The following is a 140,567-nucleotide window of genomic DNA, read 5'->3' as shown; positions in this document are numbered from 1 at the left end:
AATAAAGCCTGCAGAGGAAACTCGGGTTCCTGAGTCTACTTCCAGAAACGGCCAAGTGAGTCGTCTTGCCACAAGGAATTAACTTCTTATCCAATTTCTTTATATAGCTAGACCATTGATTTTCAGTTAAAAGAGTTTTTAATTCATTTTTAGCTTTATCCATACTAGTGGGGAGGAAATTGAATATATGGCACAGCACTCATCTCAGTGACAGCATAACAGGATGATGTTACCTCTGTCAGCAACAGCATTAGTTTAAGTCACAGGACGGACTGCCTGATCACAAATAGCTAAGAGGTATAATTTTAGGACTACTTTTGAATTGAAAAAAAACCATGAAAAATCTCTAAGTGCGCTGTTATTGAATAGGCTGCTGGTTACTAGCAGGTGACTATTTCTATGGTGAGGCCATATTGACATTACTTAGTTGTGTAGCTTGTGTTGAAGAGCTTGACAGGAGTTAGATACAGTCCTAGGAGAACTTCGAATGCTACAAAACGTCTTTTCAGGGCTATTGGATGCCTTGCAGTATTGCAATTTGCGTTAAAACAATTTTCTTTAGAAAAATTTGTCGAATTAGGCAAATTTAAATTTTAAAATGTTCAGTCATCTCTAATAGCAGCCTTTTGGAAACCTAGAATCCCACCATGGGGGGGAAGAGCTATAGGTGACAGAAGAAGTTCACCTACTCTGTTAAACCATCTAGATGCCACAGTCACTGTTGACTGTGCCAAACTAAAGCATTAAAGCGAGGGTCATACCATGATCATACAGGCAGAGCTACTGTGCCTATGTGATCACAATGATTTACATGTATGTGTTTTTGTATGCATACTATTTTGCCTAAGGTTTTACACCCCTTATCTCCATGGATTACTCACACAGTTTGACTTCTAAGCAACTAATTATGGGACATGTTGAAATCCAGCTCTGTGAGATTCGATTCCTATGAGATTAGGACATGCTCTGAATTTCACAAACTGGAAACAAAGATCCGGGTTTAAGACGGATGTGTGCATGGATTAATGAATTTTTTGTGACTGTGTACTGTCTGTTTTAAAAACGGACAGCACACAGAAATATGTGATCCTCTTGACACGCTAACAAATCAATGTGGGACAGCTGGTAAAGCTGAAGTATTCTGCGGGGGATGGACACAACGGATAAAATATATGTAACACCTGTTGTGCACCAAAAATGGAATTGTTGGTATTACACAGACATTCACAGCAACAGGCACTGATAAATCTTATGCTGCACTGTCTTAGACTACAACTCCCAGTGGACATTGCTCCTCTCTGCATCATAAGGAAAGAAGTGCAGCAGAGGAAGAGACTGATTGGCTGAACAGGTTGGAGAAGAAGGGTGGAGCTAAGAGCAGTGAGAAAGAAGGCTGCAATCTACAATGTCAGCCATGTGAGAGTCTGATCCTGGAGAGCAGGGGACAGAGGCACAGAGTGAGTGCTAAACGTCCAGCCCCTCTGTGTGTGAGGGGAAAAGATGATCTTGCAGCTAAACCACTTCTACAGGCCATTCTGATTACTAGGAGATGTCCGTCATCACCTGGCCTAACCAAGGGACCAATTCTGCAATCCACCCCCAGTGTCCAAGGCATCTGGACCCTGAAGCCCTAAGCTGGATCCCTGTGTGACCCCAAACCAGCTACATCGAGAAGTGAGTAGCTATTATGGGACTCGTCGTTACACTGTTGATTTAATAGAACTGTTGCTGAGCTATTATGAGACTTATGGTTCCACACACTTGAAGCTATAAAAGGACCTCCCTCTACAATAAACCTGTTTAAGTTTTCAACATCATCTTCTTGTGAGTGTATATGGAGTGTACAAGGTTTTCCCGAGTCAACCTCTAGCAGAAGAGGAAGACCCTCCTGCATCCCACCACTAGTGATGAGTGAGCACTAAAATGCTCAGGTACTCGTTGCTCAGGTCGAGCAAATTGAAATACTCAGGTGCTCGATCCGAGCAACAAGCCCAATGTAAGTCTATGGGAAACTCAAGCATTTTTCAGGCAGCTCCCCCTGGCGGTCTGCAGAGGGCCTAAAAATTGCCTAAATCAACAGGAACGGTGCTCAAATGACATGGGAACAGCATGGGGAAGACCCCTGGAAGGATTTCTGACTCCCAGGTCACTTCTGTCAACAACGTTGTTAGAGTATTACGCCACTTTTATGGACTCACAATAAAACAGACAAATACGAAACCAAAAAGGATTTCCTGGGAAATATGTTAAGGAACATCCTTTCCAGGGTAATGACTGGTATATAAGGCAAAATAACTAACCAAAACCAAAAATAATCCTCCATACCTTGGGCTATGTTCACACATAGCGTTTTTGCACTTTTACATTGCTTTCAACCAAGAAAAATGCATTCACTGGAAAATACATACAGCGCTGAAAAGACATGGGAACAGCATGGGAAAGACCTCTGGAAGCATCTTTGACTCCCAGGTCACTGCCTAAAAGTGTGCCCATCATAAGTGATCCTTGGCGCATTCGAAGATGCCTCCTGCCATGCACCTGTCAATACAGACTTGCAACAATCACCGTCCACGTCCTTGTCCCAGTGCAGCGTTCAGTTGTCCCTACCCCATTACTTGGAATGCAAGTGCAAGTATGCAGCCAGCCACCCACCCACCCACCCACAAGCTGCAATACTATACTTCCAAATGTGGCCTTTTAGGCTCGTGGAGGCGGAAGCTGTCCACAATCTTATGGTGGTGGCCACCGGGTAACGATACTTTCCACTATTTCACTCGGTATCGTCTCCGCCTTCCACAAGCACGAGTCCCACAAAATTACCCGTGCCCTCCCCAGTGCATTTCCTGGGAAGGACCGCCTAACCACAAACACGTGGACAGGTGAATGTGGCCAGGGACAGTACAGAGCCAGTTCACAGCTTTTTTGCTGTGTTGTATTTCACCACAGCCATATTCTTTAGCTTGGTAAAAGGACTTGGGAAACCATATCTACCCAGCTGTCATTTCTCCCAGGAAGTCCTCTAAAGCTGCTTTCACTGGAAATGTGGCCTTCTAGGCTCGTGGAGGTGGAAGCTTTTCATAACCTCATGCTGGTGGCGGACGGGTGTCCATACTCGGTCCCCAGCCGCCACTATTTCTCCCTGTATCATCTTTGCCTTTCACAGCACGGGTCCCACAATATTACCCATGCCCTTCCCAGTGCACTTACTGGGAAGAACCACCTAACCACTAACACGTGGACAGGTGAATGTGGCCAGGGACGGTACGGAGCCAGTCCACAACTTTTTTTGCTCAGTTGTGTTTCACCACAGCCATATTCTTTAGCTTTGTGAAAGGACTTGGGAAACCATATTTACCCAGCTGTCATTTCTCCCAGGAAGCCCTCTAAAGCTGCTTTCACTTGAAATGTGGTCTTTTAGGCTCATTGACGTGGAAGCTTTTCATAACCTCATGCCGGCGGCGGACGGGTGTCCATACTTGGTCCCCAGCCGCCACTGTTTCTCCCGGTATCGTCTCTGCCTTCCACAATCACGGGTCCCACAACATTACTCGTGCCCTCCCCAGTGCACTTACTGGGAAGGACCGCCTAACCACAAATACGTGGACAGGTGAATGTGGCCAGGGACAGTACGGAGCCAGTGCACAGCTTTTTTTTGCTGAGTTGTATTTCACCACAGCCATATTCTTTAGATTGGTGAAAGGACTTGGGAAACCCTATCTACCCAGCTGTCATTTCTCCCAGGAAGACCTCTAAAGCTGCTTTCACTTGAAATGTGGCCTTTTAGGCTCGTAGAGGTGGATGCTTTGCATAACCTCATGCCGGCGGCGGCTGGGTATCCATACTCGGTCCCCAGCCGCCACTATTTCTCCCGGTATCGTCTCCGCCTTCCACAAGCACCGGTCTCACAACATTACCCGTGTCCTCCCCAGTGCACTTTCTGGGAAGGACCGCCTAACCACAGACACGTGGACAGGTGAATGTGGCCAGGGACGGTACAGAGCCAGTCCACAGCTTTTTTTGCTGAGAGTTGTATTTAGCTCGGTGAAAGGACTGGCATAGAGGGAAACCGTATCTACTCTGGGTGTCATTTCTCCCAGGAAGTCCTCTAATGCAGTTTGTTGTAGAAGCAATGGCAGCCCACCCAGCATCAACTCACACTTGTCAGTGGTGCTTTGACACACAAACATCTTTCTTTGTGCATTTAATTTCATGAATACAGAGTAGTGCCATGGCCTGATCTGCAATGGGGTTTGAGAAATAACATGCATAAGCACGTCCGATCCACATTAAAAAAGCAGCCATAGAGTGTCCGGGAACCTTTCCCCACACTTTTCTTAGCCAGGGCTGCTTCTCGGCAGGGATGGACAGACCCACAAGAAAAACGGAGACTCCTCTGGTGGGCCTTGGCTACTCCTTCAGGAGAGTTCATAGTGCTGAGATGAGTCCATGATGATGATAGAGACCACCATCTGCTTAGTTTTCTGTTACTTGGAATGCAAGCGCAAGTATGCAGCCACCCACCCACAGGCCGCAATACTGAACTGCCAGATTTCTGGGCAGCTGCTTGCACTTGAAATGTGGCCTTTTAGGCTCGTGGAGGCGGAAGCTTTTCACAACCTCATGCCTCATGCCTCGTGTCCATACTCGGTCCCCAGCCGTCACTATTTCTCCCAGTGTTGTCTCCACCTTCTACAAACACGGGTCCCTGAACATTAGTGCTGGTACTTTTCTGTGGGAATTTGCTTGCCTCATACCAGCCTGAAATATTTTCAGTAATCTATGGTACGATGCCATGGTATTAGCACTGCCCCCAGTAGCAGTAGCAAAGCCACCCCCAATTTCCTTCTCAGGAATTTATTTGGAAGACTGAGTGGCTATCCAAATACATTAGTTTCTCACAAAGGAGCTGAAGATAGAGTGGCAGTGGGTGCAAGTTTCTCCAGCCTGTTAGATATTAGAGGGTGAACTGCAGCACATTGATCAGTGGTTAGCACTGAAGCCTTGCAGCTCCGGGATCCTGGGTTCAAATCCCAGCAAGGACAACATCTGCAGGGACTTTGTATGTTCTCCCCGTGTCTGCGTCTATTTCCTCCTCAGTAAAAAAGCAGCCATAGAGTGTCCGGGAACCTTCCCACACACTTTTCTTAGCCAGGACTGCTTTTCTGCAGGGTTGGACGGTCCCACCAGAGAATCCTCTGGTGTGCACTGGCTTCTACCTCAGGAGAGTTCATGATAGTGCTAACTTTGCAGCTGCAATGGGGCTCTTGAGCGGGGGAGAAAGGGGAGCCCTCAGAATCAATCCTCTGGTGGGCACAATGTTTTTCAATCTGAAACAGCTTCTCAGTGGGAGTTGAATTTCACCACAGCCATATTCTTTAGCTTGGTGAAAGGACTGGCATAGAGGGAAACCATATCTACTCCGGCTGTCATTTCTCCGTCACCAGGTTTCGCCCATTGTCACACACGACCATGCCTGGCTGTATGTTCAACGGTGAGAGCCACAGATCAGGCTGCTGTGTTACAGCTTTCAGCAACTCTGCAGCGCTGGGCAGTTTGTCACCTAAGCATTAAGCATGTTATCTTCAGCACAGCTTGTTGCCGCTTGGCCAAGGCAGTGCTGCAGTGCTGTAAGCTTGTGACTGATGTGGTCATTTCGGAGATGGAGGAGGAGGTGCAGGAGCTGAACAATGTGATTACATTGAGGTTAAATTGGCGACGCTGTTTTTTATATTAAAGAAAGATCCTATTGTTTTGTTGTTTTTTTTTACATTATTTTTTAAGACAAATGCATTTACCGGGAAATGTCATTTTAACATTTTATAACCTTATCTGGCAATGTGGTGTGTGACACATCATCAGACACATCCTGTTTCATTTATGATGGAGGGACTCTGAAAGTCATTAAGCCTATTTTTATAGGACCATCAGACGGTCCTTACTATTCCTAAAAGGCCAGCAGTCATTTTCAGCTGACAGGCAGATGCGCTTATCAGTTATAATTCCACCAGCAGCACTGAAAACCGGCTCTGATAAAACGCTAGCGGCAGGGCAGCCAAGGACCTCTAAGGCATAGAGAGCCAGTTCATTCCACGGATCCAGCTTGGATGCTCAATAACTAAAAGGCTTAGAGGAATCACGGAGGACATTGGTACGGTCGGCAATGTACTCTCTCAGCATATTCCCAAACTTTGCACTCCTTGTGAGAGTACCCCGCACCTCAGGGCCTGTGCGATGGGAGGGTCTGAGAAAACTGTCCCAGAACTTTGACAGTGTTCCCCTGCCTCAGCTGGATTGCATTTGTGTCTCTCTCGCCTGTACTCCTTGGTTGTCCAATGAACTGTGACGTATGCCGCCAGCATTTTCAGATGGGAATTTTTTTAATAGTTCCGCAACAAGGGCCTTCTGTTACTGCCCCATTTTTGTAGACCTGTCCGCCACAGGAATAAGAAATATAACGTTCTCCTTGTAGCGTGGGTCTAGAAGTGTCTCCAACCAGTAATGACTGTCACCCAAAATTTTGAGAGCGTGAGGGTGATGGGAAAGGCAGTGTAACATAAATTCAGCCATGCGTGCCAGACTGCTAACAGGCAAGACTCCGTGTCCTCACCAAGAGGAATACTGACCATGCTCTCCTCCTCCTCCTGTCTGTCCTCTAGCCATCAACACTGAACAGACGGTATGACAGTTGTGCAGGTAGTACCATCTATAGCGCATGAAACTAGCTCCTGTTCTTCTTCCTCCTCTTCCTCATTGTCACCCAATCCACGTTGGGATGAGATGAGGCTGGGCTGTGTGTAATCACCCTGTATGATTCCTTGCTCCATCTCATCGTGCTCTGCCTGCAATGCATCCTCTTTGACTGTGAGCAGAGAGCGTTTCAGAAGACAGAGAAGTGGGATGCTGATGCTAATTATGACGTCATCGCCGCTCACCTTCTTGGTGGAGTCCTCAAAGTTTTGTAGGATGGTACATATGTCTGAGATCCATGTCCACTCCTGAGGTCTTATGTGTGGAGTCTGACCTGAATACTGATGGCCTTGTTGATGCTGGTACTCAACAACTGCCCTCTTCTGCTCACAAAACCTTCCCAACATCTGCAGTGTAGAGTTCCAACGCATAGGGACATCACATACCAATCTGTGAGCCGGAAGTTGCAAACGCTGCTAAAACACTGCAAGAGCAGATCTGACTGCTCTGGGTAGGATTTGAGAAACCGCTGAACCACGAGGTTAAGCACATGGGCCAGGCATGGTATGTGTGTGAGCTCGCCTTGCCTTAGAGCCGCCACCAGGTTCCGGCCATTGTCACACATGACCATGCCTGGGTGTAGGTTCAGCGGTGTGAGCCACAGATCAGCCTGCTGTTTCAGAGCTGTCCACAACTCTTCAGCATTGTGCGGTTTGTCACCTAAGCATATTTACTTCAGCATTGCCTGTTGCCACTTGGCCGAGGCAGTGCTGCAGTGCTTCCAGCTTGTTACTGATGTAGTCGTTTCGGAGATGGAAGCTGAAGAGGAAGAGGAGGCTGAGGAGCAGGAGCTGTAGGCTGTTGGGGCAACCCTGATTTGACCTAGGGCCCGAAATGCTTGGCGTCGGGAGGACGTGTTCCATCCCAAGGTCCAACTGGGTCCCGGCTTCCACTATCTTAGCCCAGTTTGCCATCAGCGAGATGTATCATCCCTGCCCACAAGCACTTGTCCACGTGTCTGTGGTTAGGTGGACTTTCCCGGTGACTGCATTGTTGAGGGCACAGCTAATGTTTTGGGACACGTGCTTGTGTAATGCGGGGACGGCACACCGGGAGAAATAGTGGCGGCTGGGGACCAAGTACTGAGGGACGGCTGCCGCCATCAGGTTGTGGAATGCTTCTGTCTCCACGAGCTTAAAAGGAAACATTTTGAGCGCAAGCAGTCATGAAATGTGGGAATTTAGTACTGTGGCCTGTGTGGCGTTGGCTGCGTATTTGCACTTGCGTTCCAAGGACTGGGGTATGGACAACTGAACGCTGTGCTGGGACAAGGACGTTGACGTGCTTCCTGATGCTGCTACTTGAGAGTGTGCAACGACAGGTGCAGGGCAGGAGGCATCTTCACATGCACCATGGAGAGGGGATTAGCTTGCATGCACAACAGCGCAAGAAGCAATGGTGCCACCCGCAGACACTGTTCCTGCACCTGCCAGGTTAGATCAGCTAATATGTCAACCACCATCTCTTCTTCCACTTCTGCACCCTGGTCCTCCTCCTGACTTTCTGGCAATTGTGTCTCATCATCGTCCACCTCTTGTGACCCTTTCCCACCGTCGCCTTCATGTGACCGTGGCTGCTCAAATATTTGGGCATTGATACATTCGATCTCCTCTTGCCCCGCTTCAAGTGGACCAGGTGAGAGGCCCGAATCTATAAATGGAAAAGTGAACAGCTCTTTGGAGTGTCCAAGTGTGGGATCAGTTGTCTCTGGGCACTCGGCATGGTGGGAGGAAGGAGGTTCAGGGTGAGGAATATGCAGTCCAGACTCACAGCTACTGAGACTTGACCATGTGGAAGACAAGGTGGTGGTGGTGATGGTAGCTAAGTGACTGGAAGCATTATCTGATATCCAACCAATAACCTTTCCACACTTCTCTGTGTTCAGTAGTGGTGTTCGGCGGTCCCCTATTAATTGGGACAGGAAGGTCGAGCGAGAAGATGTGGGTGTTTGCTGTGGCACACTTTCAGCTTGCCCACGGACTCGACCTCTGCATGCACCATCATCACCATCACGTCCAGTTCCCCGTCCCTTGCCACGTGCCTTGTCCATTTTAAATGGAGGACAATATCTTCCACGCTCACAACAAATGACTGAATTTGGAGTGAACTTATATGTGATCTGTGTGACGGAAAAACCACAGTTTTAAATAACTTGCCTGTAGTTAACTATTTTGAACAACAAACCAGTGTCAATTGCTTCACTGACAAACTGCAACAAATTTTTAATGGAGGTCAGAAATGGCAGTATTTTCTGAAAACGTATATGTGACCCGTGTGACAGAGAAAACACAGTTTATATACCTGGCGTATAGGTAACTATTTTGAACAGCAATCTGGTGTCAATTGCTTCACTGACACACTGAAACTAATTTTTAATGGAGGTCAGAAATGGCAGTATTTTCAGTGCAATTATATGTAATCCATGGGATGGACAAACCACAGTTTTAAATAGCTGGATTTTTAGCGCTGTAATATGGAAAGGACCTGGCTGTATTCTGCAGTGCCAACAGGCAAATGGCGCAGAAAAACTGTATTCTCTTGATTGCTTTTTAAGCAAATAATGAGGATTAAGATCCAAAAAAAAATTATTCCTGGCCCCTGAGACCTGGGCCTATTTCTAGTAATATCTAACAGCAACAGCAGCAGCAGACAAAACTGGAATTGAGCCTATTGTCCTACTGTATGTGCACTGCAGTCTTCTATATTCCCTGCCTGCCTATATACACTGCCTGCCTGATATCTTTGCAGATGGATTAGTCCTCAGAAGGACTGGTTGTTGAGATGGATATGTGTCTCTAATATAGTTATAATATAGTACACCTAAACTAACTAGAAACAAGAATATCTCCCTAGCTCAGCAGCACCTCTCCCTACACTGTCTGATTCAGGGGGAGACTGTGACGAGCATGGCAGCGCCAGGTCTGATATAGACCTTATGATGCTGTGCGGCCAGCCAATCACTGTAATGCCACAACCAACATGTCTACGGCATTACAGTGAGTGGCAGGCAATCCCTGCATGTTCATTGGCGCTCTAAAGAGCGCCAAACATGCAGGGAGGAAACCCGAGCTCCCGCTGAGCTACCCCGGAAATACTCGGCGAGCGCCGAGCATGTCGAGCAGTGAGATGCTCAGGCGAGCACCGAGCAGTAGCGAACATGCTTGCTCATCACTACCCACTGCTACTCCCAGCGAGATTCAGGTGGAGGCATTGCGGTATATTGAGGTGAGAACTACCAAACACCCTGCCCACGGAGGCGGCTTAAAAGTGTGTTACAGTGGAGGCACTGCTGAGATCGAACAAAACAGGTACCATTATGGAAACGTTAACTGAAGCACGAGTGTTCATGTGGTGTGGGGAGATGAGCGTGGCAACTGAATTCAGTTTTGCAGTATGTGGTGAACTCACTGGTGCGTTAGATAAAGAAGTACTACGGGTTGTGAACCGACTTCAACAAGTTGTTCAGCCCAGAGTGGTTGACAGGCAGAGTAATGAAGGGAGTCAATTACCAACAGCCTTGATCACTACAGAAAAGACCCTGGAGTAGAAGTACAGTACTTCCCAATAGTCATGGCTGTGCTATTAAAACATGGGCAAAAGTGGAAGATCGCCTTGCCTGAAAGGCCTGCAGCAGAGGAGTTGTCCCCAGAATCAACCATACAGCCTGGGAGGCATAGTGAATGTCCGCCTCCCACCCCTGATTGCAACAGACCTGAAGGAACTGCCACTACTGTTTGGCGAAGCCAGCCACAAACATCCTATCAAGACTATATAGTTGCCCTAGAAGATGCTTTCGGGTCCCCACATGATGCCACGATCTACTTTATAAACTTCTCACTACTTACCAAGACCATGGTAAGAGGATGTCAGATTACCTCTATCGACTGGATAAGCTACTAGAATACTATCAAAGGGCAGAATTAGGCCCAAACAAGTTGACCAGTACTGTTTGGATCAAGTGCTATGAGGAGCTCTGACCCAGCATCCCATTCTCAACAACTGAAGTGCTGTGATAAAGAACAGATACCCTGTTCCTTCCATCAATTGCTTAATTAAAGAAGTGCGACAGGAGGAAGCTCTTATAGCAGCTAGAGAGCAGACAAAGCAAAGTGAGCAAATTGCCCAACTTCTAAATGCCCAGGCCATGGAAGTAGAGTGGCTAAAACTAATTGTTGAATTAGCCAATGAAAGACAAAAGTCCGCAAGATGGATGAGTGACGGTCAGTGTTGGATCGGAGATGTGGAAGAGGAGGGATGCTTTGTCTGTGGGAATCCCAATTATATGGCTCGTCAGTGCTCAAAATGGTGGGGTTTAAAGAAGTCCCAGTCTTTCCCCTACCATGAGAAATGGTTGTCTGGAGATGAGGAGTCCTATACTGAGCCCCCTTCCAAACCAGAGGTACCTAGCCTTGGGATTGAAGTCATGTGTCACCGGATCAGATGCAAGATTGTTCCATCATGGGATAGTGCTCAACTTTCCGGAGTTTCAGAGGAACCCTCGACACATTTGTCCCACCAGTAGGCTAAGGTGAATAGTTTCTCTTTGACACCACTGATGCGGAGCCAGGTTGAGAAGTCTCAGCAGGAAGATCCTTCTATTGGAGTAGTTCGATGGTTCATGAAAAAGAAGCGGAGGCCTGAGAGGAATGCCCTGAAGACAGCAGAATCTGTTTAACTTACTTGCCTATTGGAGTCCCTAGTTGTGAGAAATGTACTGCTATAGCGGGGGGTCAAGCGTCAAAATGGATTAGTTCGTAGATAATTGATGCTTCTTACTCTGTTTCGGAAGATGGTCACAAGAGTGCTGCATGATGACCATGGGCACCCGGGTGCTAAGAAGACCATTGGTTGTATAGCCGATCATTTCTACTGCCCAGGAATGAGAGCTCACATTAATGACTATTGTAAATCCTGCCCTCAGTGTGTTCCCGAGAAAACTTGCCAAGGCAGAGGATTTCATGAACACATGGGGAAGTCCCAGGATGAAAGAGGGACCGCGAAAACCCATCCTAATCGACTTCTACTGCCTGTGAGGCTGAACATCCATTTACGTCAACCACAAATCTATTGCCGTCCCCAGTCGGGGGAGAGTTCAGGGGACGCGGAATTACCAAGACAAGAGGTGACTGTTATGCGTACAAGAGACCGGACGCAGCGGAGAAAACACCGGGGGCCATCAGAAGGTAAGTATAATGTTCTTTTTATATTTTTTACCATTTTAAATCTTTTTTTCAACTATTAACTTGGTCACACTATATAAATCCATGCCGGTTGCATGGATTCATATAGTGTGCCCAAGTTGTCAAGCACTTTCCAAGTGATGCTAAAATCGCTTGGAAAGCGCTTGACAACCCGCATGCGGAAATGCACGCAAAAACTCTTCACTTACGCTTGTCCCTGGTAGGAGAAATGCATGTAAAATCCGCATGCATTTTTTCTACCAGGGAGATGCAGAAACGCTCAGGAAAAGTCCAGAGCATTTCTGCATTGTGGGCACTTAGCCTTACACAGACATTCACAGCAGCAGACATTGGTGAATCTTATTCTGCACTGTCTTGGACTACAACTCCCAGTGGACATTGCTCCTCTCTGCATCGTAAGGAAGGAAGTGCAGCAGAGGAAGAGACTGATTGGCTGAAGAGGTTGGAGAAGAAGGGTGGAGCTTAAAGCAGTGAGGGAGGAGGCTGCAATCCACCATGTCAGCCATGTGAGAGTGATCCTGGAGATCAGGGAACAGAGGCACAGAGTGAGTGCTACAGTGGTGGCCAAAAGTATTGGCACCCCTGCAATTCTGTCAGATAATACTCAGTTTCTTCCTGAAAATGAATGCAATCACAAATTCTTTGGTATTATTTTCTTCATTTAATTTGTCTTCAATGAAAAAACACAAAAAGAACTGTGCACCTATAGTCTTCAAGAGCTCCACCATCCACGGCAACCAGGCCCCAACAAGTGAACTGTGTTGCTATTTTAGGGTGCAGCCATTTATAGTTAAGCAGTTTTAGTTAGGAGAGTGTTTGTGGCTATTTAAAGGGAAAGTGTCATACTTATCTTTCAAGTTAATTGTAAAGTCTCAACTAATTCTTTATATATGTAAATTGTGAATACTGTTTGTTTTATTGCTACTTGCTATCCCACTTACCATATTTACCAATTACCTCCCTTGACAATAAACCTGTTTAAGTTTTCAACTTCATCTTCTTGTGAGTGTATATGGAGTGTACAGGGGTTTCCCGAGTCGACCCCTGGCAGAAGAGGAAGACCCTCCTGTATCCCACTACTACTCCCAGCAAGATTTGGGTGGAGGCACTGCGCTTTATTGAGGTGAGAACTACCAAACACCATGCCCACGGAGGCGGCTTAAAAGGGGTGTTACATATACACTATCCAAAATGTTTACAGTATATTTGTAAGCATAGCTGCTAGGTTAAGGGTTTAGCCAAATCATCACTCATTGAACAGCCATCAGTACAAAAAAGGAGTTAAGCAAACTTTACCTAGCCGTCTTGTATTTCATTGTTTGTTACTATAGTGATATCTGTGAATTGCAATTGCCTAACTAAATAAATTTAAAAAATTAATTTTTAAGAGGCTAAAACTAAGTAGTAAACAGACAGCGCAAGCATGCATAGTCATATAAGCAAAAGTATTTACCCCCCTGGCTTTTTACCTATGTTACATTACAACCTGTGTTTTAAATATTTTTGTAATTCGATTTGTGTGTGATGCATCAGCACTAAATAGTCTAAGTTGGTGAAATGAAATGAGAAAAATATTGGCATAAATTAAATTTATGGGATCAAATAGCTAAAAATTGGCATGTGCATGTGTATTCACCTCTGTTGCGATGAAGCCCCTAAAAATTTATGGTGCAAGAAATTACTTTCATAGGTCATATGCTTAGTGAGATGAAGTCCACCTGTGTGCAATCTAAATGTCACATGGTCTGTCAATATATGCACACCTTTTCTGAAAGGCTGCAACACCATTAAGCAAGATGCACCACTAACCAAACAACACCATGAAGACCAAGGAGATCTCCAAACAAGTAAGGGACAAAGTTGTGGAAAAGTACCAGTCAGGGTCGGGTTATTAAAAAAAAAAAAAATCTCAATCCCTGATGATCCTCCCGGAGCACCATCAAATCCATTATCGTCAAATGGAAAGAACATGGTACCACAACAAACCTGCCAAGAGAGGTCCGCCCACCAAAACTCTCAGCCCCGAGCAAGGAGGGCATTGATCAGAGAGGCAGCACAGAGACCAAAGGTAACCCGAAAGGGACTGCACAGTTCCCAAAGCAGAGACTGGAGTATGTGTCCATACGACCACAATAAGCCATACACTCCATAGAGGTGGTCTTTATGGAAGAGTGGGCAGAATAAAGGCTTCACTTATACACAAAAATTGTAAGACTCATTTTGAGTTTGCCAAAAAGACTTGTGGGAGACTCCCCAAATGTATTGAGGAAGGTACAGTAGTCGGATGAGACTAAAATTGAACATTTTGGCCACCAAGGTCTGTCGCCAAACCAACACAGCTCATCACCCAAGAACAGCATGCTGTGGGGATGTTTTCGGCAGCAGAAACAAGGAAAAATGTCTGAGTCAAGGGAATGGGTGGTGCAAAATACAGGAATTTTTCTGAGCAAAACCTGTTTCAGTCTGTCAATGATTTGTGACTCGTAGGGAGGTTTACCTTCCAACAAAACAATGACCCAAATCATAACTGCTAAAGCAACACTCGAGTGGGATAAGGGGAAACGTGTACATGTTTTGGAGTGGCCTAATCAAAGCCCAGACCTTAATCCAATTGAGAGTCTCTGGTCAGACTTGAAAATTGCTGTTCACCAGAGGAAACCATCTAACTTTAAGGACCTGGTGCAGTTTTGCCTTGAGGAATTTGCAAAAATCCCAGTGGCCAGATGTGGAAAGCTCATAGAGACTTATCCAAATCGACTTGCAGCTGTAATAGCCGCAAAAGGAGGCTCTACAAACTACTGACTTAAGGGGGAGTGAATAGATATGCATACTGAAATTTTCAGTTATTTTGTCCTATTGTTTGTGTCACAATAAGAAGAAAACCAAATGTTCACAGTTGAAGGCATGTTCTTTATATGAACTGATGCACATGCTCAAAAATCAACATTGAAATTCCAGGTTGTGAGGTAGTAAAACACTAAAAATGCCACATGTGTGTGTGAATACCTTCGCAGGCCAATGTATATGAGCAGATATAAAGTATTCTACAGTATATACAATATATAGGGAAAAGTATTGGGACACATAACTTAATCAGTGAATTCAGATTTTTCATTCATTCCCATTGCCCCCAGTGTATAACACCCGGCCCCCCGCTATGTCGTATGCCTTTACTAACATGTGACAGAATGCCTGGTGGTAAAGAGCTCACTGATACCAGCGCGGTCCTGAAATAGGGGCCACAGGTGTAACTAGTCAGGTCATGATATTTCTTCCCTCTTAAATCTTCCCCCATTACCTTTGACTGATATTATTTAGAAGTGGAAAGAACCGCAGCCACTCAGCTGCAAAGTAGAGACCAGGTAACGTTACATAGCAAGGTCACCGAGTGCTGAGGAGCAGAGGGCAAGAAAGTCACCAACGCTCTGCTGACTCCATAACTGCAGAGTCCAAACCTCTGATATTGACATCAACCCAAAAACTGTGCCCCACTGGGAGCTTCTTGACACGGTTTTCCATGGCTGAGCAGCTGCATGCAGCCTTACATCACCAAGCACAATGCCAAGCGTTGGATGAAGTGGTGTAAAGCTGCCACCACAGGACTCTGGAGCAGTGGGAACGTGTTCTGTGGAGTGACAGATCATGTTTCTTTACCTGGCATCTGATGGATGAGTCTGGATTTGGAGAATGCCAGGAGAATGTTACCAGCCTGACTGCATTGTGAAAATTATAAAGCTTGTTGGAGTAGGAATAAGACTTATGTTTTTTTTTCAGAGGTCAGCTTTGGCCCCTGAGTTCCAATGAATGGAAATATTAATACTTCAGCATAACAAGACATTTTTCACAATTTTTGTTTTCAACTTTGCGGTAACAGTTTGGGGAAGGCCCTTCTCTGTTTCCCACAACTGTGCCCAGTGCACAAAACAAGATCACTAAAGGCATGAGTTTAGTGTCAAAGATGATTGGCTGCACAGAGCTCTGACCTTATCCTCATCCAAAAAACTTTTAGGGTGAACTAAAATAGGAATTGTAAGCCAGGCTCTCTGAGCAAATGCTTTTCTGGATGAATGGGCAAAAATTCCAACAGAAATACTTCAAAAACTTGTTGAAAGTAGAAGAAAAGCTGTTATAACTGTAAATGGGGAACCAACTCCATATTAATACCTTTTGGATTTAGAATGGGATGTCATAAAAGTTCTTATAGGTGTAATATGTAGATGTGCAATACATTTCTCCAAATAGTGAACATAGATAGATAGTCTTTATTCACCCATAATTCAACATTAAATTGAAAAAGACTTTATTGCGCAAGATGAAATGTTGCAGTCTGGAGTGCTGCCTCTAGCCTTCATACATTGTATTTTTAGTGTTCCTATAGTTAAAACACTGCAATGTGTAAGGTGGTTGCCGGACAGGTCATGGACGAGAGGTATGCGTCCCCGAAGTGCCAGGCTTCGGTGATGTAGGACCTGGAGAAGAAGGCTCAAGCACACATAGTGCTGAGAGGAATTTAATGGGCCCAGATTACAGGGCCGGGTTTTACGAACAGCTGAAAGAGCTGGGGGGGAACAGCTGCTCACTTACCTCCTGTCCAAGTCTTGAAAGGCTGATTTAAGACAGTTGCGCCTGTCTCAGTCTGTCTGTGTGTGTTGGGCAAGGTGAGCAGACCTTGCATGTGCTGCTCAGACTCTGCCGGAGGCAGAGGAAGGCACTTTGTTTAAACTGCTGAGGCGGTGCTGCATGGACAAGTGATTTTGAACTTTGTTCTGTTATTCCTATTTGTGCCAGGAAAAGGCTGTTGCTTTTGTTTCCTCACTGGTGTATGGACACTATATAAACCACCAGTTTGTTTGAACCCGCAGACTGCATCACTGTGTGAACCTGTGCCTACCTCCAACGTGGCCCAGTGAGTACAAATCCCTACAATTGGTGCTAGAAGCATGGGCACAGATTCCAAGCGGCAGTGTGACTGCTACAAGAAGACATATATGTCCTGGGTGAAGTCAGTCATAAGCCAGCAAGTGTCGCCGCACAAAATTGAGGACCTGCTTAAACATTTGTTGCAGGCGCAACAAGCGCAGCACCAGCAGCAACAACGCTTGGGAGTGACTCTCAGGGCGCAACGGGTGCACCACTGGGCCTATTGCAGTGCCAAACCTCCCCAGTCCCAGATGTTTGACCTCCTACACCTGGTCCAAAAGTGGTTTCAACCTGAATGTTCCTCCCCAGCACAGATGGTGGAGAAGGTAGTTATAGACAGGTTTATACAATCTCTTCCGAAGTCGGTGCAATCCTGGGTTGCCCAGAGAGATCCCCATAATGCCGATGACTTGGTGGGGTTGGTGGAAAGATACCAGGGGGTTGAGAGTTCATTGGGAAATCAAGGGGTCGTAGCCTCTCACTACTGAGGTTCCCAAAAAGCGGCGGACACCCAAAAGAAGGGAGCTAGAGCCACACCTGGGGGGCGTTCTAGAGTTCAGGAGGGGTCTGAGTTGCTGACCAAGGTCCCACCACATAATATAGTGTGTTGGAGATGTCATACCCCTGGCCATATTGCCGCCCAGTGTCCTATAAACTCTGAGCCAATGGACTGCAACATAGGCCGGCGTTGCTCCTATTTTGCCTACCCTGCCTGCAGCGCGGTTCCTCAACATGGCGAAGGCCCTCATTCATGCTCAGTGTCAGTAAACGGGGTATAGGTCTCTGGACTATTGGACTCAGAAAGTTTGGTGACCTTGACAAGGGCCACACTCCCTCATCAACTGGTTCCTGGGAAGGTGGTGGGTGTCTGGTGTATCCATGCAGTGACTGCAAGGGCTGACAAAAATTTTGATTGCACCCCAATACCCCTTTGAAGAGACATAGAGGAGGGCCTCAGTAAAAAAAAAATGTTCCCATTATAAAGGAATGGGTCTCCTGTAGTAGTAATGCCCATACAGTGATTGCAAGGGCTGCCAAAATTTGGGAAAAACCCCAATACCAATTTAAAGACAGAGGTGGGCCTCAGTAACAACATGTTCCCAGAAAGGAGGGTTCTGCTATACAGTTATAGGGTATGCAGTGAGTACAATGGCTGTCAAAATTTTGAAAAAAAAAACAATAACAATTTAAATACACATAGAGATGGGCCTCAGTAACGACAAGTTTCCATTAGAAAGGAGCGATTCTACTATACAGTTATTGGGTATGATGTGAGTACAATATCTGCCAAAATTTAGGAAAAACCCCAATAACAATTTAAAGACACATAGAGGTGGGCCTCAGTAATGAGTACGACATGTTCCCATTAGAAAGGAGCAGGTCTGCTATAGAGTTATAGGGTATGCAGTGAGTACAATGGCTGCCAAAATTTAGGAAAAACCCCAATAACAATTTAAAGACATGATAGAGGTGGGCCACAGTAACGACATGTTCCCATTAGAAAGGAGCTGGTATACAGTGAGTACAACAGCTGCAAAAATGTAGGAAAAACCCCAATAACAATTTAAAGACACAGAGGTGGGCCACAGTAACGACATGTTCCCATTAGAAAGGAGCTGGTATACAGTGAGTACAACGGCTGCCAGATTTTGAGAAAAACCCCAATAACAATTTAAAGACACAGAGGTGGGCCACAGTAACAACATGTTCCCATTAGAAAGGAGAGGGTCTGCTATACAATTATAGGGTATGCAGTGAGTACAATGGCTTCCAAAATTTGGGAAAAATCCCAATAACAATTTAAAGACACATAGAGGTGGACCTCAGTAATGGCATGTTCCCATTAGAAAGGAGTGAGTCTCCCATACTGTTCTTGCGTATGCAGTGACTGCAACGGATGCCAAAAATTCGGAGGCACTCCAATGCCCTATGCAAGAAACGTAGAGGAGGGCCTCCTGAAAAAATGTTCCAATTATTAGGAACTGGGTCTCCCATACTGTTTGCCTGTGCAGTGAATGCAACGGCTGCCTAAAATTTGGAGGCATTCCAATGCCCCTTGCAAGAGACGTAAATATGGTGATATGGTAGATATGGTGGTGATACGGTGGTGGAGGATGAGGAGAAGGAGGAGGAGAAGAGCAAATAGACAAAATCCGGAAATGTATACACATTTCTGGGTGTGAAGAAAGGGTGCATGGGAATAGAGTTAGACCACCCAAAAAAAAATACACTGTATCTGAGTTTGTTACGCTGTTATCATTTGGTGGTGTTGCGAAGTCTGGTCCAATCCAGCCCTTGTTAATTTTTATAAGAGTCAGCCTGTCAGCATTTTCAGTAGTTGACAGGCGAATGCACCTAGCAGTTATAATTCCACCAGCGTCACTAAAAACCCGTTCTCACAAAACACTAGCGGAAGGGCGGGTTAGCATCTTCCCAAACTTTTCCCTCCTTGTGAGAGTATCCCACGCATGAATGCCTGTGCGATAGGAGAGTCTGAGAAAACTGTCCCAGAACTTTGACAGTGTTCCCCTGCCTCTGCTGGATTGGATTTGTGTCTCTCTTGCCTGTACTCCTTGATTGTCCAACAAACTGTGATCCCTGCTACCAGCATATTCAGATGGGAATTTTTTTAATAATTCTGCAACAAGGGCCTTCTGGTACTGCCCCATTTTATTAGGCTTGTCAGGCATGGGAATAAGAGACAGAATGTTCTCCTTGTAGTGTAGGTCTAGAAGTGTCACCAACCACTAATGACTGTCACTGAAAATTTGGATAATGCGAGGGTTACGGGAAAGGCAGTGTAACATAAACTCAGCCATCTGTGCCAGACTGCTAACAGGCAAGACTTCCGTGTCCTCACAAAAAGAACAACTGACCATGCTCTCCTCCTCATCCTCCTCCCTGTCTTTAGGCCATCCACACTGAACAGATGGTATGACAGTTGTGCAGGCAGTATAGTCTATAGCGCAGGAAGCTAGCTCCTGTTCTTCCTCCTGCTTCTCCTCTTCCTCATTGTCCCCCAATCCTCGTTGTGATGAGATGAGGCTGGGCTGTGTGGAATCACCCTGTATGGTTCCTTGCTCCATCTCATTGTGCTCCGCCTGCAATGCATCCTCTTTAATTGTGAGCAGAGAGTGTTTCAGAAGACAGAGAAGTGGGATGTTGATGCTAATTATGGCGTCATGGGAAAGGCAGCGCAACATAAACTCAGTCATGCGTGGCAGACTGCTAACAGGCAAGACTTCCGTGTCCTCACCAGGAAGATGACTAACCATGCTCTCCTCCTCCTCTCTGTCCTCTGGCCATCCACGCTGAACAAACGGTATTACATTTGTGCAGGTAGTACTGTCTATAGTGCTTGAAACTAGCTCCTGTTCTTCCTCCTCCTCCTCCTCTTCCTCATTTTCACCCAATCCACATTGCGATGAGATGACGCTGGGCTGTGTGTAATCACCCTGTATGGTTCCTTGCTCCATCTCATCATGCTCCGCCTGCATTGCATCCTGTTTGATTGTGAACAGAGATCATTTCAGAAGACAGAGAAGCGGGATGGTGACGCTAATTATGGCATCATCGCCACTCACCATCTTGGTGGAGTCCTCAAAGTTTTGGAGGATGGTACAGATGTCTGACATCCATGTCCACTCCTGAGGTCTTATGTGTGGAGTCTGAACTGAATACCAATGGCCTTGTTGATGCTGGTACTCAACAACTGCAGTCTTCTGCTCACAAATCCTTCCCAACATCTGCAATGTAGAGTTCCAACGTGTGGGGACCTCACACACCAGTCAGTTAACCAGAAGCTGCAAACGCTGTTGAAACACGGCAAGGGCGGCAGAAGCTGTAGGTGACTTTCTAAAATGGGCACACAGGCAGTGTACTTGGACAAGCAGATCGAGCAGATCCATGTAGGTTTTGAGAAACCGTTGAACCACGAGGTTAAGCTCATGGGCCAGGCATGGTACGTGTGTGAGCTTGCCTCGCCTCATAGCCACCACCAGGTTCTGGCCATTGTCACACACAACCATGCCTGGCCTTAGGTTCAGCGGTGTCAGCCACAGATCTGCCTGCTCTCTGAGCTGTCCACAACTCTTCAGCATTGTGTGGTTTGTCATCTAAGCACATTAGCTTCAGCACAGCCTGTTGTCGTTTGGCTGAGGCAGTGCTGCATTGCTTCCAGCTTGTGAATGATGTGGTCATTTTGGAGATGGATGCTGAAGAGGAGGAGGAGGTTTACGAGCTGTAGAATGTGGAGGCAACCGTGATTGAACTAGGGCCCGCAATCCTTGGCGTCAGAAGGACGTGTTCCGTCCCAAGGTCCGACTGGTTTTACGGCTCCCCAGCTGGGAGAAATAGTGGCAGCTGGGGACAGAGTACCGAGGCACAGCCACCATGAGGTTGTGGAAAGATTCCGTCTCCACGAGACTAAAAGGCAACATTTCGAGTGCAAGCATTCGCGAAATGTGTGAATTTAGTAGTGCGGCCTATGGGGCGTTGGCTGCGTATTAGCGCTTGCATTCCAAGGACTGGGGTAGGGACAACTGAATGCTGCATTGGTACAAGGACGTGGATGTGCTTGGTGATGGTGCTAGTTGAGAGTGTGCAACGACAGGTGTAGGGCGGGAGGCATTTTTGCTTCTGCCATGAAAAGGGGATTGGTGTGAACGCACAACAGCAGAAGAAGCAGTGGTGTCACCCGCAGTGGTGTCACCCGCAGACACTGTTTCTGGACCCTGGGGTTCGGCCCACCTAGTCGGGTGCTTTGCTGCCATGTGCCTGATCATGCTGGTGATGGTAAGACTGCTAGTTTTGCTTGCCCTGCTGATGCTGGCCTGGCAGGTGGTGCAAATGGCCTTTTTGGGGTTATCTGCAGAGTCTTTAGAAAACCACCTCGGGAAGACCTAACAGTTGTACTGACAACTTCCGTCATGTTGGTGTTACAAAGAATGCTTTCCCGCCTTGTGTCTGCGGCCACCACACTGTTTCTTCCTGTCTCCCTCCCCCTGTGTGCTGCTCTCCTCGCTCTGCATGTCCCCCTGCCAGGTCGAGTCAGTTACTATATCATTCACCACCTCGTCTTCCACTTCCGCACCCTGTTCCTCCTCCTGACTTTCTGACAATTGTGTCTCATCATCATCCACCTCGTGCGACAGTATTTGCACTTTCCCACCATTGCCTTCATGTGACCGTGGCTGCTCAAATATTTGGGCATCGCTGCACGCATTCTCCTCTTCACCCACTTGAAGCTGGCCATGTGAGAGGCCTGAATCTTTAAATGGAAAAGCAAACAGCTCTTCAGAGTGTCCAAGTGTGGGATCAGGTGTCTCCGGGCACTCGGCATGGTAGGAGGAAGGATGATCATGGTGAGGAATATGTGGTCCAGACTCACGGCTACTGAGATTTGACCATGTGGAAGACAGGTTGGTGGTGGTGCTGGCAAAGTGACTGGTAGCATTATCTGGTATCCAACCAACTTTTGACACTGCTCTGTGTTCAGTAGTGGTGTTCTGCGGCCCCCTAGTAATTGGGACAGGAAGGTTGAGCGAAAAGATGTGGGTGTTTGTTGAGGCTCAATTTCAGTTTGCCGACGGCCTCGGTCTCTACATGCACGATTACCATTACGTCAACTCCCCCATCCCTTGTCACACACCTTGCCCATATTAAATGGAGTACAATATTTTCCACATTCACTACAAACGGCTGGATTTGAACCGCAGTTACATTTGACAGGTCTGACGGACAACCACAGTTTTAAATAGTGGGCCTGTAGGTTACTATTCTTCACAGCGACCTTGAATAGCTTCACTGACACATTGCAACCAAATGGAAATGGAAGCCAGAAATGGCTGATTTTGGAATGCAGTTATATGTGATACTTCTGACGGAGAACCACATATTTAAATAGCGGGCCTGTAGTTTACTAATACTATTCTTCACATCGACCTCTTGTGAATAGCTTCACTGACACACTGCAATAAAATGGAAATGGAATCCAGAATTGGCTGATTTTGGAACGCAGTTATATGTGACACGTCTGATGGAGAGCCACGGTTTTAAAAAGTCGGCCTGTAGTTTAATAATACTATTCTTCACGGCGACCTCATGTGAATAGCTTCACTGACACACTGCAACAAAATGAAAATGGAGGCCAATATTTTCCATGTTCTGTTCAAATTCTGGATTTTTATCGCTGTAATATGGAAAAGATCTGGCTGTATTCTGCAGTGCTAACAAGCAAATGGAGCAGAAAAATTGTATACTCTGGATTGCTTTTTAAGCAAATAATCAGGATTAAGATACAAAAAAAATAGCCCTGGCTCCTGATACCTGGGGCTATGTCTACAAATATATGTAATGGCAGGATCAGTCAGAATATTAGGGTGAACACTTTAATATGTTCACTAGTTGCCTGCTCCTGGCCTAATGGATATGATCAAGTGCATGCAAGAAAGAATAACATCAGACACACACACAGTCGGATGTAAGCTCTCCTTGATCAGCTATGGCACAGCTCCAAGTGTCTTTATTCAACCCGAACATAGACTTATATTGGACTTTATATGGGGGCTCGGTTAGCCCTACAATGGGAGTAACCAGATGTATTCATTGGTTAGTCTATGGGCAGATCCATGAGGTCATCAGGGGCATGATCCATGACATCATCAGGGGGCGTGGTCCATGAGGTCATCAGGGGGCATAGTCCATGAGGTCATCAGGGTGGGTTGGTCCATGAGGTCATCAGGGGGCGTAGTCCATGAGGTCATCAGGGGGTGTAGTCCATGCGATGTGTCGCTCTGTGGTTGGTTAGTCCTTTATAGAATGCAGCTTCCTCCCAGAACAGAGCATGGTGTGATGAAACAGGAAATGGCAGCCATCTTTTGATCTAAACAACCTTATGTAAGGTGAAATAATACACTTTGTGGGTCTTTTCTCACAATCTCCTATGTCTTGAGGTTAATTAAGTATTTGAGCCTATAGCTCTCCTCAACAAGAACATACAATGGACCATCTTGTGTTGAATATACTGCAGTCTGTCACATACCTTGCCTGCCTTGCCTTTAAGCAAATAACCAGGATTAAGATAAAAAAATTACCCCTGGCCCCTGATATATGGGGCTATGTCTACAAATATCTGTAACAACAGCAACAGCAGACAGAACATGCAATGGACCCTCTTGTGCTATGTGCAATGCAGTCTGCCAGATTCCCTGCCTGTCTGCCTAACTCCTCCTATCACCACTGAATATATGCAGCTGGATTTTTCCTCAGAAGGACTGTTAGTTCAGATGGATTTATAGATATGCTGTGGAATACTTATACTAACTATATAGAAGTAAATCTCTCCCTGACTCAGCAGCAGCTCTCCCTACTCTGCCTGTTTATGGGGTAGACTGTGACGAGCATAGTGGTACCAAGTGGTACCAGGTCTCATGACGCTATGAGGCCAGCCAATCACTGTAATATTCACAACCAACATGGAATTACAGTGTGTGGCAAGAAATCCCTGCATGTTCATTGGCTCTCTAAAGAGCGACAAACATGCAGGGCGAGGACCCGAGCTCCCGTCCGAGCAACTCGGAAATACTTGCCGAGCGCCGAGCAACATGATGCTTGGGCAAGTACCGAGTAGTTGCGAGCACGTTCGCTCATCACTAGGGATCACCAGTGGGAATGTTAAAGCCCCCATGATGAGTGTGGGGTTGTCACAGGATAGAAAGTGTGGAAGCCAGGTGGCAAAGTGATTCACAACCGACAGAGTCTGACAGCGTGGACCTCAAAATAAGGGAAGATAAGTGAGGGTACTTGGAGGGTAACATGGAAAGTACATTTTGTTGAAAGGAGTAGACCAACACCTCAACTTGGTCTGGAAATATTTTGTTGCAGTTGTATGCTAATGAGATGCAAGTGCAGTGGGTGCAGCAATGCCCTTGCAAGTCTCCAGCACCTTTCCCTAGCCCTTGCCCGTCACATGTCTCTTGTCTCCGACTGACAGGTCACTATTTTGTCCCCCACCTGTCCCCCCACTATTCGCCGGCCTCTCCCCTCTGTCAATCCCTGCACTGGTTCCCCATTACCCAGAGACTTCAGTTCAAAACCCTAACCATGGCATACAAAGCTATCGACAACCTGTCTCCTCCATACATCTGTGACCTAGTTTCCTGGTACTTACCTATGCACAACCTCAGATCCTCAGAAGATCTCTTTCTCTAGTCTCCTCTTCCCACAATCATATACAAGATTTCTCCCATATACAAGATTTCTCCCATGCATCCCCCCTACTCTGGAACTCTGTACCCCAACACATCAGACTCTCGCCTACCGTGGAAACCTTCAAAAGGAACCTCAAGACCCACCTTTTCCGAAAAGCCTAGAACCTGAAGTAACCCTCACTCCACCATACCGTTGCACGACCAGCTCTACCCTCACCTACTGAATTCTCACCCGTCCCTTGTAGACTGTGAACCCTCGCGGGCAGGGTCCTCTCTCCTCTCTTCACATGATGAATGTATGCTTTAATGACAGTTCGGACCAGTGGCATCTTACGACGCTTGCATGCATTGTATGTATGTGAAGCAACTTTTTGTCTGCAGGATCAGAGGCGCAGACAAGATGAAAAGTCACGCTCAAGGCTCAGTGCAGAACTTACAAGCTGTGTTGGAAACAGCTTGCAACCATCATTGTGAATGTTCGGCCCACGCAGGGCAAGGCATATCATGGAGAGGAGAGTAAGTCACCTCCGGCTGAAACTTCATGTTCTTGTCTCTTCCTCCACCACTGTGTTGCATGCACATCGATAGGTATATATGGGCAGTACAAAGAAACATGTATTCTTTGAAATCCTGAGGGGATGTTACTCAGGGCGACAATTACTCAGTGTTTCCACAATCATGAGACGTAGCAGCTTTCAGGCACATACAAGTATGACAGGGGTCCAGGCTTCTTGTTGATCACAGGTTTTTTTAAAGCTTAAGTCCATCACATTTAATCGTTCCTTTCCATACAATGCTTCCAGTACAATTATGATAGTCTCTTCACAAATCATTTCTCTTCACTCACACACAGTGTTTGTACACAGAGCCACACTTGATCTTCTTTGCAGCAAGGTGGAGGTGGGGGAGAACAGAAGGGTGAATCCAGTCCTTGGTCATGGTACTTACTCCTCTTCCTACTTCAAAACAGTTTTCTCCCAACTTTGCTCTCCACTTCAGGTAGTAACTGTTCACAAATAGCTGGCAGTCACAACCAGAGAGGCTCAGCACCTCCATTAGCCTGGTGTCCAAGTTTGCATCCTTCCAGCAGACTCTGCAGCTCTAACTTTTAAAAATCTTACTGGAGAAGGTCTGACCACTCCCCATAACTGCAACTCATTAACCCCTCTAGTTGCTAGATGCTTTTAAAGATGCCCCTACAGTTTCTACTGTCACAACTGTCCTGGTGTCAGGCACAGAGTCATCCATGTTCAAAGAAGATGTTATCACAGAGGAATGGGAATTAACCCTGCAAACTTTAGCATCAGCAACTTTACTGCTGGTTTATGCTCTGCCTCTTACGCCTCATTACACTCCCCTACCATATCTTCAATTAAATGAAGTCTGTTATACCCAAAATGCCAATTAAACTGCATTTATATAGGGGACTTCTAAATATAAAAACCTATAAAAATCATTCTAGGCATATATTTGCTGAAAAATCTACTATTTAATATGCAAATGAAGGTGCATTGGTGCACTCTTAGCATGGTCTGTGCCTTGGTGCCCTGTTACACCCTCCTATTTTTATAATGAAGCCAGTCCTTTATCTTGACTGACAGCGGTCTGCTGGTAATTTTATATAAAATCAGCTTCCAGTTGTCAGTGAGGGTGTGCACATAATGTGGCTGCCGGCGCGTTCTGACGCTGGGATCCTGTTGGTCCTTGGCCACAGCTTGAGCGACTTCAGTGAGAAGGAGGGGTCGTTGAAGTGAGATAAAAGCATGTGCACATCACAACATGCTCTTTTCCTCTCTGAAGCCTCTCGTTACACTTCCGGGTGCATCGAGTAGTGACTGCAACAGGCTGGGGCCAGGTGTTAACCTGTATATGCCTGGTCTGATTTTTATAGGGGCTACATCCCCTATTTAAATGTTTGTACAGTTTAATGGGCAATTTGGGGGTGACAGACTCCCATTGAGCAAGAATCCAGAGCTTCAACCTCAGATATGGAAGCAGCAATAGCAGAACTGAACATATATTAAAAGTCATATGAGAGGTGGAGGGTAACTTTAAAAGGAAGCTATCATCAGAAATTTTTTTTTTTAAATCAGATTTTTGTGTACACTGACACTATATACAGAGTACCTTTGTATAATGTCACCAGTGGTAATATTCAGTTATTAGTATTGTGGTTTTTATTCATGACTATTATTGTAATATTCGGTCACTATGTGGTGGTAAGATGTGGTCTGGTCATGGTGTGGCGATATTTGTAACTTATATGTGCTATATGTGGTGGTAATATGTGGTCTGGTCACAGTGTGGCGGTATTTGTCCCTTGTATGTACTTTTAATCGGTCACTATGTGGTGGTAATATGTGGTCTGGTCATGTTGTGGTGGTGTCAGTGTACAGGTAATACAGGAATCACCAGTGACATTATACCAGGAGCTCTGTACATAGCGTCAGTGCAAAGGTAATACAAGGATCACCAGTGGGATTATACATAGGAGCTCTGTATATAATGTCAGTGTACAGATAATACAGTGATCACTGGTGACATTATACACAGGAGCTCTGTATATAGTGTATCTGTGCAGGTAATATAGTGATCACCAGTGACATTATATACAGGAGCTCTGTATATAGTATATTGTGTACAGGTAATACAGTGATAATTAGTAACATTATACCTAGGAGCTCTGTATGTAGTGTCAGTGTACATGTAATACAGTGATCACCGGTGACATTATACACAGGAGTTCTGTATATAGTGTCAGTGTACAGGTGATACAGGTATTGCTGGTGACATTATACATAGGAGCTCTGTATGTAGTGTAGCTGTACAGGTAATACAATGATCACCAGTGAAATGTCACCAGGGATCGCCAGTGATATTATACACAGGAGCTCTGTATACAGTATATGGTGTACAAGTAATACAGATATCACCAGTGACATTTGTGTCAAAGTCACTGGCAAAGTACTGGAGGGGAGATATGTAGCACTGAGATTGTTAGCTCCACTAATTCAACATAGGAAAATAGGTACCAGCACACAAAGATGTTAATAAGCAATCTTTAGGACTAGAATGATTAAACCCTGTAGAGAGGGAGGAGGTCATAGGATAAAATTCACAGCCCTTAGAGCATTTAGTGTGGGGAGGGCATGGAGGTGAAAGCTTTGGGCTGTTTTGTCATGTGAAAGAAAGACAAACTATGGATTGTTTGACCCTGAAGTGGGCGGTTACCCGTAGCAACAAGGACTGTGCCATACCTTATGGTTATGTTTTGTTTTTCCTGTTAGGCCAGGAAGGCTGTGTTTGTTTTTGCTAACATTGCTGTAGTTTATGCACAGAAGAAGATTTAAAGAGACAGTGTTCTTACAGTGCTGGCCAAAAGTATTGGCACCCCTGCAATTCTGTCAGATAATACTCAGTTTCTTCCTGAAAATGATTGCAATCACAAATTCTTTGGTATTATTCTCTTCATTTAATTTGTCTTCAATGAAAAAACACAAAAAGAATTGTCCTAAAGCCAAATTGGATATAATTCCACACCAAACCTAAAAAAGGGGGTGGACAAAAGTATTGGCACTGTTTGAAAAATCATGTTATGCTTCTCTAATTCGTGTAATTAACAGCACCTGTAACTTACCTGTGGCACCTAACAGGTGTTGGCAATGACTAAACCACACTTGCAGCCAGTTACATAGTTACATAGGTTACATAGTTTATAAGGCCGAAAAAAGACAAGCGTCCATCCAGTTCAGCCTATTTCTTGTGCACTGCAGCTATTCCGCAGCGTTGATCCAGGGGAAGGCAAAAAAAACCCATGCGGTATAGGCCAATTTACATCACTGAGGAAAAATTCAGTTCCCGACTCCAATCTGGCAGTCAGATTAAATCCCTGGATTAATTAACTATCACTAAGCATAAGATGTAATTTTATTGTTCTCAAGCAAGGCGTCCAGGCCTCTCTTGAACTCATTAAGTGAGTTGGACATCACCACTTCCTCTCCCAGAGAGTTCCAGAGTCTCACGCCTCTGACCGGAAAGAATCCCCTTCTATGCTGGTGCAGGAACCTCCCTTAATCCTTAACATGGATTAAAGTTGACTCAACCTCTGTCCTGTGTCTTTGTGTGTACCACATTGAGCATGGAGAAAAGAAAGAAGACCAAAGAACTGTCTGAGGACTTGAGAAACCAAATTGTAAGGAAGCATGAGCAATCTCAAGTCTACAAGTCCATCTCCAAAGACCTGAATGTTCCTGTGTCTTCCGTGCGCAGTGTCATCAAGAAGTTTAAAGCCCATGGCACTGTGGTTAACCTCCCTAGATGTGGACGGAAAGGAAAAATTGACGAGAGATTTCAACGCAAGATTGTGCGGACGGTGGATAAAGAACCTCGACTAACATCCAAACAAGTTCAAGCTGCCCTGCAGTCCGAGGGTACAACAGTGTCAACCCGTACTATCCGTCTAGCACTGTATGTACCTCTATGTGCAACCGCGTGAGTTGATCTGCCACACATTATGCATACTATATATAGTATACAGGTAATGCAGGGATCACCGGTGATATTATACACAGTAGCTCCGTATATAGTGTCAGTGTTCAGGTAATACCAGAATCGCCAGTGATATTATAAACAGGAGTTCTGTATAGAGTGTATCTGTACAGGTAATACAGGGATCACCAGTGACATTATACACAGGCATGAGCTGGCTGGCAAATTTTGGCATGGAGGGCAAGCAGACATCAGTGGCTCATGAACAGCAGCCCATCCTTATTGTGTTTATGACGCGCCCCCTGGGACTGTGCTGCTGCTGCTGTGCAGGGGGAATACCCGGAGCCGGATCGCTGGGGGTTGTAGTTCTCCGTGGCGGTGACCCGGTCCGTGCCCAGGGTGGTCAAACCAGTGGCAGTCTATTTGTATTGTAATAAGTGTCCGACTACGCCACCCGTGGATTGCGGTCAGTGGGGACCGCCGCTGCGCTGCAGACCGCTGAGGCTGATGTTGTTTGCGCAGCTGAGTATGGGATGACTCCCCACGGGAGAAGTATTGCCTCAGGGCAGCTAATGTGGAAGATGGTGGTAGTGATGGTGTGAGTGTCCCAGTACTGATGGTGCTGGTGAGGCGATGAAACACAGAGACTTGTAATTGCAGTTTCCAAAGCTTTACTCACGGTTGTTATTCAGGTCAATGCTGCAGGCGATGACTGCCCAAGCCGTGCTGCGTCCACCAGGTGAGGGACTCGGTCAACTCCCAGGCAATTCCAGAGCGTGGCCCAGAGCTCCCCTCTCTTCCTTTCTACTGGCCGTCCCCACTAGTGACCCACCTTTGTCCAGCTTCCTCGGGCCTTCTTTTGGGGAAACCTCTCCCGGTTTCCCTGACCCTATACGGTATGCCTTTCTGGTGGATGTAGTGAGGGGTCGCACCAAGATGTGGTAACAACCTCCGGTCTTGGCTGAGGATTAGTCGCCTCCACCAATTTGGGTTCCGGTACCCTATTCTGCCAACCCTTCACCCAGTATCTCCTCTGGGCATATGGGGTTCCTTCTGCCTTCGTGTCTCTGGGCCTTTCTCTATGTTCCTTGCTTCCTTTCTCCTCTGTTCCAGTTCCTTTCTTACTTTCCTTTCTGTTCCTCCTCCTCTCTCTCTCTGCTGCTTCTGGCCTCCACTCCAGGCCTGCCTCTGGAGCTGGGCCCAGACTGAGCCACAGCTCCCTGTCAGCCCTCTCTGGCTGAGCTCCTCTCCTCTTCTCCTCCTGCCTGAACTGAACTCTGATCTAAGATGGTGCCCACCTTATATACCTCCCTCTATGTGTGAGCCCAGGTGACTAGCAACCAATGGGCTCCCATCTATGCCCAGAAACCCACCCCTATCTGCTCCTACACCACTGGGTGTACTTTCCCCTCCCCACTCCAGCCAGGAACAGAAGCTGTCGTGCCTGCACTCTGTCTAGTGGGAGCACCGTTGGTCTGTTCCTCGGAAATGGGGTGTGTGTGGTGCATGCAGCTTACTGAGTCCTGGTCCACACTCCATCCTTACCCGGGAGTGGAATATCACACCTCTGGTTCGAGGTGCAATACCCCTGTAGCAGCCGAGTCCTCGGGGTGCTACATTCCCCCCCTGGTAAATCACAGCACGTCCTCGGGCTGGAAAAGAGCAAAGACAATTTAAACATACAAGTTTTTAGAATGCATTCGTATATAAGACAATAACTTTTCACTCATCCCTTTATCGGAGGTATTCTTCTCTTTTTAACGTTACTGGTACTCCTTTTCATAAAACATCTGGCTAATGTCACTGGAACTCTTTTAGCATATAAAACATCGCATAAAACATTTGTATTATTATTCTAGCAGCATATAAAACTTTTCAATATAAAACATTTTCAAGTAGAACATTCTTGAGCTCTGGCCGCTGTGCAACTTGCGACCAGGAAAAGGTGCAACAGTCCATTTAATCCTGAGGTAGACGTTGCGGTTTTTGTATAAAACCAGTAGGGGGCGCTTTAAGAAGCGCAACTATTTACAAGGGATTGGCCGCTCTCAGTCCTCGGCCAGTGGGGATAAGGGAGTGGCTGCTCACAGTCCTCAGCCTGGTAAAGGATATTGGGGTAACACTCACACAGGAAACTTTTTATCAAGAAACAGTTCCACACTAGTCCCAACGGGGACCACACTTCACTCAGCAACAGTTCTTGGACCCTGACGGGTAACTATATACAGTTCTTTCTTACCGTTTACTGGTAACGGTGTCCTTCTCGCTCTTCCGGGTAATCTTCTGGTCCGTCCGGATCCTCAGTGTATTCCGTGTCTGGGCGGTACTGCAGTTCCTCCTCTGTGAGCTGGTGAACGTGGAGGGCGTACAGTCCCTTTGCGCCCTTGTGCCAGGTGTAGGTGACCACGTCGCCGGGGTACAGGTCACGTCCGTGATGTCCATCTGGCAGGTGGCTTTCAACGTCCCTTCTAGTGACGAAGACGTCGGTGTCAGCCTCCGGGTCTCTGATGAAGCCCCAGCCATGCTCCAGCTGGAACTTGACTACGGTCCCGGTGGCTCTGGGACCGCGGATGGCGTGGGTGTCTTGTTGGGCCCTCCTCTTTTGCTCCGCGCTCCTGGCCTGGAGTCGCTGCTCCCTGATGCGCCTCTGCCGCCGCTCTCTTTCATAGGTGGCTAGCTGCTGACGGCAGCACTCCAGGCGCTGGGCTTCTTCCACCCGGGTCTCCCGGGTGAAGCCCATAAGGTTCTCGCCAGTGGGGTCCCATGCAAACTGGGCATCCTCCGGCAAGGGTGGAGCGATGTTGGCGGGCTCCAGGGCCGGGATCAAAGGCTCACTCAGGGGTCGCTCTTTCCGGAGACGCGGGTTGGCGAACTCCGGCGGCCATTCAAAGGGTAGCCCGTCTGGGCTGGTATATTGGGCATACAGGTCCGCGCCCAAGGGTGGCACTGTGGGCTTCGGACGGGTGGCAGCGCCCGGGGGCACTCGGCCTTGCGACCAGGCCGGTGGTCGCTTGTTGGTCGCGCCCGGGGGTGGCACCGCCAAGGTAGGGGGCGCTGGTGAGGCAGCGGCGCCCGGGTGTGCTAGGTCTTGCGTCCTGGCCCGTGACGTCTCACGCTGTACGGCGCCAGGGTTCAGAGGGCACAGCGCGGGGCGGGGCGTGACGACGGTGCTTGCTGCCTGAGGCCTAGCTAGTGGCGGTGGAGGCGTGGTGTCAGGTACGGTCCCCGGGGCTTCGGGTCCCGCAACGGAGGGTGAGGGCAGGCTGGTGTTCCCCGGGCTTGGGGTGGTGGCGTCCCCATTACCTGCCTCGGTCTCCGTGGCCTCCTCCGCGGCGTCATCTGCAGCTGCCGGTCCCTCTTCTCCGCGCCCAGTGGTAAGCGCGCTGCCCGGTTCCGGCAGGGTCCTCTGCTGGTCACCTCCTTGCTGCCGGGCCATCTCCTCTCTCCACCCGGCAAACAGATCCCGCTGCGCCCGGACCATTCTTCTATTCAGATCTTCCAGCGCTGCGCGCGCACGATCCGGGTCTCTAGGCAGTTGGGCCAGCAGTTCTGTCAGGCTGCAGGGTGGCTCCGCTTGCAGCAGGCTGCGGGCCAGGGTGCTGGTGGAGTTTTCTGCTCCCTCCATCTCCGGGTGCAGCAGGTCCAGACTGATCCAGGCCGCACCCAGCCCCTCAGTTTTCTTTCCTATCCGCCCCCATGGGGGTTGGTCTTGGGGGCATCTGCTGACAATCACCTTCAGGGGCAGCCCCCCCACGTTGATGGACATCTCCATTGCTGCATTCATGGCTGGTGGGGGCGGGCTCCTTCTTTGGCGCCACTCTGGGACCTGGCCCACGATGGGAGGTGGCTTCCTGCTGTCCTTTGGTGCGCACATAATGGCGTCCGCTCTGCCAGGGCGGGAAAAACGAATGAAGATGGCGGGAAACGGTCCAAAATGGCGTCTGATGGCGGGAATCGGCTCCGTTTGGCGGGAAACGACTCCGGACAGCGGGAAACTTCTGGAAATGGCGGGAGACTTCTTTTTAAGGTACATGTGCAGTTTTCTTCAGGCACGCAATACCCGCTTGTGGTGGGTTGGTAATGATCCTGCCGACTACGCCAAAGTTGACGCGCCCCCAGGGCCTGTGCTGCTGCTGCTGTGCAGGGGGAATACCCAGAGCCGGATCGCTGGGGGTTGTAGTTCTCCGTGGCGGTGACCCGGTCCGTGCCCAGGGTGGTCAAACCAGTGGCAGTCTATTTGTATTGTAATAAGTGTCCGACTACTCCACCCGTGGATTGCGGTCAGTGGGGACCGCCGCTGCGCTGCAGACCGCTGAGGCTGATGTTGTTTGCGCAGCTGAGTATGGGATGACTCCCCACGGGAGAAGTATTGCCTCAGGGCAGCTAATGTGGATGATGGTGGTAGTGATGGTGTGAGTGTCCCAGTACTGATGGTGCTGGTGCGGCGATGAAACACAGAGACTTGTAATTGCAGTTTCCAAAGCTTTACTCACGGTTGTTATTCAGGTCAATGCTGCAGGCGATGACTGCCCAAGCCGTGCTGCGTCCACCAGGTGAGGGACTCGGTCAACTCCCAGGCAATTCCAGAGCGTGGCCCAGAGCTCCCCTCTCTTCCTTTCTACTGGCCGTCCCCACTAGTGACCCACCTTTGTCCAGCTTTCTCGGGCCTTCTGTTGGCGAAACCTCTCCCGGTTTCCCTGACCCTATACGGTATGCCTTTCTGGTGGATGTAGTGAGGGGTCGCACCAAGATGTGGTAACAACCTCCGGTCTTGGCTGAGGATTAGTCGCCTCCACCAATTTGGGTTCCGGTACCCTATTCTGCCAACCCTTCACCCAGTATCTCCTCTGGGCAAATGGGGTTCCTTCTGCCTTCGTGTCTCTGGGCCTTTCTCTATGTTCCTTGCTTCCTTTCTCCTCTGTTCCAGTTCCTTTCTTACTTTCCTTTCTGTTCCTCCTCCTCTCTCTCTCTGCTGCTTCTGGCCTCCACTACAGGCCTGCCTCTGGAGCTGGGCCCAGACTGAGCCACAGCTCCCTGTCAGCCCTCTCTGACTGAGCTCCTCTCCTCTTCTCCTCCTGCCTGAACTGAACTCTGATCTAAGATGGTGCCCACCTTATATACCTCCCTCTATGTGTGAGCCCAGGTGACTAGCAACCAATGGGCTCCCATCTATGCCCAGAAACCCACCCCTATCTGCTCCTACACCACTGGGTGTACTTTCCCCTCCCCACTCCAGCCAGGAACAGAAGCTGTCGTGCCTGCACTCTGTCTAGTGGGAGCACCGTTGGTCTGTTCCTCGGAAATGGGGTGTGTGTGGTGCATGCAGCTTACTGAGTCCTGGTCCACACTCCATCCTTACCCGGGAGTGGAATATCACACCTCTGGTTCGAGGTGCAATACCCCTGTAGCAGCCGAGTCCTCGGGGTGCTACATTTACATTATGAAATTCACCATTGAGTTGGTTACATAGAAGCAGTGAAAGGTCCAAACCTACTACACAGATATGGTATCAAAACCAAGCTTAGGGTAGATGCACAACATCTTTTTCAGGTGAAAAATAGAATAGAATAAGTGAAAAAAGAGCTGTAAAAATGCCACAAAGAATGAACATAATGCACAGCAATGTATAAACGACATTGCTGTGCACATGTTCAGTGTTTTGTTCCCCCTTTTAACCGCTTCTGGGTTTTGAAACCGCAAAGAGGTTTAAAGAAGTGACATGTTCATTGTTTGCTGAAGTCACTCTCCACTTTTGTGTAAAGTGAAAAGAAAAGATGCCGACAGTGGGGCCACCACAGAAAACTATGGCAAAGCCACCATAAAACTGCTTTGGGAAAAAGAGCGCTGGTGTTTTCCTGAAGCATCTTTGCCTAGAAAAACTTGACTGACCAGATGTTGTGTGCACATACCCATAAGGGTTTTTTCGGAAACTCTGCTAATGATTCATTCACTGTCACGATTCCACTCTATTCCCAGCGTGAGCTTGCGGTCAAGTGATCACATGTATGTGATTTTCATACTTTCTGTCATATATCGACTAGATTTTCATCCGCTTCTCTCAATTTTCTACTGAGTGAAGCAGCTGGACTCTAGTAGGCACGTAACCGCAACTGTGCAGATTGTACACTTGTGTTCACTACGCTGGGAATAGAGGGGAATCGTGACAGTATATGCATAGCACGCTATCGCGATTCAGCAATCTGCAGTCACAGAGGGACTACAGAAATTTGTCTATAGAACCTGGAAAACCTCTTTAACCTAAAGAGGCAGTAACAGATCCAAGTGTACTGGACAGATACAATAACAGAACCAAGTTTACTACCACTACTTGCTTTATTACTTATAGATACTGAAAAAAAAGCTAAAGTATAAGTTTGTATGCATGCATCATATAGAAGCCTGTTCACACTGGCCATTAAACAGACAAAACCTAAGATATCAACAAAATGAGCAAATGCCCTGCAGTAAGTAAAATGTAATAGTACATATAAATAACATACAGTATGTGGTAAACACTATTTTTGATTAAAAAAAAGCATAAATGTCTTCCCCACCAGCACCAAGGTGTACCCAAATCCTATACTGTCTCTAATATTGTAACGGAAGCAACAATAATGCAAAGTTACTTGAAAAGTGTTGGGAAAAAAAAGTTGGTGATATGTTGTTGTGAGAGGGCAATGAATAGACTTCTAGTATTGGACTCCGGCCATCAGAGGTCACTGTTGCCTCTGTGGTATACCTCATGTTGTTGTTCAGAAACAGGAGAGAGCACAGACAGGAAGAAGACAACAATCGACTGCCATCCTGAAGCTCAGAGTATGCTGTGTGCGAGAAACTGATCAGAGTACTGGAGAAAAGTGCACCTGTTCCTGTGACTTTTGTTAGAGTGTTAGACAGGAAGAATTACTTTGTTGGGATGACTACGGTTGGATGCAGAATTGGATTGTTCCAAAGGTACAGGTGCATCTCACAAAATTAGAATATCATCAAAAAGTTAATTTATTTCAGTTCTTCAATACAAAAAGTGAAACTCATATATTATATAGAGTCATTACCAACACAGTGATCTATTTCAAGTGTTTATTTCTGTTACTGTTGATGATTATGGATTACAGCCAATGAAAAACAAAAGTCATTATCTCAGTAAATTAGAATCTACTATATAATTGTCTTATCCCGTCTGTCTGTCTGTCTGTCCGTCCTGGAAATCCCGCGTCGCTCATTGGTCCGGCAGCGGCCAATCAGCGCCGCGGGATTTCTGAAAAAAGATGGCGGCCGTTAGCAGCTCATCTGCGGGACGGAGCTCAGCGGCGATGCAGCCTGGAGATGAGCGCCGCGATGCGCTCATCTCCCGGCCGGTAACAGCAGAAGGACCTCGACCGCCGGACCCATCTGCGGGACGGAGATGCAGCCAGGAGATGACCGGCGCGAGACGCTCATCTCCCGGCCGGTAGCAGCGTAAGGACCTCCGGCGTCGCTGACCTCCATGCAGAAGGGAGGACCGGGGAGCAGCGCTGCGGGTCGGGATACTTCTGCTGCAAGCGCCCGCTCATGTCCCGGGTTCTCGCTGCGGAAGTACCCGCACAGGCAGCGCCGCTCCCCGGTCCTCACCAAGACGATTCGATGATTGGTCGCGGTCTTCGGACCCGACCAATCACTGATCTTACCGCAAAAGTTAAACAATACTGTGCTGATTGGTTGCGGATGCTGCCCGCGACCAATCACCGATTTGGGCGACCAATCACCGATTTGGGCGCCAAATTTAAATATCGTCCGCGACCAATCACCGATCTTGGCTCCACATTTAAACACCGCTGTGCTGATTGGTCGCCGACACTGGGCGCGACCAATCACCGATTTTGGCGCCACATTTAAATAGCATCCGCGACCAATCATCAGCACAGCGGTGTTTAAATGTGGAGCCAAGATCGGTGATTGGTCGCGGCCGATATTTAAATTTGGCGCCCAAATCGGTGATTGGTCGCGGGCAGCGTCCGCGACCAATCAGCACAGTAGTGTTTAACTTTTGCGGCAAGATCAGTGATTGGTCGCGGGCCAAGACCGCGACCAATCACCGATTTGTGCGGCACATTTAAATAGCGGCCGCGACCAATTGGATGTCAGCGCCGCTCCCCGGTCCTCCCTTCACACCCTAGCCGAATGGATGTCAGCGGCGCTGCCTGTGCGGATACTTCCGCTGCGAGAACCCGGGACATGAGCGGGCGCTCGCAGCAGAAGTATCCTGACCCGCAGCGCCGCTCCCCGGTCCTCCCTTGACACACTAGCCGCTGATGTCCCCACAGTATCCGCATGGTGTTACAAAGGTCCGGACATTTGTGTTAAAAATCGCTGATTGGTCGCCGACGCTATTTAAATGTGACGCCAAAATCGGTGATTGGTCGCGCCCAGCGTCGGCGACCAATCAGCACAGCTGTGTTTAAATGTGGAGCCAAGATCGGTGATTGGTCGCGGCCGATATTTAAATTTGGCGCCCAAATCGGTGATTGGTCGCGGCCAGCGCCAGCGACCAATCAGCGATTTTTAACACAAATGTCCGGACCTTTGTAACACCATGCGGAGACTGTGGGGACATCAGCGGCTAGGGTGTCAAGGGAGGACCGGGGAGCGGCGCTGCGGGTCGGGATACTTCTGCTGCGAGCAGTCGCTCATCTCCCGGCTTCTCGCAGCGGAAGTAGCCGCACAGGCAGCGGCGCTCCCCGGTCCTCACTAATACGATTCTGCTCCCCGGTCCTCACCAATACGATTCGCTGATTGGTCGCGGACGCCAGATGCGTCCAATCAGCGAGATTGGCGCCAAATTTAAACAACGCTCTGCTGATTGGTGGCGGACTCCTGCCGCGATCAATCAGCGAGATTGGCGCCAAATTTAAGCAACGCTCTGCTGATTGGTCGCGGATGCCGGCCGCGACTAATCAGCATTATTGGCGCCAAATTTAAACACCGCTCTGCTGATTGATCGCGGTCACTGGCCGAGAACAATCAGCAGTATTGGCGCAAAATTTAAACACCGCTCTGCTGATTAGTCGCGGTCTCCGTCCGCGACCAATCAGCAGTATTGGCGCCAAATTTAAACACCGCTTTGCTGATTGGTCGCAATTGCCGGCCGCGACCAATCAGTATTGGTGCCAAATTTAAACCCCACTCTGCTGATTGGTCGCGACCGCCGGCCGCCACCAATCAGCGATTTTGGCGCCAAATTTAAACCCCGCTCTGCTGATTGGTCGCGGTTGCCGGCCCTGACTAATCAGCATTGTTGGCGCCAAATTGCCGGCCGCGACTAATCAGCATTATTGCCGCCAAATTTAAACACTGCTCTGCTGAATGGTCGCGGCCGTGACCAATCACCATTATTGGCGCCAAATTTAAACACCGCTTTGCTGATTGGTTGCAACCGCCGGCCGCAACCAATCAGCATTATTGGCGCAAGATTTAAACCCCGCTCTGCTGATTAGTCGCGACCGCCGGCCGTGACCAATCAGCGATATAGTCGCCAAATTTCAACACCGCTTTGCTGATTGGTCACGGTTGCCGGCCGCGACCAATCAGCGATTTTGGCGCCAAATTTAAACACCGCTCTGCTGATTGCGGCCGGTCTGCCGCATACATATTCTAGAATACCCGATGCGTTAGAATCGGGCCACCATCTAGTACTTTATAACAGCTTGAAAAAGCTTTTTAAAATTTTGAAATGTTGGCCTACTGAAATGTATGTTCAGTAAATGCCCTCAGTACTTGATCGGGGCTCCTTTTGCATCAATTACTACATCAATGCGGCGTGGCATGGAGGCAATCAGCCTGTGGCACTGCTGAGGTGTTATGGAAGACCAGGTTGCTTTGATAGCAGCCTTCAGCTCGTCTGTATTGTTGGGTCTGGTGTCTCTCATCTTCCTCCTGACAATACCCCATAGATTCTTTAGGGGGTTAAGGTCAGACAAGTTTGCTGGTCAATCAAGCACAGTGATTCGGTTGTTTTTAAACCATGTATTGGTACTTTTCGCAGTGTGGACAGGTGTCAAGTCCTGCTCGAGAATGAAATTTCCATCTCCAAAAAGCTTGTCAGTAGAGGGAAGCATGAAGTGCTCTAAAATTTCCTGGTAGACGACTGTGCTGACTTTGGTCTTGATAAAACACAGTGGACCTACACCAGCAGATGACATGGCTCCCTAAACCATTACTGATTGTGGAAACTTCACACTAGACCTCAAGCAGCTTGGATTGTGTGCCTCTTCACTCTTTCTCCAGACTCTGGGACCTTGATATCCAAATGAAAATTGGAACTCTGGGACCTTGTGGAGTGTGTCAAGGACGGCCTTCTGGACATCTGTCAAGTCAGCAGTCTTCCCCATGATTGTGAAGCCTACTGAAACAGACTAAGTGACCTTTTTAAATGCTTAGGAAGCCTTTGCAGGTGTTTTTTGTTTAGTTTCAGTAAATTATTTTAATTTACTGAGATAATGACTTTTGTGTTTTCATTGGCTGTAAGCCATTATCATCAACATTAACAGAAATAAACACTTGAAATAGATTTGTAATGTTTGTAATGACTCTATATAATATATGAGTTCACTTTTTTATTGAAGAACTGAAATAAATTTAACTTTTTGATGATATTCTAATTTAGTGAGGTGCACCTGTATGTGCCGTGACTTGGAGGGCCCCCCTCTAGCCGATCGGGCTGAAACTACACTCAAGGTGACAAGTCCAGGATCCACTCCTCAGCCTCCCAGCTAACTTATATGATCAGGTTTTGGTCGGTAAGTCCTGAGCTCAGGCTGCACCACAGGGATCCCGGTGGGAGCACGCACGCAGACTTTAGAGAGGATTTGGCATCAAACATAGATTCTCAGTTAGAGACATTGTTTGCTAGCAGGACTGTGTGAACCAGAGATAAATACTCACCTCATTAGGGAGAACTTGTGTACAGATACCCTAACAGAATTGTAATCTCAGAGAATAAAGTTTGTAAATCTCTGCTCTGCACCACTGCAGGGGCCACCTCTTGCACCCATTTAATTACAGCCTTGCACCTTGGGTAACTCCCGGTTACCGCATTAGGTGGAACCACATGCAGGCAAATTATAGTGTATCCGTTATCGGAATATTCTGGGCTTATCGGTTGTGCAGCGTAGGTGTCCTAGCCGACCTGGGCTACATGTGTGTGAAATTTAACTGTGTTTCTTTCTTGCGTTGTCCGGGTATTCAGGTTCCGTTGTTAGTAAAAAGTAGTTCTTGACAAATTGTCTGGTTGTGTTCTTTGTCCTTGGCCCACTGTATTCTGGGAGAGACCACCCCGGTACACGGTCCACATTGTCCTCATAGAATTCATTCCTATATTCCATTTCGTTATCTATTGTAAAATAGACAAAACAGTCCACTTTAAGAAGTGTCCCATTAACTTTTTTTCCCCTAAATCTGTGTACATAGTGTAGTGCTGTGTCAGTGTATTAATATAGTCACCTACTGCTGCTTTCTCCTGTATCCAGCGCCATTCTGCTTCTCTTCTCGTGATGTCACCACTCTGCAGACTCTCCGGGTCCTGCTGCACTCTTCATGACCCGGAACTGGCTGTTACAATGTAAGTCTATGGAGCATCAGAACAAGGCCCCATATATTCATATAAAAAAAGCTTTTGGCTCACACATAGACTGCCATGTCATCTATATGGTCTGAATCGCCATAACATGACTTAAAAGAGGAGTAGAGCGGCACTGGATACCAGAGAAGATAGTGATAGGTGAGTTTAACACACTGACACTACACTACATATATATATATATATATATATATATATATATATATATATATATATATATATATATATATATATATATATACACAGGTTAGGTGAAAAAAAGGTTCTCCTTTAAAGCAGAATATAATTGGCATACACTTATAGCATTTCTGTGTAGTGGACCTAGTTACATTTAGACAAATAGTGCGAATCCAGCCTAATGGTTGGTCCCATTAGAATCACTGCAATTGGCATAGTGAGTCTATGATGGAAAAGAAAACGCACAATAGAGGAATTGAAAGCTCCTGCTCTGCAGAGCCATAGAGTACAGGGATCAGACGTAGTACATACTATGCTTCAGCAGGAATATGCTTGTAGAAGTGCAGTAAAGCAGGGTGTGCTGTACTTTTCTACATCCTTACAAAATGCATATACCTGGAGTAAAGGTTTTCACACATAATTATAGGGGGACTACATATTTACTGTTCCTCTGAATACCCTTTTTATGTTGTTTTTTTTCAAACATACTCGCTCAACCAAATCACCAATGTACACGAACTCCATAATTGAAATGCTTCATAGTATAAGATATATCAGTAATATATCGTATATATAACATCTGATATCTGTGCATAGTACAGCGCATAAATTATAAAGGATAATATATGACCGGTATATGATATACTGACTACAGCCACCCAATATCATATACAGGATAATATTTAACTGTTGTATACTATACTATGACTACAGACATCAGATATTACATCAGTCACATAGTATCCTGTATATAACATTTGATATCTGTGCACATATTATACCACATACAGTGTATAGTAGGATACATGACTAGTACATAAAGAAAGTGTGTTCATTCGCAAGACCCTGGCTAGGGGCCCAGGTTCTGTGGCCACTGGATGGGAGCCCTGCAAACTGCCTACTACCTGCTGAAATAGTTAGCTCTTCCTTTAATTTGCAGCCTGGCGTGATGTCATGTATTTGTCACCCTACAAAAGTGACATTGTGCCAGGGCTTCAAATCAAAAGAGGAGGAGAAGATGCTGGCTGGTAGGAGGAGGTCTGCAGGACTCCCATCTGGTGACCATGGAGTACTGATGTGGCTGCTGAACCAGATCTGCTCATCTATATTGGTATACGATATGTTGTGACTACAGATATCAAATACAAGATATGTGGCTGGTATATATTATGGCTTTAGTAGCCGCCCGCCTATCAAGAGGCCTGCAGGTGACGTCAGCGTGCCCGTCGCAGGTGGCGCATGACGTCACTGCCATGTGCTGTCCCTCTGCGCTGGCAAGGAGATGGAAGAGGACACTATGGGAGTGAAAAAGGGTGAGAGGAATCTTTTATTTTCTTGTGATTAAATGTGTTTGAGGAGAGTACCAGGTGGGTGTTGCAATTATTACAGGACGGGGGATGTTATTACAGGACAGAGACACCATTACAAGACAGGGATATTATTACAGGACAGGGACATTATTACAGGACAGAGACATTATTGCATTGTAGCGGTGCCTGAACAACAATGCTGAGCAGGACTCAAATAGGGTACAGTAAACGAGGAGGCAGAAACAAAACACTGGCTTTATTGAGAGACAGAGGATTATATGCCAGAAAATAAGACTAACAATTATTGTAATGATAATAGCAATAATAGATACAAGGAGAGACAGCTGGAACGTGTCACACAAGCTGCTCTCCAGCTGTGGCAATGCAAGGTTCAATACAAGCAGTATAAACTATTTCTACAAACTACTCTCTGCTAAATTACTAACTGGCTTCTGATAATTGGTCTGCGCTGCTGCAGCACCCTAGGTAAAGAAGCCTGCTCTATACCCTAACACAGTTGAACACCGGTGTCACAATCACAGTTCTGTAGCCTTAGGCCACGGCCCCTCTATCAGTATTTGGTCAGTGTTCGATCAGTATTTTTTCTCAGAAGTAGGAGACAAAACCAGGAGTGGGTGCTAAATGCAGAATTGGTGCACTTGCTTCTATTATACATGTACTCTGATTGTTCCTCACCTGGTTTTGGCTCCCACTCCTGAGAAAAAATACTGACCGAATACTGACCAAATACTGATAGTCGGGCCGTGGCCTTAGAAGAAAGTCTGGTAACTGCTGCTTGGTCCTGATGTAGTAGAGCAGAGTTTATTGTTTTGAGCTCTTCCTTCAGGTTAATGGATCCGTCCTCTTCCGGATCTGGGCAAGTCTCGCTCCCACTTTCATTGGTGAGGGATTACTGGTAAGACAGAGTTGTTTCCTCCCTCAGGTTACAGGTGCTACGAGAGACCTACCCTGGCTGTGCAATGCGCCTCTTTCCTTTTGACACAGTCCTGGAGATAGATACTGCGACAACCGGGCACTATCTTTTCCCTTGTTAGGACACAATTATTTTCCTTCCTGTCTTTCACAGGTACCAGTCTCTCACAGGGCAGCACAAGTCTCTCACAGGCAACAGTCTCTCACAGGCACAAGTCCTTCTCTTCACTTCCTGAACCGACACTTCCTGCTTCATGTTCAAACCAACACACAGCAAGCTGCAGGGGAGAAAGGACTAGTCCAAGTGTGTTATGCGCTTCACCGAGGGGCCCAGCAAGACTAGCACCCAACCTGAAAAGGCAAAGCCACGGACGCACTTGTCTCAAGCTGCCCAGCTAAGCGAGTCCCTGAGGGCCGAGAATACTCTTCACCCAGCTCCCAGTAAATGGAAGGGGGACTTTGGTAGAGCCTTTCCCAGGCTCACTGTCGCTGGACAGCTGGCATCTGGTGATGCGGCTAGTGCCTAGTCAAGAACCAGGTGAGTCCCTCTGCAAGAACCCCAGGAAGTGAAACCAGAAGAGAATGTGGCACCCCAGGGGTCTGGTTTTCCACAGTAATGTAATGTTATGTCTGAGAGCAGGTGGGAGGTCCTTTGGTCAGGGATCCTGTGCATGCCACACCTCCTGCCCAGTCTTGGGAGGGGAAGAACTTCCCCTGTATAAACCAGGGGCTGAGGCAGGGTGAGTCAGACAAGGAGAGTGGAGACAAGAAGCAGCATAGGAAACAGCAGAGTTACAAGGAGTCAGGGGCTGGCAGCTGCAGAGCTCGCCCTGACTAAGAAGATTCTTTACCGGACCCGGAGTCCGAGGCTGTGGGGACTAACTCCTACCCAGCAGCAGAATCCGTCAGGCAGGGGATTTCAGGTCCTCTGGCCCAGAAGCCCGAAGGCACGGTCACACGCGTGGGACCAGCACCGCCATCGTGGAGCGGAAGCCATTAGAAGGCCCCGAGTCACCGGCCATACGGGTGAGCACCACACGGTACACTCAGGGACGTGGGCTACTTACATCAGCTTCTAGCAAGGTAGCCAGAAGAGTACAGTCAGTTTGGGAGGCCTACAACTACGCCTGGCCAGGGGAGATCCCATCTGCTCAAAGACTGACCAGGCCCCGTTTGCTAGCAAGTACTCCGGGAGGGTCTGTCGTTGTTACCAGTAAAGACCCTGAACTACACCGTACCGTCTCTGAGTGGTTCCTGCTACCCCCATCATCCACGTCGGCTGCCCTGAGGCCATACCCCTCCCGTTGGGGGTTATACTATCACGCTGCACAATCCTACCACCGGCCTCAGCGGTCTGCCCTGCAGCAGCAGCTTCCTGGCTGCACTCAACGGGTGGCGTAGTCATCAACTATTTACTACTAATAGACTGCCGTCTAGTTTGACTCCCTGGGCACGGACCGGGTCACCGCCACGAGACTACAACCCTCCACTGATCCGGCTCCGGGTAGGCTCCCGCGTGCGCAACGCAGCGCGACACAGGCCCAGGGGCGCGTCAACTTTGGCGTAGTCGGCAGGATCCCGTGCCCGCAACCACCGGGTACTGCGTGCCTGAAAAGCAAAGACTGTTCAAACTTACCAGTGGTGAAGGTTTCCCGCCATCCGGCGCCATCTTCTACCTTCTTCCCGCCATCCGCGAAGTTTTCCCGCCATCCGGCGCCATCTTCGACCTTCTTCCCGCCATCCGTGGAGTTTTCCCGCCATTGGACGCCATCTTGAGGACGCCGCGCGGGAAGAAGAGGGGCGTGGACTCCGAAAGCGCGCGAGAACTGAAGCCCCGCCTCACGTCCGGACGTTGCGTAAGGTCCTGGAAGGAGCCCAGCAGACGCCGACGTCACAGGAGCGCGACGGAAGGTCCTCAACCCTGACGATCCACTGCGGAGCCGCGGCCTACGGAAGAGGATCATCGCAAGGTAGGCCACGGTCCACTAGGGGGGAGGAAGATGTCGGATACGGAGGAGAGCTTCACTGCCTCAACCCCCGCCAGCGCTACCGCTGCTGCAGTTATGCCCTTCACCATGCCCTATATCCCGGGAGCAGCTTGGCTACCCCAGTACTCAGGGGAGTCACATACCCTGCATGACTTTAGAGAAAAGCTGGATAGCCTCTTCCAGGTGTACCCCCTCACAGAAGAGCAAAAAGTGAGCATCCTGGTGGCCCAACTAACCGGGGCAGCCAAAAGGGAAGTAAAATCCTGGCCACCTGGGAGGAAGACTGTCGCAGGGATACTAACCCGGCTGAAGGACACCTTTGATACCCGCACCTCAGCCGAGATTAAGCTTAGATTCTACGGGTGCAAGCAGCGAGCGCATGAGAGTATAAGGGACTATGCACTAAACCTACAAGAGGCCCTGAGGGCCATAAAGCAGACCGACCCTGATGGGGTGGGAAACGAGGACAGGCTATTGACTGAACAATTTATAGAGGGTTTATATTGCAATGCCCACCGAACCCAGTTGCGGGCAATGGCCTTACAGGATCCCCATCTGGACTTTGCACAGTTCAAGGATAGAGCTATCCGGGTGCTCCGAGAACCAGCACCGGGTGGCGTTGTTACCCACAGGCGCCCAGCTATCACTTACCACCAGGAGGCGGCGCCCTTGTCGGCAGGGCCTGTGGGAGCTGATGCGCAGGCTTTGGACAATGACCCGGCTCCAGACCTACACCATCAGGTCCAAGAGCTAGCTAAGAGCGTTGCTGCGCTAACCCGAACTGTGCAGTCTTTACAGGTTTCCACCCCAGGGAAGATCCAGCTGGCATCCGGACCGGAGGACATCCCGTGGCGTCGACCAAGGAGGACCCCACCGGCCAGAGGAAGACCCAGTGACCGATACAGCGAGGACGGACGACCCATCTGCCGCCGCTGCAATCAACCCGGACATATGGAAAGGTACTGTTCTTTAAACGGGCACAACCTGGGGTAGAGGGCCAACCCCCAGGAAAAAGATCACCAGGCCCATCGAACTGGCGCGACAGATATGTGGGAGGACGTCCAGTCTTGCCTGTGGTACTGGATGGCATTCCCATGAGTGCCCTACTGGATACCGGGTCACAGGTCACCACCATCCCGTACGTGCTCTTCAAGCAGTACTGGAATGACTCGGATATTACCCGCTACCCTGACGACGACTTGAGTATCATCGCCAGCAATGGCCAGCCCGTGCCACAGATCGGATTTAAAGAGGTGACCCTCAAAATCGGTAGAGTCGAACTGGCCGCACAGGGACTGATCATTGTAGATATTGATAAACATGAGAGTCACCCAAAAATAACTCTAGGAACTAACGTAATTGAAAATTGTCTTGCAGAGGTGATTTTCCTTTTACAGCAGGTTGCCAAGAACGCCAGCTCCGGCGAGCAGCGGGTGCTCCAGAAAGAGATCCGGGCACTGATGCAACGGCAACAAGTGGAACTCTCCGGCGGTGAGATTGGTAGCGTAAGAATGTGTGACCCTTTTCCTATTGCCATGCCCCCAAAAAGTGAAATGATGATTTGGTGCCGGGCAGCTATTGGTCTGAGAGGTAGAGATTACCAGGCAATGGTAGAACCAGTTTACTCAGACAGTAGGCCCACCATTTTGACAGCACGGGGGGTGGTCAATGTACGCCATGGGAGGGTGCCCATTCGCATAATAAATATCGGGGAGAGGGAAGTGTACCTGCCCCGGTATGCCACGCTAGCCAAATTATATACCACTAATCAAAATTCTATACAATCTGTGGAACCCTTGCCTCCATCTCACCCGGAGGAAGGTAACGGCTCTAAGAAAGACATGGAGGACTGGTGTCAGCAACTACATTTGGGTACTGATTCCACTCCCTCACATCAGAAACAAGGAGTCTATCGGGTGGTTCAAGAGTATGAGAGAGTGTTTAGTAAACACCCGTTAGACTTCGGGCGAGTCAAGGGGGTAGAACACCGCATCCCCACGGGAGATCATCCTCCCATAAAAGAGAGGTATCGACCCGTACCCCCTGCACATTACCAACACGCCAAGGGGATGCTTAGAGACATGAAGGAGGCTGGGGTAATCCGGGATAGCTGTAGCCCCTGGGCAGCCCCACTAGTTTTAGTCAAAAAGAAAGACAACACCATGAGGATGTGTGTAGATTACCGGAAAATCAACCGAATCACACACAAGGATGCGTACCCCTTACCAAGGATAGAGGAGTCATTGGCTGCTTTAAGATCTGCTAACTTCTTCTCTACCTTGGATCTCACTAGCGGGTACTGGCAGGTTCCTGTAGCAGAGGCGGACCGGGAGAAGACCGCATTCACCACCCCGATGGGACTTAGCGAGTTCACCTGCATGCCGTTCGGACTCTGCAACGCCCCAGGAACCTTCCAACGATTAATGGAGTGCTGTCTGGGCCACAGAAACTTCGAGACGGTCCTGTTGTACCTGGACGATGTCATCGTATACTCCAAAACTTATGAGGACCACCTGAAACACCTGGCGGAGGTGTTCGAAGCTCTGGCGAGTTACGGCCTAAAGGTGAAACCCTCCAAGTGTCACCTCCTGAAACCAAAGGTGCAATACCTGGGACACGTGGTGAGCGCTGACGGAGTGGCTCCCGACCCCGATAAGATCACCGCAATTAAGGGATGGCCAAGCCCCTCCAGCGTAAAAGAAGTGCGGCAGTTCCTAGGGTTGGTAGGCTACTACCGAAGGTTTATTCCCGGTTTCACCAAAAAGGCAGCGCCTATGCAGGACCTCCTGATAGGCCAGTCCCGAAAGGCCAAGAATCAGAAGCCGCCCTTCAAATGGGAAGAGCTAGAAGAAGAGTCCTTCCGCCAGCTGAAGATGGCCCTCACGGGGGATGAAATCTTGGCGTACCCGGACTATAGCCAGCCCTTCATCCTCTACACCGACGCCAGTAACATCGGGCTAGGAGCCGTACTGTCCCAGATTCAGCAGGGGAGAGAACGAGTAATCTCCTATGCCAGCCGAAAACTGCGACCCACCGAAAGGAACCCCGAGAATTACAGCTCATTTAAGCTAGAGTTCCTGGCCGTGGTATGGGCAGTCACCGAGCGCTTTAGGCATTACCTCGCTTCTTCCCGGTTCACCGTATACACGGATAACAACCCGTTGACACACCTGGACACGGCAAGACTCGGTGCCCTGGAGCAGAGGTGGATGGCCCGTCTGTCCAACTACGAGTTCACAATCAAATACCGGGCAGGACGCTCCAATACTAACGCGGATGCCCTGTCCAGGATGCCCAACCTGCCGGACGAAGGAGAAGATCCGGAGGGACTGGAAGAAGTTGAACTCCCTGCATTCCACCGTCATGGGACTATCCAGTATTCCCACCGGGTAAGGGGTAAGCAGGCTGCTACGTTGAACCCCTTACCCCACTACAACTGGGCGGAAACGCAAGACAGCGATCCTGCCGTCCGACTGGTGAAGGAGATGCTGACTCGGCCGGAGGCTCGCCTTGAACCAGACGCTCCGGAGGAAGCCAAACAACTATGGGCGGAGAAGAGTCGACTATTCCTTTACAAGGGGAAGTTGTGCCGCAGAATGGTCAACTCCCGGACGCATGAACTACTCTGGCAAGTAGTGGTGCCACGAAGAGACGCAGCCATGGTGATGGAGGCATACCACGACGGAGCTGGACACTTCGGGTGGAAAAAGCTGGAGTTCCTGCTGCGCGAGCGGTTCCACTGGGTAGGCATGAGGGGAACCATCGAGAAGTGGTGCAGAGACTGTGGCCCGTGCAATCTGAGAAGGAAGGACCGGGCCAGCCAGAAGACTCCCCTGCAGTCCATCGTCACCCGGCAACCGTTGGAACTGGTAGCCTTGGATCATGTAAAACTGACCCCAAGCAGAAGTGGCTACGTCTACGCGTTAACCATCGTGGATCATTACTCCCGGTTCTTGGTTGTCGTCCCCGTCAAGGACTTAACGGCTCAAACAGCAGCTAGAGCCTTCCAGCAGCACTTCTGCCGTCCACACGGGTACCCGGACCAAGTGCTGACGGACCAGGGACCTGCCTTTGAAGCGGAGGTCTTCCAGGAATTCTGCAATCTGTATGGCTGCCGGAAGATAAGGACGACACCCTACCATCCGCAAACTAATGGACTTTGTGAAAAAATGAACCAGGTGGTAATGGATCTTCTAAAAACATTGCCCCTGGAAGAACGCAGTCTGTGGCCTGAGAAGTTGCCCGATCTGGTGGACCTATACAACCACATCCCGGTAGGTTCCACCAACTGTACCCCGGCTTACCTAATGAGGGCGAGACCTGGTAAGTTACCTGTTGACCTGGAAATTGGAGTCCTGACACCTGAGGACACTTCACCAGAAACAGACTGGGACACAGAGAGGCAGCAGCAGTACCGGAGAGTACAAGAGAGCGTGGAGCGAAGTCTCTGTCAGGCTAGGGAAAGACAAGAGAAGACTTACAACCAGTATGCTCCCGCTGTTCCCCTGGTACCCGGAGAGCAGGTCTTGAAGAGGAAAAGACGGCTCCACAAGTTGGATGACCAGTGGGAGAAGGACCCGTACACCGTACTGCCCTCAAGCCACGAGAACCCGAAGGTCTGTACCATCAGTAAAGACGGAGGGGAAACCACAGCCATTGTATCCCGGGACCACCTGAAGAAGTGTCCTGAACAACTGAGGAACCCTGAAGAGGAACAAGAAGACCATCGACCCGTGGGAGAAAGGGAAGATATGGTTAGTACCGTGCTCGGGGACTTCCCTCGGTCTTGGACTCAAGTCAATGGTGCAGTTGTGGTACCCGTACTCACCTTCCTCCAACCATCATCCCAAGAACCTACGGAGCAACGGGTAGAGCTGGAAGAACAGCCGGTCCAGGAGGCAGAAGACTCCACACGAGTAGAACAGGAGAATCAACCCTCTGCTTATAGTGAGCCTGCCGTACCCCTAGTGAGACAAAGAGCCGGTAGACAGCTGCCCAGTTTACCCTTGACAGCTCCTACACCCTGTAGTTCAGGGCCAGACAGTCAGCTCCGTAGGTCCACTAGGGCCACTAGAGGCCAGTTACCCGCACGCTGGAGAATTTGAAGTGTAAAAATAGTTTTATTTATGTTTATCTGTGTATTGTTGCTTGTGTATAATTTTGTGTTTCCAGTTGTTTTTAGGAAACCTTGGTGGATTTACCGGGAATCCTTGTATATAGTTGGAGCGTAACCCAGGATGGACTAGAGACTGTTAAGGACTCGGGGTAGGACAGACCCCTACCTGGTTACGTCTCCCTGTGTTGGTGAAATGGACACCTTTGCTTTTCTTCAAAGACTGCATCCGGTTGCGGACACGCCGTAACCATCTTATGTGTTTTTCTTATAGTATTGTTATTGTTATACTTTGTTATGTTTTTCTAAATGTGTTTAGTCCCGGAGTACTAAATTTCACTAGGGGGGAATGTGGCACCCCAGGGGTCTGGTTTTCCACAGTAATGTAATGTTATGTCTGAGAGCAGGTGGGAGGTCCTTTGGTCAGGGATCCTGTGCATGCCACACCTCCTGCCCAGTCTTGGGAGGGGAAGAACTTCCCCTGTATAAACCCGGGGCTGAGGCAGGGTGAGTCAGACAAGGAGAGTGGAGACAAGAAGCAGCATAGGAAACAGCAGAGTTACAAGGAGTCAGGGGCTGGCAGCTGCAGAGCTCGCCCTGACTAAGAAGATTCTTTACCGGACCCGGAGTCCGAGGCTGTGGGGACTAACTCCTACCCAGCAGCAGAATCCGTCAGGCAGGGGATTTCAGGTCCTCTGGCCCAGAAGCCCGAAGGCACGGTCACACGCGTGGGACCAGCACCGCCATCGTGGAGCGGAAGCCATTAGAAGGCCCCGAGTCACCGGCCATACGGGTGAGCACCACACGGTACACTCAGGGACGTGGGCTACTTACATCAGCTTCTAGCAAGGTAGCCAGAAGAGTACAGTCAGTTTGGGAGGCCTACAACTACGCCTGGCCAGGGGAGATCCCATCTGCTCAAAGACTGACCAGGCCCCGTTTGCTAGCAAGTACTCCGGGAGGGTCTGTCGTTGTTACCAGTAAAGACCCTGAACTACACCGTACCGTCTCTGAGTGGTTCCTGCTACCCCCATCATCCACGTCGGCTGCCCTGAGGCCATACCCCTTCCGTTGGGGGTTATACTATCACGCTGCACAATCCTACCACCGGCCTCAGCGGTCTGCCCTGCAGCAGCAGCTTCCTGGCTGCACTCAACGGGTGGCGTAGTCATCAACTATTTACTACTAATAGACTGCCGTCTAGTTTGACTCCCTGGGCACGGACCGGGTCACCGCCACGAGACTACAACCCTCCACTGATCCGGCTCCGGGTAGGCTCCCGCGTGCGCAACGCAGCGCGACACAGGCCCAGGGGCGCGTCAAGAAAATGAGAAAACCCTTGCCTGGCAATCGAGAAAGATGGTGTCCCATCTTCCCTGAGCAGAGAAATCAGTGAGGGACACGGCGTCCTGCATCCTCACACATTCCACAACAACTCCAGAATGCGACACTCCACAAGATTGAAACCGTTTCCCTACACGAGTGGTAACTCTGCTTCCGGGGTCAGGATAATGGCGGCACTTATGACTGGAGTAGCATAGCATCAGACCTGCTGCATTCCCAGGTGGGAGCACAGAACCACTATTTGTAACAAAGTGCACACAAATCAGAGGGGAGCATTGTCTCTTAAATTCACAGTGCAATTCATTTGTTAGCAGGGGCTGACCCCTACAGCATAACAGGTTATGTTATTACAGGAAGGGGGAGATTATTACAGGGGCCCATAGATCTGACCAACATACTGGTGGAGGCCTCGGTACAAATTTTGCATCGGGCCTGTAGGACTCTAGTTATGCTGCTGTCCATCTGATGTCTGTGCACACAGTACATCACAACAAGTATACAGATAAGCGTATGCTATACTGTGGCTACAGACTTCAGGTGACATAACAGTATTGGGTGTGTTATACTGTGCACAGATATACAGTGTTCTACAGGACCTCATATGCTATAATATACGAATATGTATACATATACTGTATATGTATATATGTCCTGTAGGCTGAGGATCAGTCAGTACAGTGTGCTGTATACTCCTGTCTGCAGTCTCTATCTGACCCTCACTGTGAATTATTGCTGCAGAGCAGACTGAACTTACACACAGAGAGGGTGACTCTGGAGCCAATGACCCTATTGACAGCAAGACCTGATCTGTGTGAGTTCAGACTGATGAAATAAATCAGCCTGAGCAACAGACAGAGAGACTGCAGATAGAAAGATGTTCACAGCACTGTCACTTCTTCATTCTTCACCTCCTGCCTCACCTTGGCCCCATATGCTGACCATCTCCATCTAGTCCCCGGCTCTTTTCTGGCCAGAAGAAGAAGCCGACGCACTGGTGACGTGAGTTTAGCAGACACACTGCACACAGTGTGGGCATGTCTGCAATTCTGGGATGCCTCTTTAAATGTACAATGCCGGCACCCTGTTGTTAAACAGCAGATGGCCAGCGGCCTGAAACTGCTGCTGGGGGACCGGCCCCAGGGGAATCTGCCTCCCAGCCCTCTCCTGTACACAGGAGCCCTTTATATAGTGTACACGTAATACAGGGATCACCAGTGACATTATACACAGGAGCTCTGTATTTAGTGTCAGTGTACAGGTAATACAGTGATCACCCGTGACATTATACACAGGAGCTCTGTGTATAGCGTATAGTATACAGGTAATACTGTGATCACCGGTGACATTATACACAGGAGCTCTGTATATAGTGTACAGGTAATACAGGGACTCACCAGTGATATTATACACAGGAGCTCTGTATATAGTGTATAGTGTACAGGTAATACATTGATCACTGGTGACATTATACACAGGAGCTCTGTATATACTATATAGTGTATAGTGTAAGTGTTCATGTAATACACTAACTCGCCAGTGAACATCTCTAGTTGAGGTCCTTCATCTTTGCTTTTCTTTATCCAGTGTAGACCGCTATCACTTCTTCCAACCAGGACTTGTCTCTGCAGAAAATACCACACAGTTATCTATAGCTGGTCACTTCTTCATCACATTCCCCACTTTTTCCCTGATTTCTACACTACGTCAGATGAAGAAAAAAAGCGACAAACACCCTCCACACTAACAGGACCTCCCATTTATCCTCCCATGTAAGACAGTATCCTCAAAAGTAAATATTACAGCAGTGATGTCCCCTAATTGGCCCCTACAGTAATTATGTCCCTACTTGCCACCATAAACTAATGTACGTACCGCATTCTTACCCCCATATAGTAATCGTCACCCATCCTGGGCCCCTTTATTTAACCCTAGAACGCATGACCATAAAAATCTACACTTTCACATACCTGGGGCCTTTTAGGCCCGTGTGCAAATAACATGGAATAACTAAAACAAAAATAATTTTCAAAGTTTATTTGAAAATTGCAAAGTAAGGATGCATTCCCACTAGCACTGGTGTCTGCCAGGAGGAGATCTGTAATGGATCTGACCTCCTGGTGACCCCAGCATTCCAGCAGCCTTAACTGGAGTTACCAAGAGATCAGATCCATTACGGATCACCTCCTGGCAGACCCCAGCGCCAGTGGGAACGCAGCCTAAGATGTGAATAATTCAAAACATTAATATGTGCAAAAAAAAAAAAAAAGTAACTGAACTGCAAGATGATTTCGGGTTTCTGTTTCCTGTTATTGGTGTCTATACTTCCATCACGGTGCATTGTACTCAGTAATATCACAGATTTTTCTTTCTTAGCTTTATAAGACACCATTGTCGCTTGATTGCAGAAACCAAATACACTATCATAAAGTTGTCGATGTTGATTGTGCTTTATGATGGGAGGAATTTCTCTGCAGTTTTGCTTCATTGTACCAACAAGTGTAAGTTGTTTCTGAAGCAAAAAATTGCCCAGTTCAAGATTGGTGAAGTAGTTGTCCATTGTTATATTTTTTCCAGAATGGAAAATTGGTTTCGCAAGTGTTTTTACTATGTCAGAACATAGGTCTTTCTGGACTGGAGCGTCAACATCTTTGCCACAGTAAATCAGACCATTCATTCCATAATAGCTTGTAGAATCAGACATCCAGAAAATTTTAATACCATATTTAGCAGGTTTGCTGGGCATATACTGAATGAAATTGCAACGTCCCCTAAATGCAAGAAGTTGCTCATCCACTGTCACATAGTCACTAGAATGGTAATGCTTAGTACAGTTCTTGATAAAAAGATGCCAGATGTAGCTAATGGGGGCTAATTTATCTGTTTCCAACCTGACAGGACGAGTTCTCTTGTCATCAAAACGAAGGCTTCTCCGAATATCCTCAAATCTATTGACTGACATTGTAGCTTTGTAATGTGGATCTGAAAAAGGGTTCATAAAGAGTTCTCTGATAGGAACATCGTATGATTTTGCACTCCCTGCCAGAAGAGTAAGGCCAATATAAGCATACAGTTCCTCTTTTGTTATATTTTTCCATGTTTTTTTTCTTCCTGAAGCGATACGTTTTCCTTCTAAGTTAGTACACAAAACTACCTCATCTACAATATCATCTGAAAAAAATTTACAGAACATATCTCTTTTGGACAAGAATTGTGGAATTCCTACAGTTCCTTGAGCAACTCTTACAATATTATGTGATGGGGTTCGTCCAAGAACCTCAGCAGTACTGTTCCAAAAAACATTAGTTTTGGATGTTCTATTTGTACGTTCTGCTGGATCCATTACTTCTTCATCATCTGAAGAATCACTGGACGATGAAGTAGAGACATTAGCTGGTGGCATGTACGCGACATCAGACAAAGAAAGTTCACTACCTTCATCACTATCAAAAAGTATTGCTTCGATTTCTTGGTCAGTCAAACCCCTGGATGTAGACTGTGCCATTGTAACCTTAGAAGTCAGTAAACTAAAATGAAAAAAAAAAAAAGATTACAATCAGGGTTGAACACTCTTTGTTAGTGTGTGTGCTAAGGGTAAAGTGCAGCCCCCCACCTCTCACCTTCAGCAGGTCACCACTTTCTTTTAGGTGCAGTAGAAGCTTTTGGATTTTTGGAACTCAGAAAGTTTATTTTTCAAGAAACAAGAAAGCTGACTCCTTCCTCCAAAATCTCTTCAGCAAGTAGCACACAATGAACAGTGTTCAGGACCTATGATGATGTCAGAGACGCATGACGTTGTGAGGGAGCCTCCTTCCCAAGATCACATGACCATGTAGTCAGGCAGAATTCACACTCTTCATAGCAACAGCAGAGTCATAAAGACTGAGTCAAAGTCTTCCCAAGCAACAGTGAAGACAAAAAGACTTAGGATCACATGTAAACCTAGTACGGGCCTAAAAGGCCCCAGGTATGTGAATATGGGGTATTCACAAAAAAGAGTTGTTATACCGAAATTCCTGTAGCATAAAAATAAATGAACAACTGGAAATGACAAACAACTATATACCTGAGGAATACCTAGAGTTTCAAAATTCTAACTAAAGTAATCTTGCAGAAAATAGAAAACAATTAACAGGGCGGGCCTGCGAGGCCCCAGGTATGCATTCTAGGGTTAATAATGTCTCCCATCCTAGGCCCCTATGTTCCCCCGTCTTGGGCCCCTATGTATCCTCTACCTGTCCTGGGCCCCTATGTATCCCTTATCCTGGGCCTCTATGCATCTCCCCCATCCTGGGCCCTTATGTATCAGCCCATCCTGGGCCTCTATGTATCCCCCCTTATTCTTGGCCTCTATATATCCCAGAAATCCTGGGCCCCTATGTATCCACCCCAACCTGGGCCCCTGTGTATATCCTCATCCTTAGCCCCTATGTATCCTCCCATCCTGGGCGCCTATGTCCACTACCCTGCCCATTCACAGAGGGAAAAAAAGTCTCCTCAGCTTCCTGGCTCCCCAGGAATTTTCTTGCGGCTTCTTATTCGGTGTAGTCGTTAACATGGCCACCGACATCAGAGCCCACGCACGGATGTCAGTGCATGGCGTGTAGCAGTGACATTTAAAGGCCGCTGGCCAGCTGCCATTTCACATCACTGCTATGCGCCGCACACTGACGTCAGCGCCCGGCACATAGCAGTGACGTTCCCGGCGGCCATCTGGACATTAGCTGTATGCGAGTGGCCTCTGATAGAACCGTGGTCATTCTAATGACCACTGTTACTGGTGCGAATCCACAATATCTGGCACAGGGGGAGGATCATTCGGTGCCAGTCCGACGCTGGACACGGGGGAAAAATGTTTAGGGGTCCAGCAACCTAGTTCAGATACCATGACATTACCATCTGCTGGCAGAGGAACTACCTCTGCAACATCTGGCACCTCCCCCATGGCTCACCACAAACTGATCTTACAAAATATAAACAGCACACAGTTACAGCAAATTGAAATATTTATCAGTGTTACTAAAACTAAAAAAGTTTCCTTTGAATTAAAGACACATTAGGATAATTGGAGGCCATTGCAGGATTTAGTCCACTAAGGTTTGGGAGCTGTGCATTGTGTGGTTCAATAACACAACTTTCACCTAAAGATATTTGATAATGAAATTTTAAACAAAGTACAAAATTAAATATATTAAAATATGATCAACAAAAACACTGATCTCTACTGTTCACCATGCACTAATAGTTTGGCTTTGCACATGTCATGTATGGTGTAGGGACTAATATGAATCCAACGCCAGGCTTGAGATTCAGATCTTCTCTGGAAACTCCTGGAGGCGGATAGAAAGTAAATGCTTGAAGAAGTCCAGTAAAAAACAGGAAAAGTTCCATCTTGGCCAAAGCCTCCCCAGCACAAGCTCTTCTTCCTGTAGAAATGGGATTACTGATTTAACCATTTCATGTTAAAAAGATATCTTGGCCCTAACACTTTGAATATTATGCATACTTTCCAACTCTCTCTTAATGTTCGTGAGGCTCCTGGAAAAAAAGGGAGACCTACAGAAAGCTACAAAAAGTTTCATAGCCCCCTGGAAACCACAGATGACTGAAGATTTCCTGTACATCACTCTGAGATGTTTCGTATCCAGACTAAGCCCCAGCGTTCATACAATATTACAAAAATGCTCCATCCGCCACAAGGATGCCAATTCCAGAACTTGTTCTTGAAAAGTGGTGAAAAGTTTGATTTTGATACCCCTCTTTTCCCCAGATATGGCTAAAGCCATTTAAAAATTAATTCTGATCTTCATGAGCTTAAGTACTTGAGAGCAGACAGCATATGAGGACATTTTAAACTACTAGTTCCTACTCTTCTAAGTGTATACATGCTTGCAACAGGAATTTAAAAGAATCATCATGTCAGTGGCATAGCTTGGGTGTGGGGCATACGTCCTGCTGCTGACTATAAGTGGGGCTTGATCAAACAACTCTGCCTTGGTCAAGATATGTAGATAGAGGGCCAGAGTAGCAAACTGAATTTTTGCCCTGGGTGAAGAACAACATAGTGAAGACTTTTGAGAAATGTACTGTAGGTACTGAAAATTATAAAGTGCCCAAGTATATGCTGAGCATCTTAATAAGACCGTAGAACAGTTTTGATTTTTTTTTAGTAGAAAATATGGGATTCAGAAAAAATATGTATTATTTCTTAAAAAAATATAGTCATTCTTTTAGGAAGTGTTTGGGCAGTTGAGTGACATGTAAATGATTTGATTTTGCATCTTAATAGACCTTATTACTTACCTACTGAGAACGGCATAAATGCATCATGTCGGACAAATTTCCCATTTTCATCCAAGAAATGATTTGGATTAAAATCATAGGGAGTTTTCCATTGAGTCTTGTCATAAAGAACTGATGTCAGGAATGGCATAACTTCTGTACCCTTTGAACAATAAATCACCAAATATCTTTTTTTATTATATACATTTCCTTTGAAAAATGTGAAATAATTGAGATGACTGTGGACCCCATAGCTGACCCATTTAATAATAAGTAAACATATAGAGTACTTGTCCTAAAGCTAAAAAAAAATCCATCAGCATAAGGACATTGTTTTTATAAACTCACTTTTGGGATCAGGTAACCCCGGAAATATACATCAGTTGGAGTTGAACGTGACACGTTTAGTGGGACAATATTGCTAAACCTTTGTATTTCATGTATTACTGCATCAGTATAAGGCATTTTCTGCCTATCTTCAACTGTCGGCAGCTGTCCTGGTTTAATATGTGTTTTAATTTCATCCTGTACCCTCTCTGTAAAGCAAAAGAGAAAATATTTTGTTATTTTTTGTACTAGCACAGTTATGCCAATGTATTTACTTGATAGATGATAGGCTTTTACTATGACTTGTACTTCCTATATCAGGGGCAGCTTAAACAAGGATAAGCAGCCAATTTATTGAGTATCCTCACTTGTCTACCTTCTTCCTATTGGTTATCTTTCTTTTTAGCTGTTGTACTATATGTTGTACTATGGGAACTATAGACCAGTAAGCTTAACATCTGTTGTGGGTAAATTGTTTGAAGGATTTCTTAGAGATGCTATTGTAGAATATCTTAATGATAATAACTGTCTAACTCCATATCAACATGGATTCATGAGGGATCGCTCCTGCCAAAGAAACCTGATCGCCTTCTACGAGGAGGTGAGCTCACAGCTGGACTGGGGAGAGTCAGTGGATGTTGTATACCTTGACTTTTCCAAAGCGTTTGATACCGTGCCACACAAAAGGTTGGTATATAAAATGAGAATGCTTGGTCTGGGGGATAATGTGTGCAAGTGGGTAAATAGCTGGCTGAGTGATAGAAAGCAGAGGGTGGTTATCAATGGAGTAAGCTCAGGGTGTGTCAGGGTTACTAGCGGGGTGCCTCAAGGGTCTGTCTTGGGCCCTATATTATTTAATATATTTATTAATGATCAAGTGGAAGGGTTGCATAGTAAAATAGCAATATTTGCAGATGATACTAAACTTTGTAAAGTAGTTAATACAGATGAGGATAGGGCAAAGCTACAGGAGGATTTAGATAAATTGGGGAGTTGGGCCAAAAAATGGCAAATGGGGTTCAATGCCGATAAATGTAAGGTCATGCACATGGGAAAGAAAAACAGCAGTCACCCATACATGTTAAATGGGAAACCGTTGGGGAAATCTGACATGGAGAAGGACCTGGGCGTCTTGGTTAACAGCAAATTAAATTGGAGTGCCCAGTGTCAGGCAGCAGCTGCGAAGGCAAATAGAGTCATGGCATGCATCAGAAGAGGAATAGGGGCATATGATGAGAACATTGTTCTTCCTCTGTATAAAGCGCTGGTGAGGCCGCACTTAGAATATTGTGCACAGTTCTGGGCTCCGGTGCTCAGGAAAGACATATTGGAGCTAGAGAGGGTACAAAGGAGGGCGACTACGGTAATAAAGGGAATGGAGGGACTAGAATACCCAGAGAGGTTGTCAAAATTAGGCCTATTTACGTTGGAAAAGAGAAGGCTTAGGGGACACCTCATAAACATGTATAAATACATCAGGGGGCAGTACAGAGATCTCTCCCATGACCTGTTTATACCAAGGATTGTGACAAAGATGAGGGGGCACACTATGCGTCTGGAGGAAAGGAGGTTCCTGCACCAGCATAGAAGGGGATTCTTTACGGTCAGAGCCGTGAGACTCTGGAACTCTCTGGGAGAGGAAGTGGTGATGTCCAACTCACTTAATGAGTTCAAGAGTAGAGATGAGCGGTGTTCGACTAGAACTGTTCGCCAATCTTCTCAGTCTCTGCGGCATGGCAAGCTGGATGGCAGCGTTCTGCTGCGGTCCTGCCTGTCATGTCAATGTAGCAGAGCTGAACCTGTCGTGGGAACCATGGAAAGGTAAGGATGATGTTGCTTTATTATTTTACTTTTATTGCAGGAGATCGTTGGCTTCAGCTGGAATGGGCGTGATGGAAAGTATGGTTTAATTTAGAACAATAAAGAATAGTGTCTTTATTTCAATTAAAGGACTTTATTCTGGGCGTTTGTGTTTTTTTTAAACTTTGACTATGGGGTTAGTAATGGGGGTGTCTTATAGACGCCTCTCCATTACTAACCTGGGCTTGATGTCAGCTGGCATTATAAGCTGACATCAACCCCAGCCCTATTACCCCACTGCCACCGCTACAGGGCAGTGGGAAGAGCGAGGCTAAGAGCCAGAATTGGCGCATCCTATGGATGCGCCATTTCTGGGGCGGCTGACGGCTGGTGTTTCTAGCCTGGGAGGGGGCCAATATTCATGGCACCCTTCCTGGGCTATTAATATCAGCCCCCAGCTGTCTGCCTATCCTTTGCTAGATATTAAAATAGGGGGGACCCCACGTCATTTTTTTGGGGGTCCCCCATTTTAATAGCTAGTAAAGGCTAGGTATTCAGCTGGGGGCTGATATTAGTAGCCTGGGAAGCTCCGTGGGTATTACCCCCTTCCCAGGCTTCAAACATCTGCCCCAGCCGTCTGCTTAACCTCCGCTAGAGACTAAAATTACGGGGAACCCCACGCCAATTTTTTTTTTAATAAATCCTTTATTTTAACACTAAATGACAAGTACAGTAATCAACACTATCACTGTACTTCTTATATATGTGACTGACATGTTTCTATCTATCTAATCTATGTGTGGTACTCTATTCTTTCTGTTATAAATTGTCGGGTACAGATGCTGAATTGCCGGCCGGCTTTTTTAAAGAGACGGTGCATGAAAACACTATTATTTTTTTTAATAAATCCTTTAACACTAAACGACAAGTACAGTAAGCAACACTGTCACTGTACTTCTTATATATGTGACTGACATGTTTCTATCTATCTAATCTATGTGTGATGCTCTATTCCTTCTTGTCTAAATTGTAGGGTACCGGTGTATGCCGCTGCTGCATTGCCGGCCGGCTTTTTTAAAGAGAGTGTCTTCTGAGCAGTTTGTCAGCTTTTGGACACCTTTGAAGGTGTTTTCTATGTGTTTCTATGTGTTTTTGTTTGCCTGCCATTGGTTTTAACGGTGTTCGACGGTGATCTAAGGTGTTCGACGAACAGTTCCATGAACATCCCGGTGTTCGACGAACCGAACCCGAACACTACGGGGGTGGCTCAGCACTATTCAAGAGAGGCCTGGACACCTTTCTTGAGAACAATAAAATTACATCTTATGCTTAGTGATAGTTAATTAATCCAAGGATTTAATCTGACTGCCAGATTGGAGTCGGGAAGTGAATTTTTCCTCAATGATGTAAATTGGCCTATACCGCATGGTTTTTTTTGCCTTCCCCTGGATCAACGCTGCGGAATAGCTGCAGTGCACAAGAAATAGGCTGAACTGGATGGACGCTTGTCTTTTTTCAGCCTTATAAACTATGTAACTATGTAACTATGTACCTATGCAGCAATTGATTATATACAATAGTATAAGAGGTAACAAAAATTGTCTAAATTCCAAAGACATACTGATAGCGAATTTAGATTGTGAGCCCCAATGGGGACAGTGCCGATATTGTCTGTAAAGTGCTGTGGAATTAATGGCGCTATATAAGTGTGTAAAATAAATAAATAGTCTAAAATGATTTCACTTTTAATTAAATGTATTCAATAACTAAACATGCCTAACTCTTAACTAGGATATATTGTCTAAAACATGGAATGCATAATGCACTTTAGTTTATTTTTTCTATCTGTTTTATTATAATATAGCAGAATTTGGAATAAACACTGATATACAGACCCATTTTAAGGCACAAGGACTCCATGAAAACAAAAGAGAACTTGTGCCAAAGTTATTAAAAAGTTTCAATCAGGTGATGGAGACAAGAAACTATTCAAGTCACTGAATAATCTATAGAGTACGGTTATGTAAATCATCTGTCCAGAGTAAGAAATCTTAGGAAAAATGTGCACAAATTGTGCTATGTTTCCGCGCGTGCACAGTGAAACTAATAACTACACAGCCTCACTTCGCACGCGCGGGAACATAGCGCGTGCGCAGTGAAGCTGGTAACCACACAGCCTCACTGCGCAGGAGCGGGACCAGCAGCCAGACATGTCGAAATGTGCATGCTCCCCATAATAATAGAGCTTGCTGGGAGCAATATTCAAATGCGTGGGCGGCGCCAGCAGTGACTGAATGCGGCGCCACCCATGACTGAATATGAGAATCACACCCTTATGACTGAAAACGGGCAGGTAGGACAAATTATATAAAAGGTTATAAAATCATTATAATACCACCAATTTTAATGAAAAAAGCTTGTTAGTGATGCACATTGCATCACTAACAAAGCAATGGGGGCAGTGTACAAAGTAGCTAGGACATGACAGGTTCCATTTAAGGTAAAAGGACACCATGAAGACAAAGCAGAACTTGTACAAAAGTTAGTAAAAAGTTCCAATCAAGTGATGGAGACAACAAAATATTGATGTTAGGGTATGTGCACGTGATGTGGATTTGAAGCAGAAATTTCCTGAGCGTTTTTGCCTCTCCCTGGCAGAAAAAGACGCATGCGGATTTACATGCGTTTTTTAACATGTTTTTACATGCGTTTTTTTAAGCTGTTTTTGAAGCGTATTTGAACATCAATGAATGATTTTTGTAGCTAAAAAAAGATATTTGGTGGGACATTGCTTAAGACCTTGGATTACCATAGAACTGGGGTGGGTATTTTGGTTTATTTACATTTTTAAAGAATGGGTCTGTTATATTTCAAATAAAGTGTTTACACTGTGTCTGTGTGTTTCTTTACTTTGTTTAGTCATGAAAAGGTCTAATTGACACCTTGACATCGCCAAGCAATAGAGCTGGGTGTCAGCTAGTCCCATTCACCCAATCTTTATTAGACTACTGTGAGCTGATTTTTTTTGTCAGGGAAGGTTCCATGAGGCAAACATTTCCCTGCCCTTAATTAACAGCTCACAGCTGGTTCGTTAGCTGCTATGTCCCCCAATCAGCACTCAACAGCGATTTGAACACAACGTATTTATGTTGTGTCCAAAACGCGGTATTCTAATGTGCACTTTTGTTTTCAGTAAATGTGAATCCACCGTATATAATGACACTTCAATCGGTCAAAATCTGCAGCGGAGACTACAGAAATTGACACGCTGTGGGTGAGTTTGGGTATGTGGCCACGATCAGGAGCCGCTGCAGGTTTGACGCTGCGTGTATATTTAGCGTCAAACCCGCAGCGTCCAGATGTAACAGCATAGTGGATGGGATCTGTAGAAATCCCACGTCCTCTATGTGTGCATCAGAGGCTGAGACTCACCTGTGGACACTGACATGCAGCGCGTCTTTCAGGAAAACAGCATGTCAGTTTCTCTTGCAGAGTCGCTAGTTTCCGCCACAGAAATTTGACCACTAGAAAGTATTGAATGTGGTAATTCGCACGGTTTAGTTAACACATGTGGACAGGGTCGGACTGGGGTGCCTAGGGCCCACCAGGAGAACTGACTCTAGGGGCCCACACTACAGCCCACCATAAACGGTTTTATTACTTGTTATGCTTTTCTATAATGCACTATAGTTACATGATTGGCTGCACTGTGAAGCACTGAGCGGCAGGACTTTCTTCGGACAGTCATTCCGTACTGCCAGAGTCCCTTTAATGGTAATTTGTCACCTTGAAAAACGCTATTTATCTGCAGATATAGGGGTAATCTGCAGGTAAATAGGGTTTAAAGCCTGGTTAGACGGCTTATTGGAAAAGCATTGGCTACACGGAGAAAATTACATTTTATTCTCCCTACTGCCACTCGCTTCCTGTCATAGGATCGGTGCAAGGAGGGAGACATTACAGTCACCGCAAACTACAAAGTGAGCGTGCTGCAATAACGTCCGGCACCTTGATTGTGACACTTCCATGGAGCCCAACCTCAGGCTGAGCTTCATTGAATGACTAACATGGCAGCAGCACCTGGCAATTAGTGCTGAGCGAGCGTGGTCGGATAAGGTGTGATCCCAGCATGCTCGGGTGTTATCCCAGTATCTTGTAGTGCTACTATGCTTGAATCCCCAGGGTAGCATGTTTTGCGGCGTTAGACAGATGCAACACATGCAGGAATTGCCGGTTTGTTAGGTAATCCCTGCATGTGTTGCTTCTGTCTACCGCCGCAAAACATGTTACCGCAGGGACTCGAGCATATTAGCAGAGCACTACAAGATACTCGGATAACACCCGAGCATGCTGGGGTCACACCTTATCCGACCACACTCACTCAGCACTAGTTGCCAGGTGCAGCTACCATGTTAGTCATTCAATGAAGCTCAGCCTGAGGTTGGGCTCCATGGAAGTGTCGCAATCAAGGTGCCGGAAGTTATTGCAGTACGCTCACTTTGTAGTTCGCGGTGACTGTAATGTCTCTTATCCGACCATGCTCACTCAGCACTACTGGCAACCCATCAGCAACCTGCAACTGCGTCACAGGGGGCTGAAGGGAACAGGTGACTGCATGCACCGGCCATTGTGCTATCTAAATGCCGCTGTCAGTGATTGACAAGGGCACTTAAATACTCAAAACAGCAGCAATCAAGGCGAGCTCTGATCACTGCTGTTACAGGCAGACGCCGGCTATGTAACACAGCCGACATCTGCCCGGTATGGAGCAGGCTCAGCTCCTGAACCCGCTCCATACAAGCACATCCCTATTGTGACAGTTATGACAAGGTTAGCAAATTTCACTTGTCTGTTCCTAAATGTGGAAAGACAAATGGAATTCCCTAACACATGTGAAAGATACCTAATAGATTTAGTAAAGGTGCCTCAAGCATATGAATGTTATTACACACCACAATGCACAGTTACATACACGCATCTTACAAAAATACATATTATTACAGATACGCAGACGCACACAAACACATCAGTACATGAATACATCATCTGAACCACCATCAATTGTAATGTCAGGTCAGCCCCATATATCTTTATATCACATAAACCTACAACTCCCAGTATGTAATTAACAATAGAGATACTGGGAGTTGTTATCAGTCATCATCAGACTGCGGACCATACAGGAACCACAGTACTGATGAGACACAGGGAGGATCACAGATGAACATTTACATCCAGGTATCTTACCTGAGACGTCTTCTCTGATTAGAGTTGTTCTCTTTCTTTTCTTCCTCTTGTCCAGACTCCATGATGACTTTTCTCATCCACAGCTCGTCTCTGCAGACTTCCATCTTCTCCGGTCTTCTGCAGCACATCCCGACACGATGCCCTTAAAGATAGCAGTGTCATTATAATGCTCCTGAATAAAAATATCTACACTGAGCCCCTGAATAAACCTAACTCTTACAATGCTCCCTGCATAAAACATGACATACACTCTACCCCTCTTATGGTACCTGCTCTCCACACTGTCCTCTCCTTACCATACTGGACCCCCTCTTCACATTGTCCTCTCACACTGTGTCCCCCCTATACTGCCCAGTCTCTATACTGTGCCCCTTCATCACACTCCCCCCTCCTCAGCATACTGTTCCCCCCATTCTGTGCCCTCACACTGTTTCCCCCAAACTGCCGCATCTCTATACCTTCCCCCACACTACCTAGTCTCTGTGCTGTGTCACCTCACATTTTTCTCCCTCCATACTGTCTCCTCACACTATTCCCCCACTCTTCATACTGTTTCCTCACACATCCCCCTTCCTCATTCTGCTCCTGCACTCATTCCCACCCCTCCGCTGGTTCACCATACTGTTTTTTCACACATCTCCCCATTCTGTCTCCTAAAATTTCTCTCCCCTCTCTCCCCAAATATAATAAATCTTCGGAAGAGCACACAGACATGCAGAAGCGCGCTTACACACACGAAAACAAGCGCACACAGACACATACTAAGGGCTCTTTCACACGTCAGTACATGCGGTGACAGTTTCCACACGTACCAGAGACATTGGTACACGTAGACCCATTCAAATGAATGTTTTTACCTGCTGCACCTCCCGCAAAACGTTCTGCACACTGATGACAGCGCTCTTCCCAAGCACCGGGTGCTGAACGCTGCTCTCATCATAGATCCCTGCTGGCGCTGTGATCAGCAGCAGCAGAGTCAATGATGAGAGTAGTAGTCTACTCCCGCCGTGTAGAACTGTAAAAATAGGAATAAAATAAAAAAATCCTTATACTCACCTCTCCTAAGCGTCACCCGCTGTAATCCATGCATCCATGATGAGGGCAGCGCTCAGCACCCGGCTCTTGGGAACAGCGCTAACTGTACACTGATTCCCAAGCGCCGGTACGTGTCACACGGATGACACACAGGTGGACACTGATATCTCCAGTCCCGTAAATATCAGGACATGTTAAAGAGCCCTAATATACACACACAGATACACATACTCACAGAAATGGGGACACGTACACACGCAGGCAAGCACACACAGAAATGCACACGCAGTCATGCTCAGACACACTCAATCACACACAAAAATGCAGACACGCAGGGAAGTACGCACACACGTGTGAAGACACATATACACACGTAGACATGCAGGCACTCAAATACATACACACAAACACATGCAGGCATATACAGTACACACACGCATGCAGGCATATACACACACACTGTACACACACATGCATGTATATACACACACACATGCATGCATACACACACATGCAGGCATACACACACACACACACGCATGCAGGCATACACACACGCATGCAGGCATACACACACACACACGCATGCAGGCATACACACACATGCAGGCATACACACACATGCAGGCATATACACACACACGCATGCAGGCATATACACACACACGCATGCATGCAGGCATATACACACACGCATGCATGCTGGCATTTACACACACACACACACGCATGCAGGCATATACACACACACGCACACACGCATGCAGGCATATACACACACACGCATGTATGCAGGCATATACACACACGCGCATGCAGGCATACACACACATATACACACACATGCATGTATGCAGGCATACACACACACACATGCATGTATGCAGGCATACACACACACACATGCATGTATGCAGGCATACACACACATGCATGTATGCAGGCATACACACACATGCATGTATGCAGGCATACACACACATGCATGTATGCAGGCATACACACACATGCATGTATGCAGGCACACACACACATGCATGTATGCAGGCATACACACACATGCATGCATGTATGCAGGCATATATACACATGCATGTATGCAGGCATACACACACACACGCATGCATGTATGCAGGCATATATACACACACACAAGCTTGTATGCAGGCATATACACATACATGCATGTATGCAGGCATACACACACATGCATGTATGCAGGCATACACACACATGCATGTATGCAGGCATACACACACATGCATGTATGCAGGCATATATACACATGCATGTATGCAGGCATACACACACACGCATGCATGTATGCAGGCATATATACACATGCATGTATGCAGGCATACACACACACGCATGCATGTATGCAGGCATATATACACACACACAAGCTTGTATGCAGGCATATACACATACATGCATGTATGCAGGCATATACACACACGCATGTATGCAGGCATATACACACACGCGCATGCAGGCATACACACACATGCAGGCATATACACAAACATATACACACACACAGGCATATATATATATATATATATATACAGTTATATGAAAAAGTTTGGGCACCCCTATTAATCTTAAGCTTAATGTTTTATAAAAATTGGTGTTTTTGCAACAGCTATTTCAGTTTGATATATGTAATAACTGTTGGACACAGTAATGTTTCTGCCTTGAAATGAGGTTTATTGTACTAACAGAAAATGTGCAATCTGCATTCAAACAAAATTTGACAGGTGCATAAGTATGGGCACCTCACCAGAAAAGTGACATTAATATTTAGTAGATCCTCCTTTTGCAAAAATAACAGCCTCTAGTCGCTTCCTGTAGCTTTTAATGATTTCCTGGATCCTGGATGAAGGTATTTTTGACCATTCCTCTTTACAAAACAATTCCAGTTCAGTTAAGTTTGATGGTCGCCGAGCATGGACAGCCCTCTTCAAATGATCCCACAGATGTTCAATGATATTCAGGTCTGGGGACTGGGATGGCCATTCCAGAACATTGTAATTGTTCCTCTGCATGAATGCCTGAGTAGATTTGGAGCGGTGTTTTGGATCATTGTCTTGCTGAAAGATCCATCCCCTGCGTAACTTCAACTTTGTCACTGATTCTTGAACATTATTGTCAAGAATCTGCTGATACTGAGTGGAATCCATGCGTCCCTCAACTTTAACAAGATTCCGGGTGCCGGCATTGGCCACACAGCCCCAAAGCATGATGGGACCTCCACCAAATTTTACTGTGGGTAGCAAGCATTTTTCTTGGAATGCTGTGTTTTTTTGCCGCCATGCATAACGCCTTTTTGTATGACCAAACAACTCAATCTTGGTTTCATCAGTCCACAGGACCTTCTTCCAAAAAGAAATTGGCTTCTCCAAATGTGCTTTTGCATACCTCAGCCAACTCTGTTTGTGGCGTGCTTGCAGAAACGGCTTCTTTCGCATCACTCTCCCATACAGCTTCTCCTTGTGCAAAGTGCGTTGTATAGTTGACCGATGCACAGTGACACCATCTGCAGCAAGTTGATGCTGCAGCTCTCTGGAGGTGGTCTGAGGATTGTCCTTGACTGATATCACCATTCTTCTTCTCTGCCTTTCTGATGTTTTTCTTGGCCTGCCAATTCTGGCCTTAACAAGAACTGTCCCTGTGTTCTTCCATTTCCTTACTATGTTCCTCACAGTGGAAACTGACAGGTTCAATCTCTGAGACAGCTTTTTGTATCCTTCCCCTGAACAACTATGTTGAATAATCTTTGTTTTCAGATCATTTCACAGTTGTTTTGAGGAGCCCATGATGCCACTCTTCAGAGGAGATTCAAACAGGAGAACAACTTGCAAGTGGCCACTTTAAGTAGCTTTTCTCATGATTGCATACACCTGGCTATGAAGTTCAAAGCTCAATGAGGTTACAAAACCAAAAAAAGTGCTTTAGTAAGTCAGTAAAAAGTAGGTAGGAGTATTTAAAACAAGAAAATGATAAGGGTGCCCATACTTATGCACCTGTCAAATTTTGTTTGAATGCAGATTGCACATTTTCTGTAAGTACAATAAACCTCATTTCAAGGCAGAAACATTACTGTGTCCAACAGTTATTACATATATCAAACTGAAATAGCTGTTGCAAAAACAAAATTTTTTATAAAACATTAAGCTTAAGATTAATAGGGGTGCCCAAACTTTTTCATATAACTGTATATATATATATGTATATATACAGTGCCTACAAGTAGTATTCAACCCCCTGCAGATTTAGCTGGTTGACACATGCGGAATTAACTTGGCATTGTGACATTTGTACTGTAGATCAGCCTGGAAGTGGGAAATGCACTGCAGCAAATTTTGTTTTTGTGTTTTTTTTTGTTTTTTTTTTAAACGTTAAAAGTTAATTCAGAGTGTCATTTATTATTCAACCCCTCAAACCACAAGAATTCTGTTTGGTCCCCCTAAAGTATTAAGAAGTAGTTCAGGCACCAAGAATAATGAGCTTCACATGTGTGGATTAAAGATCTCTTTTGCCAGCCTTTTCTGACTATTTAAGACCCTCCTCAAACTTGTGAACAGCACTCAGACATGGTCAAGATGGGAAAGACAAAGGAGCATTCCAAGGCCATCAGAGACAAGATCGTGGAGGGTCACAAGGCTGGCAAGGGGTACAAAACCCTTTCCAAGGAGTTGGGCCTACCTGTCTCCACTGTTGGGAGCATCATCCATAAGTGGAAGGCTTATGGAACTACTGTTAGCCTTCCACGGCCTGGACAGCCTTTGAAAGTGTCCTCCCGTGCCGAGGCCAGGCTTGTCCGAAGAGTCAAGGCTAACCCAAGGACAACAAGGAAGGAGCTCCGGGAAGATCTCATGGCAGTGGGGACATTGGTTTCAGTCAATACCATAAGTAACGTACTCCACCGCAATGGTCTCCGTTCCAGACGAGCCCGTAAGGTACCTTTACTTTCAAAGCGTCATGTCTAGGCTCGTCTACAGTTTGCTCATGATCACTTGGAGGACTCTGAGACAGACTGGTTCAAGGTTCTATGGTCTGATGAGACCAAGATCGAGATCTTTGGTGCCAACCACACACGTGACGTTTGGAGACTGGATGGCACTGCATACGACCCCAAGAATACCATCCCTACAGTCAAGCATGGTGGTGGCAGCATCATGCTGTGGGGCTGTTTCTCAGCCAAGGGGCCTGGCCATCTGGTCCGCATCCATGGGAAGATGGATAGCACGGCCTACCTGGAGATTTTGGCCAAGAACCTCCGCTCCTCCATCAAGGATCTTAAGATGGGTCGTAATTTCATCTTCCAACAAGACAACGACCCAAAGCACACAGCCAAGAAAACCAAGGCCTGGTTCAAGAGGGAAAAAGTCAAGGTGTTGGAGTGGCCTAGTCAGTCTCCTGACCTTAATCCAATTGAAAACTTGTGGAAGGAGCTCAAGAATAAAGTCCACATGAGACACCCAAAGAACCTAGATAACTTGGAGAAGATCTGCATGGAGGAGTGGGCCAAGATAACTCCACAGACCTGTGCCGGCCTGATCAGGTCTTATAAAAGACGATTATTAGCTGTAATTGCAAACAAGGGTTATTCCACAAAATATTAAACATAGGGGTTGAATAATAATTGACCCACACTTTTATGTTTAAAATTTAATAAAATTCAACTGAGCAACATAACTTTTTGATTTGTAAGATTTATGCTTCTGTTCATAAATCCTACTCTCTTTTGCAGTTTGAAGGCTCTAACTTATTTGCATCTTATCAAACCAGCTAAATCTGCAGGGGGTTGAATACTACTTGTAGGCACTGTATATACACACACACACACACACACACACACACACACACACAGCCATATAACTCACCCATAAAAATTTGGCACGGTGCTCTTGACATGAAATTGAAGCAGTGAGAGCTGTAGGCCTGCAGCCTTGTTTCCAATTCCAGTCCAGGCCACATTCCACATATCCAGCCCCGGAGCCGGTATTAAAAAGCCCAGAGTCAGAGCAGGAGAGAAGGGGGCGGTGCTCCGGTGCCACCACCTGGTCGGGAGCCGGTATTACTACAGGGGAGCAGGCCAGAACAGATATGGAGCCGGGATGGAACCGTATGAGAAGCCCTGGAGCAGGGAGAGCAGAGCGAGACGTCGGGTTCTGTGGCTCCGGCGTATCATAGGAGGGCCCCGGAGCAGAGAGAAAGCAAAGCAGAGCGCGGCCGCGGCGAATCAGAGGCCAGACGAGAGCACCTTCAATGTCACCTGACACCACAGTCTGCCACAGAATCCATCCTCTTAGTGTCAGAGAGTCATGTGGTAAGTATGCTGCATGCACGTCACCGCAGGCCCGCTGTCACCAATGAATGTGCCGTGCGCGCGACGCTACATTTGATTCAGCCGCGCTTTTAAAAGGCTCACACTTTTAAAGGGCCCCCGCCACCAATTCTCTCACTCTCATGTCGGGGCCCACCGGGAAATTTCCCGATTTCCCGCCAGGCCAGACCGACCCTGCATGTGGATTTACCTGCGTTCAACAGATTGCAACGTTTTGGACGCAGCAAAAATTTGCGTCCAAAGCACTGCTACGTTTGAATTATGGGCACATAGCCTAAAATAAAAAAATAAAAACACAGCGTGGGCTCCTGCATCATTTTTAGAACCAGCAGAGAGAAATCCGACCGCTGGGGGCTGATATTAGTAGCTGCGGAAGGGGCCATTAGCCAACAATGTTCCATGGCTATTAATATAAGCCCACAGCTGTTTGTTTAGCCTTTACTGGCTAGTTTACAGGGGGACCCCGGGAAAAAATTTACGTGGGGTCCCCCTATAAAATCTAACCAACAAAGGCTAAACTCGACACCTGCGGGCTGATATTAATAGCCAGGGAAGGCTCCCTCTGTGGCTATTAATATCACTCCTCAGCAGTCCCAGAAATGGCGCATCCATAAGATGTGCCAAATCTGGCACTTAGCCTCGCTCTTCCACACTGCCCTGTAGCGGCGGCACGGCGTAATGGGGTTGAGGTTCACATCAGCCTTGTACCTTGTATTGGCGGCTGGTGAAGCCCAGTTTAGTAAAGGAGGGTGTCTATAAGATACCCCCATTACTAACCGCTTGGTAAAATGGTCGACGCTTTTTCAATAAAAGACATGGCGAGAATAAAGTATTTTAATGGAATAAAACACACAACAATTTTTTTTATTACACATCTCCGCAAAGCCCTCGATCTCCTGAAAAAAAACCGTAAAAATACAAACAACAATATTCCTCACCTGTCCGCTGTCAACGACGTAATCCACGTACCGCCAAGGTCCCATGACGATCTGTGTCATTTCTACAGCTTTGACATCAGAAATCACTGATGTCACAGCTGTAGAATACAGAACTGTATACTGACAGGGGTGTAAATTCACAGCACATGCTTATTATCATTGCTATACATGGCAGACCTTTTACTAAGTGTTTTTTAAAACCGCATCATTTGCACCCAGCCTTAGGGCACAGTCATGTATATCATCTGTCCAGAGCAAGAAATCAAAAAGGAAAGCACCATAAAAAATGTGCACTAGTGAGGAAGGTCAGTAATAGAGCTATGATCTTTAATATGGTAGATTCATCAAGTTTTGACCAGGATCTTCAATTCTATGATAAAGTGACAAAGTCACTGTTGAAGTCATATCATATCTTGGCTCCAGTATGTTAAAATGAATAGTAAACGTTCTGGAATTAAATGGTGTTCTACGAGAAAAAGTGGCATCTTTTATACACAGGAAACCCCCACTGATTACCAGAATGGGGAATCTTCTCCTGTTTTATAATGGAGTGGAGATCAAGCATGGGCAGTGCTACTCCATTCATTCTCTGTTGGAGTGCTGGAGATTCGAAAGAAAGTTCCTGGAATACTCCTTTGTATAACAAGATTTTGTAGCTCGAGGAGACTAAAATCTGCATGTTTATTGGCTATGATTTTTACTGGCTATTTTAGGTGAAAGCTAAATGTCTCACTCTGCCAAAAATCATGTGTCCACACCGTGTAGGGTGGGTAGCAGCATCATCATGCTTTCGGAATGTTTCTATTCTGAATTTCCTAGACCCTTAGTAAATATAAAACATTCAATAAATGAAAAATATATGTACTGAAATGACTAGTGTTGAGCGAGTATGTTCTGTCCGAGTACGCTCGGCTGAGCTCCGAGTATTTATAGCTGCTCGGTGATAAGGTTGAATCGCTCCCGTGTGCATGATTTGCAACTGTTTGACAGCTTTATTACATGTGAGGAATGTGTAAGAAATAGACATTCCTGCCATGTAATAAAACTGTCAAACAGTCGCAAATCATGCACATGGGAGTGATTCAAGCATATCACCGAGCAGCTATAAATACTCGGAGCTTGGCCCAAGCATTCTCGGCGAAAGGGTTAACAGAACATACTTGCTCAACACTAGAAATGACCTCTACCTAATTGATAATAATAGAGACACCTACCATACAGTAGTATCTATTTAAGAGAAACACCCAAAATTGTATTAAAAAATGTACTTCTACTGGGGTAGTCATCCCAAAAAGATGGCCATTATACATGGAATATTATGGAACTGTGAATATGTAACAGAAAATCTGGTCTAGGTAAAGTGGTAGCCTTGCAAAAGAGGGGGTCACCTAGTCTTAGGAAACTGTAATTGTTCATTTACGGTCTTATGTAACTTTAAAAAATCTAATAAGAATTACTTTGAATCTCTGGATACTTCATCATCAATAAAATTCCCCAGTAGATTGTTGTAGATGAAGTTTCAGTTCCAGCACCGAAAAGATCCCGGACGCAAGTAAGTAGATTTTCTTCATTAAAATATGTCTCAACTTTTGATGATTCCTGAAAATACATAATCCCTATGTTACTCACTATAAGCAGCTGATTCCAAGGCAATTATAACCAACCTCTGTTTCTTATACGATAGGCACCTTACCTTACGGTTAACACTTTTGTTTACCTGAAACAGTAGGTTTTCGAAGGAATGTTCTCATGACTAGTATGGGAAGTCCTAAGGCAATTTGTGACATTTATAATGATGTCTCGGAAGCAGATCCAATTTGCCAACTATGTGCCTCAGTATGGAAGAGATATCAACATGCTCCAGCGTAAATATTGGACTGGGGATATGTAACCACCAAGCTCTGTGCCTTAATACTGTGTGTTACTACCAAGATTGTAACCTCATCACGAGGCTGTAACCACTGTATGAATTGATTTACTGTATATTAAAAGAGTTCTCTGAGAATGTGATAAAATGGCGTCCTTTTATCAATCTGAAGCCCGTCCTAGTCACCTGTCAGGACGGCCTGCAGACTGATAACATGAAGAAAGCTGTGTTCCAACTATGTTTCAACTGATAAGAGCTGTATCACACATACCTCAGTCGGTGGCCGGGAGCACGGCTATCATATGTGAAGAAATATATCTCTTCCTCGCTGAGCACATAGGGGTTATCGCCATCTTCATCCTCCTCAAAGTTTATTTGGATATCTTTTCGATGAAAACATATTTCTTCACATATGACAGCCGTGCTCCCAGTAGCCAACTGAGGTATGTGTGATACAGCTCTTATGAGCTAAGACACAGGTCTCGAGACCTTTATGTCTTCAGTCTGCATCTCATCTTGACATGTGACTAGGATGGGTTGCAGCTTGTATTATATAAAGGATGCAATTTTATCTAATTCTTGAAGAAACGCCTTAAGTAAACACCTGTTTTGGTCACATCTTGCTGATCCTATGCCTTATTCATAGTCAGCACAATTGTTGTAGCACATTGACAGCTAAAATTGGCAGCCACTGGCCACTCTGTAGTGAATAAATCTCCCTCGGAACAGGGGAAAGAAGAGACAGAGCATGAAGTGGAGAAAAGTCAACCAGTTCTATGACCCTGCAGAGGAAGAGTCTGTGAATTCCATCCAAAAATGGACTGCCAGTTCTAGGTACAGTACAGACCAAAAGTTTGGACACACCTTCTCATTTAAAGATTTTTCTATATTTTCTTGACTATGAAAATTGTACATTCACGCTGAAGGCATCAAAACTATGAATTAAGTATATAATTCCACATGTGTTAACAAAACAGTGTGAAACAACTGAAAATATGTCTTATATTCTAGGTTCTTCAAAGTAGCCACCTTTTGCTTTGATGACTGCTTTGCACACTCTTGGCATTCTCTTGATGAGCTTCAAGAGGTAGTCACCGGAAATGGTCTTCCAACAATCTTGAAGGAGTTCCCAGAGATTCTTAGCACTTGTTGGCCCTTTTGCCTTCACTCTGTGGTCCAGCTCACCCCAAACCATCTCGATTGGTTTCAGGTCTGGTGACTGTGGAGGCCAGGTCATCTGGAGTAGCACCCCACCACTCTCCTTCTTGGTCAAATAGCCCTTACACAGCCTGGAGGTGTGTTTGGGGTCATTGTCCTGTTGAAAAATAAATGATGGTCCAACTAAATGCAAACCGGATGGAATAGCATGCCGCTGCAAGATGCTGTGGTAGACATGCTTGTTCAGTATGCCTTCAATTTTGAATAAATCCCCAACAGTGTCACCAGCAAAGGACCCCCACACCATCACACCTCCTCCTCCATGCTTCACGGTGGGAACCAGGCATGTAGAGTCCATCCGTTCACCTTTTCTGTGTCGCACAAAGACACGGTGGTTGGAACCAAAGATCTCAAATTTGGACTCATCAGACCAAAGCACAGATTTCCACTGGTCTAATGTCCATTCCTTGTGTTCTTTAGTCCAAACAAGTCTCTTCTGCTTGTTGACTGTCCTTAGCAGTGGTTTCCTAGCAGCTATTTTACCATGAAGGCCTGCTGCACAAAGTCTCCTCTTAACAGTTGTTGTAGAGATGTGTCTGCTGCTAGAACTCTGTGTGGCATTGACCTGGTCTCTAATCTGAGCTGCTGTTAACCTGCGATTCCTGAGGCTGGTGACTCGGATAAACTTATCTTCAGAAGCAGAGGTGACTCTTGGTCTTCCTTTCCTGGGGCGGTCCTCATGTGAGCCAGTTTCTTTGTTGCGCTTGATGGTTTTTGCAACTGCACTTGGGGACACTTTCAAAGTTTTCCCAATTTTTCAGACTGACTGACCTTCATTTCTTAAAGTAATGATGGCCACTCGTTTTTCTTTACTTAGAATTTTTATTATGGCAAGAAAAAAGCAGCTAACAGTCTGTTCAGTGGGACTATCAGCTGTGTATCCACCAGACTTCTGCACAACACAACTGATGGTCCCAACCCCATTTATAAGGCAAGAAATCCCACTTATTAAACCTGACAGGGCACACCTGTGAAGTGAAAACCATTTCCGGTGACTACCTCTTGAAGCTCATCAAGAGAATGCCAAGAGTGTGCAAAGCAGTCATCAAAGCAAAAGGTGGCTACTTTGAAGAACCTAGAATATAAGACATATTTTCAGTTGTTTCACACTTTTTTGTTAAGTATATAATTCCACATGTGTTAATTCATAGTTTTGATGCCTTCAGTGTGAACGTACAATTTTCAAAGTCATGAAAATACAGAAAAATCTTTAAATGAGAAGGTGTGTCCAAACTTTTGGTCTGTACTGTATTTAATTTGTGAGATAAAAGAATAGAGGAATCATTAGGAGTGCAGAATTTGGGAGCTGTTAAAAGGGCTGTCAGCAAATCAGTTAAAAATTCACAAAAAGCAAAGGGCACTATCACCTACTTTCACCAAAACATGGACTCTGTTCTTGCTCTGGAGGTCAGTCAAGGCCAGAGAGCTACCAGAGCCAAGAAAGGGGAAGAACAACCTGTACCAATCAAGGATAGTGGTGGATTTCAGACTCTCCTTGGCAGTAGTCACTGATCATGGCTATCCGATAATAGAACAGAGCTAAAAAAATAAAAAAAGTAAAAACGACGTAAAGAGCACATAGTAACTAAAGTTACTGATTTACATATCATTTTTAAGCATACAATTTTTCATGCAAGTAATCTTTTTTTCTGGATTTCTAGTATTGTGCACTGTCTAAACACAAGTATTCACTCATTCATTAAATTAAAGCGAACCTGTCAGTAAGAAAGATAGGGCTGGAGCAGGCGCAGATACTGTAGGCTGGGACATGACTTAACTATTGGTTTGACACGTACACCAGAGGGTCAGTTAGAAGGGGAGAATCAGAGGATCAGGAAGAAGGCGCAGGGAATTCGGGCAGGGCCGGAACTTCCGGCCGCCACCCCGCTTCACGCAATGTCATCAGGACCAGCCACTGCCAGTCTTCGGGTGCTGGGTAATGACCTCACCCAGCACCAGGGAGCTACAGGGAATGGGCCGCAGCTGCAGACTGAGGACTCTGGGATCAGACGTAGAAGATTTGCCGGGGTGTGGGGGGTGCGATCGGCTCCTATGTTTGTACTCGTCTGTCTCAGCTCATAATTTGTCTAATGCATGTAGTGTAGAGGAGTGTTTGCCGGTCTAAGTTGCCTCAGGTGGTTCGGTTAGTGTTCAGGGTTTTGGGGAGTTTTTGGGGCAACTTTCAGCGGATTTTAGGGGTGCAATTAACCAATTTTACCCAAAGCAGATAGTGAGCCTGGTTAGTATGTGTCTGGGGAAGGGGTGGGGAAGCACACACCTTATGGGTATTAGTTCCTATTGCACAAGCTTTCTTCACAAGATGTAGGCCTTGGCACGGCTGGTGCAGTATAATGTGACCCAAGCCCAGGCCCACCAGAAGTGATGGTACGACCAGAATGCTTGTGACAGGACCTTACCAGGTGGGTCAAAAGGTGTGGGTGTTGGTCCCTGTAACCCAAGACAAGTTTTAGATGGCCTGGTAAGTATTGTACCTCGTGCACCAGCAACTCAACACCATAACGTATCTGGTAACCCTGGACCACGCCTGTGGAAGGCGAAAGGACTTCCACATGAAAATGATGAAGGCACATCATGAGCCCTCCTCATATGCAACCTGCCAGAATATGGAGAATCACCCAGGCTAGGACAGGTGGGACCATCAAGGATATGGAGGATTGCAACCACTTGTTGGAACAATGGTCCCAGCTGTAGGCAACCCTACATACCTTCCAGGATTTGATAAGCAACAAGCCCGGAAGGACAGAGTCGGCCATCCATCAAGTGGACACTGGGGTTCATCCCCCAATCCAGTGTTCAGCATATCGCATCTCTCTGGAGGTACAGCAGGAGGTACAGCATTAAACCATCCAAAAGTGCTTAGGCTTCGCCTGTAGTCCTTGCCCAAAGAAGGACTAGACAAGCCGATTCTGCATGAACTACAGGGGGCTCAAAGTTGTCATGGTCACCGATGAGTACCCAATGCCTTGCATCAATGACCTGCTCGATGAATTGGCCGATGCTGGAGATATTGGCAGAATTCCCTGACTCGCGAGGCACGGGAACGCTCTGCCTTTATCACCCCATTAGGGCAGTATGAGTCCACAGTGATGCCATTCGTCATGAAGAATGCCCCTGCCACGTTTCAGCATATGGTCAACACACTGCTCAAGGGACTTGAAGAGTGCGTGACAGCGTACCTGGACGACATTGCCATGTTCAGTCCCACCTGGGAGGATCACCTAGAGCATCTGGCGCAGGTGCTCATGCTGGGTATGACTCATGTCCACTACCTGGGACACCGGATAAGCGGGGGGAATCTAAAGCCGGAACCCAGGAAGGTGTATGCCATTTAATTATGGCCCTCCCCTACCACCAAGAAACAGGTGATGTCCTTCCTGTGCAGCGCTGGGTACTATAGGAGATTCGTCCCTCACTATAGTAGCCTAGCAAAGCCCCTGACGGACCTCACCAAGAAGAAGCTGCCCTCCACAGTCGATTGGACAAACGACTGTGAGATGGCATTCTGGGAGCTGAAGACCACCCTTTCTAGCTTCCCGGTACTACAAGCAGGCTACTTTACATTGCCGTTTGTAGTACAGACCGACACTAGTGACTTTGTCCTCGGTGCTGTACTCAGCCGGGTCGACACTACGGGACAAGAACACCCCATTTTGTACCTGAGCTGGAAGCTACTGCCGAAGTAGGTGGCATACTCCATGATGTAGAAGGAATGTCTGCAGCGTTTGCAGCCATACTTTGTATGGTCATCAATTCACCGTGGAGACAAAACACAGCTGCTTACACACTGTATCATGAACGAATGGGAGGTTACTATGCTGAAACCTTGCGCTCCAGCAGTACTACTTCTCCATTCGCCACAAGAAGGGTCTTGACTCTTGACCACGGTAATTCTGACGTGTTACCCCGATGAGGGGAGGTTGCGGATGGGTACGCGGGGAATACCGGAAAGTGCTTCCCCGTAGCACTCGCTAAAGGGGGGAGGTGTGAAGAATATTGGAGATATACAGTGGTGGCCAAAAGTATTGGCACCCCTGAAATTCTGTCAGATAATACTTGTTAGAACCTTGTTCTTAGGTTTTTTCCTTTGCTGGTCACATGACCTTGTTGGCCTATTTAATCCTGCTCCGCCCTTCTGGCTTTGCTGGACTTCATTGTATAACTACTTTCTAGCTAGCCTGTGCTCTGTATCTACTCTGTTAGTTTGCTTGGTCTACGGACCTCTGTGTTCTTTATATTTTGTTTGTTCGTCTGTCTGCTACTATTTCAGTTAGGAGGTGTCCCATTTTCCTCCCAGTCCTTAGTACTTGTAGGGATTCCTTCCCCACATCTATAGGTCTCCGTACAGACTAGCTTAGGACTTTAGCAGGTCTGATCGCAGGATCAGGTCCCCTGTTACATCGTAGGGATCAAGCTGAGTTCTATCGTAGGGACAGATCTCCTCTCTTTCCTTAGCTCTGGTAGCAGAACATAACAGTAAGTCCAGCCTGCAAATTCTCTAAGGAAAGATTTTTCTGTTCCATCATGGTGTCGGTTCAGGATTTGGCTCATCGCCTGCAGAGACTCTCTCTGGAGGTGGCCGAGCTCCGTCAGCACGTGAGTAACTGTCCTGGAGCACATTTCTTGGAGCCTAAGGTATGTTTGCCGGATTTATTTTTTGGTGAACACCGAGAATTTTTTTCATTTAAAAATGCTTGCTTATTGTATTTTCGTTTGAGACCCAAGTCCTCTGGGGATGAATCCCAGCGCATAGGGTTCATAATGTCACTTTTGCGCAAAGAGCCTCAGGAGTGGGCCTTTTCTTTGCAACCTAGTGATACATGCTTCAGATCAGTGGATAGTTTTTTTTCTGCTTTGGGGCTATTATATGATGATCCTGACCGTGTCGCATCAGCTGAGACTGAGTTAAGACGTTTGAGACAGGGATCAGGTAATGTGGAAAAATATTGTACTCATTTCCGTCGTTGGTCTACTCAAACAGGGTGGAACGATTCTGCTCTGAAAAGTCTATTTCTTGCTGGGCTCAATGAAAGGGTTAAAGACCTGCTAATTGCTTATCCTACACCTGAAGATTTGCAACAGGCTATGCAATTAGCTATACGGGTGGATAGGAGACTGCGTGCAAGGGTTAATGAGAGCAAATCCTCTGCTATGTCAGTTTCTGGTTATGAGAATGTGTGTACTAACAGTGGTGAACCGATGGAGATTGGATCGGTGGCACCTTGCTCTCAAGAAAAAGACCGTCAATTTTCTGAAGGCTTGTGTTTCTATTGCGGAAAATCTGGTCATTTGATTAAAGGCTGTGAGCTTCGTATGAAGAAAGAAAAAAAAATGGTCAGTCATGCCCGTATTGCCTGTTTAAATTCCAAGGGTATATTTTTAGCTGCTTCCACGATTGCTCAGGAAAAATTAATGGAATTTCGGGTGTTTGTTGATTGTGGGTCTACTCTGAATGTAATTGATGGGGGATTCTTGGAAAGACTCAATTTAAAACCCGAACCTTTATCATCCCCCATTGCTGTGGTTTCTGTGGATGGTTCCCCTTTGAAGAATATTACTCTCAAGGTCTGTGAATTTCCTCTCACTATTAATGGTGTTCACCATGAGAAATTGGATTTGGTAGTTTTGAATAACCTGCCTTCTCCAGTAATATTGGGATTGCCCTGGTTAAAATTTCACAATCCTGTACTGGATTGGTCTACCAGTGAAATTAAATCCTGGAGCCATAAATGTTATGACAAGTGTTGTAACGGGCGTATTGCAGCTTTGGATAGGGGAGAATTGCCTGTTCCTATTCAGGATTTTTGGAGAGTTTTTTCTGAGAAGGAATCGCAGGTTTTGCCTCCCCATAGAGACTATGATTGTTCTATTGAATTTGTCCCTGGAGCGACTCTTCCTAAAAGTCGTTTATTTAACCTTACTATTCCTGAGAGGAAGGCTTTGGAGGAATACATACAGACAAGTTTGGCCGCCGGTCACATTAGGCCCTCTAAGTCTCCTGTGGCGGTTGGATTTTTTTTTGTAAAAAAAAAGGACGGCGGTTTACGTCCTTGTCTGGATTTTCGTGAGATTAACAAAATTACTGTACGCAATCCTTACCCACTGCCATTGATTCCTGATCTGTTTAACCAGTTAATGGGGGCCAAGTGGTTCTCTAAAATTGACCTTAAGGGGGCATACAATCTGTTGCGCATGAAGGAGGGTGACGAATGGAAGACTGCTTTTAACACTCCTGTGGGTCATTTTGAGAATCTGGTTATGCCTTTTGGTCTTACTAATGCTCCTGCATTTTTTCAGAATCTTATTAATGACATCCTTAGACCTTTGATCGCCAAAAATGTGGTTGTGTATTTGGATGACATTTTGATTTATTCGCCGGATCTGGAGTCTCATTGGCGGAGCGTACGTGAGGTATTACAGTTATTAATGGACAATTCGCTTTTTGCTAAGCTGGAGAAATGTGAGTTCGTTGTACAGAGAATTAGTTTTTTGGGTTACATTATCTCCAGCGAAGGTTTTGAGATGGACCCGGTTAAAGTTCAAGCTGTACAGAATGGCCTAGGCCTATTGGTTTGAAATCGATACAGAGGTTTTTAGGTTTCGCCAATTATTACAGAAAATTCATAAAAAAATTTTCTAGTATTGTCAAACCTCTGACCGATCTCACCAGGAAAGGTGCTGATGCGGTTCAGTGGTCTTCTGAGGCCATTGAAGCTTTTGTGTATCTCAAGGAGAGGTTCACCTCTGCTCCCATCCTTATGCAGCCTGATGTGACTAAGCCGTTTTTGGTTGAGGTTGATGCTTCCTCTGTGGGGGTTGGCGCAGTATTGTCTCAGGATAACGGGGATGGATTACATCCCTGTGCCTTTTTTTCAAAAAATTTTTCGGAGACTGAACTGAATTACGATATTGGTAATCGGGAATTATTGGCTATTAAACTCGCATTTGAACACTGGCGCCACTTCTTGGAAGGTGCGGAATTTCCCGTTCAGGTTCTTATGGATCATAAAAATCTGATATATCTTGATGCTGCCAAGCGCCTGAATGCCCGTCAGGCTAGGTGGGCACTGTTTTTCTCGCGGTTTAATTTCTCCGTTACTTACATCCCTGGTACTAAGAATGTTAAGGCGGATGCCTTGTCTCGCAGTTTTTCTCCCATAGTCGGTGCTGAGAAAGAGGAGAACATTTTACAAGAAGGTGTTGTGATAGCTGCTTTGGACTCCGTTTTGGAAGATGAGATTCTTAAAGCACAGGAGAATGCCCCATCTAACACTCCTCATGGGAGGTTGTTTGTGCCTGGGACCTTTAGGAGAGATTTGTTTGTTGAGTGTCACGAATCTCGGTTGGCAGGTCATCCCGGAATCTCTGAGACCAAGAGACTGGTGGGTCGCAGTTTTTGGTGGCCTAGATGGCAGAAGGAAGTCATTAAGTGGGTGCGTCAATGTACTATATGTGCTAGATCTAAGTCCTCACATACTCCTGCTGCGGGGTTGCTTTGTCCTTTGGAGGTTCCCAGTGCTCCTTGGACACATTTGGCTATGGACTTTATAACTGACCTTCCCCCCTCTGAGGGTTTTACTGTCATCTGGGTGGTCGTGGACCGTTTTAGCAAGATGTGTCACTTGGTTCCCTTCGTCAAACTGCCCTGCGCTAAAACTCTCGCTAAGGCCTTTGTCAAGGAAATTGTCAGACTTCATGGCGTTCCTACTGACATTGTTTCTGATAGGGGTCCTCAGTTCGTGGCTCGTTTTTGGCGTGCCTTTTGTGACAGGTTGGGAGTTCATTTGTTGTTCTCGTCCGGATATCATCCTGAATCTAATGGCCAGACAGAAAGGAAAAACCAGGATGTTGAGCAGTTCTTGCGTTGTTTTGTGGCAGACAATCAAGAGGGGTGGTCTGAGTTTCTGCCACTTGCTGAATTTGCTCTGAACAATCATACATCTTCTTCTGCTGGTTGTTCGCCTTTTGTTTGTTGTTCTGGGAGACATCCGTCGTTTGGGTCGTTCTCCAAGTTGGGATCTGCCGTGCCTGAGGAGGAGAATTTTTCCGGTGATTTAGAGAGAGTTTGGACGGATGTGCGTTGTAATCTTCAGGAGGCCAACAGAAAATCTAAAGACTACTTTGATAGGAAACGACAGGAGGTTTTGTTCGCTGTTGGTGACATGGTTTGGTTGTCCTCTAGGAATCTGCGGTTGAGAATTCCTTCTAAGAAATTGGGTCCCAAGTTTGTAGGGCCCTTTAAGGTGCTTCAGGTTGTCAACCAATCTGCTGTTAGGTTGGAGGTTCCTACCTCCTGGAGAATTAATCCGGTATTTCATGTCTCTCTGTTGAAAAAAGCGGTTGTATCGGATTGTGACGCCTCTGCCTCTGTTCCTCCGGTGGTGGAGGACGGGGAATATGAAATTTCTCGCGTCCTTAACTCTAGACGGTATAGAGGTAGTTTGCAGTATCTTGTGGCCTGGAAAGGTTTCGGACCCGAGGATAACTCTTGGGTGAGGTCGGATGATGTTTCTGCGTCCAGACTTATCAGAGCGTTTCACAGGAGATTTCCTGATAAGCCTGGTCCTAGGGGATCCAGAGGATCCTCTTAGAAGGGGGGGTACTGTTAGAACCTTGTTCTTAGGTTTTTTCCTTTGCTGGTCACATGACCTTGTTGGCCTATTTAATCCTGCTCCGCCCTTCTGGCTTTGCTGGACTTCATTGTATAACTACTTTCTAGCTAGCCTGTGCTCTGTATCTACTCTGTTAGTTTGCTTGGTCTACGGACCTCTGTGTTCTTTATATTTTGTTTGTTCGTCTGTCTGCTACTATTTCTGTTAGGAGGTGTCCCATTTTCCTCCCAGTCCTTAGTACTTGTAGGGATTCCTTCCCCACATCTATAGGTCTCCGTACAGACTAGCTTAGGACTTTAGCAGGTCTGATCGCAGGATCAGGTCCCCTGTTACATCGTAGGGATCAAGCTGAGTTCTATCGTAGGGACAGATCTTCTCTCTTTCCTTAGCTCTGGTAGCAGAACATAACAATACTCAGTTTCTTCCTGAAAATGATTGCAATCACAAATTCTTTGGTATTATTATCTTCATTTAATTTGCTTGCAAGGAAAAAACACAAAAGAGAATGAAGCAAAAATCAAATCATTGATCATTTCACACAAAACTCCAAAAATGGGCCAGACAGAAGTATTGGCACCCTCAGCCTAATACTTGGTTGCACAACCTTTAGCCAAAATAACTGCGAACAACCACTTCCGGTAACCATCAATGAGTTTCTTACAATGCTCTGCTGGAATTGTAGACTATTCTTTTTTGGCAAACTGCTCCAGGTCCCTGATATTTGAAGGGTGCCTTCTCCAAACTGCCATTTTGAAATCTCTCCACAGGTGTTCACTGGGATTCAGGTCTGGACTCATTGCTGGCCACCTTAGAAGTCTCCAGTGCTTTCTCTCAAACCATTTTATAGTGCTTTTGGAAGTGTGTTTTGGGTCATTGTCCTGCTGGAAGACCCATGACCTCTGAGGAAGACCCAGCTTTCTCACACTGGGCCCTACATTATGCTGCAAAATTTCTTGGTAGTCTTCTGACTTCATAATGCCATGCACACGGTCAAGCAGTCCAGTGCCAGAGGCAGCAAAGCAACCCCGAAACATCAGGGAACCTCCGCCTTGTTTGACTGTAGGGACCGTGTTCTTTTCTTTGAATGCGTCTTTTTTTTCCTGTACACTCTATGTTGATGCTTTTTCCCAAAAAGCTCTACTTTTGTCTCATTTGACCAGAGAACATTCTTCCAAAACGTTTTAGGCTTTCTCAGGTAAGTTTTGGCAAACTCCAGCCAGGCTTTTTTATGTCTCGTGGTAAGAAGTGGGGTCTTCCTGGGTATCCTACCATACAGTCCCTTTTCATTCAGACGCTGACGGATAGTACGGGTTGACACTGTTGTACCCTCGGACTGCAGGGCAACTTGAACTTGTTTGGATGTTAGTCGAGGTTCTTTATCCACCATCCGCACTATCTTTTCGGGTTGAGGATGGAGTGAAGCTCAACTCCTAGACCTACTGCCAGTTTCTGGAAGACAACTTCTTCAAGCAGTGGTACAGGAAGAAGTCGGTATCGTTCAAGAAAAACATGATTTTCATGCAGGACAATGCTCCATCACATGCATCCAACTACTCCACAGCGTGGCTGGCCAGTAAAGGTCTAAAAGAAGAAAAAATAATGACATGGCCCCCTTGTTCACCTGATCTGAACCCCATAGAGAACCTGTGGTCCATCATAAAATGTGAGATCTACAGGGAGGGAAAACAGTACACCTCTCGGAACAGTGTATGGGAGGCTGTGGTGGCTGCTGCATGCAATGTTGATTGAAAACAGATCAAGCAACTGACAGAATCTATGGATGGAAGGCTGTTAAGTGTCATCGTAAAGAAAGGTGGCTATATTCAGCACTAATTTTTTTTTTTTTTGCATGTCAGAAATGTTTATTTCTAAATTTTGTGCACTGATATTGGTTTACCTGGTGAAAATAAACAAGTGAGATGCGATTATATTTGGTTTTTATTAAGTTGCCTAATAATTCTGCACAGTAATAGTTACCTGCACAAACAGATATCCTCCTAAGATAGCCAAATCGAAAAAAAGCCCACTCCAACTTCCAAAAATATTAAGCTTGGATATTTATGAGTCTTTTGGGTTGAGTGAGAACATAGTTGTTGATCAATAATAAAAATAATCCTCTAAAATACAACTTGCCTAATAATTCTGCACACAGTGTATATGTACAGCAGTATTGAGTGTGCATGTAGCAGTGTTGTGTATATGTGTGCACTGAAGAGAGTGCTCATAATGTGCATGTTGTAAAGCTATATTGTATGTGTATAATACATATACTGCAGAGAGACATTAACAATAGATCTATTACCTCTCTATTCTACATTAGGGCATTAAATTGAGTTATATTTTTACTTCCACTTCTTTACACCACCAGGATGATTATAATTAGTAATATAGTAATAAATATGTTTGTATTTTTTTCTATTTTATGCTGTCTAAGCCTGTAGTGTTATAGTAAGGTGCATCCTACAGTCTGAAAAATATTGTAGTTTGGTCTGTTGCTCCTCATCTTGAACAACCCTGGCAGTGCCCCACAGATCAGAGCTTCTGATTTTTGCGCAAGACCTTCTGTGTTGAATGAATATGATTGTGTTGTTGGTATAATATTATATTTTCTGCCCTGACTGGATAGTAAAAGGCTTAGATGCTCACAGTATTAGTAATATGAGCCAAATAAGAAAGCAACGCACCTGTTGCTGCTTCATAAGATATGCATCGATATATCCTGTGATGTCATTTGCATCAAAATCCAGTCGTCGATTTATCGAACATTGGGAAATAAATCCTCTCAGATCTTGTATGTTCTGCTTTATTTTCTTATGTAGGCCAAGGAGTGATCCGAGGAAGGGATAATAATTATACAGCTGTGGAAATCAACAGTTACTCTTTAGATATTCTTGCAACAAAAAGTACAGACCTGTTAAATAAAAGTGTGAATTGGGAGCAGCTCGGTCAGTCAGTGGTTAGCGCTCCACCATTCATCACTGGGAACCTAGGTTAGAATTCAGCCAAGTGTAATTTCTGGATTGGGCCCTGTTCAGTATTTTATTTTGTTCAACACAATTTTCTTAAGTGTAGTGGATCTGATTTTTATCCATTATTGGTCCATGTGGATGATATTTTTTACCATTCATGTGTGCCACCCATTTTTCTCATGAGAAAAAAATTATTGAGGTTTCCTAAGTTTCTACTAGCATAAGTGTCACGCTGTCTCGGCGTTCAGGAGGTCAGGAGCCTATGCTGACCCTACACTGAGGCCCTGCCTAATCCCTCTACCTGGAGGTACTGTTGATGGTACAGAGGTCCAGGCCGCCAGCGTAAACCTACCTCCTGAGAATCCCTGAACCTCAGTAATCTAGTCCTGAGAAGGACCCTGATCACAACAATTGGGGACAGGACCGTATGCCAAACACAGTACAAGACGAACGAGACAGTACAAGGGGCAAACCAAAAACCACCTCGCATACAAAAAACTTACACCACTACAACGGAGGGAACACCAACGGGTAAGGGGATAAAGAATAAAGCGAGGAAGGGAAAAAACCACACGGAGTACACTTCGCTCCAAACTCCACAATACCACGTATCACTCTGATAGTCTGCATGAAAAGCTTTCACCGACAACAACCCTATCAGAACGGCAGGTATTTGAAGGAGTCCCAATACTGCAGAATTAACTGCAGCTGGGCGAGGCTGGGCCTCGTCTAGCACAGAGAGAGAGAATTAACTCCCTCCCTGCCGAAAAACACCAAGCACCAAAAACTCAGCTGCGAGAAGTCAGGCTGTGTAATCGCGACGATCTTCGTGGTGACACACCCGTGACAATAAGTCAATGAAAATCAGAAGTGCACAGATGAATTTCAGAGGGACCCATTCATGGAAATGGATGAGTTTGATCTGCAAATTGGATGAAAATTGGACATGGCTTTGGGTATGTGAAAAAGGTCGTAGTCTAGACCTGGTCAAAAGTGCGGCTCGCGAGCCACATCCGGCCATCTGGCTGTTCCAGTCTGGCATGCGGACCGAGACAGCCAAAGGCCTGAAACAGTGGCCAACAGATCGCACTGTGCCCTTATCCACCCTCTGTCTCTGCTCGCTGTCTCCGCTCTCTAGATGCAGTGCAGTGAATACATTGGTAGAGGAGGGGCCGCTGGCTCCATTTTCCACCAATCAGCATGTAACGGGGTAAAGGGTGGTAGTCATTGGTGAGTGGCACATCTGTTTCAGTGACTTTCTCTTCACCCCGGCCCGCTACAGAAATATGGGGACGTGCTTATCCCTGGGTGTGTGTGTGTTTAGGTGATTCTGTGGAGGGAGCCTCCATACTCACTTCTGACCCGCCGTCCCGGGTGTTGACTCTTTTAGCCTTCAGAAGGAGAAGACAGGACAGTTTGATAAAAACCAAGTCTATTTCACTTTTTTACCATGGGAACAGAAGTAAGGGAGCTTCTCCCACTATCTTCTTCCAATTCGTGCCCAGACCCCACTGTCTCCGTCTATCTGACTGCAGCTCTCGGGCCTATCAGGCACTAGGGCCGCTCCCACCACCTCCCTTAGAAAGGTTCCTCAAACGTCTCTTCCTCATTATAGGTCTCCCAACTAGCCTATGCCCGGAGAACACTGTCGCACTGTAGTTATGCTGAGAAAACTTGCTTCCTTTTACACTGACTCCCACACACACCCTCTGTTGTACTTGTTCCTGTGTCCTTCTGACACGTCTCCACTCTTCACTGTCACTGAACAACTAACTAAGATGGCCGAAACTAACCTCTCAGAGGTCCCTCAGTTCTCCCTTGTCACCGAGGGCGGCCCATCCTAGGTTAACCCTCTATCTGCCCCAAACTACCATGAGGGTAAGATAATACAAGTATAAACCTCTGCTGCCATCTAATATCAGTACCTGAAAACAACAGTTTTTTTCTGATGACTAAAACATACACAGTTATTAAAACAGTACAGTTCTATAGGGGAGTGGCAGGGGCGGACCTACCGCCCGTGCAGCCCGTTCATTGAACGGGGGCCCCAAGGGAGAGGGGGCCCCTCCAGCCTCCAGCAGGGCCGCCATCAGGGCATGACTGTCCTGACTCCAGTATGGGGCCCGGCCGGTCGGGGCCCCCCTCTTGTGCGTCTCCTCATGGGGCCCCCGCAGGGCCGGCTTCAGCATCTGGGCAAATGCCGGGGCCCAGAGCAGGCGGGAGGCCCTCACCGTCGGGCACCCCGCACGCTATGGGACCCGTGAGCGGAGGAGAGAGGTGTCAGCGCCCGCTCCCCCCTGCTTGCTCAGGGCCCTGGCACCCGGCACAATACCTACCCCTCCCCGTGCCTCCGCAGCAGCTCCTGCATCTTCCGCGGCTGCTGCACTGTGACGTCTCAGGTCAGAGGGCGTGGTGACATCTTTACACCATATAAGGGGGGTGTGACATCCTGCATGGGGCATTATAAGGGAGGGGGGGTGTGACATCCTGCATGGGGCATTATAAGGGAGGGGGGGTGTGACATCCTGCATGTGGCATTAAAAGGGGGGGTGACATTCTGCATGGTGCATTATAAGGGAGGGAGGGTGTGACATTCTGCATGGTGCATAATAAGGGAGGTGTGTGTGACATCCTGCATGGGGCATTATAAAGGAGGGGGTGTGTGTGACATCCTGCATGGGGCATTATAAGGGGGGGTGACATCCTGCATAGGGCATTATAAGTAAGGGGGGTGTGTGACATCCTGCATGGGACATTATAAGGGGGGGTGACATCCTGCATGGGGCATTATATGGGGGGGGAGATGACATCCTGCATGGGGCATTATATGGGGGGAGAGGTGACATCCTGCATGGGGCATTATATGGGAGGGGGGTGTGTGACATCCTGCATGGGGCATTATAAGGGAGGGGGGTGTGTGACATCCTGCATGGGGCTTTATAAGGGAGGGGGGTGTGTGTGACATCCTGCATGGGGTATTATAAGGGAGAGGGGGGGTGTGACATCCTGCATGAGGCAATATAAGAGAGGGGGGTGTGTGACATCCTGCATGGGGCATTATAAGGGAGGGGGGGGTGTGACATCCTGCATGGGGCATTATAAGGAAGGGGGGGTGTGTGTCATCCTGCATGGGGCATTATAAGGGGGGGTGACATCCTATATGGGGGGGAACAGCCTGCGTGGGGCATTATGTGGGAGGAACAGCTTGCGTGGGGCATTATGTGTGGGGAACAGCTTGAATGGAGCATTATATGGGGGCCATTATTCTGTATGGAGCGTTATATGGTGACCAGTATCCTGCATGAAGTGTTATATGAGGGCCAGTATTCTGTATGGAGCATTATATGGGAGCCAGTATCCTCTATGGAGCGTTATATGGGGGCCAGTATTCGGAAGGGAGCATTATATGGGGGCCAGTATCCTATATGGAGTGTTATATGGGGGCCAATATTCTGCATGGAGCGTTATATGGGGGCCAGAATTCTGTATGGAGCATTTTATGGGGGCTAGTATTCTGTATGGAGCATTATATAGGGGCCAGTATTCTGTATGGAGCATTATATTGGGGCCAGTATCCTGTATGGAGAGTTATATGGGGACCAGTATCCTGTATGGAGCATTTTATGGGGACCAGTCTCCTGTATGGAGCATTTTATGGGGGCCAGTATACTGTGTGGAGCGATTCGCTCGTTTCTGAGCTATTCTGAGCACTAAGCGCCGGGACATCTCAGCGCTGCTTTCCTCTGTGTAGCAGTGCAGTGCTGCTGCGGCAGTGCCTTCATGATTCCCCTGACTTCCGGTCATGTGACGGCGCCGTCACATGGCTGGAAGTCAGGAGAACCTGGTGGCAGCGACGTGGACGAGTGCCAGGATTCTGCAGGGATCGCATGGGGGTAAGTATAACAAGTTTTATTTTTTTTAAATACAATTAATTAACTAGGAGTGGGGGGAATCAAAGATGCATGGGGGGATGAGAGATGCACGGGGGGGATGAGATGCACATGGGTGGGATGAGAGATGCACATGGGGGGGTGAGAGATGCACGGGGGGAATGAGATGCACTGGGGGGGATGAGATGCACGGGGGGGGATGAGATGCACGGGGGGGTGAGATGCACGGGGGGGGTGAGAGCTGCACATGGGGGGGATGAGAGATGCACGGGGGGATGAGATGCACATTGGGGGGATGAGAGATGCACGGGGGATGAGAGCTGCACATGGGGGGGATGAGAGCTGCACATGGGGGGGTGAGAGATGCACATGAGGGGGTTATGTTTACATAACTTTGTTGCCCTATGAAGGCCAGGGGGGGGGCCCAAAAAATTTCTTGCACAGGGGCCCACTACAGTCTGTGTCCGCCCCTGGGGAGTGGAGTAAACATTCTCCACACACCCCTCACACCCTCCCCCTCTTAAAACATCGCTGTCCCCGGCAATACAGTCCTACGAAAGAAGATAGGGTTAGTGACATTTAAAACATGTTTAGAGACTATGGTGACCATGACGTCTTCTCCTCCTGACGCTGGCCCTTCTCGGTTAAGAGAAGTGGAAACAAAAACAGTCCATTTGTTTTCAGCAGGTCACATAGTCCATTTTAAGACAAAGCTGGAACCGGTTCTCCTTGGTGAGGACCTTGGAAACAAGTATGCAGTCCATATTTGTCTGCTAAGACTTGTAGCATCGGTCCTTCTTGATAAGGACCCCAGAAGCAGGTAGTTTCCAAACAGTCCTTAGCTTGTGCACCTGCGCCTCTGGATTCCAGCAGAGAAAGGCGCAACAGGCAAAACAAAAAAATAAGAAAAGATAAAGTAAAAATCAAGCCAGTTTGGCTACTTTGGGCTTCCATCCAGCCTGAGAGGGTACCTCATCCTCTTCACATGCAGGCCAGCCAGCCTTGGGGGTCTTAGGGGACTAACCCCACTTCTCTTTGTCGGGGAAAAGAACTTCAGGCCACTCGGCCACTTAAGGAACAGTCCTTAATGGCAACAAACAGGCCTCCTGGCCACAAAGGAAGGAAACCCCTTCACTTAAAGCTCATATTAACTCACACACTGGCGTGCGGCCACAGTGGTGTCACTTCTTTAATCTGTTGTAGCAAACTTTCCAGGAATTTGGGGAAGGTGGTCTGCTGGAATTTCTCCATCTTTTTCCAAGCTTCTCTCAGGCAAACTGGAGCCACTTCCAGACGAAGTCATCACTGGAACTACCTGCACATCTGCATCAGGTTCCCATAGTGAAGTCAAAGCCCAAAATCCTTCCCGGAGCTCCTCAACCATCTTCCTCCCCTCGGCATACCACTGCTCAATGCTTCTGAGGAATTCACCACAGCTCCTTTGGGTTGACAACTGAGCACAATGCAATAGTTGCTGGCCTGTGTCTGGTCTTACTTAACGGAATGGAGCTGAGGCTTGCATACCTTCTCCAATGGGCTCTACCTCTTCTCAGTCCTCTGGAGGGATCACATACTCTCCGTTCCCCCCAGCTGTGTACACTGAGTGTCTCCCTTCAGGCTAAACCACAATAACTTTGGATGGTATACCTCTGGAACTACTCGATCGTGGTAATCAGGTCCCCAGGGTAGGCAAAAGATTCCAAATCCCTGCCAGTACTCGTCCACTGCATATGGGTCCTCATATTGACTCTCACCACTCATGTCCTCCATCTCCTTGTCGTTACTGCCAATGCTCATTCGCCATGCAGGCTGTGCTGTTGCCTCGTGGTCACTGTGTGCCATCATGACTGATGTTTTCCCCAGCTCCTCTCTCTCCATAAGCTGCAGGGAGAATGGCGCCGGACTTTCACTCACCGTGCACTTCCTGTGACCTTCAGCTTGCCTCTTCCTGGGTCGGCTGGTTGACGCGGTCACTGCATTGCCCATCACTTCGGGCGGTTCCACCATCGGCCGTGCCCACTGCACACGTCATCGCTTATCCGGTGGGCCTGTCTTCATCTTGAACTGTGTCCTCTTCTTGTAGGTGACTCCTCTTTTGGGCCAAACCTTGGCTTCCGGACGTCCTCTTCTCCAGGCCGGCCTCTGAGTGGGTTGGGGGTATTTTCGCGCCTCCATGTGCTGTCTCCACCCACGAAAGGTCAATCCTTTACCGCTAATCTTCGCTATCTTCAGACCCACGTTGCCGGCCACCATCTTCATCCGCCATCTTGGTTCGTACGTTTTTCACTATCTTTAGTTCTCTTTGTCAATCTTCAGCTGCTTTTCCTGCGCCAGGGGCATTTTTCTTGCTGTCCTTATCCAGCATTTTCTCTCTTGTGCCACAGGACCTATTCACCCCGCTATTTGGATGCGAGGACTTCGCATCCTGCCGACTACGCCAAATGTAACGGGGTTCAAGGTGGTAGTCATTGGCGAGTGGCACGTCTGTTTCAGTGACTTTCTCTTCACCCCAGCCAGCTACTGAAATATGGGGACGTGCTTATCCCTGGGTGTGTGTGCTGAGGTGATTCTGTGGAGGGAGCCAACATACTCACTTCTGACCCGCCGTCCTGGGTTTTGACTCTTTTAGCCTTCAGAAGGAGAAGACCGGACAGTTTGATAAAAACCAAGTCTATTTTACTTGTCAAACAATCAGCATACAAAGGATAGCAGGAATTACACTTATTTACTTCTGCACCAAACAGGGCACGTTCTTGGCGGTTACTGGCGATGGCACAATACCTGTGGCAAACGTTACTGGCAATTCACAGTTTAGGCAGGGGACCTCCATATTACTAATGCAGCGCCAACCGGGTCGATGTGTTTCGCCGTGGAACTGAACTCAGACCAATCTTTCCTTGGGAACAGTAGTAAGGGTGCTTCTCCCACTATCTTCTTCCAATTCGTGCCCAGACCCCGCTGTTTTCGTCTATCTGACTGCAACTCTCGGGCCTATCCAGCACTAGGGCCATTCCCACCACCTCTCTTAGAAAAGTTCCTCAAACGTCTCTTCCTCACTGTAGGTCCCCCAACTTGCCTGTGTCCGGGAGACCACTGTCTAAACTATCTATTATGTTCATCTTGTACCCATTGTATATATTTAGTGAGTGTCTGAGAAGGACTGTTCTGATCTGGTACAGCAACCAACTGTATGTGAGAAAGGGGAAACAGAATACTTGGATGTTGCACTTGAATTCTTGAATTGTAAGACACTATTGATGAGAACCAAGTTTGCACATTATCATCTAAAAAATAGTGCACTTTTCATTTATAAATGAAGCGACTGGAGGGTAGTGGGTGAGAACCAAGAAATGAGTTTGAGTCTAATTGTCTGAGCTCATGATTGCACTGCCATTAGTCCTAAAAGTTATCCTGAAACTATTCTAAGAATAGATATAAGATCCGATGGTTTTCTTACCATCACTTTGGGTGTACCAATCAGGATGGCATTTTCTTCTAACATTTCGATTAATTTTTGAAATGTTGGGTCATCATACTCGAACCTTTTCCCAAAGATAATAGAACAGATTACATTGGAAACTGCACTGTTTATCAGCAGGTGAGTATTGAATGGTTTGCCTAGAAGAATATAAAAAAAAAGTTAAAATATAAATAAAAAAAAATGAAAAATGAAAAATTAAACAGTTACTCAATATGAAAAGACATTTGTAACCCCAAATTAAAACCATGTCCTGTAGATGACTGAGTCACCTTAGATATAATTTCATTGGAGTAAACGCAGCCAGGATGACAATTGAAATCCTAATGACATGTTTAGATGCTGCAGATGTTTTCCACGTGCAGAAAAATGTGATGCAAATTTCCAGCATATATAAATCAAAAACTTGACACTTTTTGGCATATCCTAAAATACATAGTGGAAGCATCCACTATATGTGAATGGGGGGTTTGTAAAACGCCTATGAGTAGCATTGTAGTTTAACTGTGGTGCGGATTGTCAATCTGGATTCTGTAGACTGGGTTGGAGAGTGAGACAGACAAGAAACTAGATTGTATAAAAGTTATGAGATATATGGGAAATATATATATTACTTTTGTGAGATTTAAAACTTTCTATAAGGGGAATTAATTCATCTTGAATTCTGGCCTCCACACTTTTCTTCCCCATTCCAAAGTCTCGAAGTGTTGATACTGTGAACCTCCTCATGGATTTCCATACTTCTCCATTAGAAAATGTTATACCTAAAATATAGTTATATAGGAAAAAGAATTAATTAATCATACTAAATAGAAAATAGAATTGTAATCCAAATAATTCCATGAGTGGTTTCTTTAAACTTTGAGGAAGTTGAATTCAGTGACTTAACAATTGGATTTATAAATAATACCCATACCTAAGAAAATGCAGTAAATAGACCATTGAGATGTCACACATAGTAATAATTCTACTAGTATTGAGGAAGAAAAAGAAGAAGAAGAAGAAGATGATGAAGATTAAGAAGAAGAAGAAGATGAAGATGAAGAAGAAGATGATGAATATGATGATGAAGATGATAATACTGGAGGTAAATTAGCACTCATCAACCCAGAAGCTGCACATGGGACGTACTTGAACGTTCCAACATGACAACGATCCAAAACACAAGGCCAAGTCGACCTGTCATTGGCTACAGCAAAACAAAGTGAAGGTTCTAGAGCAGGGGTCCTCAAACTACGGCCCGCGGGCCACATGTGGCCCGCGGAGGATTTTTATCCAGCCCGCCGGGCTGTGGGCAGAGGAGAGCAGTGTCAGCGCCCGCTCCCTCCCACTCGCTCAGGGCCCCGGCAGCCGGATACTTACCTCTCCCCGTGCCTCCGCAGATCCGCTGTCTTCCTGGTGTGCGCTCCCTGTGACGTGTCAGGTCAGAGGGTGCGGTGACGTCTTTACACCGCGCCCTCCCCTGAGCCATCACAGGCAGCACAGAGCGGGGCAACGCTGGAGTACAGACCTGAGCAGCGGCAGCAGGTGAGGAGGAGGGAGGTGAGTATTGTATTTTTTTTTAATGTATGGAGGCATGGGACATAATATTAGGGGTGACATGCTGCATGGGGCATTATATGGGGGGGTGGCATGCTGCATGGGGCATTATATGGGGGGGTGACATCCTGAATGGGGCATTATAACGACTGGGGAGTGATATCCTGCATGGGGCATTATATGGGGGAGTGACATGCTGCATTGGGTATTATATGGGGTGGTGACATCCTGAAAGGGGCATTATAACGACAGGGGAGTGATATCCTGCGTGGTGCATTATATGGGGGGGGTGACATCCTGAATGGGGCATTATAGCGACAGGGGAGTGACATCCTGCATGGGGCATTATATGGGGGGGTGACATCCTGCATGGGGCATTATAAAGACAGGGGAGTGATATCTTGCATGGGGCATTATATGGTGGGAGAAAGGGACATCCTGCATGGGGCATTATAAGGGGGGAACAGCCTGCATGGGGCATTATAAGGGGGAAATAGCCTGCCTATTGAGGACCTATGCTGCCTATTGGGGACATTTACCTCCCCATTGAGGACCTATGCTGCCTATTGGGGACATTTACCTGCCTATTGGGGGCATTTACCTGCCTATTGGGGACGTATGCTGCCTATTGGGGACATTTACCTGCCTATTGGGGACATTTACCTGCCTATTGGGGACCTATGCTGCCTATTGGGGACATTTACCTGCCTATTGGGGACATTTACCTGCCTATTGGGGACCTATGCTGGCTATTGGGAATATTTACCTGCCTATTGGGGACATTTACCTGCCTATTGGGGACATTTACCTCCCCATTGAGGACCTATGCTGCCTATTGGGGACATTTACCTGCCTATTGGGGACATTTACCTGCCTATTGGGGACCTATGCTGCCTATTGGGGACATTTACCAGTCTATTGGGGACCTATGCTGCCTATTGGGGATATTTACCTGCCTAATGGGGACATTTACCTGCCTATTGGGGACCTATGCTGCCTACTGGGGATATTTACCTGCCTATTGGGGATATTTACCTGCCTATTGGGGACCTATGCTGCCTATTGGGGATATTTACCTGCCTATTGGGGACCTATACTGCCTATTGGGGACATTTACCTGCCTATTGAAATACTGGTTTATCTAACTTTTCTTGTTCTTCATTTTAAATATTGTATTTGTTCCTGTATTGTTTTTTTTTACGTCAAAATAAGATATGTGCAGTGTGCATAGGAATTTATTCATAGTTTTTAAAAAAAAACTATATTCCGGCCCTCCAATGGTCTGAGGGACAGTGAACTGGCCCCGTGTTTAAAAAGTTTGAGGATCCCTGTTTTAGAGTGTCCATCTCAGTCACCTGACCTCAATATCATTGAGCCACTCTGGGGAGATCTGAAGCGCGCAATTCATGCTAGACAGCCCAGGAATTTACAGGAACTGGAGTTTTTTTGCCAAGAAGAATGTGCAGCTTTACCATTTGAGAAAATAAAGAACCTCCACAGCTACCACAAAAGACTTCAACCTTTCATTGATGTTAAAGGGGGCAATACACTGTATTAAGAACTGGGGTATATGAACTTTTGATAAGGGTCATTTGGATATTTTTGGTTGTCAAGAAGATTTAAAAAGAGAAAACACAATGATTTGACAATAAATGGCTTCACCCAACCAATAACCATGAGTAGAGAAAAAGTTTTTTTTGTTAACATTCATATTCTCTGAAACAAGGCCTAGAAAGCAAAAATTCTGCTGCGGTATGTAAACTTTTGCGCACAACTGTAGATGAATAATTGATGAAAAGAAAAAAACAGAAGGAAAATAAAATCACAGGAAAGAGGAAAAATAAAAAGTAGAATCATAGAATCATAGAATGGTAGAGTTGGAAGGGACCTCCTGGGTCATCTGGTCCAACCCCCTGCTCAAAGCAGGATTCACTAGATCATCTCAGACAGATGTCTGTCCAGCCTCTGTTTGAAGACGTCCATTGAAGGGGAACTCACCACCTCTCGTGGCAGCCTGTTCCACTCATTAATCACCCTAACTGTCAAAAAGTTTTTTCTAATATCTAATCTGTGTCTCCTCCCATTTAGTTTCATCCCATTGCTTCTAGTCTTTCCTTGTGCAAATGAGAATAAAGATGATCCTTCTACAATGTGACAGCCCTTGACATATTTGTAGACAGCTATTAAGTCTCCTCTCAGTCTTCTTTTTTGCAAGCTAAACATTCCCAAATCCTGCAACCGTTCCTCATAGGACATGGTTTGCAGACCAGTCACCATTCTGGTCGCTCTTCTCTGAACTTGCTCCAGTTTGTCTATGTCTTTTTTAAAATGTGGTGCCCAAAACTGTACACAGTATTCCAGATGAGGTCTGACCAAAGAGGAGTAAAGACCGATAATGACTTCACGTGATCTAGACTGTATGCTTCTGTTAATACATCCCAGAATTGTATTTGCCTTTTTTGCTGCTGCATCACACTGTTGACTCATGTTCAGTCTATGATCTATTAGTATACCTAAGTCTTTTTCACATGTACTGTTGCTTAGCTCTATTCCTCCCATTCTGTATATGCTTTTTTCATTTTTATTGCCCAGATGTAGTACTTTGCATTTTTCCCTGTTAAAAACCATTCTGTTGGTTGCTGCCCACTGCTCCAGTTTATTTAGGTCTTTTTGAATCCTCTCTCTCTCTTCTCTAGTATTAGCTATCCCTCCTAGCTTTGTGTCATCAGCAAATTTAATCAGTTTACCCTCAATTCCTTCATCTAAATCATTGATAAAGATGTTGAACAATACAGGTCCCAGGACGGAGCCCTGTGGTACCCCACTTGAGACATTCATCCAGCTGGATGTGAAGCCATTTACAATCACCCTTTGAGTCCGATCACTAAGCCAGTTATGAATCCACCTAACAGTTGCCTGGTCCATTGCATACTTGGTCATTTTTTCAATAAGGATGGTGTGAGATACTTTGTCAAATGCTTTGCTGAAGTCAAGATATACTATATCTACAGCATTTCCCTGATCCACCCAGTCAGTGATTCTGTCATAGAAGGAAATTAAGTTAGTCTGACATGACTTGTTAGTTATAAGCCCATGCTGACTCTGGTTAATCACTTCATTCTTATCCAGGTACTTACATACATGTTGTTTAATAATTTGTTCAAAGATCTTTCCTGGTATAGAAGTCAGACTCACCGGCCTATAGTTCCCTGGGTCCACCTTCTTCCCCTTTTTGAAGATAGGAACAACATTTGCTCTTCTCCAGTCTTCTGGGACTTCTCCTGTTCTCCAAGAATTTTCAAAGATTATGGAGAGTGGTTCTAAAATTTCTTCTACGATCTCCTTCAGTACTCTGGGGTGTAATTCATCTGGACCTGGAGACTTGAACTCATTTATGTTAGCTAAATATTCCCTCACAATCTTTCTGTTTACAGATAACTTGGATTCTTCTATTCCTTTGAAAGGACAGTGAAGATCAGTTGATGTTACATTTTCTTTCTGAGAGAAAACAGATGCAAAATAGGAATTAAAAAGTTTGGCCTTCTCAACATCCTCTCTTACCATTTCTCCATTTTCATCCTGTAAAAATCCTATAGCATCTTTGACTTTTCTTTTACTTTTGACATACCCCCAAAATCCTTTTTTATTGCTTTTGACATCTCTTGCAAGCCTTAATTCATTGTCAGCTTTAGCTAACCTGATACATGCCCTGCAGGATCTGCAGACTGCATTATAATCTTCTTTAGATATGCCTCCCTCTTTCCATTTAATAAACATTTCTTTCTTTCTTTTTAGCATGTGTTTAAGTTCTGTGTTCATCCATCCTGGTTTCCTTAAATGCTTCCCATTCTTCCTACTTTTCGGGATTGTTAACGATTGTGCTTTGAGAATCTCATTTTTAAAAATTTCCCATCCTTCCTGGACATTTTTGTCCTTAAGGACATCCAGCCATTGGATCCCTCCTATTCTCTTTCTGAGTCTCTTAAAATCTGCCTTTCTAAAATCTAACCTTGAAGTTTGAGTCTTCACATGTCTTCCTCCTCTAGTTATCCAAAATTCTATAATAGCATGATCGCTGCCTCCTAGGGTCCCAGCCACTTTTACCTCCTCAACCATTTCCTCCTTGTTTATAAGGATTAGATCCAAAGTAGCAGATCCCCTTGTTTTCTCCCCTACCTTTTGGAAGATAAAGTTGTCAGCAAGAGAGGATAAGAATTTGCTTGACCTGTTAGTTTTACTTGAGAGAGATTCCCAACAAATGTCTGGATAGTTGAAATCTCCCATGACCACTACGTCATATTTTTTTGAGAACTTGGTCATTTGATACATAAAGAGTTCATCCATATCTTCAGCTTGCCCAGGTGGCCTGTAGTAAATGCCTACAATGGTGTCCTTTCCGTTGTTCTCTCCTTGTATTCTTACCCAAACAGTTTCCACAGAACTCCCAGTCTCTGAAGCTTCAATCTCTGTGCAGATATACGCTTTTCTAACATACAATGCGACACCTCCTCCTCGTTTATCAAGTGTGCTTCTTGCAAATAAGTTGTATCCTTTTAGCCTTTTATTCCAATCATGTGTATCGTCCCACCAAGTTTCAGTGATTCCAATGACATCATATTTCTTTTCCTGCGTTAGTAGTTCTAATTCTCCTTGTTTGTTGCCCATGCTTTGTGCATTTGTATAAAAACATTTTAGTTTGTGATTGGTTTCTCTTCCTCCCATATTTTTATTATTTAAATTGTTTTGTCTTTGTTCTTCCTTTCCACTTCCAGTAGCAGAGATCTCAATAGTATTTGTCAGCTGTATGGCTTTTTCTGGCCTTTTGCTTCCCTTCCCACATTGTTCTAGTTTAAAGCTCTCCTGATGAGTGCAGCAAGGCAATTTCCAAATACATGTTTTCCAGTCTTCGTAAGGTGCACCCCATCTCTAGCAAGTAGTCCATCGTATAGGTAATTCATTCCGTGATCCAGAAATCCAAATCCTTGTTGACGGCACCATCGATGTAGCCAGTTGTTCACCTGTAGAATCTTATTCCACCTCATTGTTCCATGGCCATCCACTGGGAGGATGGATGAGAAGACCACCTGCGCTCCCAATTCTTTCACTTTCTTGCCCAAGTCTTCAAAGTCACTGCAGATGGTTTCCAGGTCCTTTCTTGCGGTGTCATTTGTCCCCACATGTATTAGCAGGAATGGGTAGTGATCTGTAGGTCTGAAGAGTCTTGATATCCTGTCAGACACATCTTTAATTTTTGCTCCTGGAAGACAGCACATTTCTCTTGAGGTTATGTCTGGTCTGCAGATAGCAGCCTCTGTTCCTCTTAACAGGGAATCCCCCATGACCACCACTCTCCGTTTTTTCTTCACAACATTCTTCTTTCTCCATCCAGGAGGATTCTGAGGGCTTACAAGGTTATTCATTGCTGGCAAAGTCTTATCTTGCTGTATTTCTTCATGGTTCTCCTGCGAGAGAGCCTGGTACTGGTTCCTGAGCAGTATGGGTGCTGACTGCCTCTCGATCCTCCTGCTTCTGTGGGTCACATGCTTCCATTCCTCTGTTTCCTCAGGTGCAGTTCGAATTTCTTCTCTTTCTGAATCATGAAGAGATAATTCTGCTCTGTCTAAGAACTCTTCACCTTCCTTAATGATTTTCAAGGTAGTTAACCTCTCTTCTAGATTTCGCAACTTTTCCTCCAACAGGGACACAAGCTTGCATTTCTGGCATGTGAAGTTTGGCTTTTCCACTGGCAATTCTGTGAACATGTAGCAGGATATGCAGCTCACCAAATGGCTCCTGGACTCTTCCATGTTCTTACTGTTAATGTTCTGAAAACAGTGAAAAAAGCTTAAAAAAAAAGCTTCAAAATGCCGGCGCGCGGTTTACCGATGTCCTCTTTTCAGCTCCAACAGCCAAAATCCAGTGTTCTTTGAGCTCACGGAGACTCTTCACTTACCCCAAAATGCAGTGGGAATATGCAAATTATCTCCTCAGGACTCCTCCCCTGGTTTACCGATGTTCTCTTTTCAGCTCCAACAGCCAAAATCCAGTGTTCTTTGAGCTCACGGAGACTCTTCACTTACCCCAAAATGCAGTGGGAATATGCAAATTATCTCCTCAGGACTCCTCCCCTGGTTTACCGATGTCCTCTTTTCAGCTCCAACAGCCAAAATCCAGTGTTCTTTGAGCTCACGGAGACTCTTCACTTACCCCAAAATGCAGTGGGAATATGCAAATTATCTCCTCAGGACTCCTCCCCTGGTTTACCGATGTCCTCTTTTCAGCTCCAACAGCCAAAATCCAGTGTTCTTTGAGCTCACGGAGACTCTTCACTTACCCCAAAATGCAGTGGGAATATGCAAATTATCTCCTCAGGACTCCTCCCCTGGTTTTGAAGAATGAACATGATGATGATAAAGAAGAAGAATGAGAAGAAGGAAACAGAAGATGAATGATGTATAGAAGTAGAGGAAGTTGAATGTAAATGTAAATTAAAATAAAATAGTGGACTGCTGGCTATTTTCTCGGAAAGACCTGAACATCTCCATCCCCTCCCTTTTTTTGTGTTTTTCTTCTTTATGTTCACCCTTGACTAATAAAAAAAGTTTCGGTTTTTGTTACCCTGAATTTGTTCAGTAAATATTAGCAGCGTCATTTGAATGTAAGGTATATTATTTTATGCAAAATTCAATAACTTTTTTTAAAAATAAATAAGAGAAAAGAAGGATAAAAAGGAAATAGAATGATGACAATGATGAAGTAGGAGTTAGAATAATGCAGAAGTAAAGTCAATAGCCACTATGACTTTCTGCGGTCATCACACAACTTTTAAGTATTAGCATTGGTGTTAAGTCTTTTTCAATTCATAACATTTGCTCATAAATGACGTTTGTTGATGTTTTTAGTTAATCTTCAATTTGCAGAATCAGCAATAGTTACTGGACTTTCACCATCGTGGAATTTTTGATTCATAGAATGCAAAATATTATAGTTCTATAATTACCATGTCCATTAGAGAAAACATCTAAGATTGGTGCAATCGCTCGTTGTCCAAAATCTTCAGCTTGAGTAACAAGTGCTTCTTTTATAATCTTATATCCAGCAAGTATCACCTTTTTCTTGGGTCCAAAGTGCAAAGTAAATATTTCTCCATACTTCTCAGAAAGCTGTAAAATATCATATTTTACAGTTACATAAACATTTATTTGCATATTATTTCTGTAAAGACAAAAAATGTTTTTCTCAAGCCACAATATCACTCACACGGGGCCAATAAAGATACATTTCAAACAAGCCACAGTAGCTGTTGAGTCCATGAAGCTGGAGAAATATGCAAAAATCTTGACATGATGAGGGTATGTTGCCCTAGCACTAAAGTTAGAGAACAAGAGGCCTAAAGACTAGTGTTGAGTTAGCATTCTCGACACTGCTCGGTACTCGCCTGAGCATCTCGCTACTCGGGATGTTCGGCGAGCACCGAGGATTTCCGGGTTATTCGGGCGGGAGCTCGGGTCTCCGCCTTGCATGTTTGGCGCTCTTTACAGAGCCAATAAACATGCAGGGATTGCCAGCCAGTCACTGTAATGCCGCAGCCATGTTGTTTGTGGGCATTACTGTGATTGACTGGCCGCACAGCGTCACCTCGAGTATTTAAAACCGGGTGCCGCCATCTTGGACACAGTCTCTCCGGATCAGATAGTGTAGGGTCAGTGCTGCTGAGCTAGGGAGAGATTTATACTGCAAAATTTTTAGTGTAGGGTCTCTAAAGCCTGCCAAATCAAACAAACAGTCCTTCTCAGGACTAATATTCATCCCAGATATCAGGCAGGCAGGCTGTGTAGGAGACGCAGTGGTTATACCAACAAACACTGCATTACAGTCCTGTGTGCTCCTGCTGGTCAAATTGCTAGACTTATCCCCAGGTCTCAGGGGCCAGGAAAAATCCTTTTTTTTCATCTACATCCTGTTGTTTTTTTTTTTCCTCAGTCAGACTGTACAAATATCCGTCTTATTAACCTTTTGGTATTCCCCCCCCAACAAAAAAAATTGAGTGTGTCTGTGTGTCTGTGAGGGTTCAGACACAAATATATCTGTTTAAAAGAGTCTGGTGTAGGCTAGAATTGTGTTTTTCCTCTTCCACAGTTCAAATCTGGGTGTTATCAACCTGCTTGCCTTTTTTCCATTAAAAAAAACAGTTTGAGTGTGTCACTGACTGTTCAGACACAAATATATCTATTTTAACAAGTCTGGTATACACCAGGAAATTATAACTGTGGTTTTGCAGTTCCACGGTTGAAATCTCTGTATTATCCACTTTTTTGTCTTTTTTCCATAAAAAAAAAAAACATTTTCAGTGTCTCGCTGACTCTTCAGACACCAATATATCTGTTTAAAAGAGTCTGGTTTAGGCCAGAGAACTAGAACTGTGTTTTTCCTCTTCCACGGTTAAAATCTGTGTGTTATCAACCTGCTTGCCTTTTTTCCATAAAAAAAAATAGTTTGAGTGTGTCACTGACTGTTCAGACACAAATATATTTATTTTAACAAGTCTGGTATACACCAGGAAATTATAACTGTGGTTTTGCAGTTCCACGGTTCAAATCTCTGTATTATCCACTTTTTTGTCTTTTTTTCCAGAAAAAAAACATTTTCAGTGTCTCGCTGACTGTTCAGACACCAATATATCTGTTTAAAAGAGTCTGGTGTAGGCCAGAGAAATAGAACTGTGGTTTTCCTCTTCCACAGTTCTAATCTCCTTTTTATTACCCTTTTGCCATTGATTGTGCGAGTGTAAGCTATTTTACTTCATTTACAATGGGCAAGGTGCGTGGCAAGGAACGTGGAACTGGACGTTCTGGTGATGGTGCGTGCAGAGGACGGGGTCGTGGCCAAGGTGAAAATGTGCCACAAACAACAGCCACATCTTCTCGCTCCCAGTTCTTGACCAAATTACTAGGGAAGCACACAACAACAAGACCACTATTGCAAACTGATCAGTGTGAACAGGTTATTAATTGGATACCAGATAATACTTCCAGTCACCTGGGCACCACCACCTCCGGTCTGTCTTCCACACGGTCAAGTGTTAGTAGCCGTGAGTCTCGACTGCATACTCCTCCTCACCCTGATGCTCCTTCCTCCCACCATGCCGAGTGTCGTCAGACAGCAACTGATCCCACAGTTGGACACTCTCAAGAGCTGTTCACTGGTCCATTTCCATATTTGGGCCCCTTGCCTGCTCCGCTTGAAGTGGTGGAAGAGGAGATCCCATGTAGCGATGGCCAAATATTTGAACAGCCTCTGGGAGAGGAAGTGGTGATGTCCAACTCACTTAATGAGTTCAAGAGAGGCCTGGACGCCTTTCTTGAGAACAATAAAATTACATCTTATGCTTAGTTAATTAATCCAGGGATTTAATCTGACTGCCAGATTGGTGTCGGGAAGTGAATTTTTCCTCAATGATGTAAATTGGCCTATACCGCATGGGTTTTTGTTGCCTTCCCCTGGATCAACGCTGCGGAATAGCTGCAGTGCACAAGAAATAGGCTGAACTGGATGGACGCTTGTCTTTTTTCGGCCTTATAAACTATGCAACTATGTATGTAACAGGAAGGCGACGCTGGCAATTTGTCACAAGAGGTGGATGATGACGAGACACAATTGCCACAAAGTGAGGAAGAGGACCATGGTGCGGAAGTGGAAAAGGAGGAGTTGGTGGATGATCTAGTAACTGACACAACGTGGCAGGAGGACACGCAGAGCGAGGCAAGCAGCACACTGGGGGAGGGAGGCAGAGTACCCCAACAGGCAGGAAGAAGCAGTGTGGTGGCCGCACACAGAAGGCGGGCAACCGTGCCCTGTAACACCAACACGAGGGACGTTGCCAGTACAACCGGTAGGTCTTCCAGAGTCTGGAATTTTTTTAAAGACTCTGCTGATAACCCCAAAAAGGACATTTGTACCCCCTGCCAGGCCAGCATCAGCAGGGGTGAAAAACTACCAGCCTGACCACCACCAGCATGATCAGGCACATGTCAGCAAAGCACCCGACTTTGTGGGGCGAACCCCAGGGTCCACGACCAGTGTCAGCGGGTATCACCACTGCTTCTTCCGCTGTTGTGCATGTAAGAGAACCCCGTGTTGTGCGTGCAAGGCAATCCCCTGTCCATACTGCATGCAAAGATGCCCCCTCCTCTCAGTCTTCACTTGTTATGGCAGTTTCTGAAAAAACAGCATCAAAGTCCACGTCCCACCGCAGCGTTCAATTGTCCATATCCCAGACCTTTGAACAAAAGTGCAAATTCGCAGCCAACGCCCCACAGGCCACAGTCCTAAATTCGCACATTTCACGACTGCTTGCGTTGGAAATGCTGCTTTTCAGGCTGGTGGAGACGGAAACCTTTCGCAACCTTATGGCGGTGGCCGTCCCTCGGTACTCTGTTCCCAGCCGACATTATTTTGCCCGGTGTGCCATCCCCGCACTACACAAGCACGTGTCCCAAAACATCTTCCGTGCCCTCAACAACGCAGTTACTGGGAGAGTCCACCTGACAACGGACACGTGGACAAGTGCTTGTGGCCAGGGACGGTACATCTCCCTGACGGCACACAAGGTAAACATAGTGGAAGCCGGGTCCCAGTCGGACCTTGGGAAGGAACACATCCTCCCCACACCGAGGATTGCGGGCCCTATGTCAATCAGAGTTGCCCCCATAGTGTACAGCTCCTGCACATCATCATCCTCCTCCTCATGTTCAGCCTCCATCTCCGATATCACCACATCAGTCACAAGCTGGAAGCACTGCAGTACTGCCTCAGCCAAGCGGCAACAGGCTGTGCTGAAACTCATAAGCTTAGGTGATAAACCTCACACTGCTTGTGAGTTGTGGACAGCTGTGAAAGAGCAGGCAGATCTGTGGCTGAGACCACTGAACCTACATCCAGGCATGGTCGTGTGTGACAATGGCCGTAACCTGGTGGCGGCTCTGAGGCGAGGCGAGATCACACACGTACCATGCCTGGCTCATGTGCTTAACCTCGTGGTTCAGCAGTTTCTTAAATCGTACCCCGAGTTGACAGATCTGCTCGTCAAAGTACGCCGCCTGTCAGCTCATTTTCAGAAGTCGGCTTCAGCATCCGCCGCCCTTGCTGTGTTGCAGCAGCGCTTGCAGCTTCCGGCACACCGACTGGTGTGTGATGTCCCCACACGTTGGAACTCCACCCTCCACATGTTGCAAAGGAATTGTGAGCAGAAGAGAGCAGTTGTGGAGTACCAGCTGCAACAAGGCCTTCGATATTCAGGTCAGACTCCACACACAAGACCTCAGTAGTGGACCTGGATGTCTGACATATGTACCATCCTGACAAACTTTGAGGAGTCCACCAAGATGGTGAGTGGCGATGACGCCATCATTAGCGTCAGCATTCCACTTGTCTGTCTTTTGCAACGCTCTCTGCAGAGAATTAAAGAGGAGGCATTGCAGCCAGGAGCATAATGAGATGGATCAAGAAGCCGTAGTGGGCGATTACACACAGCCCAGCCTCATCTCATCCCAACGTGCATTGGGGGACAATGAGGGAGAGGAGGAGGAGGAAGAACTGGAGCTGGTATCATGCGCTGTAGACGGTAGTACCTGTACAACTCTCATACAGTCGGTTCAGCGTGGGTGGCCTGAGGACAGGGGGGAGGAGGAGGAGGAGAGCATAGTCAGTCGTCATCTTGGTGAGGACACGGAAGTCTTGCCCGTTACCAGTCTGGCACTCATGGCTGACTTTATGTTACGCTGCCTTAACCGTGACCCTCGCGTTGTCAAAATGTTGGGTTACAGTCATTACTGGTTGGTGACACTTTTAGACCCAACTACAAGGAGAGCTTTCACTCTCTTATTCCTGAGGTTGAGAGGTCTAAAAAATTGGGGCAGTACCAGAAGGCCCTTGCTGCAGAACTGTTAAAAAATTCCCATCTGAACACGCTAATTATTGGGTATCCAAGCTGGACACTTGGAATGGACTCGCTCTGTACGCCTTGGAGGTCCTGGCCTGCCCTGCCACTAGCGTGTTATCGGAGCGTGTTTTTAGTGCCACTGGGGGAATTACAACTGATAAGCGCACTCGCCTGTCAACTGACAATGCTGACACGCTGACCCTTATCAAAATGAACAAGGGCTGGATTGGGACAGACTTCTCATCACCACCAAATGACAGCAGAGTAACATAAAGTCAAATCCATTGTATTACCATGCACCGCTTCACACCGACACATGGATATACGCTTCCTCATTTCGGCTGTTTTTTGCTTTTCTCCTTATCCTCAGCCTCCACCACCACTATACCACCAGGGTGACCGTGGTCCATGTTGCCAGCATTGCAAGTTCTTCCGTCCTAATTTTTAGCAGCTTTTGCATGGAATGCATAGGCAAAGACTATGGGAGACCCACTCCTCAATAATGGGAATAATGTTTTTAATATGCTGTACTGCATGGCTCTTGTAAGGGCCATTGCAAGTTCCTCCGTCCTAATTTTTGGCAGCTTTTGCTTGAAAGGCATAGGCAAAGACTATGGGAGACCCACTCCCCAATAATGGGAATAAGCTACTGTGATCTCCACGTTTCTTCCAAGGGGCATTAAAACAATCTTGTTAAACCACTCTGAACTCCACGTCTCTTCCAAGGGGCATTAAAACTGTCTTGTTAAACCACACTGAACTCCACGTCTCTTCCGAGGGGCATTAAAACCGTCTTGTTAAGCTACTGTGACCTCCACGTCTCTTCCAAGGGGCATTAAAACCGTCTTGTTAAACCACTCTGAACTCCACGTCTCTTTCAAGGGGCATTAAAATCGTCTTGTTAAGCTACTGTGACCTCCACGTCTCTTCCAAGGGTCATTGATATTGTCTTTTTATTCCACTGTGTCCTCCACCACTCTTCCAAGGGGCATTGATATTGTCTTTTTATTCCACTGGGACCTCCACCACTCTTCCAAGGGGCATTAATATTGTCTTTTTATTCCACTGGGACCTCCACCACCCTTCCAAGGGGCATTAAAACTGTCTTGTTAAGCTACTGTGACCTCCACGTTTCTTCCGAGGGGCATTAAAACCGTCTTGCTGAACCACTCTGTACTCCACATCTCTTCCAAGGGGCATTAAAACCATCTTGTTAAACCACTCTGAACACTACGTCTCTTCCAAGGGGCATTAAAACCGTCTTGTTAAGCTACTGTGACCTCCACGTCTCTTCCAAGGGGCATTAAAACCGTCTTGTTAAACCACTCTGAACTCCACGTCTCTTCCAAGGGGCATTAAAACCATCTTGTTAAACAACTCTGAACTCCACGTCTCTTCCAAGGGGCATTAAAACCGTCTTGTTAAGCTACTGTGACCTCCACGTCTCTTCCAAGGGGCATTAAAACAGTCTTTTTAAACCACTCTGAACTCCACGTCTTTTTCAAGGGGCATTAAAATCATCTTGTTAAGCTACTGTGACCTCCACGTCTCTTCCAAGGGTCATTGATATTGTCTTTTTATTCCACTGTGTCCTCCACCACTCTTCCAAGGGGCATTGATATTGTCTTTTTATTCCACTGGGACCTCCACCACTCTTCCAAGGGGCATTGATATTGTCTTTTTATTCCACTGGGACCTCCACCACCCTTCCAAGGGGCATTAAAAGCGTCTTGTTAAGCTACTGTGACCTCCAAGTTTCTTCCAAGGGGCATTAAAACCGTCTTGTTAAACCACTCTGAACTCCACATCTCTTCCAAGGGGCATTAAAACCGTCTTGTTAAGTTACTGTGACCTCCACTTTTCTTCCAAGGGGCATTAAAACCGTCTTGTTAAACCACTCTGAACTCTACGTCTCTACCAAGGGGCATTAAAACCGTCTTGTTAAGCTACTGTGACCTCCACGTCTCTTCCAAGGGGCATTAAAACCGTCTTGTTAAACCACTCTGATCTCCACGTCTCTTCCAAGGGGCATTAAAACGATCTTGTTAAGCTACTGTGACCTCCACGTCTCTTCCAAGGGGCATTAAAACCATCTTGTTAAACCACTCTGAACTCCACAGCTCTTCCAAGGGGCATTGAAATGTTGTTTTAAATTACCTCTAACCTCCACGACTCTTCCCATGGCCATTGCACTTCCTCCTAATTTTAGTCAGCTTTGCTTTTCAATGATAGGCAAACACTAAGGGAGACCCACTCCCCAATAATGGGTAGAAGGTTTTTAGTACGCTGTAATCCACGTCTTTTTAAAGGGGCATTGCCGTTCCTCATAATTTTTGGAAAGCCTTCCATTCACTGCTTAGGCCAACAGTGTACAGGCGACCCAGTTGCTTTAAAAGGAAAAAACGGTTTAGTTAAGGCCCTCTGACCTCCATGTCACTTCCAAAGGGCATTGGAGTGCCTCGAAAGTTTTGTTAGGCATTGCACTCACTGTATGCCCTATAACTGTGTAGCCGAACCGCTCCTTTTGGTACAGAACATATCCTACAAGACATGTGTGGTTGACTGGCCTGATATTGATGTGAATGGTCCCTGTTCCTCCTGCTCTTTCTCCTTTGCCACCACCTCATCCATCATTCATCACCTGAAGCTTTGCTTTAACGGGAGTCATAGAACTGGGATAGTAGCAGGAAAACATCCTGCAATGCTCGGAGGAGGTAGGATATGTGCCAAAACGCTGACCACCTCAGGCCTAGCCGATACTACATACATGCGCTTGCATTCCAAGGAACAGAAAGCTAAGGAAATGGATGGCCTCATGATCATGAATAATTTACTCGTTGTGTAGGAGGCCGACGACTGCTGCTGTCTACCTTCTGAACTTTGTGTTGAAGCCTGATTGACCCAGGAACCGCAATCCTCTATGTCTGGAGGACGTCTTGCATCCCAGTGTTCAACTGTGTCCCAGCTTCCACAATATTAACCCATTGTGAAGGCGTCAGTGAGATGGACAATCCCTGGTCACACTCACTTGTCCACGTGTTTGTGGTTAGGCTGTCCTTCCCACTAAATGCACTGGTGAGGGCAAAGATAATGTTTTGGTATGCGCGCTTGTGTATAAGGTGCACCGGGACAAATAGGGGCAGCTGGGGCAGCTGGGGACTGAGTATGGACACCCGGCCACCCCCTGGCTGCTGGGGACCGAGTGTGGACACCCGGCCGCCAGGCGGCTGAGGACGGAGTATGGATACCAGGCCGCCGATGCAGCCATGACATGGTGACCGGCATCTGCCTCCACAAGCATAAAAGGCCTCATTACAAGTGCAAGCAAGCTAGCAGTATGGTATTGCAGCCTGGGGGTGGATGGGTAGCAGGCTGCACACTTACGCTTGCATTCCAAGAAAACAAAGCAGATGCTAACTTCTATCATCATCATCATGCTCCTCACCTTGGCACTCTCAACTCCCCTGATGGAGAAGCCAAGGCCCACCGGAGGAGTCTGGTTGTCTGGTGGGCTCGTCAAATGCTGCCCTGAAGCAGGCCAGGCTAAGAAAAGTGTGGGGAAGGTTCCTGGGACAAATAGTGGCGGCTGGGGACTGAGTATGGAGACCTCGCCGCCGACGCAGCCATGAGGTAGTGGCCAGCTTCGGCCTCCTCCAAACTAAAAGGCCTCATTTCAAGTGCAAGCTAGCAGATTAGTATTGCAGCATGCGGGTGGGTGGGTGGTTGGCTGCATATTTGAGCTTGCATTGCAAGGAATGGGGGAGGTACAATTGAACACTGCCCTGGGACAAGGACTTGCACGGGGATAGTTGCAAGTCTGCATCTTCTGATGCGGCAAGGATCACTTCTGATGGGCACACTTTTAGGCAGTGACCTGGGTGTCAGAGATGCTTCCAGGGGTCTTCCCCATGCTGTTCCCATGTCTTTTCAGCACTGTATGCATGTGTCACACAGTACATGGCCAGATAAGGTTGTAAAATGTTAAAATGACATTTCCCGGTGAATGCATTTGTCACTGTTGAAAGCAATACAAAAGTGCAAAAACGCATAAAAAATGTCACTTGTGAACATAGCCCAAGGTGTGGAGGAGTATTTTTGTTTTTGGTTATTTATTTTACCTTATACACAAGTCTTTACCCTGGAAAGGATGTTCCTTAACATATTTCACAGGAAAACAGTTTCAGTTTCGCTTCTGAACGTTTTATTGTGAGCCCATAAAAGTGGCTTAATACCTCTGACCACGTTGTTGACAGTAGTGACCTGGGGGTCAGAAATGCTTCCTGGGGCGATCCCCTATGCTGTTCCCATGTCATTTGAGCACTGTCACTATCGTTTTGGGCACTTTTTAGGCTTTCTACAGACTGCCAGGGGTGCTGCCACAAAAATGCTCGGGTCTCCCATATACTAACATTGGGCTCATTGCTCGGGTCGAGCACCCGAGTATCACGGTGAGCTCAGCCCGAGCTTCGAGCACCCGAGCATTGTAGTGCTCGCTCAACACTAGTTATGACTAACTGTCTGACGTGTCAGTTACAGGGTCAGTATAGCTTAGTGCAGGTAGAGTATTAGATTAGTAGAAGAGTAGTGCAGAGGTGGGCACTATAGCATAGAGAGTATGCAGTTCTAAGTTAGGAAAGAGTTAAGGAGTTTAGGAGCTGCTCCAGTATGGGAGGATAAGGTTCAGTGAGAAACTGAAATATTTCCTGATTATAGGAGGCAGTTCTAGTGGGAGTTGGTGAGAGTCAGAGGGAGAGATGTGCCAGAGCAGCAGTTGGTGGTCCAGGGGGCACCAGGGGCATGGTTTGTCTAGCAGCAGAGAAACGTCAGCCAGAAACTCTGAAGCAGATATTTCCTTAACGTTCAGGGCCTACGGTCCACAGGAGCCACAGAGAAGTGTGTGTTCAGAAATCTTCCCTGAAGGGGTAGGCAGACGGGAAATAGTGCAGAGAAGACAGTATGGGACTCTCAGAGCTGCGAGCGTCTTATAGGCCAAGAAGGTTGTCTATGGAGGGACAGCTCAGGACAAACGGACAGTGGACATCACTACGTGCGGTGCAATAGGCGGTCACCCTGGAAAAGTATGTGATCAATGCTGCATGCTGTATGAAGTTGATTTCAAGCGTTCAAGTAAAGTTATTTTTTATAAAATGGAGTGGAAGTCCCTAAATGTGTGTGCGGCGGTTCCTGAGGTGGAAGAACCGAAGACAGCAGAGATCTGCGACCAAAACATGAGTGTTACACCACACGCACAGGAGAATTGGGACATTTGTCTTTGTCAGGGAGCCAGGGTGTGGGAACGCAGCAGCCCCTCACCACAACTACCACACTGAGCCCCTCACATACCTGTGAACTAATCTCCCAATATCTTCCCTCACGTAATCTCCGGTCCTCCGAAGACCTCTGTCTCTCCTCTAAACTTATCCTTTCCTCACCCAATCGCCTCAGTCTATGAGGCAATTGCCTCAAAGACTACTCCCGAATATCCCCCATCCTCTGGAATTCTGTGGCACAACACATTCGATTATCCACCACACTCGGATCCTTCAGATGAAACTTGAAATCCTATCTCTTCAAGAAAGCTTATAACCTGCAATGACCTTGCTGCCTCCACATCACCACCGGAGCTGCCTCCTCACCAACACTGGAGCTGCTTCAACCCCACCAACCTGCTGTCTCCTTCTCCATCATCCTGTAGAATGTAAGCCGACAAGGTCAGGGTCGTCTTACCTCTGCACCAGTCTGTCATTGTTTTCTGTAAGTGATATCTGTATTTTGTACAAGTGCTTCTCACTAAATTAAAATATCATCAAAAAGTAAATTTATTTCAGTTCTTCAATACAAAAAGTGAAACTCATATATATTATTATCACTATTTTTATTTATTTATATAGCGCCATTGATTCCATGGTGCTGTACATAAGAAGTCAGTACAAACAGAGTGATATATTTCGAGTGTTTATTTTTGTTAATGTTGATGATTATGGCTTACAGCCAATGAAAACACAAAAGTCATTATCTCAGTAAATTAGAATACTTTCTAACAACAGCTTGAAAAATGTTTTTAAAATCTGAAATGTTGGCCTACTGAAATGTATGTTCAGTAAATGCCCTCAATACTTGGTCGGGGCTCCTTTTGCATCAATTACTGCATCAATGCAGCGTGGCATGGAGGCGATCAGCCTGTGGCACTGCTGAGGGGTTATGGAAGCCCAGGTTGCTTTGATAGCAGCCTTCAGCTCGTCTGCATTGTTGGGTCTGGTGTCTCTCATCTTCCTCTTGACAATACCCCATAGATTCTCTATGAGGTTAGGGTCAGACGAGTTTGCTGGCCAATCAAGCACAGTGATACTGTTGTTTTTAAACCAGGTATTGATACTTTTGGCAGTGTGGACAGGTGCCAAGTCCTGCTGGAGAATGAAATTTCCATCTCCAAAAAGCTTGTCGGCAGAGGGAAGCATGAAGTGCTCTAAAATTTCCCGGTAGACGGCTGCGCTGACTTTGGTATTGATAAAACACAGTGGACCTACACTAGCAGATGATATTGTTTACTGTAAGTGATATATGTATTTTGTACAGTATGTAACCCCTTCTCATATACAGCACCATGGAATCAATGTTACTATATAAATAAATAATAAGGTAACCCTACTGTTTCCATAATTGCACCATCCTGGGAGCCATGTTTAGGGTCAAAGAGACCCACAACTGATGACCCACTTACATATTTATTCATTGATTCAGTTCAAAACAAACTTCATTGGAGGAGATTACAAAACTGTATCTGATGAATCTCAGTTTAGCAGCTTTTAGTGAATCAGCACATTTATTTAATTTTGCGTTTAGACCAATTTCTTTGGAGTTTAGTTGGGGTCATAACTATAAACAGAGATCATGGCATTCAACTATTTAAACATAACTTTTATGCATTTTTTCATATTTTGCAGGCATTTTATATGCTTGCAGATCGGTGGTGAGACTCATACTACGTATTTGAGACTCAAATGATGACAGAGAAAGGTGTAGCGTAGGAGACAGGACCACCCATGAAAATACACAGAACAGTGTATGGATACAATAGAAAGCCTATGACTTTCTAATGTATCCGTACTCTATTCTGTGTGCTTATACAGGGAGAAGTTATGCGCTCCTGCCTCACACTCTGCTTACTTCTCTGCAACTTTTTCAACAATTCATAAGAGTCTGAGGACCTGGACCCCCACAAATCTCCAGGCATCAAAAGTGCCTGCAAAATGTAAAAAATGCATAATAAGTTTAGTTACTTTGATAATTTCATAAGTCCATGCATTTTGACTTTTCTCATATGCTGACCATTAAAACGTACATACATACCCTCAAATGGAATGGAAAACTACACTATTTCATTACATTTAGCTGAACTAAAAGAATGGCCATTACCATAGGACATTCTTATGTGCAGTAGGCAGGCGTCCTACAGCCAATGATGACCTCCGCCATCTGGAAAGTATAAGAGCAGTACTACTGTCTACTACATTGCATGTAGGGACTATACAAATGATACCCATGACTAGTAGGCACATGTAGATTGTGAAACCTCCCAGTCATCAACGCACAGCGGTGAGTGATTGGTCTAAACAAGGAGGCTTTATGACTTGCTTTTTGCTATCTAGTCATTAGAGAAGGAGGAGCTGTGTTTGAAAAGGGGCCTCTGATGTATATTTCAGCCCCCTGTATGAGATTATGATATAGTGTCATTAGAAATCAAGGAACATTTTCCTATGGTTAATTGTCTCATTTCAACCAAGTGATACAAGGTATTTAATATTCAAAAAATACAAGATCATGGCTCGGCACATGAAGCAAAACTGGTAAAAATTAGTGTTGAGCGAGCACTAAAATGCTCGGGTGCTCAAAGCTCGGGCCGAGCTCGCCGTGATACTCGGGTGCTCGACCCGAGCAACGAGCCCAATGTTAGTCTATGGGAGACTCGAGCATTTTTGCGGTGGCACCCCCGGCAGTCTTTTAAAAGCCTAACAAGTGCCCAAAACGATAGGGACAGTGCTCAAATGACATGGGGACAGCATGGGAATCGCCCCAGGAAGCATTTCTGACCCCCAGGTCACTGCTGTCAACAACGTGGTCAGAGGTATTAAGCCACTTTTACGGGCTCACAATAAAACGTTCAAAAACGAAAGTGAAACTTTTTTCCTGTGAAATATGTTAAGGAACATCCTTTCCAGGGTAAAGACTTGTGTATAAGTTAAAATAAATGACCAAAAACAAAAATACTCCTCCACACCTTGGGCTATGTTCACAAGTAGCATTTTTAATGCGTTTTTGCACTTTTGTATTGCTTTCAACTATGACAAATGCATTCACCAGGAAATGTCATTTTAACATTTTACAACCTTATCTGGCCATGTGCTGTGTGACACATGCATAAAGTGCTGAAAAGACATGGGAACAGCATGGGGAAGACCCCTCGAAGCATCTCTGACTCCAAGGTCACTCTCTAAAAGTGTGCCCATCATAAGTGATCCTTGCCGCATCAGAAGATGCAGACTTGCAACTATCCCCATGCAAGTTCTAGTCCCAGGGCAGTGTTCAATTGTACCTCCCCCATTCCTTGCAATACAAGTGCAAGTATGCAGCCTGCCACCCACCCACCCCCAGGCTGCAATACCATACTGCTTGCTTGCTTGAACTTGAAATTGGGCCTTTTAGGCATGTGGAGGCGGAATCTGGCCACCACGTCATGGCTGTGTTGGCGGCCTGGAATCCATACTCAGTCCCCAGCCGCCCGGCGGCCAGGTGTCCATACTCGGTCCCCAGCCGCCCCGCGGCCGGGTGTCCACACACGGTCCCCAGCCGCCTGGGGGCAGCCGGATGTCCATAAACGGTCCCCAGCCGCCCCTATTTCTCCTTGGAACATCCCCCCACACACTTTTCTTATCCCGGCCTGCTTTAGGCAGCATTGGACAAGCCCAGCAGAGAACCAGACTCCTCCGGTGGGCCCTGACTTCTCCATCGGTGGAGTTGAGAGTGCCAAGGTGAGGAGCATGATGATGATGACAGAAGTTAGCATCTGCTATGTTTTCTTTTAATGCAAGTGTAAGTGTGCAGCCTGCCACCCACCCACCCCCAGACTACAATTCCATACTGCTAGCTTGCACTTGAAATGGGGCCTTTTAGTTTGGAGGAGGCCGAAGCTGGCCACTACCTCATGGCTGCTTCGGCAGCGAGGTATCCATACTCAGTCCCCAGCCGCCCCTATTTGTCCTGGTGTGCCTTATACATAAGATTAAGCGCGTATACCAAAACATTACCTGTGCCCTCCCCAGTGCATTTAGTGGGAAGGAGAGCCTATTCCGCTGTAGTGTGTGCATGCCAAACCCCTGTTCATGGTACATGCGAAGATGCCTCCCACCTTGCACCTGTCGTTGCTGACTTGCAACTATCCCCATTCAAGTCCTTGTCCCAGGGCAGTGTTCAATTGTACCTCTCCCATTCCTTGCAATGCAAGCGCAAGTATGCAGCCTGCCACCCACCCACCCCCAGGCTGCAATACCATACTGTTTGCTTGCACTTTAAATTGGGCCTTTTAGGCATGTGGAGGCGGAATCTGGCCACCACGCCATGGCTGTGTCGGCGGCCTTGTATCCATACTCAGTCCCCAGCCGCCTGGTGGCCGGGTGTCCCCGCTTGCTCCCCAGCCTCCAGGGGGTGGCCGGGTGTCCATACTCGGTCCCCAGCCACCCCTATTTGTCCCGGTAACCTTTCCCACACTTTTCTTAGCCTGGCCTGCTTTAGGGCAGCATTGGCCGAGCCCAGCGGACTATCAGACTCCTCCGGTGGGCCCTGGCTTCTCCATCAGGGGAGTTGAGAGTGCCAAGGTGAGGAGCATGATGAGGATGATAGAAGTTAGCATCTGCTTTGTTTTGTTGTAATGCAAGCACATGTATGTAGTAGCGGCTAGGCCTGAGGTGGTCAGCGTTTTGGCGCATATCCTACCTCCTCCGAGGATTGCTGGATGTTTTCCTGCTACTATCCAAGTTCTATGACTACCGTTAAAACAAAGCTTCAGGTGATAAATGATGGATGAGGTAGTGGCAAAGGAGAAAGAGCAGGAGGAACAGAGACCATTCACATCAATATCAGGCCAGTCAACCAGATATGTCTTGTAGGATATGTTTCTGTAACAAAAGGAGCGGTTCGGCTACACAGTTATAGGGCATACAGTGAGTGCAATGCCTGCCAAAAATTTCGAGGCACTCCAATGCCCCTTGGAAATGACATGGAGGTCAGAGGGCGTTAACTAAACCTTTTTTTCCATTTATAGCAACTGGGTCTCATGTGCACTGCTGGCCTAAGCAGTGAATGGAAGGCATTCCAAAAATTATGAGGAACTGCAATGCCCCTTACAAGAGCCATGTGTGGCACCCCAGGGGTCTGGTCACCACAGTAATAGAGATATTACGTCGGAGAGCAAGTGGGAGGTTTCCTGGTCAGGATCCCTTAAACATGCAACATCCTCCTGCCCCAGTCCTGGGAGGGGAGAATTCTGCCCTTATAAACTGGATCTGGGGCGGGGTTGAGTGAGTCAGAGAACAGAGAACAGTCAGAGTCAGAGTGAGAGCAAGGGAAAGTAACAGCAAGGAGCTCTGTAGGAGCTAGGAGCTAAAGACCAGGGGCTGGAAGCTGAGCAGAGCTCGCTCTGGCAGAAGACAATAGGAACCGGACACAGGAGTCCGAGGCTGTGAGGACTTATATATCCAGCAGCAGAAACCAGCCGGCAGGGGATTTCAGGTCCTCTGGCCATAGAAGCCCGGAGGCTCAGTCACAAGCAAGGGACCAGCACCGCCATCGTGGAGTGGAGGCTAACAGAAGGCCCCAAGTCACCAGCCATACGGGTGAGCACTACACGGTACACTCAGGGACGTGGGCTACTTCTACCCGCTTACAGCAAGGTAGCCAGGAAGAGTGCAGACAGACGGGGAGGCCTACAACTCCACATGGCCAGGGGAACTCCTGCTTGCTCACAGACTGACCAGGCCTCTTATGCTAGCCAGTACTCCCGGGAGGGTCTACCTTATAATCATCAGTAAAGACCCTGAACTGCACTGCAAAGACTCTGAGTCGTTCCTGCTGCGCTCATGCACCATCAACCCCATCATCCACACTCACTGCCCTGAGGCTATACTCCTCCCGTGGGGAGTTATCCCATTCTCTGCTGCGCACACAACACCAGCCTCAGCGGTCTGCCTCGCAGCGGTGGTACTCCCTGACCGCAATCCACGGGAGGCGCAGTCGGACAATTAACCTCAAAACCTAAGAAAGACTGCCACTGGTTTGACCAGCCTGAGCCACGGGACCGGGTCACCGCCATGGAGACTACAGACCCCAGAGACCCGGCACCGGGTATCCCACACACGTGTACACACGGCCCAGGGGGCGCGTCACATGCAGTACAGCATATTACAAACATAAGTCCCATTATTGGGGAGTGGGTGTTCCATAGTATTTGCTTATGCTTTCCAAGCAAAATCTGCCAAAAATTAGGACGGAGCAACTTGCAATGCCCCTTACAAGAGCCATGAAGTACAGCATATTACAAACATGAGTCCCATTATTGGGGAGTTGGTGTCCCATAGTATTTGCTTATGCTTTCCAAGCAAAAGCTGCCAAAAATTAGGACGGAGCAACTTGCAATGCCCCTTACAAGAGCCATGCAGTACAGCATATTATAAACATAAGTCCCATTATTGGGGAGTGGATCTCCCATAGTATTTGCTTATGCCTTGCAAGCAAAAGCTGCCAAAAATTAGGATGGAGCAACATGCAATGCCCCTTACAAGAGCCATGCAGTACAGCATATTACAAACATAAGTCCCATTATTGGGGAGTGGGTGTCCCATAGTATTTGCTTATGCTTTCCAAGCAAAAGCTGCCAAAAATTAGGACGGAGCAACTTGCAATGCCCCTTACAAGAGCCATGCAGTACAGCATATTACAAACATAGGTCCCATTATTGGGGAGTGGGTCTCCCATAGTATTTGCTTATGCCTTGCAAGCAAAAGCTGCCAAAAATTAGGACGGAGCAACATGCAATGCCCCTTACAAGAGCCATGCAGTACAGCATATTACAAATATAAGTCCCATTATTGGGGAGTGGGTCTCCCATAGTATTTGCTTATGCCTTGCAAGCAAAAGCTGCAAAAAATTAGGACGGAGCAACATGCAATGCCCCTTACAAGAGCCATGCAGTACAGCATATTACAAACATAAGTCCCATTATTGGGGAGTGGGTGTCCCATAGTATTTGCTTATGCCTTGCAAGCAAAAGCTGCCAAAAATAAGGACGGAGGAACTTGCAATGCTGGCACCCTGGTGGTATAGTGGTGGTGGAGGCTGAGGATAAGGAGAAGAAGATAAAACAGCCGAAACAAGGAAGAGTATACACATGTGTGGGTGTGAAGCGGTGCATGTGAATACACCTCCCGAAATAACACAGTGGATTTGACTTTATGTTACTCTGCTGTCATTTGGTGGTGATGAGAAGTCTGGCCCAATCCAGCCCTTGTTCATTTTGATAAGGGTCAGCTTGTCAGCATTGTCAGTTGACAGGCGAGTGCGCTTATCAGTTATAATTCCCCCAGCGGCACTAAAAACACGCTCCGATAACACGCTAGCGGCAGGGCAGGCCAGGACCTCCAAGGCGTACAGAGCGAGTTCATTCCAAGTGTCCAGCTTGGATACCCAATAATTAAAAGGCACAGAGGAATCACAGAGGATGCTGGTACGGTCAGCAAGGTACTCCCTCACCATCTTTTGAAACTTTCCACTCCTTGTGAGAGTACCCCGCGCCTCAGGGCCTGTAAGCTGGGCGGGTGTCAGAAAACTGTCCCAGAATGTTGACAGTGTTCCCCTGTGACCTCTGCCGCTAGCGTGTTCAGATGGGAATTTTTTTAAGAGTTCTGCAGCAAGGGCCTTCTGGTACTGCCCCATTTTTGTAGACCTCTCCATCTCAGGAATAAGAGAGTGAAAGTTCTCCTTGTAGCAGGGGTCTACAAGTGTCACCAACCAGTAATGACTGTCACCCAACATTTTAACAACGCGAGGGTCACTGTTAAGGCAGCGTAACATAAAGTCAGCCATGCGTGCCAGACTGGTAACGGGCAAGATTTCCGTGTCCTCACCAAGATGACGATTGACCATGCTCTCCTCCTCCTCTTCCTCCTCCCCCCTGTCCTCAGGCCGCCCACGCTGAACCGACGGTATGACACTTGTACAGGTACTACCGTCTACAACGCATGATAGCAGCTCCTGTTCTTCCTTCTCCTCCTCCTCCTCCTCTCCCTCATTGTCCCCCAATGCACGTTGGGATGAGATGAGACTGGGCTGTGTGTAATCGCCCGCTACGGCTTCTTGATCCATCTAATCATACTCTGGCTGCAATGCCTCCTCTTTAATTCTCTGCAGAGAGCGTTGCAAAAGACAGACAAGTGGGATGCTGACACTAATGATGGCGTCATCGCCACTCACCATCTTGGTGGCCTCCTCAAAGTTTGTCAGGATGGTACATATGTCAGACATCCAGGTCCACTCCTGAGGTCTTATGTGTGGAGTCTGACCTGAATATCGACGGCCTTGTTGCAGCTGGTACTCCACAACTGCTCTCTTCTGCTCACAAATCCTTTGCAACATGTGGAGGGTAGAGTTCCAACGTGTGGGGACATCACACACCAGTCAGTGTGCCGGAAGCTGCAAACACTGCTGCAACACAGCAAGGGAGGCGGAAGCTGTAGCCGACTTGCGAAAATGAGCTGACAGGCGGCGTACTTTCACGAGCAGATCTGGCAACTCGGGGTACGATTTAAGAAACCGCTGAACCACGAGGTTAAGCACATGAGCCAGGCATGGTACGTGTGTGATCTCACCTCGCCTCAGAGCCGCCACCAGGTTACGGCCATTGTCACACACGACCATGCCGGGATGTAGGTTCAGCGGTCTAAGCCACAGATCTTCCTGCTCTTTCACAGCTGTCCACAACTCACAAGCAGTGTGAGGTTTATCACCTAAGCTTATGAATTTCAGCACAGCCTGTTGCCGCTTGGCGGAGGCAGTACTGCAATGCTTCCAGCTTGTAACTGATGTGGTGATATCTGAGATGGAGGCTGAACATGAGGAGGAGGAGGATGATGCACAGGAGTTGTACACTGTGGGGGCAACTCTGACTGACATAGGGCCCGCAATCCTCGGTGTGGGGAGGATGTGTTCCGTCCCAAGGTCCGACTGGGTCCCGGCTTCCACTATGTTTACCCAGTGTGCCGTCAGAGAGATGTACCATCCCTGGCCACAAGCACTTGTCCACGTGTCCGTTGTCAGGTGGACTCTCCCAGTAACTGCGTTGTTGAGGGCACGGCAGATGCTTTGGGACACGTGCTTGTGTAGTGCGGGGATGGCACACCGGGCAAAATAGTGTCGGCTGGGGACCGAGTACCGAAGGACGGCCACCACCATAAGATTGCGGAAGGATTCCGTCTCCACCAGCCTAAAAGGCAGCATTTCCAACGCAAGCAGTCGTGAAATGTGCCAACTTAGGACTGTGGCCTGTGGGGCGTTAGCTGCGAATTTCCGCTTTCGTTCAAAGGTCTGGGATATGGACAATTGAACGCTGTGGTGGGACGTGGACGTGGACGTTGATGCTGTTTCTTGAGAAACTGCCATAACAAGGGAAGACTGAGAGGAGGGGGCATCTTTACATGCAGTATGGACAGGGGATTGCCTTGCACACACAACAGGGGGTTCTATTGCACGCACAACAGTGGAAGAAGCAGTGGTGACACCCGCTGACACTGGTCGTGGACCCTGGGTTTCGCCCCACAAAGTTGGGTGCTTTGCTGCCATGTGCCTGATCATGCTGGTGGTGGTCAGGCTGGTAGTTTTGCCACCCCTGCTGATGCTGGCATGGCAGGTGGAACATATGGCCTTTTTGGGGTTATCAGCAGAGTCTTTAAAAAAATTCCAGACTCTGGAAGACCTACCGCTTGTACTGGCAACGTCCCTCGTGTTGGTGTTACGGGGAACGGTTGCCTGCCTTCTGTCTGCGGCCACCACACTGCTTCTTCCTGCCTGTTGGGGTACTCTGCCTCCCTCCCCCTGTGTGCTGCTGGCCTCACTCTGCATGTCCTCCTTCCACGTTGGGTCAGTTACTAGATCATCCACCACCTCCTCCTCTTCCACTTGCGCACCACGATCCTCCTCCTCACTTCCTGGCAATTGTGTCTCGTCATCGTCCACCTCTTGTGACAGATTGCCAACGTCGACTTCCTGTGGCCGTGGCTGTTCAAATATTTGGGCATCGCAACATGGGATCTCCTCTTCCACCACTTCAAGCGTATCAGGCGAGGGGCCCAAATATGGAAATGGACCAGTGAACAGCTTTTCAGAGTGTCCAAGTGTGGGATCACTTGCTGTCTGACGACACTCGGCATGGTGGGAGGAAGGAGCATCAGGGTGAGGAGGAGTATGCGGTCGAGACTCACGGCTACTAAGAGTTGACCGTGTGGAAGACAGACCGGAGGTGGTGGTGCCCAGGTAACTGGAAGTATTATCTGCTTTCCAATTAATAACCTGTTCACACTGATCAGTTCTCAATACTAGTGTTGTTCTGTGCTTCCCTAGTAATTCGGTCAAGAAGTGGGAGCGAGAAGATATGGCTGTTGGTTGTGTCACATTTTCACCTTGGCCACAACCCCGTCCTCTGCACGAACCATCACCAGAACGTCCACTTCCAGGTCCCTTGCCACGCGTCCTGCCCATTGTAAATGAAGTAAAATAGCTTACACTTGCACTATCAATGGAAAAAGGGTAATAAAGAGTAGATTAGAACAGTGGAAGAGGAAAACCACAGTTATTGTTTACTGGGGTATACCACACTTTTTTAAATAGAGATATTTGCGGCTGAACAGTGAGCGACACACTCCAACTGCTTTTTATTTAGATACCAAAGGCCCAAAACTGGATAGTACAGCGATTTGACCCGTGGAACCGCGAAACCACACTGGGATGTCGGGCCTACACAAGACTATTTTCAACAGATATATTTTTGTGTCACAACAGTCAGGAGACACTACTGTTTTTCTTTACGGAAAAAACTACCAAAAGCTGAATAATAGAGATTTTTTACTGTGGGATGGCAAAACCACAGTTATTGTTTACTGTGGTATACCACACTTTTTTATATAGACATATTTGCGGCTGAACAGTGAGCGACACACTCCAACTGCTTTTTTTTTAGATACCAAAGGCCCAAAACTGGATAGTACAACGATTTGACCCGTGGAACTGCGAAACCACACTGGGATGTCGGGCCTACACAAGACTATTTTCAACAGATATATTTTTGTGTCACAACAGTCAGGAGACACTACTGTTTTTCTTTACGGAAAAAACTACCAAAAGCTGAATAATAGAGATTTTTTACCGTGGGATGGCAAAACCACAGTTATTGTTTACTGGGGTATACCACACTTTTTTAAATAGAGATATTTGCGGCTGAACAGTGAGCGACACACTCAAACTGTTTTTTTTTTAGATATAAATGGCCCAAAATGGATAATACAGAGGTTTGAACCGTGGAAGTGCAAAACAACACTTCTGTTTCTCTAGCCTACACCAGACTATTTTCAACAGTTATATTTGTGTCTGAAAAATCAGAGACACGCTTTTTTTTTTGGGGGGGGGGGGTACACACCAAAAGGTTAATAAGACAGGTATTTGTACAGTGTGAAGGAGGAAAAAAAAAGGAGGATTTAGATGAAAAAAAAAGGATTTTTCCTGGCCCCCGACACCTGGTGCTAAGTCCAGCAATTTCAGCAACAGGAGCACACAGGACTGTAATGCAACGTTTGCTGGTATAACCACTGTGTCTCCTATACAGCCTGCCTGCCTGCCTGGTATCTGGGATGGATATTAGTCCTGAAAAGGACTGTTTGTTTGTTCTGGCAGCCTTTACAGACCCTACACTAACTATTTTGCAGTTTATATCTCTCCCTAAATCAGCAGCGCTGTCCCTACACTGTCTAATCCGGAGCGACTGTGTCCAAGATGGCGGCGCCCGGTTTTAAATACTCGAGGTGACGCTGTGCGGCCAGCCAATCACTGTAATGCCACAACCAACATGGCTGCGGCATTACAGTGCATGGCAGGCAATCCCTGCATGTTCATTGGCTCTGTAAAGAGCGCCAAACATGCAGGGCAGAGACCCGAGCTCCCGCCCGAGTAACCCGGAAATGCTCGGTGCTCGCTGAATATTTCGAGTAGCGTGATGCTCGGGCGAGTACCGAGCAGTGTCGAGCATGCTCGCTCAACACTAGTAAAAATAATTTTTTTTTGCAAAGTCTCATGAGAAGGATCTCAACAAAACCCTGATCTCAACCCTGAACATTTTTAAAGAGGATGCTCACTCAGAATAATTTGGTGCAGTAATCAGTTGGCCAATGCAGGATTGGCTTTTCTGATCCATGATGATCAACTGTTAATCGTGGGAAAGTCATATATCCCAAAAGCAATGTCCAAATTTACTAATGCCTCAATTGACATAAATCTCTACAGTCATTGTCATTTTTCATAGAAAAATGATAGCACCAAGAGGGAGAACAAACCCTATAATATTGCCCATAGTTTACAAATGAAATAGTATAGAAGTTACATTTGGCAATATATTAAACTAGCTATTGAACCCGTTTTACACCCGTGTGGCAAGCATTTTTATTGCTATACGGTCTCCCATTAAGGTATATGCTCCCCCATCCTGTTATGTGCTGCCCCCATCCTGTGCCCTCCATCCTGTTATGTGCTGCCCCCATCCTGCGCCCTCATCCTGTTATTTGCTCCTCCATCCTGTTATGTGCTGCCCCCATCCTGAGCCCCCATCCTGTGCCCCCATCCTGTTTTGTGCTCCCCCATCCTGTCATGTGCCCCCCCAATTCTGTTATGTGCTCCCCCATCCTGTTATGTGCTCCCCTGTCCTGTTATGTGCACCCCTATCCTGTTATCGGCTGCCCCCATCCTGTTATGGGCTGCCTCCATCCTGTTATGGGCTGCCCCATCCTGTTATGTGCTCCTCCATTCTGTTATGTGATGCCCCATCCTGTTATGTGCTCCTCCATCCTGTTATGCGCTGCCCCCAACCTGTTATGTGCTGCCCCCATCCTGTTATGTGGTGCTCCCATCCTGGTATATGCCCTCCATCCTGTTATGTGCACCTTCATCTTGTTATGTGCTGCCCCCATCCTGCTCCTCCATCCTGTTATGTGGTGCCCCCAACCTGCGCCCCCATCCTGTTATGTGCTGCCCCCATCCTGTTATATGCTGCCCCCGTCTTGCACCCCCATCCTGTTATTTGCTGCCCCCATCCTGCGCCCCAATCCCGTTTTGTGCAGCCCCCATCCTCTTTTGTGCAGCCTCCATCCTCTTTTGTGCAGCCCCCATCCTGCTCCCCCATCCTGGTATTTGCGCCCCCATCATGGTCCATGCTCCCCTATTCTGGTATTTGTGCCACCCATCCTGATATTTGTTCTCCCCTATCCAGGTCCCCCATCCAGGTATTTGTGCTGTCCCCTTCCTTTTTTGTGCTGCCCCCATCCTGTTTTGTGCTGCCCCCATCCTGTTTTAAGCCGCCCCCATCCTGCACCCCATCCTGTTTTGAGCTGCTCCCATCCTGCACCCCCATCCTTTTATGTGCTGCCCCCATCTTGGTCTCCCATCCTGTTTTGTGCAGCCCCCACCTTGCACCCCTATCCTGTTATGTGCTGCTCCCATCCTGCACCCCCATCCTTTTATGTGCTGCCCCCATCCTGCGCCCCCATCCTTTTTTGTGCTGCCCCCATCCTGCTCCCCCATCCTCGTATTTGTGCCCCCATCCTGGTATTTATGCTCCCCCATCCTGGTATTTGTTCTCCCTCATCCTGGTATTTGTGCCCCCCCATCCTGATATTTGTGCTCCCCCATCCTTGTATTTGTGCTCCCTCATCCTGGTATTTGTGCCCCCTTCCAGCTCCACCATCCTGGTATTTGTTGTCCCCCATCCTGGTATTTGTGCTACCACATCCTGGTGTTTGTGCTCCCCCATCCTCGTATTTGTGCTCCCCCATCTTGGTATTTGTGCCCCCATCCTGCTTCCCCATCCTCGTATTTGTGCTCCCCCATCCTGGCGCGCTCTCCGGTGCCATTTTGTTGAAGACAAATTTGCACACTGCAAACTTGTCTTCAACAAAATGGAGCCGGAGATCGCGCTATGCGCAGGCGCGAACCTCGGTACCACACGCCTCCTCCAGACTCGCCAGAGATCGAGGTATGTGTCCTAATGGTGCTGGAGATAGCGGTATGCGGTCAGCGCTTTTGCATACTGTGATCTCTGACACCACAGTCCTTCATCCTCATCCTCCTCCCACTCACCTATAATCGCAAATGTTTTCTTCTGTCTCTGGCTAGACTGCGCAGGCACATCGCGCTTGCGCAGTCTATAGAGCCTTCGAACAGACAGACACATTTACTTTTATATTATAGATGCTAAGGTATTTTCATCAATCCATTTTTTCTTCTCCCATTGTTTCATTAAAATAATAGGGCACTAACTGAGTAAATTAACACACTGAAAACAATAATTGCAGAAAATGGTTTCATGCATCTCCAGCAACATGACAAGTCTACGGGACTTCAAGGGGATCTTGATTTTGAGCAATCTCTATTTTATTAGATGGTCCCTTGACAATAATTTGATTACAAAGTGTCCACCTGCAGACAGCTCCAGTGATCTGAAAATCTGACAGTAAGTATTCAATCTCTCTCCCTTGCCACCACAGGGCAAATGAAACGTTAGACATTGCCCATTCACATCAAGGGTTTGTGTATAATGCAGTAAAGGATAAGACCTCCAGACCTTTAATGCCCATCATGAATACATTTATACCTGTGTGAGGGTGGTGAGGATGGTATCTCACTCCTCTGATATTTCTGTTGGTTGAATGTATTTTACAGGCATGTTACTGCTATGTATTTAATGGTTATTTCCCTATGGGCTGCAGTGTTGAATGGAGGCCACAAGATGTCCCTGTCTTTCTTTTCACTCTGGTATAGAATGTAGGTGAACTCTGCCTAGATACAGACAATCGTGCACAAAGACAGTTTGAGGGTTCATTAGAAGTACAGTCCATAGTGAGAGGGAGTTTTGTGGATTCTGGGAGAAGGGATCCATTTTAGTCAGTCTAGAAGAGTAAGAGAAAAAGGGATGACAGATTGTTCCTTGTGTGGAACTACAAGGCTCATGAGGAAAAGGACCTAGTTACACAGGCAGCAGGACGACACAGGCAAGTGGGGAACCCTGCAGGAGAAAAGCTTAGAAGTCCAGGAAGCATACTGTCCAGTGAGAAAGGGGACCTTGGGATGAGATAGCGTCCTGCTGTGAGTACTGAAGCGTACTGTCCAGTGAGAAAGGGGACCTTGGGATGAGATAGCGTCCTGCTGTGGGTACTGAAGTGTACTGTCCAGTGAGAAAGGGGACCTTGGGATGAAATAGCGTCCTGCTGTGGGTACTGAAGCATACTGTCCTGCAAGAAAGGGACCTTGGGACAAGGCATCGCTCTGCTGTGGGTACTGAAATAGGGAGCATGTCTCTCCGAGCGGCCCCTAAGACTGATATAAGCAAGGACACAGGGGATCAGGGCATAGCGACACACGTGGACCCGTATGACTCTACCCCTAAGGAAAATGCAGGCATTAAAGATCTCTCCTCACTACTGTGCCGTACCTGTTGCCAGAAACAAAGTGCAGATTGTAACTCTGAGAATGGAGCCTGTGTACAGTGTGGCAAGTGATGAAAAATGCATATCCTGTTACTCTATGTTCACCTGTTTGACTGTGCATAAAAAGATCACTGTTTATAACAGCTGGTTTGGCTTTTTGACTGAGAGGGTTAAACGGGACTGTTCTACACCAAGTACATTAACAGGAACTGTGGAGATATCATATCTTGAAGCATCGTCACACATGCAACCTCACAGTACACTATTTCCCAGAGGTGTATGACTCGCCCCCTGGGCCGTGGGGCACTCGGAACCGGGCAATAGGGAGACGATGGGGGTAGTAGTGGCGACCCGGTCCCGTGGCTCAGAGTGGTCAGACCAGTGGCAGTCTTTTAGATGTTTTAAGAGATGTCCGACTACGCCACCCGTGGATTGCGGTTATTAGGAACCGCCGCTGCAGGGCAGACCGCTGGGGCCTATGAGGTATGCAGCTGGGATGGTGTGACTCCCCACGGGAAGAGTGCGGCCCCAGGGCAGTGTAGTGGATGGTGGGAGTGATGGTGGTGAGAGTCCCAGTACCGGTAGTGCCGGAGGAGCGAAAAAGCACACAGACAACGTACTGCAGTCCAGGGTCTTTACTCACGGTTAATATCACTTCTGCAGGGAATGACTGCCCGAGCCGTGCTGCGTCCACCAGGTGTGGGGCCCGGTCAACTCCCAGGCAATTCAGGAGTATGGCTCAGGACCCCCTTTTGTACTTTCTCTGGCCTGCCTCACCAGTGACCCACTTTTGTCCAGCTGCCGCGGACCTGTGTGGTTAAACGTGGGCCCCGTCCTCCGCTGTCCTATATGGTGCCTTCCAAGCAGGTTTGATGAGGTGTCGCACCAATAGATGATCACGACGACCGGTCTTTGGCTGAGGGTAGTTTCTCCTCCACCAACTTGGGATCCGGTACCCTTAATCTGCCTGACCCTTCACCCTGGATTCTCGTGGGTTCTTAGGGTCCCTTCCACCTTCTTGTTCCTGAGCCCTTCTGTTTCTCTGTCTCTTCTTCTCCCTTTCCGTTCCTTCCTGTTCCTTTCTGTTCCGTTCTCTTGGAGCTGAGATGAGCCAAAATCTCAGCTCCCCTTCACCTCCTCCTCGGCCTCTCACTAGGCCTTTCTGGAGTAGAGCTCCTACAGAGCCTCTACTCCCTGTCTTCTCCTCTCTGGACAGAACCTAGATCTAAGATGGTGCCCACCTTTTATACCTCCCTCTGACCATGAGCCCAGGTGACCAGCAACCAATGAGCTCCTTCCTACGCTCAGGAATCAACCCCTATCTGCCCCTACAGCAATGGGTGTTCCACCCCCCTCCCCACTCCAGGCAGGGACATAGTCGGTCGTGCCTGCACTTCTGTCTAGTGGGAGCACCGTTGAGCTGTCCCTCGGAAATGGGGTGTGTGTGCTGTATGCAGCTAACTGAGCCCTGGTCCATACTCCATCCTTACCTGGGAGTGGAATATCACACCTCTGGTCTGAGGTGCAATACCCCTGTAGCGGCCGAACCCTCGGGGCGCTACATTCCCCCCTGGTAAAGCACAGCACGTCCTCGGGCAGGAAAAGAGCAAAAACAGTTGATTACAGGACATGCAAAACTTTTTAAAACTTTTTACATTTAGAAACGGACGACACAGTTCAGTTCCCTTTATGGGACACACTTTTCTTTTCACTAGACATTATGGAAACATTTTCAGTACTTCCGGAACTCTTTTGTATAAAACATCTTATAAAACGTTTGCATTATCACCTAGCAGCATATAAAACTTTCCCATGTAAAACATTTTTAAGTAAAGCACATTCTTGGATTCTTGGATCATGGCCGCGGTGCAACTTGCGACCAGGTGTTCTTTCTTCTTCTAAGTGCAACAGTCCAGCAAATTTGCCTTGAGGTAGACATTGCAGTCTTTTTATAAAACCAGTAGGGGGCGCTTTAAGAAGCGCAACTATATACATGGGATTGGCCGTTCCCAGTCCTCGGCCGGTTGAAAAGGGGGGATGGCAGCTCTCAGTCCTCAGCCAGGTCACTTAGGGGATAGGGCAACAATCAAACAGTCCTATATCAGTCCCAACGGGGACCACACTCAATTTGAAACAGTCCCACACAGTTCCTTTGTACCCTGACGGGTAACTATTTATATTGGCGCTTCTTCTTACTCTCTATCGTCGTCCTCCATATGCGCCTTGCTCCTCCTCGTCATCTTCAGGCCCATCCGGGTCCTCTTGGTACTCAACGTCCGAGTAGTGCTGTTCCTCCTCCTCTACTACTCTGTGGACGTGGAGGGCGTACCATCCCTTCACGCCTTGGTGTCCGGTGTAAGACACCACATCCCCTGGAAACAGATCTCGCCCTCGATGACCCTCCGGCAGGTGGCTCTCCACATCTCTCCTCGTCACGAACACATCGCTGATGGTCTCAGGGTCTCGGATGAAACCCCAGCCGCGCTCCATCTGGAACTTCACAACAGTCCCGGTGACTCGGGGACTGCGGGCAGTTCGGGGATCTCGCCGGACCTTCATTTTCTGCTCCGCGCTCTGGACCTGCAGCTTCTCTTGTTTCACCCGCCGCTCTCGCTGCTCCCTCTCAAACATTTCCAGCTATTGGCGGCAGGCCTCCCGCCGTTCGGCTGCGCCCGCTCGTGTTTCCCTTGTGAACCCCATTAGGTCCTCCCCGGTGGGGTCCCATTCAAACTGGGCATTATCCAATGGCAGCTGGGGGATTTCCTGAGGTGCCGGAGCAGGTATGAGGGGCTCAGATGGTACTTCAACCTCCGCGGGCGGGCTCCTCCGAAAGCGGGGGTTGACAAACTCGGGGGGCCAGATGAAAGGCAGCCCATCCGGACTGGTGTGTTGGGCGAAGAGATCTGCGCCCAGTGGTGGTACTGCAGCAGCAGGGGGTGCAAGCGGGTTGGCGGCGCCCGGGGGCACGTGGCCTTGCGACCAGGCCTGTGCTGGTCGTTTCCTTGTTGCTCCCAGGGGTGGTACAGCGGGTGCAGGGGGTTCCGTCGGGGCAGCGGCGCCTGGGGGCGCTGGGCCTTGCGGCCGGGCCTGCGATGGCAGTTGGCTGAGCATGCCTGGGGTCAGAGGGCACGGCGTGGGGCGGGGCTCACTGACAGCGTCGACGGCCTGGGGGCCGGTTGATGGCGGTGGAGGCACAGTGTCGACGGCGGGTCCAGGTGTGTTGGGCTCCGCAACGGGGTGCAGGGGCAGGTCGGCGGCCCCAGGGTTCGGGGTAGGGGCGTCTCCGTTACCTGCCTCTCCTGTCGCAGCCTTCTCCGCGGCGTCGTCTTCAGCCTCCGCTCTGTCTTCACTGCCCTCGGTGGCTGGTGTGCCGCTGGATGTCGCTGGCGCCTCCTGCTGCAGGGTCACAGCCCGCCGGGCCACTTCCTCTTTCCACCCAGCGATCACGTCCTGCTGCGCCCGGACCATCCTCCGGTCCAGCTCCTCCAGCGCCGCCCGCGTATACTCGGGGTCCTCCTTGGGGAGATGGGCTAGCAGCTCGGTGAGGCTGCATGGTGGTGTAGCTTGCAGCAGGCCCCTTGCCAAAGTACTGGAGCTGATTTCTTTCTCCATCTCCGGGTGCGGCCTGGCCAAACTGATCCAGACCACCCCCTGCCCCGCAGTTTTCTTCTCTTTCCGCCCCCATGGGGGGTGGTCCTGGGGCATTCTGCTGACAATCACTCTCAGGGGCAGCCCCCCCACGTTGACGGACATTTCTACAGCCGTGCTCATGGTTGTTGGGGGCGGGCTTCCTCTTTGGCGCCATTCTGGGACCCGGCCCACGATGGGAGGCGGCCTCCTGTGGTCTTTTGGCGTGCACATTATGGCGCTCGTTCTTCTGGGGCGGGCGCCATCTTTAGTACAGTGAAACAGTCTCTTTTCAGGCACGCAGTACCCGTGGTTAGCGGGCACGAAATCCTGCCGACTACTCCAAAGCTGACTCGCCCCCTGGGCCGTGGGGCACTCGGAACCGGGCAATAGGGAGACGATGGGGGTAGTAGTGGCGACCCGGTCCCGTGGCTCAGGGTGGTCAGACCAGTGGCAGTCTTTTAGATGTTTTAAGAAATGTCCGACTACGCCACCCGTGGATTGCGGTTATTAGGAACCGCCGCTGCAGGGCAGACCGCTGGGGCCGATGAGGTATGCAGCTGGGATGGTGTGACTCCCCACGGGAAGAGTGCGGCCCCAGGGCAGTGTAGTGGATGGTGGGAGTGATGGTGGTGAGAGTCCCAGTACCGGTAGTGCCGGAGGAGCGAAAAAGCACACAGACAACGTACTGCAGTCCAGGGTCTTTACTCACGGTTAATATCCAAGTCACTTCTGCAGGGAATGACTGCCCGAGCCGTGCTGCGTCCACCAGGTGTGGGGCCCGGTCAACTCCCAGGCAATTCAGGAGTATGGCTCAGGACCCCCTTTTGTCCTTTCTCTGGCCTGCCTCACCAGTGACCCACTTTTGTCCAGCTGCCGAGGACCTGTGTGGTTAAACGTGGGCCCCGTCCTCCGCTGTCCTATATGGTGCCTTCCAAGCAGGTTTGATGAGGTGTCGCACCAATAGATGATCACGACGACCGGTCTTTGGCTGAGGGTAGTTTCTCCTCCACCAACTTGGGATCCGGTACCCTTAATCTGCCTGACCCTTCACCCTGGATTCTCGTGGGTTCTTAGGGTCCCTTCCACCTTCTTGTTCCTGAGCCCTTCTGTTTCTCTGTCTCTTCTTCTCCCTTTCCGTTCCTTCCTGTTCCTTTCTGTTCCGTTCTCTTGGAGCTGAGATGAGCCAAAATCTCAGCTCCCCTTCACCTCCTCCTCGGCCTCTCACTAGGCCCTTCTGGAGTAGAGCTCCTACAGAGCCTCTACTCCCTGTCTTCTCCTCTCTGGACAGAACCTAGATCTAAGATGGTGCCCACCTTTTATACCTCCCTCTGACCATGAGCCCAGGTGACCAGCAACCAATGAGCTCCTTCCTACGCTCAGGAACCAACCCCTATCTGCCCCTACAGCACTGGGTGTTCCACCCCCCTCCCCACTCCAGGCAGGGACATAGTCGGTCGTGCCTGCACTTCTGTCTAGTGGGAGCACCGTTGAGCTGTCCCTCGGAAATGGGGTGTGTGTGCTGTATGCAGCTAACTGAGCCCTGGTCCATACTCCATCCTTACCTGGGAGTGGAATATCACACCTCTGGTCTGAGGTGCAATACCCCTGTAGCGGCCAAACCCTCGGGGCGCTACATGTATATAGGTTATCTGGCACCCAGGGCAAGAATTCAGTTTGGCGCCCCCCCACTTCCCCCAACCACCACTCAAAGCACATAAGCGATTTACACTCTTAGGCCACGGCTCAGCAGTGGGAGCCAAAACCAGGTGAGGAACAATCAGAGAAAAGGTATAATAGAAACAAGTGCACCAATTCTGCATTTATCACCCACTCATGGTTTTGGCTCCCAACTCCTGAAAAAAAATACTGACCGAATACTGACCAAATACTGATAGAGGGGCCGTGGCCTTACAGTCACATGCTGGCTAGCTGCTCTTCCTAATTCTCTCAATGTTTAGTGAAAAAATGAGAGAAGCCGGAAGAAAACTAGTCATGTGACCGTGTGAAAATCGCATATGAGTGAAGAGGCCACGTGATGACTGCGGTAACCAGCAAGCAGAGCTGAATCCTGACAGTATATTACACGCTGTTAGGATTGTCTACAGGACTTCATTTTATAGTTAAAGGGCTTGTCCAGGTTTGAGATGAAAGTCTGCAGTCACGCATGTCTAGTCAGCACGTGACCACAAGTATGCAAATCACCAGCATGAGAGAATCCTGACAGCGTGTAGTGCGCACTGTGAAAATTCAGAAGTCTGCAGCCACATTGAGTGACTGCAGACACATCACAAACCTGGACAACCACTTTAATGCTTTTAACATAAATAAAAGTATGAGAATTAGTATCACAAAAAACATTTACATACAGGTACCTTTTTAGATGAACAACTCCAGAGACAACGTCTCTTTCTTTTCATCTTCATCTTGTCCTGAAGCCATGATGACTTTTCCCATTCACACCTTGTCTCTGCAGACTACCTTCTTCTCCGGTCTTCTGCAGCACATCACCACAAAATGCCCTTAAAGATAACAGTGAAATAATGCTTCTGAATAAAAATATCTGCCCTACGCTGAGCCCCTGAATAAATAACTGTCCCTCACTATATTCCCTGCACAAAATATGACGCCACATTGTCCCTCTTATGGTACAGGACCTCCACACTGCCGCCTCCTTTCCATATTTGGCCCCCTTTTCACACTGTCCTCTCAGACTATGTCCCCCTTATAGGGTCCAGTCTCTATACTGTACCCCCTCATCACACTCTCCCTCCTTAGCATGCTGTCTCTTCCTGGCTGTGACCTTACACTTTCCCCCCATGCTACCCCCCCACACACACTACTCAGTCTTTATTCTGTGCCCACTCACACTTTTCTCCCCCATACTGTCTCTTCACACATTTTGCCCTCCCTCCTCATACGGTCTTCTCTCACATTCCCCCCGACTTCCCATTCTGTCTCCTCACAAATTTCCCTGCTCCCCATACTGTGTGTGTACCCATCCCCAACTCGCTCCCAATACATTTCCCCCTTCACTCCCCATACTGCGTTTGCACCCATACTCCCCATTCTGTGTCTGCAACAATCCCCTCACTCACCATACTGTGTCTGCACCTATCTCTCCAAATCACCATATTGTGAATGCACCCATCATCCCATACTATTTCCTCATATATGCCCCCAATCTCCCCACTTTCTCCTCATACTCTGTGGCTTCAAACACCTCCTGCTGTCCATATTGTCTAAACCTGTCCCTCCCTTGCTCCCCAAACTTGTGTCCTCAAATCTTCTCCAACCTTCTCCCCCACAGCATAAATATTTCCCCCACAGCATAAATATTGCCCCCGCAGCATAAATATTCCCCCCACAGCATAAATATTGCCCCCCCACAGCATAAATATTGCCCCCACAGAGTAAATGTTGCCCCCACAGAGTAAATATTGCCCCTCTCTTTTCATTGTCTTCAGCTCCAGTGTGGAGCACTTTCCACCACCTCTATGTGCAGCTGCGCCGACCAGTGACGTCAGCAGCGTGATCACATGACCTGATCACGCTGCTAACTTTGCTCTGACCCAGCAGTCAGAGCTTCAATTGTACTTGTGTCTGAAAGCACAATTGAACACTTGGAGCCGGCAGCTGCACATTCTGTGAGCTGGCTGTCAGCTTGACACCCTGCTCAGAGAACGGTCGAATCCCTGTCCGAGGGACGGCAGAACGCAGCCGCCGGGGGAGACACTTCAGACCGCTGCATTAGGCGGTCCGATTGCGCACCCCTACTTGCTGCGCCCGGGGCACATTCCCTGGCTGCCCCCCTAGATACACCTCTGCTATTTCCTGTAGTGGGCCAGGGTGTCAAAGAAATGACACTCGCCCATCACTACCACCCTGAGCCCCGTTACATTTGGCGTTGTCTGCAGGATGAAGAGGGCGGCGTAGAAAAGACCCGTGGCACAGATGAGAGGGCGTCTGAATACATGCGGCCAAGATGGTGGCCAGAAGCATGGAATCCAAGATGGCAACGGCGGCGGGGAAAAGAAGAAGAAAGTCTGCCTATCGTGGGCGTGGATGGCGCCCGAGAGTGTGAAAATGTGTCCAGCCTCCAAGGGTGTCGGCCAGAAGAAGGATGTCCCCTGCAGCTAGAATCTAGCCCGGAGTGGGAAGTGCGTACCTAAGGAGGGCGCGGCACAGTGTGAGGCACAGCCCGTTGGGTGGAAGATGGAGGATGCAGGAGGCGTGGCCAAAAGCAGAGTTGCCAGGAGTGAAGTGTGACACAGCAGACGTGTCAGAAATCCAGCCAAAGAATAGGCAGAGCCAAACCCACAGGAAGCGCATAGTAAGTGAGCGACCAGCGCCATTTTCTCGGAAGCGTGTGTGGAGGAAGGAGCTTATGAGAAGAGCTCTGGCAAAGATGGCTGATATGGATCAAGAGGCAGTTGAGCAAGTCAAGGCCAGCGATGAGGTGAAGGGGTCAGTGGTTCTGTGCATGGAGCATGGAAACGTGATCCGGATCAAAGCCTCAAAAGTCGCAGTGGTGATGAAGGCTGAGAAGGCGGTGGGACGAGGCCATAGAGAGAAAACGCAGATGGCACTGGTAGTCCGTGAGTGATCAGAATGTGCGGGAGGATGCCTGAATGGGGATTGATAAGGGTGATGAACTGAGCTATGGCGAGTTTGGAAGGATCCCCGCAATCTGAGACCCAAGAGGCCTGTGAGAGGGAAAACAGAAAGTTGCCGTAGGCAGAAGTGCTTCTACAGTTTCCTCAAGTTGGCTGAATAGCCAGGAAAATTGGTCCAGTTGGAGAGACAAGTCAGATCTTAAGGACTCGAGTTTTAGGCATCCCGTCTCTGTTTGCAAGAAGAAAAAAAAGGACAGATGGAACCTTTTTGACCAGAAGGCCTGTGTGGTTTTTTTTCCAAAAGGAATCGGAGGGACTGTTAGGGATACCCTCAAGGCCTGGTGGGCCTGTGTTAGCCGCTGTCGGCTGACGTTGTTTGTTTTACCCCCTTACTGGATTGGAGGATGTTGCAGCTGCAAGAGGGTTGCACACCCTTTGCTGAGGACTGTGCCCAATCCCATAAAAGGATGTTGCTCCGCCAAGGGACTGTGTGCTTGCCACGTAGGCAGGTCTGTATAGTGAAAGGACTGAAACCCTGGTCCTAAGGACTGTTGTTGGGGGGAGGTGTGATGGACAACCTGATGCTCTAGCGAGTTCAGGAACTTTGAGGACTGTGCCCTTGGATAGGAAGGGCTGCTACTGTGTTGGCCCATGGGCCTCTGTTAAGTATGGGCATGAACCATTTGTTCTGGGGTCCTTACCGAGAAGGGCCGGACGTCCAGTGAGGAGAAGACGTCTGAGTAAGAATTTAGTCTGAATGTGTTAAAATGTTTGATTTTGTATTAACCCTTGCTTTTAGGTCCTGTATGGTTGAGGACGACCATAATTAAAGTATGGGGGGATGTGAGGGTGGTGAGGATGGTATCTCACTCCTCTGTTATTTCTGTTGGTTGAATGTATTTTACATGCATGTGACTGCTATGTATTTAATGGTTATTTGCCTATGGGCTGCAGTGTTGACTGGAGGCCACAAGATGTCACTGTCTTTCTTTTCACTCTGGTATAGAATGTAGGTGAAATCTGCCCAGATACAGACATCAGGCAGAAAGACAGTTTTAGGGTTAATTAGAAGTACAGCCCATAGTGGGAGGGAGTTTTGTGGATTCTGGGAGAAGGGATCCATTTTAGTCAGTCTAGAAGGGTAAGAGAAAAAGGGAAGACAGATTGTTCCTTGTGTGGAACTACAAGGCTCATGAGGAAAAGGACCTAGTTACCAAGGCAGCAGGATGACAAAGGCAAGTGGGGAAACCGGCAGGAGAAAAGCTTAGAAGTCCAGGAAGCGTACTGTCCAGCAAGAAAGGGGACCTTGTGATGAGATAGCGTCCTGCTGTGGGTACTGAAGTGTACTGTCCAGTGAGAAAGGGGACCTTGAGATGAAATATCGTTCTGCTGAGGATACTGAAGCATACTGTCCAGCGAGAAAGGGACCTTGGGACAAGGCATCGCCCTGCTGTGGGTAGTGAAACAGGGAGCACGTCTCTATAATCGGCCCCGGGGACTGATATAAGCTAGGACACAGGGGATCAGGGTATAGCGACACACGTCGACCCGTATGACTCTACCCCTAAGGAAAATGCAGGCATTTAAGATCTCTCCTCACTACTGTGCAGTACCTGTTGCCAGAAACAAAGTGCAGATTGTAACTCTGAGAATGGAGCCTGTGTACAGTGTGTCAAGTGATGAAAAATGCATAACCTGTTACTCTATGTTCACCTGTTTGATTGTGCATAAAAAGATCACTGTTTATAACAGCTGGTTTGGCTTCTTGACTGAGAGGGTTAAACGGGACAGTTCAGCACCCAGCGCATTAACAGGGACTGTGCAGATCTCAGATCTCGGAGCATCGTCACACATGCAACCTCACAGTACACTATTTCCTATAGTGGGCCGGGGTGTCAAAGAAGTGATACTTACCCATAACTACCACCCTGAGCCCCGTTACACTTGTTTCACTCAGTAACCCAACTGAAATATCTTTGTACCCAGCTAAAAACTGTTGCATCCTCACCGACTATACAAAGAGTACAGTATCCTACCTCCATCAGAGATTCATAGGGCCTTTTCAGGTCCACCAGGTTGAGATTTCCAATGACAGGCAGAGGCATAGGACCAGGGGGCATCTTTTCTGTGCTCTTCTTAACTCCATTTATCCAATAGATGAATAGTGCAATGCAAATTGAAAAGTATACCAACACATCGGCTCTAGCCAAAAAGTAGGCAATAAAAGCCATAGCGAAGTACAGTTAAGAGTCCGTTCTGGTTGTGCTGCTGTCCTTATATTTATACACATGGGCTTATTTTTCCTACATGTGTTAATCTTTACTAGGGCACAAATAACCCGCTAATTGGCTCATTGCCATTTACGTTGGTCAGACAATCTTTGCTTAGATTGCACAATCTTTCTTTTTACAGACATTGCATTATGCATTTCACCCAAATAAATGCTGACCAAGGTGTATTATAAATGTAATATTTTATAGTAGGAGAAAGAAATATGATTTAATTTTTTTTTATCTTATCTGTTCTGCAGCTGTACCACTGCCATGGTGTAAAGTTCACATACTAATGTTTGGGGACAAAAATGAATTGATTTTTAGTTATAATAGGATCAGGGCCCAGAAAAGATATTTTGGCGCCCTAGGCAGATGAAGCCCATGGCACACACTCCAAACAAAGGAATTGGTCAGAGACTACGGTAACAGGACCCCTTATGCACCCCCCAATGGGTCATGAAGCAAGCTCAGACAACCATTTTCACTAATAATGTTAAGTTTTTCATAAAAAAATACCATAAAAAATAAGATGTGGTGTACTTTAGGGGTGCAATTCCAAAGTTAGATATAGAATCATTCATTGTTTACGGACTGGTTACGCAATACAAGGGACACATAACAATATTCGCTCCTGACATGCTATATTTTAAAATGTCAGACTCAATAATACCTTAACTATAATGGAGGCCATTTGGTTTCAATTAAGGTG

General features: G+C 47.1%; 1 protein-coding gene across 1 annotated transcript; it reads right to left on the bottom strand.

Moving 5' to 3' along the window:
* Positions 1 to 57,030: 57,030 nt before the first annotated feature.
* On the bottom strand, positions 57,031 to 139,901 carry LOC141162209 (cytochrome P450 2K4-like). The gene is made up of 9 exons (XM_073648065.1): positions 139,622 to 139,901; positions 103,616 to 103,778; positions 95,691 to 95,840; positions 95,056 to 95,216; positions 87,424 to 87,597; positions 74,482 to 74,623; positions 58,673 to 58,860; positions 58,346 to 58,487; positions 57,031 to 57,468 (listed from the first exon to the last, which is right to left on the bottom strand). Exons 1-9 carry the CDS (start codon positions 139,814 to 139,816, stop codon positions 57,281 to 57,283), a joined length of 1,503 nt encoding a protein of 500 aa, XP_073504166.1. The 5' UTR covers positions 139,817 to 139,901; the 3' UTR covers positions 57,031 to 57,280.
* Between the last annotated feature and the right edge of the window lie 666 nt (positions 139,902 to 140,567).

The sequence above is a fragment of the Phyllobates terribilis genome, unplaced genomic scaffold (genome assembly GCF_046119375.1).
Source record: "Phyllobates terribilis strain yellow unplaced genomic scaffold, ASM4611937v1 Scaffold_9__5_contigs__length_417890890, whole genome shotgun sequence".
NCBI classification, from domain to species: Eukaryota; Metazoa; Chordata; class Amphibia; order Anura; family Dendrobatidae; genus Phyllobates; species Phyllobates terribilis.
The sequence above is the reverse complement of the archived record's forward strand: the minus strand, read 5'-3'. Positions and strand labels throughout refer to the sequence as shown.

Bases quoted from the DNA above. Each gene is read 5' to 3' on its own strand.
- LOC141162209 (XM_073648065.1), bottom strand. From the start codon at position 139,816: ATGGCTTTTATTGCCTACTTTTTGGCTAGAGCCGATGTGTTGGTATAC. The intron at 103,779-139,621 runs GTAGGATACTGT...GATATTTTACAG, and splicing joins CCTATGAATCTCTGATGGAG to CTTTCTGAGAAGTATGGAGA. The intron at 95,217-95,690 runs GTAATATATATA...ATATTCTTCTAG, and splicing joins AAGTTTTAAATCTCACAAAA to GCAAACCATTCAATACTCAC.